General features: G+C 39.8%; 1 protein-coding gene across 1 annotated transcript; it reads right to left on the bottom strand.

The window, feature by feature from the left end:
* Window positions 1-79,779: 79,779 nt before the first annotated feature.
* LOC149826594 (ferredoxin C 2, chloroplastic-like) lies at window positions 79,780-119,274 on the bottom strand. The gene is made up of 6 exons (XM_090020071.1): window positions 118,958-119,274; window positions 118,738-118,801; window positions 117,878-117,966; window positions 80,522-80,590; window positions 80,379-80,423; window positions 79,780-80,112 (listed from the first exon to the last, which is right to left on the bottom strand). Exons 1-6 carry the CDS (start codon window positions 119,201-119,203, stop codon window positions 80,068-80,070), a joined length of 558 nt encoding a protein of 185 aa, XP_089876197.1. The 5' UTR covers window positions 119,204-119,274; the 3' UTR covers window positions 79,780-80,067.
* Window positions 119,275-144,179: the final 24,905 nt, after the last annotated feature.

Raw genomic sequence — 144,179 nt, 5'->3', positions numbered from 1 at the left:
TCAAAAGATTTCCACGAGCCAACTTTCTTAGTTAAATCAATACGAAGATAATGGCCTATTCAGAAATTTTCGGAAAAAAATGCCGAAAACTCAACTTTTTTGTGGGACCCACGAAAATATTGGTGGGACCCACAGAAGTATTCCTCAAAAAATATTCTAGAATATTCTAAAATATTCCAAGACCTTCCAAGGAATATTTCATGAAATATTCCATCTAGATAAGATCAAACAGTCAGATGGATAAGATCAAAAGTAATTTCTGAAAAAGCTATGGACTTATATGGAAATTCTGAAACTTGGGGCTCAAGTTTCAGAACCTATAAATAGGGGTGCCCTCTCTCTCTAAAAATCGCCACCCCTTCTTCTCTCTCTAGCTTCTCTCTCTATAAAAACCTCCCCTACCTAGCCTAGCCCACCTGAGCCTACTTGACCTGGTCTGAGCCTGCCTGACTTAGCCTGAGCCTGAATAACATGGTCCTAACCCACATGACCTAGGTCCGAACCTACCTGACCTAAGTCCAAACCCAGTTGACTTGACTTGAACCTGGTTTGTTTCAAAGTTAAAGTCCAAGTCATTTTTCGTCTGAAGTTCGAAGTTGATCCTTTTCGAAGTCGAGCCTCGTTCGAAGCATCAAAGCATTCCAGAGCCATTTCTTCCACGAATTGAAGTAAGTTCGCTTCATTAATCCATCTCTCTCAAGTATTTGATTGTTTGTATATAGCATATACTTTCTGAAGTAGTATCTTGCTTTAGTTCTTGGTTGAGCCCTCTAAGACGCTTCGGTGTTCACGCGCTCACCTCGTAACTATTGTCAAATATATATGTCCGAATGCGCAGTATATGTGTTCTTCAAAATAGTATTTCGCCCTAGTTCTTGGTTGAGCCCTCTATGACACTTTGGTGTTCACTCGCTCGCCTCGTAACTATCATTGGATACAGATCTAGGTGTATATCTGCTGATTCTGCCGATGCATCCTATATCGCACAGACTATATAATTTACCTTTGTCGTCGCGTCGTATGATGCCAAGGCTCCCTGCTTTCTGCAATTTCCAATTACTGCACTTCCGATTATGCATTTACTTACGCCGTTGTGTTGAATGACACCAAGGCTCCTGCTTTCTGTAAATATATATGTAGAATATTTCGTTCAGTTACACACCCTGAACAATAGTATATGCATTTCTTTACGCCACCGCTGTATAAAGCACAAGCTTCTGCTTATACTAAATATATGGCGCGTAAATGAGCATTCAAATGGAGATCCACTCCAAATCGTCAATGTGATCCCCTTACCGCTCCTCGTTTAAGATTCTGCTTGACGAATGAAGCCCCTATTGGAAAGGCTTGACTTTTTGGCAAAATGCTCTTTACGTAAAGACTAAGTCAATTACGTATGGCTTGGCTATGACCCAGGGTTCCTGCAACCTTGATGGATGCAAAGTACGCACAACAGTGCACATCCATTTCCCGAGTTAAGCGTAGCGATTTCCCACCAAAGAGGGAAGATGCCGCTGAAATTGATAAAAGAAACACACTTTTTCCGTTAAAGAGAGGAAGTGTTGTTGAAATTCCTGAAGAAGCTAAGAATAGCTCAAAAAGAACATAGCAGGAGTGCTACCCAGTTCATGAAACACCTTCTACAATGTAGAAAGGATAGTCACACCACTGCCGATAGAGCAGATGAGGTGCTGACAGAATGGTTGGCAAAAGAGCTGCCAGAACCAGTTAAGTGACACAACGGTGCCATTTGTTGGAACGATGTCAGAATGACTCGTCTCTCTGACACCTGCAAGGGTACCATACTTGTAAGAGCCGTTGCGCCAAAGTAGTGGTAGCGCCTTGACGAGGTCCTGAGCTCGTTGCATAAAAATACGCCGAGTAGCCGATCCGTAGAGATCGAGTCATGTGCATGCTCATTGAGAATTATCAGACAACCAGACTCGTAAGGGCCGCTGAGTAGGAGTGTGTTGTTTCCACCGAAAGAGGTGAAGTGCTCATCAAGGCCGGAGTGCCGAGAGCAGAGTTAAACATGCATATGAATAAAACCTTTGTTCTACGGTGAAAGCCGTGTGGTTGATTGGGGTTGGGTACATACTTCTCAAAGGCTGCCCTATAGGCATGCAATGTTCGTCAAGTAATTGTAAGACCGACAGGCCCCTTTTAGAATTTCTCACCGAGGAAGACGGTGATGGCGCAGCCTTGAGTGACATATATTTCACCCAAACCTGATAGAGTTCATTGATGGCCTCCGTCACTCAGAGGTATGAAGGTCGTAGTTATCCTTAAATATCTAAGAATTGAACCCAACTACTGCAGTGACAGAATGCATTCGAATACCTAGTAAGGATCTCTTATGGTATGTTGTACCGTCCTACTAGGGGGATGTGGTCAATAGGCCTCTGAGGTATCTAAAATACATAGAATAATCGACCCCCAGATCGTCGCGTTGTCGCCTAGATATGAGTCCCCTAACCCCAGGGGAGGTGCAATTATCGATACAAAGCATTAGCTTAGGTACAATGATACTTTGAATGTATGCGTGTATGGACGTTGTTGAGTCAGTCCAGCATAACCTTTGTGAATGTGTCATGGTCGGTATACTACTGGACCGATTGGAAAAAAACCCCATTGATATCCATATGACTAAGTGAAGCTCAGAGAGTTGTCCTTAGATTCGTAGGATACGGATGTGCCAAGCATAAAGGTTTGAGCTAGACATACATTCTTGACTCTGAAGAGGTCAAGGCTAAGTCGTAGAGACTTGAGCGGTTATTCCAACTCACAGCTCTAAAGAGGCTTATGCGAAGTCATGAAGACTTGAGTGGACGTTCAACTCATAGCCCTGAGGAGGCTCTTGCGATATATGCTAAGTCTTGGAGGCTTGAGCATCGTTATTACGCATTGCGACCCTGAGTAATCTTCACACTTACTTGAGTTGAATGGATACGTGATTGCTTGCTTACCAGACCATCAGTGGTTCTGACCCCGTTTAATGGGGATTTCAGGTGTTGGACCTGCGTGGCGATATGCGGAGCAAGGCGGCATCGAGTTCAAGGGTTTCTTTAGACATAGTTATACTGCTTCCTTTTATTGAACCTATACTGTTTTTTTCAGCAGTGATGTTGTAATAAACATGTGGTTTTCGATAAAATGGAACACTTCGGTGGTTAATGAGTTGCTTAGCCACATACTTGCAACGTGCTCAGAGTTTTCTAAAACTGACGACTCATTATTGTCTGATTCTACTGCAAAAAGCTTTTCTAAGTTCTGCTGCAAAGAAAAAAAAAGAAATTCATGAAAATTTTAACTTAGCTTTGTTTTGGAAATCCGGGGCGTTACAAAAAGACATATGTTTGTTCTAAGCAAGGTTGGAAGAAGTCAAGTGGAAATCCAACAAGGAACAAACTGGATTCATGATGCGGTTGTCCAGCAAGAATGGTGTTAAGAAGACTTCCGAATGAAAAATATGTAGTTCGTACTTGAATCAATGATTATAACCATGAATTAGCCGCTTCATTTATGACTCATATGTTAAGGTCACATCGTAAAGTAACTGAAGCGCATGCTGCAATTGCTGAAATACCTGGTACCGCTGACATTGCACCAAGGAAGACATAAAAATTTTGTGCGCACGTAGATAGTGGTCGCGAGAATGTACCATTCACACCTATGGATCTAAGAAACCACTTGAGAAGGAAGAGGTTTGAAAACATGAAGAATGAAGGAATATGTTCTTTGGTTGATTACCTAAAGAAAAAATCAAACATTAACCCTGGTTTCTTTAGTGCAATGCAACTGGATGAAGATGAGTATGCTGTGAATATGTTTTGGGTAGATTCAAAGTCAAGAGTGGATTATGAATGCTTCAATGATGTGCTTGTTTTTTATACGACGGTGAAGATTAATACGAAGTAGTGGCCATTTATGCAGTTTGTCAGAGTGAACCATCACTCACGGAGTTGCATATTAGGCAACACTTTTTTGTATGACCAGACCAAGGAAACCTTTGAGTGGTTGTTCAGAGTATTTACACAGGCAATGAATGGGAAGCACCCTGGAGCTGTACTTACAGATGGTGATCATGCAATTGCACTTGCAGTGTCTCATGTATGGCCATATGCACATCATTGCCTATGTTTGTGGCATATCTTTCAAAATGCAACAAAGAACATATGTCACATTTTTAATCAGAAGACAGAGTTTGATAAAAAGTTTAGACAGTGTGTACTTGAGAGCATAGTCGAGGTCACCTTTATGTATGATTGGAAGCAAATGATTCAGATGTACGACCTTGAAGATTGTGTGTATAACGCCCCAGATTTCCAAAACAAAGCTAAGTTAAAATTTTCATGATTTTTTTTCTTTGCAGCGGAACTTAGAAAAGCTCTTAGCAGCGAAAATAGACGATAATGAGTCATCAGTTTTAGAAAGCTCTGGGCACATTACAGGTATGTGGCCAAACATCCCTTGACCACCAAGGTATTTTATTTATCAAAACCACTTGTTTATTACAAACATCATTACTTGAAAAAGTAGTATTTGTTCAATAAAAAGAAGCAGTACAACACTGTCTAGAGAAACCCTGAAACTCGATGTTGCCTTCTTCCGCATATCGCAACGCAAGTCCAACACCTGAAATCTCCATTAAACGAGGTCATAACCATTGATGGTCTGGTAAGCAAGCAATCATACATTAATTTAACTTAAGTAAATGCGTCGACTACTCAGGGTCACAGTTCGCAATAACGACGTTTAAGTCTCTACGACTTGGCGTATATCGCAAGAGCCTCCTCAGGGCTATGAGTTGAACATTCGCTCAAGTCTTCATGACTTAGTGCAAGCCTCTTCAGGCTGTGATTGAATGACCGCTCAAGTCTCCACGACTTAACGTTGACTACTTCTGGGTCTCGAAGGGATGTCTAGCTCAAGTCTTTATACTTGGCACATTTGTATCCCACGAATCTAAGGACAACTCATCAAGCTTCGCTTAGTTGTGCAGATACAACATGGGTCTCTGCCCAGTCGGTCCACTGGTATACCGACTATGATACCTTCACAAAGGTTATGCAGGACTTGACACAACAACATTCATTCACTCATACATTCAGGCATCGCCAAACCTAATCTAATGCTTTGTTTCGATATTTAACCCCTCCCCCTGAGCTTAAGGAAGGTATATCTGAGCATCAATGCGATGATCTTGGGGGTGATTATTCTATGTATTTTAGATACCCTAGAGACCAGTTGACCCATCCCCCAAGTAGGATGGTACATTTCATACTAGAAGAAGTCCCTACTAGATATTCGGATGCATCCTGCTACTATAGTAGTTGAGTTCAATCCTTAGATACTTAAGGATAACCACGACCTCCATACCTCTGAGTGACGGAGGTCATCATGAACTCTATCAGGTTCAAAGACAATATATGTCACTCAAGGTTGCGCCATCACCGTCTTCCTCAGTGAATTTTTTTTGAAGGGGTCTGTCAGTCTTACAAACTATTTAATGCATGCTTATAGGGCAGCCGTTGAAGAGATGTACCCTACCCCATTCAGTATGCCCCTAATACGGTCATCAACCGCGGGGTCTGTTCGTTTTATTTATATGCATGCTGGAGTCTGCTCTTGGCACTATGTCCATCACGAGCATCTCACCTCTTTCGGGTGGACAGCGTACTCTGGCTCTGCGGCCCTTATGAGTCTAGTTGTATATCAGTCTCTCAATGAGCATGCATATGACACGATCTCAATGGATCAGTTGCTCGGCATATATCATCACAACGAGTACTTAGCTTTGTCAAGGCACAACCTCTACTCTGGCGCAATGGCCCTTACGAGTAAGGTGCCCTTACAGGCAAAACATAGAAACGGCCCATTCTGGCAGCGTTCCAACAACAGGGCATCTTCATGCCATTCAACTGGTTCCAACAGCTCTTCTGCCAACAATTTTGACAGCACTTCCTCCGCTTTGACAACAGGAGTGAGTCTAACCTTTCTACGTTGTAGAAAGTACGAGGGTATATGGGCAACACCTCCACTGTATGATGAAGTAACATGCTTTGCTCTTTCAGAGTTTGGTTGAGCTTCTTCAGAAATTTCTACAGCACTCCCTCTCTTTGAATGAGGAAGCATGCAATTCTTTTATGCTCGGAGAGCATCTTTTCAGAATTTCCAGCAACACTTCCCCTCTTTGACGGGGAAACTGCTACACTTTAACTCAAGAAATGGATGTGCATCGTTGTGCGTACTTTGCATTCATCAAGGTTGATTGGAACCTTGGGCCATAGCTAGGCCATACGCAAATGATTGTCTTTACAAAAAAGCGATTTTGGGCAAAAGCAAAGCCTTTCTAATAGAGGCTTCATTCGTCAAGCAAAATCTTGATCGAGGAGCAGCAAAGGAATCACATTGGTGATTTGGAGTTGATCTCCATTTGAACGCTCACTTAAGCGTTATATATTTAGTATAAGCAGAAGTCTGTGCTTTATATGACGAAAGCGTAAAGGAATGCATATACTTATTGTTCGGGGGGTGAAACCATACAAAATATTCTACATATATATTTGCAGAAAGTAGAAAAGCCTTATCATCGTTCGACGCGACAGTAAGACAAAATTTATAATTTAAAGGCATAATCAGAAATTGCAGAAAGCAGGGAGCTTTGGCATCATACGACGCGACAATGAATGATAAATTATATTTAAGTAGAAGCATTGGCGATATAAAACACGACAACAATCTCAAGACAATATATGCGAGAATCGGCATCCAACGATAGTTACAAGGTGAGCGCGTGAACACCGAAGTGTCCTAGAGGGATCAACCAAGAACTAGGGCGAGATACTATTTTTAAGAATGCATATACTGCGCATTCAAACATATATATCCGACGATAGTCACAAGGCAAGCGCATGAACACCAAAGTGTTCTAGAGGGCTCAACCAAGGACTAGGGTGAGATACTACTTTAGAAGGTATATGATATATACAAACAAGCAAATACTTAAGAGAGATGGATCAATGAAGCGAACTTACTTCAAATCGCGAAAGAAATAACTCTAAAACGCTCTGACTGCTTTAAATGGGGTTCGATCCTTCTTTCGAGAGGTCAGACTAGGTCAGATGAGGTCGACCTAGTTGAGAAAGAAGAAGAGTAGGTCAAGTTTCTCAATCCAAGTGGTTTGAACCAAACTGGGTTTAGCAGATTCAGACTTAGCCCAAGCTATTTGGATCTGAGTTCAGAAATCAAACAAAAGTCTGGGACCAAAAAGGACTTTGACTTTGACTTCAAACCCAACTAGGTTCAAATCAAGTCAATTGGGTTTGGACCATGTCAGGTGAGCTAGGACCAGGTCAGACAGGCTAGGACTAGATCAGGCAGACTCAGGCCAGGTCAAGCAGGCTCAGACCTATTGGGGGAGGTTCTAGAGAGAGAGAGAGAGCTAGAGAGGGGGGGGGGGGGGGGGTTGACAATTTTTTTCTAAAGGGGGGCAAGGCTATTTATGGCCAAGCTTGCTTAGCCTCTAAGCAAGCCTTTTTTCTAGAATTTTCTAGTTTTTTCTAAAAAAATCTAATGCTTTCTTTCCCCTTCTTGCCCTTTCTTTCTAAGAAATTCCAAGAGGTTTCTTTGGGTGTGGGGCCCACATGAAAATTTCATGGGATATTTCGTGGGTCCCACCAGATATTTTCTGAGAAATATTTATGTGAGTCCCACCAATATTTTTGTGGGTCCCGCAAAAATTTTGGGTTTTCGACAAATTTTTTTTGAAAAATTCTAAGTACGTCAATTTTTTCGTATTGACGTAACTAAGAAAGTTGGCTCGTACAAATCTCTTGATTTTATTCAGGGAGAAAGTTATGACACCCAGACGGTTTGAGCATATATTCGCAAAGATACGAATATCCTAAGTATATCTAGCTCACAGGAATCAATTCGATTCACATTCCGGGTTCAGATGCTATTTTTACTTGAAAATGCCATCATGAATTTATTCAGAAAGATACTGAAAAATTGTGGGTCTTACATCATTACCCTTTAAAAGAATTTCGTCCACAAAATTTTGTTAAGAGTACAAAGTGCGTAACTCAGGATATTTCTCCCACATGTTAGATTCATAATGTTATTCACTTAGTTCGACATCGTATTCATTCCAACCATAACCTCATATCATGATCCATGATCAATGATGTATGCTTCTCATATTTGAGTTTAATTTATGCTACAACAGCGGTAGCTTCGATAAATCCATATTCTTTCAACCGACTATCAATCATAGTCATTCTGTGTAACTATTTCATACACACAAATCATTCTTACTAGGATTTAACCATTTTGGAACAAGCCCCTTGTCAGACTACCTGGTATTGGAAACATACCTCCTCACAGGTTCGCCTTCGTCAGACTTACCTGATATTGGATCAGTACACCCTCACAGAATCATACTAGCCAAGCTACTGCTTTTGAAACATATACACTCGCACAGAGTTGTATACCCTCACAGGCTCGCCCTGGCTAAACTATCTGATCTTGAATATTTGAAACCTCACATGACTCTCTTCTTGAAAACCGTTCCTCCATGATTTATTTTATTAAGTGACTTTTAACGATCTATTTATGCAAACTCATTTACTGTAATATCCATGATTTTAATTTTTGATGTATATTGCGTAATTATATGGAAAATGATGAATTTTTATGTTTTGGCAATTTCTGAAGATTTGCTTATTTTGAGAATCGTGTAAAATCACATAATTTTACGTAAAAAGAGCGATTTCGAGAAATCTAGAGCGAATTAACTTTCGAAACTTTTAGGGTATGTTTGGAATAGGGTTGTGATGTTTCACCCTGAATTTGAGACCCGAACGACGAAAATACCTTGTCAGTGCATGTGAATTACGAGTCTTGATTTAATATTGAACCCGAAACTTAGAACGCTTAATTCTAGCAAACGAAAGGTGATTTCATCAAGAGGCAACGTCCATTTTATGTTAATTATGGTTATAAAGAGAACTAAATAATTTTTTGGAATTAAATTATTATTTTAATACATTAAATAAGCATTATTTTGAGATATATACAATATGCGATTTTGGATTTGGATCCGGAGCATCTAGTGGATCCAAAACCCATAGACGACCCCCATAGTGGACGTCCATGGCCATGGTTGACCAGCTGGATGGCATTTTTGAAATTATCATGCATGAGTTTTAAAGAAGGCCTTCATTGGCCATGTATCTTTTCCAACACCCTCATGATGAAGCCTAGGCTCCATCATGAGGGGCGTCAATTCAAAAAAAGAGCCATGGGACTGGTGCCCCATGGCAAATTTGAAAGGTTTTTTAAAAAAGTTTCAAACTCTCTAAACCTATTGGACACGTTGGGTGGCAGCCAAGGGTGCCCCCTTGTAATTGTTTAAAGTTTTAAAGGCTTTTAATAGTGGCATTTTAGAAAGTTTTCTAAAACCTTTTGAAAGCTCTGCATGCATTGGTTGTTGGGGGCGTGGAGCTCCCCAACCCTCCATCTTGGAGGGATTAAATCCCAGTCGTTCATCCCTAAAGCACCTTCTATAAAAACTTTAGAAAAAAATGGGCCCCCCTCTCTAGTGGGCGATTTTTCCAAACCTTCTCTCTCTCTTCTCTCTCCCAAACTCCCTCTCTCTTTCCCCTCTCACTTGCTTCCTCCCTCCAAACCATGGAAACCTCCTTGGCGTGGGTAGCTGCAGCACATCACCATCTCCTTCTTCAATACAAGCTAAGGTGAAGACTCACCTGGTCCATTTATGGTTTCAGTATGGAATGAAGCCGCCGGTGCTTTGCATCTATGCATGCAAGCCTAAGCGGTGGATTAGTTTAAAAGTTATTGTTCTAATCTTAAATCTGCATAGTTCTACATTAGCAATGTGCTGCGTGAGTTTTCCAGACCGTTTCTTTCGATTTCTACATTTGCCATTTCAGTTTTTGTTTCATTTCTTTTGATGCATGTAAGTTGTGTTTAGTCGTGGTAAGGAATGTCTGCATTTCTTCTTCTCTTCGGTTTTTTTAGCTATTCTTGGTCAGGGCAGTCGAAGCTGGGTGAGCTGGACCGAGCTGGGCTCGTCCAACACACACACAACTCTTTTAGAGTTGTTCGGTTTGCATGCAGGCCTAGTCCTGCGCTGCAACCGTCGCCTTACCTTGGACACTCGTGCTTAGGCGCATTGGGCTCAGCCCAGTCCCAAACCAATGGGACTGGCGCTTCAGCCATGGGGAATGGTTTGGGTCACAGCGTGACCCAACCCCATACGCTGTGGGGAGCCGTGGCTTCCAGAATATATATATATATATATATATATATATATATATATATATATATATATATATATATATATATATATATATATATATATATATATATATATATATATATATATATTTATTTATTTATAACAGGAATTTTATCTTTCATTGCCTTGTTGTTTCTTTTTTTTTTTCTGATTGGGTCATGTTTGCGAGTTGGGGCCGACCCATGGCAGGCGCTCAGCTCCTTCCTTCCGTCAGGGTGCGAGCCTTATGCACTTGCCCTAGGTGTTGGGGTTGGCACGGTCTGGTCCCACAGACCAGACCCTTCAGCCAATCATGCATGAACCTGGTTTGGGGGTGCGCACATCGGTTGGCTCGTGCGCGTGCCCAACCTAAGAACCTAAGGGTATGTCTGAGTGAAATTATTTTAATGCATCTCTCGGTTTTTATTCATTATTTATTTCGTAGTTTTCGACTTGGCTAGGTGCCGGTCTGAACCATGGGTTCAGACCAACACCACAGCCTTGTCTGGTCTGGTGGGGTGCGCATGAGCCCAGCCCAACCGTTCCTTGGCTGGAGTTGGGTGCGCACCGCATGGGTGTTGTGCACCCTTGGTACCCCGCGAGCACCTTGTGGGTGCTGGTCTGAACCGTGGTTCAGACCTGAACCCATTGGCAGCCCAACTAGCACCTAGTGCTAGCCGCGGCTCCACCATGTTGGAGCCGGGTGCCGGCCATGGGTTGCTGGACACTCGGGCCTTTTTCCTTTCGGTTGAGCCTTTTAGGGCCAGGTCTGAACCGAAAAGTTCAGACCTTGGCATGGTCTAGCTGCTGTCTGGTCCAAGGGACCAGACACTTTGACCTACAGTTTGGCATCCCTTTCTTTAGACCTACCGGTTTACCCTTGTTAGGGGCTGGAACCAGCCCAACCGAACCCTTGTGATGGTCTGGTCCGAACCATGTGTCGGACCAGATCCCTCTCATTAGTGGGCGTGACAGTCTGGTCCGTAGGACCAGACCATCATATTAGTTAGAGCCTGTTGGCAGCAAGTGTGTGGAACTTCGTATTGGCACACTTGCAGCCGTTATGCCATTAGTGTGGTTGTTAACACTCTATCCCATAGGAACCAGTCCGCACCTACTTAGAACTGAACCATAGTAGGTTCGGGTTAGCCTTTGACTTGCCCCACACCCTTTTCGTTAGTCGGTTAGGGTTTTGGCATAGGTGTACATGCCTCGGGTTCCAAAGAGTTCAATATATATATATATATATATATATATATATATATATATATATATATATATATATATATATATATATATATATATATATATGTATTTTGGTGCGAATGTATATATGTACGTGTGTGTATATATATATATATATATATATATATATATATATATAAGGTCATGCCTGATTGAGTGCAATTGAAATGGGAAACATATACGTATACATATACATATAGGTATAGATAAGTATACACACATAGGTTAAAACACAAAATGATCGATTTGGTATGACCAAATGGGCTTGCGACACTCCTGTGTCCAGTCCAAGTATTATTCTCCAGATGATGTTACTCCCTGAGTTAAATATAGAATTCCTAGAGTTGTTCCACTTTCGGTTTGGCAAACGGTTTGTTTCGGGTCCGCGGGCGCGGCACCCCGAACCGTGGTAATGCTAATGTAATCCCCATCAGATGGGTTACTTCAAAATCATGTTCGATACGTAAGTGTGTCGTGCTGCGTAAGGAAAACCCTTATACCTTAGACTACTTTCAGCAGATTAGAAAAAAAAAGTATATGCAGTTGAACATTAATGTAAAGTCACAAACTTAGAGACTTCATTGATTTAGGATCACATATGTTGTTCAAAAACTTAGGGTTTTGGGTCCGCAGGCGCGACACCCATACCGTGAAAATAGCTAATGTTATTCCGATAAGACGGATTATCCCAGACTTGCTATAAACACATAAGTGTGTTGAACCATGTGTAATGATCCTTTGGGTCGCAATTGCACCTACCCTGTAAGAGCGACGATCCACCTTGGGAAGACCAATGTTATTCCCATTAGATGAGAAGATTGGTTAAGTTCAATTTCAAACCCTCGAGAATGAAAATGTAATTCCCATACGTATGGAATATTGATAAATGCAATCTTAACACTGAAATATGCAATATAGTGCATTTTAATATCATGCAATGCCGCTGATAACTTTATTGTGCAAATGATAGAAAACTCATGTTACCTTTACACTTTGCACTTGGCACATCCTGACACTGTTACTGGGTAGTGCGTACCCTGAGGAGGTACATCACTTGAGGCATTGGTAAGCGCACCACGTGCACTTACTTCAATAAAATGAAAGGATAACTGTATTTGAATGGACTAAGATGGAGATTATACAGGTCATGAATTGCAACATAGAAGGACATATGCAATATGAGAATATGCACAAATACCATGTTGTATGGGATAACGAAGAGTATCTAAAAAGGCAAGAAGCACATGTTACGTACAATGTTGACAACAGAACAGTTGAATGTACATGCAAAATGTTTGAATTTAAAGGTATTTTATGTCGTCATGCTTTAAAGGCACTTAATTAAGAGAAGATACAAGAAATACCTGAGTCATATATAATGCGAAGATGAACGAGACAAGCAAAGATTGAATTGCTAGAGATAAATAAAGTCAGTCTATATAGTGTTGATGAGAAGTGCCAGATAGCCTCCCGTTATCAACAACTATATAGGTCACTTATACATGTTGCAGATTTGGCATCGAAAAGCGAAAAAGCTTATGTATATATGAGAAACGTGTCAAGGAAATTACTTGAAAAAATATAGTTAATTTACCATGAGTCGGTTTCAGCTCGTGAAGACCAATCTAAAAAAACGGGATCGAACAACGTAGGTGAAAATCACGCTTCTCCTGACCCTTATGAGAAGTTGCGCCAAAGCTTAAACATCATCTTTGACAAGTCAGGAGTAAACGTTGTAGATTATGATGGAAATATTCACCTAGCGAAGGGTATCAAAATGAAACCTGCCTCTAATCGCAGTCGTCGGAGGACAAAGGGTGCACTGAAATTGGTTGGCAAGAAAATGTCTAAGAAACATCCAACTCCTTCGCATGAACAAGTATGTAATACAGTATATTGCTTCTCATGTAAATTGTATTACGTGCAACCTATCAATATCTTGTGTAATTTCCAACATGCAGCAATATCATACATACGTGCACTACAATGTTGGAACTTGTAATCCACCTGACCTATTTGAGTGAAACGATGACATGAGTATGACAAGTCTTTTGGTATGTAACATTTTTGGGAGGATGTTAGCATTTCTTGTTGAACTTAATGTAGTGTCTGATATTGTTTTGTTTCATGACAAGCTCTGTTTAATTCAAAAGCGAGCAACCCAACACAGGAATCACGTGTGGATTCTTCAGCTTCAAAATAGTTGTAGCATTTAACTTTCATATCTTACAAATCGCTGTAATGTTTAGCATTCTATAATTCTTTGTTGTAGTTCTATAATTCTTTGTTGTAAATCAATAATTCTTTGTTATAATTCTTTGTTGTAAATAGATAATTTTGTGTTGTAATGTAATAATTCTTTGTTGTAATTCTACAATAGAAATCATACTACAAATATCATAAAAATTGACACTAGAAAACGCATAATATCTTACACATCGATATACAACAATTGAGCATAATATATTATAAATCGATATACAGAAATTCAACATAATAGCTTACAAATCGATATTAACAAACAAAACCATATCTCACAAATTGATACTCGAAAACACATAATATCTTACAAATCGCAAAAGGGATTAGCAATGTATAAAGGCTTGTAATGTTCACCCTTCGTCAATGAAAATCCAATAAGTGATTAGAGACGTGTATTGTTCATAAATCATTGTGATGCTCAGCCTACGTGAATGAAAATCGCAAAAGAGATTAACGATGTATGGTGTGAACAAAGGCTTCTAATGTTCGCCCTTCGTTGACATAGACATAGCTTGTAAAAGCGATTAGGAAATATCGTTGACATAGACATAGCCCATAAAAGCAAATCGTGATAACACGTAGCCTTCATACATCATTGTGTAAATCGCGATGGTACGTGTTATTCAATTATACAAAGCACATTGTCTAAAAGACAAACATCATTGTGTAAATCGCAATGGTATAACGATTTACATAATGACGTCTATGTCGGCCACATTTGAATAAAAATTGCACTGTGCATATGAGTACAAATCGCGGTAAAATTTCACGGTCAATGTTTGTGCAAATCGTTTTAGACTTTAATCAACCATTATGTAAATCACGATAGAAATATAGCTCGTAAAAGCAAATCAGTGGCATTTTTACGCTATAAAACGCTAAACGCTTGTTTGATTTTTATTTTCGAACGCCTATCATTACAATGATTTGTTTAGTGGCATTTGTGTGCTACACTTATACATAAATCGATGTTAACAAAAACATCATATCTCACAAATCGACACTAGAAAACACATATAATTTTACAAATCGATATATAATAATTTAGCATAATATATTACAAATCGGTATACGTTATTTCAACATAATGTCTTATAAATCGATATATGACAATTCAACATAATATATTACAAATTGATATTAGCAACCAAAATAATATCTCAGTAATCGACACTAGAAAACACATAATATCTTACAAATCTATATACGGCAATTCAACATAATATATTACAAATCGATATTAACAAAACAATATCTCACAAAAAATCGATATAATATCTTGAATTGTTGCAGAATTTACATTATTGTGATTTGGGTGCTTGAGGTGGCGATTTGCATATTCAACACACATTTGCCAGGTTCGTAATTTTGGTTTATGGATCAATGTGAATTTTGTACATAGTCTTACAAAATTTGTTACAAATGTCTACACAAAAAAATTGAAAATTGAAAGTTGAACAAAAAATTGGTATCTCTTTCAACAGTAGAACGTAACCCTCTTCACGTTATCCTTGAGAACAGGTAGATGTTTAAAATGACTTCCTCTTACTCCTGGGGGCCTCGCATCCTTCGTAGCTTTCTAGGTAATCTTGCAGTTTGGGTTTTTGTATCTTTCTAAACTAGAAAATCCTTCAATTCTTCGCATAGTTCTTTACGAAATCCAGGCATATCATCCTGAAAAAAAAATGAAAATGAGAACAATATAAAAATGTAGTCATCAATAATATAGGTTAATAAAATATGTTTAAGTGTACAACATACAGTGGTAAATTTTGGTGTTCGTCCATAGTATATTGCTTCAATATACTTCATTACAAAGATGTCACAATCGACGCCATTATTTTGTAACAGAGCATCCTCTGCGACGTGAAGCCTCCACGGGCCAATGGAGACACCTAACATGTCTTTGAAAAATCTAACCTATGGTTTATGCAAAAGCAAGTAAATTCTGGGCCACAGTACAAAATACAATGTTCTTAAAGATAAAAACTTACCAAATACACAATGTCACGGTCTATACCAATGTCATAGTCCAAGGAGTTATATAGCCATATTTTTTATTCTCGTACATCCAACACGTATAAGACCTAATGCTTTTTTGATTGCCACAATGTAGGAATCAATATCTGCAAATCGATTATAAAATATCTTAAAAAATGGATATGGAAATACGTACTGATACCATAAAAATTGATGTTAAGAATCAACATATAAATCGATACTAAGAATCAAACCAATATCTTAAATCGATATTAGGAATCAGCATAGAATCAAAACATCTTAAATCACTATGGAAATTCCTATTGATAGCTTAAAAATAGATATTAAGAATCAACATAGAAATCGATATTAAGAATCAAAACAATATTTTAAATCGATATTAAGAATCAACATAGAAATCGATATTAAGATTCAGAGCAATATCTTAAATCGATTTAAAAATTTGTATTGATATCTTAAAAATCGATATTGAGAATCAAAACAATATCCTAAATCGATATTAAGAATCAGCATAGAAATCGATATTAAGAATAAGAACAATATCTTAAATCGATATTTAGAATCAGCATAGAAATCAATATTAAGAATCAAAACAATATCTTAAATCGATATTAATAATCTAAACAATATCTTAAAAATCGATGAGGAATAATCAACATAGAAAACAATATTAAGAATCAAAACAATATCTTAAATCGATATGCAAATTCTTATTGATAGCTTAAAAATCGATATTAAGAATCAAAACAAAATCTTAAATAGATTTAACATCTTACAAATCGATATGGTTACAAACCTTTTCACTTGAAAAAAAGTCATCCATTTGGTCATCGTCACCCCAGTATTGTATTCCGTCTAGAAATCCAGTCGTGTATGGCATTCGGCAGACAATACTCCGTTGAATGGAACAGTAATAATAATAAGTTTAAAACACGAAGGTACATTAATAAATAAACATATAAGATAAGCGATATACCATAAAATAAGGGGTGACGATGCAGACCGACATGGTTCTACCCTTGCTTTGAATATACATGACAAAATCGTATATAGTCTGTTTAGAACAAATGTGCATTTGTTAATATACATACCCATGACATACGTTAATGTATAACTGATAGTGGTTTCATATATACAAAATTATTGATAGTGTGTCTTTCTACAAATTCATCTCGCAACCGGTTGATGTTCTCTTCGAGTACTTTGCTAAGTTTTCTGGCACCTTGTTTTGTAGATACTACACTGAAATTAACTAAATATTCAGTAAAATAACTGTAGCATTATATTCAGTAAACGAACTGTAAATGACGTAAAAAAGATGAAGTAGGTTATAGAAATCGAAGGTACCCTTTTTTGTAGACGTTCAATTGAATTGTAGCGTCCTTCTTCAACATAGATATAGCTTGCGCTTAGAAGAAGGTTAGAGAAAATGTTGGTTTTTCTGTTCGTTGCTCACGTAGCAGGTTATAGGAAAGGCTCATTTTCTTCTTTAAATGAAATGTCGTTTGTTTCATGCTATTAAAGGAAATGTCTTGTGTGCCTTGCAAAACACGATGATTCACTCATTTATTGTTCACGTTGTTTCACATCCTGCCAGTTTTCAAAAATCACACAAAAAGAATATTAGCAAATAAATAAATTATATTACGCATTAATTAAAAGATGTCGTTTCATTTACTAGTATCATCGACACAATGTTAGTACGTGTAAATGAATGACACGTAGTATAACATCAGTAGCGTGTCAGATCCTAAACCCTATACTAATGTTATGTGACTTTTCTTGTAACTAAAGGAATCATTATACATAATAAACTCAAAACTAGTAATCGCTATATGATTTAGCAAACGTAAGTACAAATCATGGTAATTGCATAATCGCTATATCTATTAATCGCTAAACTAAGTAATCGCTATCACAAAAAATGCTATAAATAATAAACCTTAAACCAGTAATCGCTATACGATTTAGCAAACGTAAATACAAATAATGGTATCTTCATAATCGCTATACTGAGTAATTGACATATTAAGTAATCGTTATCACAAGAAACGTTAAAAGTAATAAACCCTAAGCTAGTAATCGCTATACGATTTAGCAAACGTAAGTACAAATTGTGGTAACTTCCTAAACACTATACATATTAAGCGCTATATAGAGTAATCGTTATCACAGGAATCACGATACATAATAAACCTTAAGCCAGTAATTGTTATACGTAAGTATAAATCATGAAAGAGTTATATAATTACAAACCTAAGTTTATGTAGTCTTGTCGATTTTTCAGTGGCACTTTTGTGTTACACTTATTAAGGAAAGAATTATATAATTACAACAAAGAATGTCAGAATTACAACATAGAATTATCAGGATACACAAATTACATATGGTTATTCACTTGCGCTTGACGACTCAGATGGACATAGAACTCGTCTCTTTCTTAGACTTGGTGGAGTCTCTTTATTCAGTGGCCTCTTCATTCCCTTGATCTTATAAATCTCACTGGTAATCATCTCAACCAGCAACCCAATTTGTTTACTCAAATTCTGCATGTCCTTCCGTAACTCCTTATTCTCACTCTCCAGCATCGCTAACCTTTGGTCAGATGATACCTTCTCCTTTGGGAGTTGTGTTTGCTCCTTATCGTGTACTGCAACAAATGGAACCGTAGTATCCGCCAAATGGACATGATGGACGTTACGCCTATGCGGAAGGACGACACGCTTGGGGACAAGAGTGAACTCACTTTCAAGTTGTTTCTCCTCAATCTGTCTATTTTCACGCATGGGTTGCCAATATTGTTTGAAATAGTTAGGGTCATATTGTCGTTCTTTATAATCATATGGTATGGCACAAACACCTCCTTTGTTCTAGCTATCCAATTGTTTCCTGAAGTGTTCGTGCCAATTCACATTTGTGGCCCCATCGCTATTCATCTTCCTTTTCAATGCCACAGGCAATTTTGGTATCGACTGTCCCAAGTCAGCTTGTAGGAGTACTCGACTACCATGCTGCATCTCAGCTTCACATTTGCTAAATAGCCAAATATCGCATACAAACAGTCTCGCAGCCTCAACAACAACCTCGTCGTCCTCGTCCTCCTCAGTCCCATAAGGTCTCCACACAACCTGTACAATCGAGATTGTGGTTTAGATATAGACATAATTATTTATGCCAAATGCTGAATGTGATAACGATTTATACAAAAGAAGATAAAATGTTGAATGCGATGAATACTTAAGAATGTTAAATATTACAACGATTTATGGTAATGAAAGTTAGATGCAAATGCGATAACGATTTGTACTAAAGAAAATGAAATGTCGAATGCGATGATTACTTGAGAATGCTAAACATTACAACAATTTACGGTAATGAAAGTTAGATGCAAATGCGACAACGATTTGTACTATGGAAAATGAAATGCTGAATGCGATGATTACATGAGAATGCTAAGCATTACAATGATTTACGGTAATGAAAGTTAGATGCAAATGCGATAACGATTTGTACTAAAGAAAATGAAATGTCGAATGCGATGATTACTTGATAATGCTAAACATTACAATGATTTACGATAATGAAAGTTAGATGCAAATGAGATAATGATTTGTACTAAGGAAAATGAAATGTTGAATGTGATGATTACTTGAGAATGCTAAACATTACAATGATTTACGGTAATGAAAATTAGATGCAAAGGTGATGACGATTTGTACTAAGGAAGATAAAATCTTAAAGCGATGATTACTTAAGAATGTTAAACATTACAATGATTTACGTTAATGAAAGTTAGATGCAAATGTGATAACGATTTTTATTAAAGAAAACGAAATGTCGAATACGATGATTACTTAAGAATGCTAAACATTACAACAATTTATGGTAATGAAAGTTAGATGAAAATATGATAACGATTTGTACTAAAAAAAATGAAATACTGAATGCAATAATTACTTGAGAATGTTAAACATTACAACGATTTACGGTAATAAAAATTAGATGCAAAGGAGATGATGATTTGTACTAAGAAAGACAAAATTCTAAAGCAATGATTACTTAAGAATGCTAAACATTACAATGATTTACGCTAATGAAAGTTAGATGCAAATGCGATAATGATTTTTAATAAGGAAGACAAAATCCTAAAGTGGTGATTACTTAAGAATGCTAAACCATATAATGTTTTACGCTAATGAAAGTTAGATGCAAAGGAGATAACGATTTGTACTAAGGAAGACAAAATCATAAAGCGATGATTACTTAAGAATGCTAAACATTACAACGATTTTAAACCATTTACCTCATTTAATTGCACCCAATCTAAAATGAATTAAGCATTTTCGTTCTTGACATTTATTGAAACCCACTCGCCGATCATGGGAAAACCACAAACCGCAGTGCCACATTGAGGACGCAAGGCGACAATATGCTCCCAAGTCCAGGCCTACAAAAACAATATATTAGTAAGACTACAACCTTCAACGAGGTTAGTCCACAAGCACTAAATATGTAATAAACAAATACCTGAACAAATACATAATAATACCTACAACACTACACCGCGACATACAATAGCGATTAACGTACCTTGGTCACACTTTTCTCCTCTTTATCCCCTTCCTTTGCTTTTGTACTTCTTCCTTCCTTCTATCATATGTTTTTTCCTTTCTTTTTCCTTCTCTTCCTTGTCCTCTTTCTCATTCCTTTGTCTTTCCTTCTCTTCCTCGTCCTCCTCCTTCCTTTGTCTTTTCTTCTCTTCCTCATCCTCCTCTTTTCTTCTCTTCTTCATTCGCCTTCTCCTTCTCCTTCCTTTGCCTTTCCTTCTCTTCCTCATCCGGATGCTTCTTCATTTTCCTTTCCTCTTCCATCTTCATCATTTGGCTTTCATTCCCTTCCTCCTTCTTCTTCAATTGTCATTCCCTCTCCTCATTTTTTTTTTGCCTTTCTCTCTCCTCCTTATTCTTTTTTTGCCTTTCCCACTCCTCTGCCTCTTTCGTTTGCCTTATCCTCCTTTGCTTTTCAAAAAATTCTTGCTTCATTAGTTTCATTTCCTCCTCTTTTTTCAACTGTTTTTCCCTCTCCTCATCCTCCTCATTCTTTTGCCTTCGCTTCTCCTCCTTCTCCTTATTCTTTCTTTGTTTTTCCCTCTCCTCCTCCTCCTCCTTTTGCCTTCTCTTCTCCTCCTTCTCCTTATTCTTCCTTTGCTTTTCCCTCTCCTTCTCCTCCTCCTTTTGCCTTCACTTCTGTTCCTCCTTCTCCTTATTATTCCTTTGCTTTTCCCTATCCTCCACCTCCTCCTTCCTTTGCCTTGGTTTCCTTTGCTTTTTTTTCATTATCCCCCTCCTTCCTTTCAATTTGCTTGTCTTCGTCATCCTTCTTCTTCTTTTTCATCGTTGGATTATCATCTTTAATATCTGACGAATTAGGCTTTGATATATACTTTACCAGCAATTGCTCACTTTCTTTATCATTATCAATCTTCATTAGTACTCTTCTACTTGCTCATGAATTAGGCTTTGATCTATACTTTACCAGCAATTGCTCACTTTCTTTATCATTATCAATCTTCATTAGTACTCTTCTACTTGCTCATACAAAGCATACTCTTGGACGATTACGTCAAGAGTTTTCCCTGCTGAAGATGAAACATTTCTTCTTTTAGGAATGTAAGCCATTGGAAACCTGCACAACACAAAAACTTACCAAGACGGCAAAGGGTGCTCCGACGAAAGAGGATGAAGCATTAGAATTTTTTTGGAACATTAGAGGAAAATATTGTGAAGAACTCCTTTTATAGTCGAGGAGTTTAATGCTTACGGGACCCGCCAAAGATTTTTTGGCGGTTCACGTCTTATAATAAAAGATTTTATAATAATGTCGTTGTTGGCCACAAAGATCTGCCTTTGTTGCAAAAATATTGTCATAGTATAACGCAATCGGATATTCAAATATCATACAAATCGATATGAAAATTATTGTTGATAGCTTATAAATCGATATTAAGAATAAAACAATATCTTAAATCCATATTAAGAATCAACATAGAAATCAATATTAAGATTCAGAACAATATCTTAAATCGATTTGAAAATTTGTATTGATATCTTAAACATATTATGTTGAATTGTCGTATCGATGATTAATATATTATGCAATATGTATATCGATGTGTAAGATATTAGGTATTTTCTAGTATCGATTTTTAAGATGTTATACCATGTATTGTCATATCATGACCTACACAATAACGTCTATGTCTGCCACAACTGAATGGAAATCGCTATTGGCATGAGTACAAATCGCGATATAATTGCACTGACAAATCATTGTCTTATCTATCCTTTAAATTTACACCTCGTTTAGGGTTTAGGGTTTAGGTATAATGTTTAGGATTTAGGTTTAGGGTTTAGGGTTTAGGGTTTAGGGCTTAGTGTTAGGGTTTAGTAAGATATGATACAATTTGTAAATCCCTTTCTTTATCATTCTCAATCCTCATTATATAAATCATAAATCATTGTTGCTTTAAATGTATAAATAATAAATCATTAAATATATAAATCATTGTTGCTTTAAATATATAAATGATTTGTGCGTATAAAGACTATGAACTATCGTGATTTGCCTTTAAGAGCTTTGTCTAAGCGAACAATACGTTCCATCGCGATTTACAAAATGATTGATTCATAAATGGTGGAAAGAAAACTAAACAAATCACGATTTGCTTTTACGAGCAATGTCTATGTGAATGATATATCCTATCGTGATTTACATACTGACTGACTCATAAAAGAAGGAAAAACAATAATAAACAAATTGATACGATGTTTATACGTAGTAAACTACAAATCCTGACTTAGTAGCAAATCGATATCACTGTACGATAATTGATATATCGATTTGCTTGATATTGATTATCCTTTCGCAAATTAATTTTATGAGCTTTGTATATGTGAACAACATGTCCTACCACGATTTATATAATGACTAATTCATAAAAGGCGAAAAAATACAATAAACAAATCGACACGATGTTTAGGCATAGTAAACTATAAATCGAGTTAACTTCAATGATACATTACAACCATAATCATTAAAAAATATATGAGTGTTGCATATTCTTTGCTTCTCATGCAAATATCCTCAGCTGAACATTCTTTGTTTTCAGAGATCCTCCAATGTTATCACTTCTGGCACAGAGTTCATATTCCAGCTAGCAAGAGATCTAGAGAGAGATATATTCGATCGGCACATAGAATCGCTTTGCAGCAGGAAATGAGCGCACTCTTGAGAACATGCTTCACAAACTTCGGCTCAGGCACTCACCGCTAGAAGGAACCGATTCTATGTGCATATTTGTCATGAAGTATATCGAAGGTAGGCAGATATTTTTCCAACTACGAATCATGGTTTGCGAACAATGGAGGGTCCGGCAGTAGGAATAGATCAAATAGATGAACATTAACATAACCCTCTGTCTATCATGCAGAATATCTATGCTTGCTCCGGTATGGTGGCAATGATTGAAGATGATTATGGTTGTTATATTCTGCGTAAGCTTTGATATACTTCATGACAAATACACCATAGTCGTATGTGTCATGAATATATCGATGTATACACAGAAGATAACAACCATAATCATTATCGAAGATTATACAGATCTTTCCTCACAGCGTGAAATAACTATGTTATCAGTATCAAAACCCATCTATCAAACACAGGTAGAAGGAACACAGAAGAACAAAGAAGAAAGAAAAATACAAGGGAGAAGAAGAAGGAGAAGAAGAAGAAGAAGAAGAAGGCGGAGGAGAAAAAAGAAGAAGAAGAAGCTGCGTTGCCGCAGAAAAGAGGATAAATAGATTAGGGTTTTAGATATGGACAACAGGTGGGGTAGGGTTTTACATAGATTAGGGTTTTACACAGATCTGTATTAGTGTTTTACATAAAATAGGGTTTTACGCATGTGTACACAAATTGACACGATGTTTAGACTTAGTAAAGTACAAATCAATTTACAACTTGATAACTATTAAAAAGTTGCAAATCACTATCACTGTTATATAGTAGAAGTGTTCTATCACGATTTGTACAACAATAGACATTAAGTTAAAGTTGCAAATCATTATCATTGTTTTATAGAAGAAGCGTTCTATCAAGATTTGTACAACAACATACATTAAGTTAAAGCTGCAAATCGTTATCACTGTTTTATAGAAGTGTTCTATCAAGATCTGTACAGCAACGGACCTAAACCAGAAACGATTTGTCTTGTCGCGATTTACGTTTATGAGCTTTGTCTATGTGAACAATATCCTATAGCGATTTGATTTTACGAGCGTTTTCTATGTGAACGATATGTCGTATCACGATGTACCTAATGACTGATTCATAAAAGGTGAAAAGGAAACACCTGTTAACAAATCGACACAGTGTTTAGACTTACTAAAGAACAAATCGACACAATGTTTAGGGTTTAGGGTTTAGGGGTTCAGAGTTATGGTCTAGGGCTTAGGGTTTAGAGTTTAAGGTTAAGGGTTTAGTAATTTATTAAGTGTTTAGGGTTTAGCGTTAGGGTTTAGTAAGATATTAAGGGTTTAGGGTTTAGGTTTAGGGTTTAGGGTTTAGGTTAATGTATAATAACAAATCGATACGATGTTTAGACTTAGTAAAGTACAAATCGATTTACAACTTTATAACTATCACGATTTACTTTTACGAGCATTTTCTACGTGAATGATATGTCGTATAGCGATTTACTTGATACCGATTCATAAAAGGCAGAAAGAAAAAATAATAAACAAATCAACACGATGTTTAGACTTACTAAAGAACAAATCGACATGATGTTTAGGGTTTGGGGTTTAGGATCTAGGGTTTCGGGTTTCGAGTTTCGGGTTTCAGGTTTTGGGTTTCGGGTTTCGTGTTTATGTTGTAGGGATTGGGGTTTAGGGTTTATGATTTATGGTTTATGGTTTATGGTTTATGGTTTATGGTTTATGGTTTATGGTTTATGGTTTAGGGGTTATGGTTTAGGGTTAGTGTTTAGGGTTTAGGGTTTAAGTCTTAGGGTTTAGTAATATATTAAGGGTTTAGTGTTTGCCATTAGGGTTTAGTAAGATATTTAGGGTTTAGGGTTTATGGTTTATGGTTTATGGTTAGGGTTTAGGGTTTAGGCTTAGTGTTTAGGTTTAGGGTTTACGGTGAGGGTATAGGGTTTAGGTTTAGGGTTAGATATTTATAGTATGTAATTGAAACCTGTGCGTGAGGAATAACAATTGTAGCGCCATGAGGTGGCTATTTGCGTGTTCAAATCGTTGCTCATTTAGGGTTAGTATAAATCGCTATTACATCAAACGTATAAATCGTTCTTACTTTAAACGTACAAATCAGTGCTTTAAACTTACAAATCGATGTAGAAATCACACCCTTCATAAGTATATATTGTTGTAACATTTGGGCTTCAACAATAAACCTCGTTGTACGATTTAGCAAACTTACAAATCTTGATAACTTTATATATCATAAATCGTTACTGCGTCAAATGTATAAATCATTGTTGCTTTAAATATATAAATCATAAATCGTGTCGATTTGGCTTTGTTACCAAAATATTGATTTGTAAGCTATTATGCTTATGTTTATCGTATCGATTTGTAATATGAATAAGCGATTATGTTGAATTGTCGTATCGATTTGTAGTATATTATGTGATATGTACATCAATTTGTTTGTTCAAATTGTTGCTCATTTAGCGATTTCTATCAAAATCGCTGCACAATTTTTGAAGTATAAATCGTTGTAAATAGATATTATGTATTTGCTAGTGTCAAAACATGCTAATACTATAAATTGTTAGTTTTATTGGCATGGTAAATAATAACTCGAAGATCATTACAAATAACTGAATGACATTGAATGTTGAACAAAGTTTACAAAGTTTGTATACTAAGTTAATAAACTCCAATTTATTACACTCCTCACGAGTGATACCTTATCATGCTTCCAACCACCTTATCATGCTTTGTCATGCTTCCAACCACCTTTCCTTTGGTAGGGTCAACTCATTCTTTGTAAATATCTTCAATTATTTCTCTTCGATGAGTATGTACAACCATTACGAATGAGCTCGTTTGCTTGCAAAGGATATGTGGGATCTGACCCCTGATACAGAGCTGTCAGAACTTCTGCAGAAGAACATGGAGCTACCAGCTGCAGAGTATACTTTTGAATTTGCTCTTGTTGATTTAATATCTGATAAATCCTCAGCCGCATGACAAAGGGTGGTCCGACAATAGACGACGATAAAAGGTGGTCTGGCAGCAGACGACGGTAAAAGGTGCTCCAGTAATAGACGATGGCACAGGGTGCTCTCGCGGCAGCAGACGACGGCAAAGGGTGCTCCTCCGGAGGTGTAAGGGTGATCCGACACGGAGAGGGCGACATATTTCGAGGTTGAGATTCTTCAAGCAGAGGTGTTTACTGCTTAGGGCGAAAACAAAAGGTTATCCTCCATTTTCTGGCTGGAGGACATTTTGGTACATTACTCGAAACATTGTTTCATGGCGCTAATGGCGGGAAAGGATACTTAAGTCTTTGCAAATGCACCAGACTTCGATGCTAAGTGATGCAGACACACACAGAAAAACGAGCCCCACATGCTTACATATGTGGTGCTCATTCAGACCTGAGAACACGCACCTACGTGTTCTGGGGGGAACATAGAACTTGCTTCGGCAAAAATTTGTGGGGCAGTTTGAGATCTCATTCGTGTATTTTGCCTTGGTGATTGGAATGTGGCGCGCTCTCAGGTAGAGAGATTGGGTGACAGTATTCACCCACTCGCTAGTGATGAATTTAATACTATGATTTAGGATTGTGCCTTGTCTCAAGTGTCGATGCCCCAATCTAAATTTACTTGGCACAATAGACAAAGTGGCCTAAATTTCAAGTCGTCAAAGCTGGATCGTGTGCTGGCGAACACAGTCTGGATCAATCAATCTCCAGAGTTGTGTGTTGAACTCACCCCTTAGAGTTGTTCGGATCATAATGGGATCGTGATCTCTTGTGAAGCAAGGAAAGCTCGAAATAAATCTCCCTTCAGATTTTTTTAACATGTGGATAGAGGATAATGAATGCAAAAATATTATTGCGGAAGCTTGGCAACAACGTATTGCTGACTGCCGTATGTTTAGGGTCTCCTCGAAGTTAGATCGTGTTAAGGCCAGGCTTAAAGAATGGAACTAGATCAACTTTGGGAACGTTCAAGAAAGCATTTGAAAATGCATGGGTGAGTTAGAGCATGCTCAAAATTCTGTTGATCAGGGGAGTCTTTTCATGTTAGAGGAGGAAGCTAAAATTAGGGACAGATTGGTGGCTCTTTGCAAATGCTAAGAATCTATGTGGCATCAAAAATCTCATAGTAACTGGATCAAGGATGGTGATAGAAATACAACTTTCTTTGATGCTCATTTTCATAAGAATGTCATGAGGAACAACATTGAGTTCCCCATTAGAGATGATGGGAGTACGGTGATGGGTCTTGATCTAATTTTAGAAGAGGCGACTAGCTATTACAAACCTTTGTTCTCGTGTGAAGCGATAGAAGAGGCGGCTTTTGATGGGTGTCGGCTCCCTCAAGTGAGCCAAGATGACAACGCAATGCTGGATGCAAAGGTTTCAATGGGCCTGATGGTTTCTCAAGTATGTTTTTTCATCACTTCTGGGATGTGGTTGGGTATGATGCGTCCAAGGTAGTCATTAACTTTTTTTATTCCGGGAAGCTTCTTAGGAGGATCAACTCCACCAACATTATTTTGATCCCAAAAAAATTGAAAGCCTCTAAGCTGAGAGACCCATTAGTTTGTGCAACTTCATTTACAAGATTATTTCTAAGGTGGTTGTCAACAGGATGAGACTCATCCTGTAGAATATCATTCCCTGCAATCAGAGGGCCTTCCTAAAAGGCAGGAATATTCAACAGAGCATATTAATTGCCCATGAGATGGTTGAGACCATGCATTCATGTTCAAAACAGACATGGTTCAAACTTGGTTTTTTCTGGAGACGTCGATGCAATTTTTTGGCTTTAGTCAGATATGGACAGATATGTGTGTGAGCACGTAACACCTCAAAATTCAGGACTTGTAACTTTTAGAAGAATTTAGAAAGCTTTTGAAACCATTCGATTATCAGAGTTTAAATAGAATTCAGCAAAAAATGATATTTTTAAAACAACAAGTCAACGGACCTTGGGTGCATTTGTAGCGCCCCAAAATTTCCCGACTTGAAAATCCTTTGGATTTTTTAGTAAACTTTTTTTTTTTTTGAAAACCAAAACGCAAGCGCGGAAGAAACAGAAAGGGAAAGAAACAAGCAAAAAACCCTGAGCGGCCGCTACGGAAGTGAAGCAACAATAAGGTGAAGCAACTTTTATTAATCATTTTACAATTTTACAAATTATTCCCTTATACAAAACCAAACTGCCAGGATCCAACAGGCGAGGTTCTGAAGTGTGGGTTCAGAGTCCGCTGCAGCACACCGAGCTCCATCGCACGGCTAAGTAAAACCTGCATCCCCATAAAACGGGGTCAGAACTCTCTCGAGCTGGTGAGACAAACCAAACATGATATGCCAAAACTGTGAAAATCGAAAGCAAGCTATACAAGGTAAACATAGCATGCTAACTTACATTACTTGAGCAAATACAGCATGAACAAGTATAAGCTACACATGGATCTACGAAGGACTGCAACTAGCATGAATCAGTGCAAGTAGGCAAGCATGAATGATTAACTACGATTATTCATGTCACAACTCATATTGAATAGTAAGGTATGCATCACAGAACATAAAGTGCTAACAATAGGCTATGCTATGCAAGTGGATGTGTGATTGTGAACTGCACACAGATACAAGTGGACAAGTATGTGCATCGTGTCATAGGTGAAAGAGCTAGTTTATGATAATTCAAACATTGTACACTATGATGAGACAGTTAGAAGCATTTGCCACGGTAAGGCGTGACTTACAAGCAGTGCCAAGGTCCATAAACCACGTACCACAAACATGAGCGAGCTCATCTCGCTAAGTGGGACCATCGCCCATAACCAACTCGCTAAGGAGTTCCAAGGTCGCATAAGTCTTTTACGACTGCAATATCCATAGTGCACCCCAAGGCTTAACAAACACGATTATGCCCACATTCCTTAGGTGACAATCATTTAAGATTCACTAACATGAGTTAGCGATTGCATTCACTTCGTACAATTACAAGTACGTGTTTACACTCATTACGCTACATAATACCATCATGATATGTTAAAACAATTAAGTTTATGAAGTGCCAAAGTGTCAAATACTTATAACAAGACCCCTATTTGAAAACACTTGATAAAGCCTCAATCTCCATTACTTGTGTACTATGCTAAAGCGAACTTATGGACATACGCGTAGGGATATGCATTCGTAATGCCCATATTGGGGAATTGACAAAGCCAGACATTGTATTCTTTTACGAAGATGGAAGCGTGTACAAAAACGTTAAGTCCAATCCAGCATCTCATCGGCAAATTCCACCATTTCTTTGTGCATTCTTAACTGAATCTATATCAGTTTGCTTTGGTTGACATGCACTATTCGTGGTGACACAACGAGTGAAAACCATACGGTGATTGGGGTATTGGACCCCGTGCTACGTGTGCACTCGCAGCCGCATGGGTTGCAGCCCGAAGGCTCACTAAGGCTGCCTGAAGGTGCAACAAAGGGGAAGTACATGCATGTGTGTGTTCTTTGGAGCGATCGCAAGCCCATAGTCTTAATCACGGACAGCCACTAATAGGGACTGTCAGGGCATAGGAAAAACCTTGCCGATGGCACTCGTTGGGGTATTGGACCCTGCTATGCAGATGTGCGTGCAGCCTCAAGGGCTGAAGTCCGGAGACTAGCTAAGCAGCCCACACAATGTGGCAAAAAGGAGGGTAAACCAGTTGTTGAGCTGGTTCTGCCCAAAAATGGCCCACAGCAAAACAGCTACCGCGGTGCCAGGGGCACCATGAAATAATGCAGTCGACCCGGGCGCAGCCAAGAGAGGGAACCAGGTCTGGACCGACTGGTCCATACCTCACTCGGGGCCCGGCTACCACCAAAACGAGAAGGGTGCTGGCGTTGCAGCTAGTACCCGAAGGCGACCCACCTGCTGCAGTTTGGTTGTAGCAGGTGCGTCAACATGGACTAGGTTTGGACGGACTGGTCCAAACCCAAGTTGGCCTTAGCCAACAACCAAAGAGAGGGGTGCAGGCCATGCAGCCTGCACCCGGTTGCAAACTGCAATCGCCGCAGCAAGTCCAAAACCCAAGCTGGAAGGCGCGAAAAGGGCTTATGCCCCAAACCGAACAGAAATGAGTGGTGTGCTGGGCATGACGCCCAGTTGAACGAATCAAGAGCAGGCCTTTGATAGGTCTGGACCGTGTACGGTCCAGACCATGTCAGGCCATGGCTGGGAACCGAACTCACACCAACCCGAGTTGGTGGGTTCGGCTATGTCTCAAATGGAACCCCCCAAAAAAAAAAATAAATAAGGGGCGTCCACGCTAGGTTAGGTCTGAGTTAAACTCTGTTGGACACGTCCAGCATGTCTGGTCCGTTCCAGCCAAGAGAAAAAGTAAGAGCAGTGGCCCAGCGATTAACAAAACACAATAGCTGAAAAAGGAAATGGAAAGGCCTATTGTTCATTGAATCACGGCTCGACCTGTTTGGCCAAACCCATCAGCACCCAAAAGGGGCTAACCCGCATAAAGCCGAGTTGTTGGGTTTATGCCGAACCATGGTCTCCTAGCCAAAACAAAGAGAGAAGAAAAGGAAATAATAATATCTTGGCAATGCATTCTTATCATAGTTTACTCGAGGAAATGCATGATACGTACTACAACAAAAGTAAGAGTTTTCTCAATGCAATGTATGCCATGAAAAATCATAGAAACGAGTAAAACCCCAAATGAGTTCAATGGTGAAACCCAAAACATTTTTAATGAGAAGAACCCAACGACTTCATATAGCAACTCCCTACTATATTTCGCAATAAACAAAAGGGAAAGCATTGTAAGCATATTCAACAAAATCCAACTTCATGGAGTTTGTGTAGCATTGTCTCACCTACGAGGCTTTAGAAGATGGAGAAGATGAAGAAGATGGGGTTCACGGCTGGAGCTGCTCCACACCACACTCACCTCTCTTTCCCTCACACGGTTTTGGAGAAGAATAGGAAGAAGGAGAAGAGCAAGGGAGGAGAGAGAGGCTCCTCGAAGAAAATCGCCCAAGGGGTTTTTTCTCTCTCTTGCTTGAAACCTTAAATATGTAGGGTTTATACATTGGACGGTTATGATTGATTGAAGCAAGATGGAGGGTTGGAGTGCTCCACGCCCCTCCCTTAGAAACCCACGCCCAATGCATGTTGAGCATTCAAAATCATTTCAAAAGAGTTTCAATAATGTCATTGTAAAGGGTTTTAAAAAGACTTTAAAACTTGTAAGATTTACTTGGACTGCCACTCAACGCAACCAATCAGATTTTATTATTTGAAATAGTTTGAAACAATTACAAAAACACCATGGGGCGCCAGCCCCATGGTCCCCTTTATTGGAAAACGCCTTTCATGATGAGCTTGAAGGCTCATCATGAGTTTTGAAAAGAGGAAATGGTCAATTGTGGCCTATGTTTTAAACTCATGCAAATTCTTTTCAAAAGTGTCACCCAGCTGGTCAAACCTTGACCAGCTGGTCAACCATAGACAAAATCATCCCCCTAGAGGGGCACACCTAAGGTTTGGGTCCTCTAGTTGACCTGGATCCAAGATCCAAAATCGTTGATTCAATATGTTTCAAAACAACACTTAATTAATGCATTAAAACATTAAATAAATTCCAATGAATCATTTAGTGCTCTACTAAACCTCAGTTAATACGAAATGCACGAAGTCTCTCAAGAAAATTCTCATCTGATTGCGAGAATTAAGCGCATCACGATTCGGGTCCAAACTTGGGTCAAAACTCGTAATTCACATGCACTGACGAGGTTTTTACATCGTATAAGTCCCAAATTCAGGGACAAATCATAAAAACATATTATAAATTAACCCTTAAATTTTCATAAGCTAATTAGTCCAAAATTAGACACTTCTTACTTACATAATGTATTTACGCGATCTTCGGGTCGCGCGTACAAAGCCAAAATACAAAGCACAATCAATTCTCATCACATCACGTGCTATATCTCATAAATACACAAAAGCATACATAACAACATCAAATAAGCAGTAAATTTCTCATAAAAATTTGCGGGTCTTACATTCTACCTTCCTTAAAAAGGATTTCGTCCGCGAAATCACAAAACAACAAGCGTCAACAGAAGGGTCAGATCTTGTCTGACAGCGCCTATTCGGCAACAACTAAGTCTATCGAAGACTTCTCTAGACAGAACTTAGCGATATGCCCAGGTTGTCTACACCTGAAACACTTGCCATCAAAATGAGGACAAGCTCCAAAAGCGTGATCTACGCCGCATTGCCGACACTTCCGCTGAACTTTCGATCGCTGAGGTTGCTTTTGATGGTGATTCGATCGCTGAGGTCGTTTCTGCTGGATATTTTGCTGCACTTTCTGACGCTTTCGCCCTCTAGTAGGTGGCGAGGACTCCATCCCACTAGGTTTCTTCTCAGCTACAATCGCAAAAACTTGAGCCTGATGCTCGGGTTGATCTTCATCCAACAAAGTAGCTACCTCAATAGCTTCTTCGAGCGATTTCGGCCTGCTAGTGAACACTTTAGTTCTCAAAGTAGGCCTCAAAGCACGAGCAAACTTCATTGCTCGATCACTCTCCGCAACGTAAACGTTCGGACAATATCGTTCCAAACAACGAAATCTCGTGACATACTCGGACAAGGTCATCGTTCCTTGCTGCAAGTCCAGAAATTCTTGCATCTTCCTACTGCGCTCGTGCTTTGGAAAGTAAGCAGAGTTAAAAACTTCAACAAATTCGTCCCACGTAACAGTCGCGTCCTTGAATCTGACCGAAGAGACAGTGTCCCACCACTTCTTAGCATGGTCCTTCAAGCCATAAGTGACAAAATTCACTTTCTTCTCTTCTGGGACATCTAAAACACGGAAAATACATTCTATCTCGCGTAACCACGACTCAACGGCTTCAGGGTCTGTCTTACCCTCGAAAGCAGGAGGATCCAATTCCATGAATCGTTTATACGTAACTGCACTACTGTTATGCACACTCTGGGCTACATGCTAAAGATTCTCACCTATCTGATGCATTGCAGCCGCTTGCTGATGCACAACCTTTGCAAGGTTGTTCACAGTGCCCATAACAACATTGCATCTAGTCTTCCAAGTCATCTATCATTATCAGAAAGGCAAAGTAAGTCAAAAGGTAGGTCTAAAAACCTAGCTCGCGAAACAACAATCGCAGCAGTCAAACAACAATCATGAGCATAAAATACACAAAATTCAGACAAAATTTACATCATATTCAATCGTGCGACACAACACGACGAAAGCACGTTCTACGAACGATCTCAAGCGACACCAAACAAGGTTGCTATCACAGAAAAACCACTATTCTCGACAACGAACGTTAGAGAAACACCATTCTAACGAAACAAAGAAAGTCATCATCACATGACAAGACAAAATACGAGAGTCATCTATATTCATCTAGCATCGTCACAAGATATCATCTATCGTAACATCATTAATAGTAACTTTTTTAAGCACACCATCGTTAAGAAATCACCACCCTAGCGGCATCATTAGGAAACCACCATCCTAATGGCATCGTCAGCGAATCACCACGCTAACGGCATCGTCAGAGAATTGCCATGCTGACGGCCTTGCTAAGGAAATCACTATTCCCGCAACCTCATTAGGAAATCACCATTCTAATGGCATCGCTAGAGAATCACCACCCTAGCGGCATTACTGAAGAATCACTGTTTCAGTAGCGTCATTAGGAAATCACCATCCTAATGGCATCATCAGAGAATCACTACCCTGATGGCATCGTCAGCGAATCACCACGCTAACGGCATCGTTGAAGTGTCACCACTCCAACGGTATCACTAGAGAATCACCACTCCAAAGACCTTCATTAGAGAATCACCACTCTAACGACATCGTTAGCGAATCATCATGCTAACAACATCGCTGAAGTGTCACCACTCCAACGGTATGACTGGAGAATCACCACTCCAATGACCTTTATTAGAGAACCACCACTCTAATGGCATTGCTAGAGAATCACCACCCTAGCGGCATTACTGAAGAATCACCACTTCAGTAGCGTCATTAGAAAATCACCATCCTAATGACATCATCAGAGAATCACCACCCTGATGGCATCGTTAGCGAATCACCATGCTAACGACATCGTTGGAAAGCTACTCCATCCAGCGGCACAGTTGGTGCTACCAAGAATCACATCCTGAGCCAACACACCATAATTCTCCAGACTGTGGTGGGGGGAAACAAAGATTCCCGCAAAGCTCTCTCACGAGCAACAACACTCAAATGATCGGTGGTAACAATCCCCAGGAAACGACCCTCTCAGGAGTCAAATGCCATCACCGGCAACACGAGCACAACAGGTTGTGCGCGAAACAACAGATATGTTCTCATCACCAAGAACGACGGGGAAAAGCAACAGTATCTGCCAACGGAATACGCAGAGGATCATCGACACAGACAAGGCTTCCGCCTTCTGTCCAGAAAAGGATCGCATCAACGATATACCCTTCGTCAAAGACAGGGTCACGAACAATTCCAACGAGGTTGGAAAAGAGGGAAAACATCCACTACGAGCCTCACACAACGGTTCTCGTCGAAGCCATCTCGTCTACAACACGATAAGGCCAAAAGCTCGACAATCGCTATGATAAATCAATCGTCTCCACCACACAATGTGGAATAAGAAGGGCGAACTACGCAAGTAGTCCCCTAAGTCTCAGTCAGAGGATCACCAATCTTCACCGGAGTCGGCTCGAAACAGCTCGGGAACTAGATCCACAAGCGCGAACGAACCCTTAGGTTCTGACAATCGATGTCTTAAGCTCGATTATACGAAGCTTAGACATGAAATGGGGTCTCACCTCGGACGACACCCGGAAAGCACACAAGATCATCAAGTCAAGCAGAGCAAGTCATTAAACAACAGAAACTGAACTAGAAATACTTACAATGCGATGACTGATGCGTGCAGAGACTTGCACCACACTTCATAACTCTTTTAAAACCTCTGCTCTGATACCAAAACTGTAGCGCCCCAAAATTTCCCGACTTGAAAATCCTTTGGATTTTTTAGTAAACTTTTTTTTTTTTGAAAACCAAAATACAAGCACAGAAGAAACCGAAAGGAAAAGAAACAAGCGGAAAACCCTGGGCGGCCGCTACGGAAGTGAAGCAACAGTAAGGTGAAGCAACTTTTATTAATCATTTTATAATTTTACAAATCATTCCCTTGTACAAAACCAAACTGCCAGGATCCAACAGACGAGGTTCTGAAGTGTGGGTTCAGAGTCCGCTGCAGCACACCGAGCTCCATCGCACGCCTAAGTAAAACCTTCATCCCCATAAAATGGGGTCAGTACTCTCTCGAGTTGGTGAGACAAACCAAACACGATATGCCAAAAGTGTGGAAATCGAAAGCAAGCTATACAAGGTAAACATAGCATGCTAACTTACATTACTTGAGCAAATACAGCATGAACAAGTATAAGCTACACATGGATCTACGAAGGACTACAACTAGCATGAATCAGTTCGAGTAGGCAAGCATGAAAGATTAACTACGACTATTCATGTCACAACTCATATCGAATAGTGAGGTATGCATCACAGAACATAAAGTGCTAACAATAGGCTATGCTATGCAAGTGGATGTGTGATTATGAACTGCACACAGATACAAGTGGACAAGTATGTGCATCGTGTCATAGGTGAAAGAGCTAGTCTATGATAATTCAAACATTGCACACTATGATGAGACAGTTAGAAGCATTTGCCATGGTAAGGCGTGACTTACAAGCAGTGCCAAGGTCCATAAACCACGTACCACAAATATGAGCGAGCTCATCTCGCTAAGTGGGACCATCACCCATAACCAACTCGCTAAGGAGTTCCAAGGTCGCATAAGTCTCTTACGACTGCAATATCCATAGTGCACCCCAAGGCTTAACAAGCACGATTATGCCCACATTCCTTAGGTGACAATCATTCAAGATTCACTAACATGAGTTAGCAATTGCATTCACATCGTACAATTACAAGTACGTGTTTACACTCATTACGCTACATAATACCATCATGATATGTTAAAACAATTAAGTTTATGAAGTGCCAAAGTGTCAAATACTTATAACAAGACCCCTATTTGAAAACACTCGATAAAGCCTCAAACTCCATTACTTGTGTACTATGCTAAAGCGAACTTATGGACATACGCGTAGGGATATGCATTCATAATGCCCATATTGGGGAATTGAAAAAGCCAAGACATTGTGTTCTTTTACGAAAATGGAAGCGTGTACAAAAAGGTTAAGTCCAATCCAGTATCTCATCGGCAAATTCCACCATTTCTTTGTGCATTCTTAACTGAATCTATATCAGTTTGCTTTGGTTGACATGCACTATTCGTGGTGACACAACGAGTCAAAACCATACGGTGATTGGGGTATTGGACCCCGTGCTACGTGTGCACTCGCAGCCGCATGGGTTGCAGCCCGAAGGCTCACTAAGGCTGCCTGAAGGTGCAACAAAGGGGAAGTACATGCATGTGTGTGTTCTTTGGAGCGATCGCAAGCCTATAGTCTTAATCACGGCCAGCCACTAATAGGGACTGTCAGGGCATAGGAAAAACCTTGCCGATGGCACTCGTTGGGGTATTGGACCCTGCTATGCAGATGTGCGTGCAGCCTCAAGGGCTGAAGTCCGAAGACTAGCTAAGCAGCCCACACAATGTGGCAAAAAGGAGGGTAAACCAGTTGTTGAGCTGGTTCTGCCCAAAAATGGCCCACAACAAAACAGCTACCGCGGTGCCAGGGGCACCATGAAATAATGCAGTCGACCCGGGCGCAGCCAAGAGAGGGAACCAGGTCTGGACCGACTGGTCCATACCTCACTCGGGGCCCGGCTACCACCAAAACGAGAAGGGTGCTGGCGTTGCAGCTAGTACCCGAAGGCGACCCACCTGCTGCAGTTTGGTTGTAGCAGGTGCGTCAACATGGACTAGGTTTGGACGGACTGGTCCAAACCCAAGTTGGCCTTAGCCAACAACCAAAGAGAGGGGTGCAGGCCATGCAGCCTGCACCCGGTTGCAAACTGCAATCGCCGCAGCAAGTCCAAAACCCAAGCTGGAAGGCGCGAAAAGGGCTTATGCCCCAAACCGAACAGAAATGAGTGGTGTGCTGGGCATGACGCCCAGCTGAACGAATCAAGAGTAGGCCTTTGACAGGTCTGGACCGTGTACGGTCCAGACCATGTCAGGCCATGGCTGGGAACCGAACCCACACCAACCCGAGTTGGTGGGTTCGGCTATGTCTCAAATGGAACCCCAAAAAAATAGAGAAATAAGGGGCGTCCATGCTAGGTTAGGTCTGAGCTAAACTCTGTTGGACACGTCCAGCATGTCTGGTCCGTTCCAGCCAAGAGAAAAAGTAAGAACAGTGGCCCAACGATTAAAAAAACACAATAGCTGAAAAAGGAATTGGAAAGGGATGTTGTTCATTGAATCACGGCTCGACCTGTTTGGCCAAATCCATCAGCACCCAAAAGGGGCTAACCCGCATAAAGCCGAGTTGCTGGGTTTATGCCGAACCATGGTCTCCTAGCCAAAACAAAGAGAGAAGAAAAGGAAATAATAATATCTTGGCAATGCATTCTTATCATGGTTTACTTGAGGAAATGCATGATACGTACTACAACAAATGTAAGAGTTTTCTCAATGCAATGTATGCCATGAAAAATCATAGAAACGAGTAAAACCCAAAATGAGTTCAATGGCGAAACCCAAAACATTTTTAATGAGAAGAACCCAACGACTTCATATAGCAACTCCCTACTACATTTCGCAATAAACAAAAGGGAAAGCATTGTAAGCATATTCAACGAAATCCAGCTTCATGGAGTTTGTGTAGGATTGTCTCACCTACGAGGCTTTAGAAGATGAAGAAGATGAAGGCAATGGGGTTCACGGCTGGAGCTGCTCCACACCACACTCACCTCTCTTTCCCTCACACGGTTTTGGAGAAGAAGAAGAAGAAGGGGAAGAGCAAGGGAGGAGAGAGAGGCTCCTCCAAGAAAATCGCCCAAGGGGTTCTTTCTCTCTCTTGCTTGAAACCTTAAATATATAGGGTTTATACATTGGACGGTTAGGATTGATTGAAGCAAGATGGAGGGCTGGAGTGCTCCATGCCCCTCCCTTAGAAACCCGTGCCCAATGCATGTTGAGCATTCGAAATCATTTCAAAAGAGTTTCAAAAGAGTTTCAAAAGTGTTTCAAAAAGACTTTAAAACTTGTAAGATTTACTTGGACTGCCACTCAACCCAACCAATCAGATTTTATTATTTGAAATAGTTTGAAACAATTACAAAAACACCATGGGGCGCCAGCCCCATGGTCCCCTTTATTGGAAAACACCTTTCATGATGAGCTTGAAGGCTCATCATGAGTTTTGAAAAGAGGAAATGGTCAATCGTGGCCTATGTTTTAAACTCATGCAAATTCTTTTCAAAAGTGTCACCCAGCTGGTCAAACCTTGACCAGCTGGTCAACCATAGACAAAATCATCCCCCTAGAGGGGCACACCTAAGGTTTGGGTCCTCTAGTTGACCCTGATCCAAGATCCAAAATCGCTGATTCAATATGTTTCAAAACAACACTTAATTAATGCATTAAAACATTAAATAAATTTCAATAAATCGTTTAGTGTTCTACTAAACCTCAATTAATACGAAATGCACGAAGCCTCTCAAGAAAATTCTCATCTGATTGCGAGAATTAAGCGTATCACGATTCGGGTCCAAACTTGGGTCAAAACTCGTAATTCACATGCACTGACAAGGTTTTTACATCGTATAAGTCCCAAATTCGGGGAAAAAACATAAAAACATATTATAAATTAACCCTTAAATTTGCAAAAGCTAATTAGTCCAGAATTAGACACTTCTTACTTACACAATGTATTTACGCGATCTTCGGGTCGCGCGTACAAAGCCAAAATACAAAGCACAATCAATTCTCATCACATCACGTGCTATATCTCATAAATACACAAAAGCATACATAACAACATCAAATAAGCAGTAAATTTCTCATAAAAATTTGCGGGTCTTACAGCATTACAACGCAAACTTTCATTTTCAAACAGATTTGAAACTCTATATATTCAAAACCAAATAGATTAAAATGAATGCAATTTTAATAATTTGTACAAATGAGAGATTTTCAAGAAGATCTTTATGCAAATTTATCGAATTGTCCTCAGAAACAAAACGTCAGGAAAAGATTCTTATCTTGGCACCATCACGTCATCGTGCCATCGATTGTCTTATAAACCTAAACACCACCTGCACTCATAAAATAGGTCAGTTTCATAAAAAACTGGTAGGTACGCAAGTAAGACAATATAAAATTAAATTAAAACAAGACATATTATACTAGCAGGATAAGCAATATAAAGCAGTAATACAAGGCATTCATCAATCATAAGAAGCAAGCAATTGCACACCAAATAGTTCTATTGATCACAAGATGAAAGCTGCTTATAATACAAGCAATTGCATTAGTCCTAGTTGTAAACAGTTCGTAGAATACGAACTACAAACAGTCACATTAATCATAAGATGTAACTAGTTCGTAGATTACGAGTTGTAAGCAATTACACAACAAGTCAGAATAGTTCAACCAAGTAGTAAAGCAAGTCGCATATGTCATATTGCAACTAGCATTGTCAGACCCGCAAATTTTTCTGAGAAATTCACTGTTTACGTAGAGTAGAGGTGTATAGTTTCTCATGTTTACGAGGTTATAGCACATAATTAGATATAATTCGACTATGTTTTGTATTTCGGATCATAATGAGCGAAACCCGAAATCGCATAAGTATGATATATGAGTAAGAAGAGCCCAATTCTGGATGAATTAACTTCTGAAAATTTAAGGGTAAGTTTATAATGTATGTATTCAGTTTCTCCCCGAATTTGGGACCTATACGACGAAAAAACCCTGTCAGTGCATGTGAATTACTGAAATTGCATATCGATAGTACGCGAGTCATAACAAATGCATTTCTCGCAAATAAAGGAAAATTTCTCAAAGAAGCTTTGAACATTTCATGTCAATCAAGAATTGAAAATGAGTATATGATGTGTTGAAATCAAATTTTATTTTTAAATCATTAAACAAGCATTTTACGTAGCTGTAAATCAACATTTCGGATCTGGATCGACTAGAGGTGGCCCAAACCCATGTGGTGCCCCTCTAGTGGACTTTTTTGACCTTGAAGGACCAACTGGGTGGTGGCATCCTTGTAAAGGAATGCTTTGCTTGAAAAGGGAGGGCCATGATTGGCCACGCCCTTGGTTCAAGGCCTCATGATGAGGCTTAAAGCTTCATCATGAGGGGCGTCTTTCCGAGAGAGAAAGGCATAGGGCTGCGCCCCATGGCCTTTTGGTAATTCCTTTAAACCTTTTAAAATAATAGAAATCGATTGGCTGGAAAGGGTGGCAGCCTTGGGGCTCCCCTTGTAATTTCTCTCAAACTTTAATGGCAATTTTAAAGCCTTATGGATGGTGTTTTTTAAAAGACTTTAGAAAAGTTTGAAAAGAAGATTTTGATTGGCCTTGTGGGCGGCCATGGAGGGGTGTGTTTCACCCCATCCCTTCATCCTCTCTAAAATCCTAACCCTACATTCTAAAACCCTAGCTACTTAAGGTTTTGGGAGGGAAAGAGAGAAAAAATTGGGTGATTTTCCCTCTCTCTCTCTTCCCCTTCTTCCCTCTCATTCTTCTCTCTTTCTCCAAACCGTGAGAGGTGTGGGTGCTAAGCACCATTTTCGTGGAAGCTCCTAAGCTTCCTCTCCATTGTTTGAAAGCCATCGGAGGTGAGATTTTCTCCTTCTTCCATTAGCTCCATAGCACTTTATTTTAAAAATATATGGTCTTATTTTTAAGGCTTCACACTTGAGAGTAATGCATGGGTTTGCTTCATGTTTTGAACAAGAATGACACGATTTTCCCCTTTCGATAGTGTTTTCTTTTATGATGCATTTTCATTTTAAGGGATCTTGTTGTTCTCGCATGGATGGTGGGAGTTGATGGTCCTGAGCATGGTCTGCTCGGTTGGTAGCCACCACTCGTGGTGGAAGGGGCGGCAGCTAGGCTACCGCCTTCCTTTTTGTTGCTCGTGTACCGGTTCGGGCTTGCACCTAGCTGAACTCGTCACCTCTCTCTCTTTCGGCCTGTCGCAGTCTGAACCAAGTATGGTTCAGACTAGGCCTATGGCACCCTCGGTCTGAGCTAAGGGCTCAAACAAGATTGGAGGTGGCTTTCGTCGCACCATGGCCAGCACCGCGTGCTGGACATGCACTCGGTTGGCCATGGGCGCTGGCTCTCTTATGGCAGGCACTGGCTTAAGCGCCCTGCCCCTTGGTGCGACCAGCACCCTTGCTGGTCTGGACGCCTCTGTCCAGACCAATGCTCAGGATCCGAGTATGGACCCAAGCATGTACCAGTACTGAGTCAACAACTGCAGCACCCGAACCGAATCTGGTTCAGGTGGCGCGCCTAGGTGCTAGCGTGCGGGCAAGTCTAGCCCGAATGTCCAGACTTGTTGTCGGCTTTCTGGGGACCATCTGGTCCATTGGCGTGGGTATGGACCTTTGTCCAGACCAGTGGATTGCTTGACCCGCATGGCAGCAGTACCCTATGTGTGTTCGTGGATGGACTACGGTTGGAATGTTGCGAATGCCGGTTCGGGCAAGTCTGGACCGAATGTCCAGACTTGGCACCGAGTTTTCAGGGACCCCATGGTCCAGCTGCATGGGTCTGGACCTTTGTCCAGACCAGTGGACCGCTAAGATTTGCGTGGTTGCGGCACTTTTACGGAGTTTTTGGGAGGCCATGCTCCCGAGTTGCGCTTAGAGGTGTGGCTGCTGCGACTCTTGGTCTGCAAATTTGGGTTGGTGTGTGTTGCGGTTTTGGGGCCAAGGTGTGGCCTTAGTGCAACTGGTATATGGGGTTGCTGCAGCGAATAGGGGCAGCATGTTGTCGGACCCCATTCTCGCTAATTTACGTTTTTTCACGTATCATGGCCTTAATGGCCATTCTGTTTAGTAGCACATCTCAAATGCACGACAAATGATGTCATATCACCCCTTAGCAAAAGATTCTCCTTGATGGCATTGTGGTAGTAAAAATATATCGCTATAGGTGTGCTTTTTCATACGTATGATGACATTCCACTTATGTCATTTACGTGCATCATAGTTAGCACTTTACACAAATATGTGGTTCACGAAATATGTAAAGCAAATTAACATTTATGAAATGATATGATTTAGTGAGAAACAAGGGAACCCTGTGCTTAATTGCTCTTGCACCTTATCAGATTTATGTTGAATGCATTGGTTCGATAATTCGAACACTATGTCTCCCTTTAAGTGTTCATGACACTGGACACTTGCACATTTCCCGACGCACATGGCTCTTGTTGCATAGTCATGGTAATTCTTGATATACGAGATAACTTGGGGATAACAACATGTAAGGACACCTTAGTCTTTTCAGACTGATGTGATAGTTGAAACTCTTTGGCGAGTTTTGGTGTGGGTGATGGCCCCACCTCGTGAGACAAGCTCACTTATGTTAGAGATACCTAGTTCATATGTTTTTATACATCTCATGTTTCGTTTCTAGAGACGCCTTACCGTGGCTAAATGTTTCTAAATGTCTCATCATGATGCACCTTGCTTCGTAATGTTACGTTGCTTGTTCTAGTACTTGTCACCGAATGCACATGTATGCTCACACACACACACCTGTGCTTTACTTGCATAATTCGTTTAATTGCAATGAATTATAAAGCATACTATCACTCGATTGTTATCAAATATTATTTCATACACACTCTTTACTGCCTCTTACTTGCTTATAGTTATGCCTGTTCAATTATTGCAAATGAATGATAATGCTATGTTGGTAAATGGATTGTTGTGGTTGATTTCTCACCAGCTCACAAGAGTACTGACCCCATTTTATGGGGATACAGGTGTTTGCTTCTAGGCGTGCGATGGAGCTCGATGTGCGGCGGAGGACATGAACCCACACTTCTAGAACATTGAAGATCTTGGTAGTGTTTTTGTAAAAGGAAGGATTGTATCGTTTGTAAAATGTAGTAATAAAAGATGTTTGATGTCATTGTTGTTCTCCCTGTGATCCACCCACAGTTTTCCCACTCGTTCTCCCTTTCTGGTCTTTTTTTCGCTTTGCGTAATGTTTTCAAAAAAAAAAGAAAGTTCACCCTAAAATCTAAAGGATTTTTCCGAGTCAGAAATTCTGGGGCGTCACAATTTTGGTATCAAAGCGGTGTTATAGAAGTGTGGCTCAAGTCTCTGCACGCATCGACCATCGCACTGTAAGTATGCTTAGCTCAGTAGAATTATGTTTTTTTTGTTGCTTAGTTACTTCTTCTGCATGTTTAGATAAATGGTGTGCTTCTCGAGTGTAGTCTGATGCGGGACACAATTTTGTGTTTAGGCCTTGTACATCTAGCTTAAGGTATCGAATGTCGGAACCAAGGGGTTCGTTTACGCTTGTGGATATAGTTTCTCAAGTTAGTTCGAGTCGGCTCCTGCGAGAGTTGAAGTTCTTGACTGAGACCTAGGGAACTACTTGCGTAGTTCGCCCTTCTCGTTTCACATTGTGTTGATAGAGAGGATTGAAGAATCGTAGCGACGATCAAAAACTTTTATCCAAATCGTGTTGAAGACAATGTAGTTTGATAAGAATCGTCGTGTAAGGCTCTAAGTGAGTGTTTTCTCTTTTCCAACTACGTTGGAGAAGTTCGTAACCCTGTCTCTGACGAAGGGTATCTTTTCGGATATGACGTTTTTGGACAAAAGGCTGAAGCCTTGTCTGTGCCAGTTAAGCCTCTGTGTATCCCGTTGGAGGATGTTGTAGATCCTCGTTGTTCTAGGTGACGAGAACATATACGATGTTTTGCCCTTAGCATGTTGCTTTTGTGTTGACGGTGATGGCATTTGACTCATGAGAGGGTCGTATTTGGGGATAGCATAACATCGATCTTCAGGGTGTTGCTGCTCTTGAGAGAGCGTTGTGGGGATTTTTGTTTTCCCAACCACTGTCGGGAAGATTGTGGTGAGATGACTCAGGTGGTGATTCCTGGTAGTGCCAGTGACATCGTTGGAGTGGTGACGCTTCAGCGATGCCGTTAGAGTGGTGATTCTCTAACGATGCCGTCAGGGTAGTGATTCTCTGACAATGCCATTAGGGTGGTGATTCCCTAATGATGTTGAAGTGGTGATTCTTCAACAATGCCGTCAGGGTGGTGATTCTCTGACGATGCTATCAGGGTGGTGATTCTCTGATGATGCCGTTAGAGTGATGATTCTCTAACAATGCCGCTAGGGTGGTGATTCCCTAACGATGCCATTGGGGTGGTGATTCCCTAATGATGCTACTGGAGTGGTGATTCTCCAGTAATGCCGCTAGAGTGGTGATTCTCTAGCAATGTCATTAGAGTGGTGATTCTCTAATGAAGGTCATTGGAGTGGTGATTCTCCAGTGACATCGTTGGAGTGATGACGCTTCAGCGATGCCGTTAGAGTGGTGATTCTCTAACGATGCCGTCAGTTTAGTGATTCTCTGATGATGCCATTAGGGTGGTGATGCTCTAATGATGCTGCTGGGGTGGTGATTCTCCAGTAATGCCGTCAGGGTGGTGATTCTTTGACAATGTCGTTAGGGTGGTGATTCCCTAATGATGTTGTTGAAGTGGTGATTCTTTAATAATGTCGTTAGAGTGGTGATTCTTTAACGATGCCGTCAGGGTGGTGATTCTCTGACGATGTCATTAGGGTGGTAATTCTCTAATGATGCTACTGGAGTGGTGAATCTTCAGTAATGCCATCAGGGTGGTGATTATCTAATGATGCCGTTAGAGTGGTGATTCTCTAACGATGATGCTAGGGTGGTGATTCCCTAACGATGTTATGATTAACGATTCTCTTCGTTTTGATGTGTTAGAGTGGTGATTCTCTAAACGTTGGTCGTCTAGAATGGTGACTTTCTAGCAATAGCGGCCTTGTATGGTGTCACTTGAGGTTGTTCGTAGAACGTGTTTATATGTTGTGTTGCTGCATGATTTAGTTGTGGTGTATTTTGCTTGAATTATGCGTAGTGCGCCCGATGATTTTTGAATGATTGTTGCGATTATCATTTAGCAATCATGGTTGTCAGACCTATCGATTAATTATTATGTTTTTTGTCATAATAGATGACTTGGAAGACCAGATGCAATGATATTATGGGCACTGTGAGCAACCTTGTGGAGGTTGTGCAACAGCAAGTGGTTGTGATGCAACAGATGGGTGCAAACCTTCAACACGTAGCCCAAGGTGGGCAGAACATAAGTATGATTACCTATAAGCGTTTCATGGAATTGGATCCTCCTGCTTTTAAGAGTAAGACAGACCCTGAAGTTGCTGAGTCGTGGATACGTGAGATAGAACGTATTTTTCGCATTTTGGATATCCCAGAGGAACAGAAAGTGAACTTTGTTACCTATCGTTTGAAAGACCACGCTGAGAAGTGGTGGGACACGATCTCATAGGTTAAATTCAAAGACACGAATGTTAGGTGGGATGAATTTGTTGAAGTTTTTAACTTGGCGTATTTTCCTAAGCATGAACGAAGTAAGAAAATACAAGAATTCCTAGATCTGCAACAGGGGATAACGACCCTGTCTGACTATATTACTAAGTTTCGCTGTTTGGAGCGATATTGTCCAAATGTTTACGTTGCGGAGAAGAAATGAGCAATGAAGTGTGCTCGTGGTTTGAGGCCTACTCTGAGAACCAAAGTGTTCACTAGCGGGCCAAAGTCGCTCGAGGAGGCTATTGAGGTAGCTACTCTATTGGATGAAGACCAAGCCAAGCAGCAGACCAAGGTTTTTGCGATTGTGAGTGAAAAGAATCCTAGTAGGAAGGAATCCTCGAACCTACTAGAGAGCGAAAGTGTCAGAAAGTGCATCAGAACCGCCAGCAAAGGCAACCCTAGCGAGCGAATGCTCAACGAAAGTGTCGACGATGCAACGAAGATCATTCTTTCGAAACTTGTCCTCTCTATGATGGCAAGTGTTTCAAGTGTGGACAACCGGAGCATATTGCCAAGTTTTGTCTGAGGAAGTCTACTAGAGACTTAGTTGTTGTCGATTAGACACCGTCAGAGGAGATCTGACCATTTTTGTCGTTGTTTGATGTTTTGTGATTTCGCGGACGAAATCCTTTTTAAGGAGGGTAGGATGTAAGACCCATAAATTTTTCTGAGAAATTCATTGTTTGCGTAGAGTCGAGATGTATACTTTCCTATGTTTATGAGGTTGTAGCGCATAATTAGATATAATTTGACTATGCTTTGTATTTCATATCATAATGAGCGAAACCCGAAATCGCGTAAGTATGATATATGAGTAAGAAGAGCCAATTCTAGACGAATTAACTTCTGAAAATTTAAGGGTAAGTTTATAATGTATGTATTTAGTTTGTCCACGAATTTGGGACCTATACGACGAAAAAACCTTGTCAGTGCATGTGAATTACTGAAATTGCATATCGATAGTACGCGAGTCATAACAAGTGCATTTCTCGCAAATAAAGGGAAATTTCTCAAAGAAGCTTTGAACATTTCATGTCAATCAAGAATTGAAAATGAGTATATGATGTGTTGAAATCAAATTTTATTTTTAAATCATTAAACAAGCATTTTACGTAGTTGTAAATCAACGTTTCGGATCTGGATCAACTAGAGGTGGCCCAAACCCATGTGGCGCCCCTCTAGTGGACGTTTTTGACCTTAGAGGACCAACTGGGTGGTGGCATCCTTGTAAAGGAATGCTTTGCTTGAAAAGGGAGGGCCACGATTGGCCACATCCTTGGTTCAAGGCCTCATGATGACGCTTAAAGCTTCATCATAAGGGGTGTCTTTCCAAGAGAGGAAGGCATGGGGCTATGCCCCATGGCCTTTTGGTAATTCCTTTAAACCTTTTCAAATAACATAAATCAATTGGCTGGAAAGGGTGGCAGCCTTGGGGCTCCCCTTGTAATTTCTCCCAAACTTTAATGGCAATTTTAAAGCCTTTTGGATGGCGTTTTTTAAAAGACTTTAGAAAAGTTTGAAAAGAAGATTTTGATTGGCCTTGTGGGGAGCCATGGAGGGGCGTGTTTCACCTCAGCCCTCCATCCTCTCTAAACAAATCCTAGCCCTACATTCTAAAACCCTAGCTACTTAAGGTTTTGGGAGGGAAAGAGAGAAAAATTGGGCGATTTTTCCTCTCTCTCTCTCTCTTCCCCTTCTTCCCTCTCATTCTTCTCTCTTTCTCCAAACCGTGAGAAGTGTGGGTGTTAAGCACCATTTTCGTGGAAGCTCCTAAGCTTCCTCTCCATTGTTTGAAAGTCGTCGGAGGTGAGATTTTCTCCTTATTCCATTAGCTCTTTAGCACTTTATTTTAAAAATATATGGTCTCATTTTTAAGGCTTCACACTTGAGTGTAATGCATGAGTTTGCTTCATGTTTTGAACAAGAATGACACAATTTTCCCCTTTCGATAGTGTTTTCTTTTATGATGCATTTTCATTTTAAGGGATCTTGTTGTTCTCGCATGAATGGTGGGAGTTGATGGTCCTGAGCATGGTCTGCTCGGTTGGTAGCCACCACTCGTGGTGGAAGGGGCGGTAGCTAGGCTACGGCCTTCCTTTTTTTTGCTCGTGTGCCGGTTTGGGCTTGCACCTAGCCGAACCCGTCACCTCTCTCTCTTTCGGCCTGTCGCAGTCTGAACCAAGTATGGTTCAGACTAGGCCTATGAAACCCTCGATCTGAGCTAAGGGCTCAAACAAGATTGGAGGTGGCTTTCGTCGCACCATGGCCAGCACCGCGTGCTGGACATGCACTCGGTTGGCCATGGGCGCTGGCTCTCTTATGGCAGGTGCTGGCTGCAGCGCCCTACCCCTTTTCCTTTGGTGCAACCAGCACCCTTGCTGGTCTGGACGCCTCTGTCCAGACTAGTGCTCAGGACCCGAGTATGGACCCAGGCTTGTACCAAGCCTGAGTCAACCACTGCAGCACCCGAACCGAATCCAGTTCAGGTGGCGCACCTAGGTGCGGGCAAGTCTGGACCGAATGTCCAGACTTGCTGTCGGCTTTCTGGGGACCATCTGATCCATTGGCGTGGGTCTGGACCTCTGTCCAGACCAGTGGACTGCTTGACCCACATGGTAGCAGTACCCTATGTGTGTTCGTGGATGGACTACGGTTGGAATGTTGCGAATGCCGGTTCGGGCAAGTCTGGACTGAATGTCCAGACTTGCCACCGAGTTTTCAGGGACCCCATGGTCCAGCTGCATGGGTCTGGACCTTTGTCCAGACCAGTGGACCGCTAAGATTTGCGTGGTTGCGACACTTTTACAGAGTTTTTGGGAGGCCGCGCTCCTGAGTTGCGCTTAGAGGTGTGGCTGCGACTCTTGGTCTGTAAATTTGGGTTGGTGTGTGTTGTGGTTTTAGGGCCAAGGTGTGGCCTTAGTGCAACCGGTATATGGGGTTGCTGCAGCGAATAGGGGCAGCATGTTGTCGAACCCCATTCTCGCTAATTTACGGGCTTTTCACGTATCATGGCCTCAATGACCATTCTGTTTAGTATCACATCTCAAATGCATGACAAATGATGTCATATCACCCCTTAGCAAAAGATTCTCCTTGATGCCGCTATGGTAGTAAAAATATATCGTTATAGGTGTGCTTTTTCATACGTATGATGACATTCCACTTATGTCATTTACGTGCATCATAGTTAGCACTTTACGCAAATATGTGATTCACGAAATATGTAAAGCAAATTAACATTTATGAAATGATATGATTTAGTGAGAAACAAAGGAACCTCGCGCTTAATTGCTCTTGCACCTTATCGGATTTATGTTGAATGCATTGGTTTGATAATTCGAACACTATGTCTCCCTTTAAGTGTTCATGACACTGGACACTTGCATATTTCCCGACGCACATGGCTCTTGTTGCATAGTCATGGTAATTCTTGATATACAAGATAACTTGGGGATAACGACATGTAAAGACATCTTAGTCTTTTCAAACTGATGTGATAGTTGGAACTTTTTGGCGAGTTTTGGTGTGGGTGATGGCCCCACCTCGTGAGACAATCTCACTTATGTTAGAGATACCTAGTTTATATGTTTTTACACATCTCATGTTTCGTTTCTAGAGACGCCTTACCGTGGCTAAATGTTTCTAACTGTCTCATCATGATGTACCTTGTTTTGTAATGTTACGTTGCTTGTTCTCATACTTGTCACCGAATGCACATGTATGTTCACATACACACCTGTGCTTTACTTGCATAATTCGTTTAATTGCAATGAATTATAAAGCATGCTATCACTCGATTGTTATCAAATATTGTTTCGTACGCACTCTTTACTGCCTCTTAGTTGCTTATAGTTATGCTTGTTGAATTATTGCAAATGAATGATAATGCTATGTTGGTAAATGGATTGTTGTGTTTGATTTCTCACCAGCTCGCAAGAGTACTGACCCCATTTTATGGGGATACAGTTGTTTGCTTTTAGGCGTGTGATGGAGCTCAATATGCGGCGGAAGACATGAACCCACACTTCTAGAACATCGAAGATCTTGGCAGTGTTTTTTTAAAGGGAAGGACTGTATCGTTTGTAAAATATAGTAATAAAAGATGTTTCATATCATTGTTGTTTTCCCTGTGATCCACCCAAAGTTTTCCCACTCGTTCTCCCTTTCTGGTCTTTTTTTCGCTTTGCGTAATGTTTAAAAAAAAAAAAAGTTCACCCTAAAATCTAAAGGATTTTTCCGAGTCGAAAATTTTGAGGCGTCACAAGCATAATGTTATTATCATAAGCATTTAACCAGTACGAGTAGCTAGTTATTACTAGCAAAAAACTAGTATAATGCTATAACAGACGTGCATAATTCAATGAGTAGTATACTGAACTTTTAAGCAAACAAGCAAATCATGTCACAGCACGCACATCTCAAATAATGTGAATAGTTTAACTTATGTTTCGATATTAGCTGGCCAGGCGGGTATGCGCAAGGTATAAAACATAGAAACAACTGAGACCAGTCTGATGGTTTATTATGCTATGTGTTTTAGATAACCAGGATGACTGACTGAGTCCGCTGTTAAGAGAATGACCAGTGACCAAGAGATTAAATCCCTAAAGGCATAGGTGGCTCGTGGATGCATCCAACTTCTGCATAAGTGATCTGAAAGCTATCTTTGTAACCCATTTCCCTTAACTCTGATGATTGGGAAAACTGAATCATTTGCCCAAAATAGCCATTAATGGTATGTCCATCAAAGTTTTTGCATCATTCATCCTCTTTTTTGACAAACCATGTCGAACGAGCACGACATGGGTTTCTTAATCACCACCCCGTTCTACATGCTCTAGTCTTTCGACTCACTCGAGCATCTTGCCGGTGAAGGCAAAATCATCACCATTATGTGAGTTATATGTGTCATTGCACGTTCGAGGCAACTACACACCTCTCATCCTACTCACTGCAGTATGCAATGTACCTATTTAAAAGTACAACCACGATGAGAGGAGTCAACTTATCGTGAGGGTGAAAATGTCACCACTTTATGGTCTCAAACACGTGTCATTGCACATTCGAGGTAAACATAGATCTCTCATCTTACTCATCGTAGTACACAATATACATATTCAAAAGTACAACCACGATGAGAAGGGAATGAATTTCTACAAGAAAACCCCTAAAACATCAGCTTTGCAAAAGTACATAGTGTAATCATTCAGGTTCAATTTTAACATGCTCTGGTCTTTTAGACCGACACGAGCCTTTTGCCTGTGAAGGCAGAATCATTGACATTTTAGGTGATCTCGACATTGTGTCATTTGCAAGCATCGAGGTTGCCACAACCTCATTATCCAATCATCGTAACACATACGTGGCGTACCTGTCCAAAGGTACGATCGTACATGTCTACAAGTACGACTACTATGAAAAAGTAATAGTTTCTCAAAAGAAACCCCAACATTTATCTTTCATAAAAAAAAAATATACAATAATTACTCAGTTTAACAAAATAAAGTTTTTAAAATTATATTAATAACAATGGCATATTGCACGATACGAGATCGCCTCAGATCTCTCATCCAATCATCATAGTACTACCATGTCGCGCATGTTTACAAGTAATTTATGACAAAAGGGGTATAGGTTTTCCAACAGAAACCCAACAAAAATTATACTAAGATTCAATGCAAATCAGAAAACCTACTAACTGTCCTTTTTGCGCAACTTTCCCCTGCCTAGGGGGGTTGCGGGTCCTCGTATGCCTGCGACGTAGGTAAGTATGGGCTCGACCATGGGGCACGAGCGGCTCTGTCATACATCCTGCTATGCTTAAAAATGTTAGAATGCCATAATCAAAATAAGCGGTGGGTCCGGTAAGACCCACAGACTCCGGTACAAGGTTAGGCAGGGAGCTCAGCTCCCTGCAGAGGAAGGGAGCACTGGTTCCCTGCCCGTTGGAACAGCAAAGCCGCCCCCCTCCTACCTGCAAAAAGGCGGCAGCGACAGGGGGTCTTGTTGGTTGCAGGCAGTGGCAGAGGCAGGGAGCCCTGCATGCACGAACAGCGGAGACAGGGGTCGATCCCCTGTCTTCCCTGCAACAACAGAGAGAAAAGGAAAGGGGTCTGACCCCTCCCCTGCAGCGGTGGAACACAGGGAGGGGTTGTGCCCCTCCCCTGCCGAAAAGAAAGGGCCTCCCCTGCCGCAACAAGGGGACAGGGAGGGGGTCAGTTGTGCCCCTCCCCTGTTGAAAAGAAAGGGTAGCCTCCCCTGCTGCAACAGGGAGACAGGGAGGGGGGCGAGCCTCTCCCTCACACCCCTAGCAAAGAGGTAGACCTCGGCGGGGAGGGGCCGAGCCCCTCCCTCGTAACCTGAGCCCCTCCCTCGTAACCTGAGTAAAAAGGGAGATAGGGAGGGGCTCAGCCCCTCCCTTGCTAAAAAGGGAAACAAGGAGGGGGCCGAGCCCCTCCCATGTAACCTGAGAACGCAGGGAGAGGGCTCGACCCCTCCACTGTGAAAGAGGAAAGAGAGGGGAGGTGGGGGCAGGGGCTTTGTCCTAAATACCAGGCGGCGAGGGCTTTGCCCCTGCCGGCCGGAAGAAACCAGGCGACATGGGGTCCCTATCGGCCTGTCGAAAAGAAGAGGAGTCAAAGATGACGAAGAAGAAGAAGACAAGAGTGAGAGAGAGAGAGAGAAAGAGAGTGGTTACCTGCAAAGGGAGTCGGGTGCCCGGCGAGCTCGAGGAAGACGAGAGAGACGTCGGGGGTGGGGTTTCCTGGTGGTAGGTGGTCAGACACAGGAAACGAGAGAGAGGGAGACGATCGGCCGACGTTGGGTACCCGATCGGCGTCGCCTGCGGTCGAGAACCGAATGGGAGACGAGAGGGGGTTGCCGGATGCCGAAGAGCGAGGGCGGTCGATAGGTCGCTGGCGAATGTCGCCGAAAGATAAAGGAGAGGGGGAGTGGTCGTCGCCGGGTGGGGAAGGAGATAGGCAACGCGTGGGGGAGGTGGGTCGACAGATGGGGGTGGGAGGCCGATGCCTGCACCTCCCCCAATATCTTTTTTAAGGGTTCAAGTGGTGGGGTGGTGGCCCGACCCTTGATGCCTTCTGGATCCGGGTCGGGTCCAGGTTCGGATCCGACCCGGGTCTAAAAAAATTAATGGATTTTACAGAGCACCCAAAGTTTATTGATGCTCATCAATGGCACTCCGGGGCCAGTGTTTGGGAGTTCCAGGGGAATAAGACAGGGAGACCCTATGTCGCCTTATTTATTTTTCATTGTTATGGAACGTTTATCTAGAAGGATTTTTCTGGAAGAGGTGAGAGGATCAATTATTTCTTGTGGTGTTCGCTCTTTCAATTGGAGCTATTTCTTTTATGCAGACGACGCATTGTTTGGTTTTAGAGATAAAAGTCGGTCTGTGGAGAATTTTGTGAAAGTCATTAAGGACTTTGAAGCCAAATCTGGTCTTCTAGTGAGGGATGAAAAGTCTATCATGATTCCTTTTCAACTGAGATCAGACAGAGTCGCTCAAATTTCCCAAGTCTGTCATTGGAAAGTAGAGAAGCTCCCTATTAAATATTTAGTGTTTCCAATTTTCGTGGGGCGTCTCAAGAAGGAGATGTGACTAAATTTCAGAAGCAGGTGGAAGGGTGGAGTGGTCATTTGTTATCAATGGCAGGAAGAGTGGTTTTGATCAATGCGGTTCTAACATCCTTTCCTACGAATTGGATGATGTGCTTCAAACTTTCAAAGTCCATTATTTTGCAAATGAAAAAATTATGCAAAACTTTTTATGGAGTGAGTGTAACGGCTCTATTAATCGTGCACTTCCTCAACTGGAAATCAGTTTGTCTCCCTCGTGAAAAGGGGGATCGGGGCATCGCAAAATTGAAGAGGTGAATATGGCCCTTTTAGGGAAGATGGGTTTTTATGTGGCAGCTAAGATGGCTAATCCATGGGCTGATCTTGTGAGCCATAAATACCTTGCTCGCAACTCTATTTTGTATGAATGGAGAAAGCAACTTGGGTCTTGGGGGTGGAAGTCGTTTAAAGCAAGTTCTTTTATCATTAAAGAGGGTGCTAGGTATAAGGTGGGGGATGTCAGTCTAGTGGAGTTATGGTTTGACCCATGGACAGGTTATTCTCCTCTTATCAGTCTTCTTGGAGGTCAGGTGGATAAGGATATGTATTTGGCTCTTAGAGGAATTTCATTGAAAGTTGTTATTGGGGACCATGATAATGCTCTGCAATATCTCTCTTGTTTCATTGGCCAAGTTCCTGAGTCTCTTATAGATGTTTGCGGGTGGAATGGAGGGGCTGGAAAGGACCAGCTATTGTGGTTCCAAGCAGAAAGGGTTGTCACCACAAGGTAGCAAAGCAGATTATATGTTCCCCCCCTGAACAGGGCCGGTACTGAGATCTCATGTTCGGGGGTTCCAAATAGCTCCACGTATAAGATGCAGACCGGCATGTATCCCCATGTGTGTCTGCATCATATTGCATCGTAATGTGGTGCCGTCGCAAAGACTTAAGTACCCTTTACCGCCATTGTCTTCCTCTTCCTTGAACGGACATAAATGCCCTCTATCTAGAAAACTGAATCGGCGGTTCGCGAAAAGGACAAAAATGCCCTTCATCGTTATCGCGCCAAAACATTCCGCAAAATTTGCGTATGCAGCAAGTTGTATGTTGTAGGATTTAAATAGTTCAAAACAATCCATTCTCACCCAAAGCAGAAAACTCTACCGGGGCATTCTTTGCTTTCATCTGTGTACAACGGAGCATCATTTTCTTTGTTTCAGAGCATCCATTTCCGTCTTACGCGCAGTCGCAGCATCGTTGCCACCTTGTGTTGCGTATTAGTTGTTACTGTTGCTTACTCTACAGTTGGAATATCCAAAATCCTATCGTTTCGGTGAGTTTCGTGTAAGGTTTCGTTATTCAATCTGTAGGTTTCTTCTTATACAACGACTTGTAAGTTTGAGAAATCTTACAAAGATGTGTACTTATGAACCCAAATGTTGCGATGATTTGTAATCATGATAATCGTTTAATTTGTTGTGCAGGTTAGCAATGTCTGCGCCTCATCAGAGAAGAGATGCCCCGTCGTTCTATGGTTTGTGTATTAGAGAAGTGATCCACCAGTCTCATCTATCCAAGGTTCTTGAGAGGTACCAAAATATACTTAAGATTGAGAACAACGAAGACAGGGAGAAAGCCTTGGAATTGTATTATGCGGAGGATTATCCCTCAGATATCGAGGCTGCGGACCAAAGGAAGAATGCTGAAGAACGAAAGATGCAGAAGAAAGATGACGAAGAGAAGGCAAAGCAAAGAAATACGAAGGAGAATGAAAAGAGAAGGCGGAGGAAGATGGCAGAGCAGAGGGAAAGGAAAAAAAAGAATGAGGAGGATTGACAAAGGTATTTTAACAAGGTAATGATGGAGTCAAGGGCGGAATTGGATAAGGGAATCTTGGAGAATAAAGCAAGGCGAAACAAGGCAAAGCTACTGAAGGAGGCGGAAGAGAGGCAAAGGCAAATGAATAAGGAGGAATTGCAACAAGAGGAGAAGGAGGATGAGGAGAAGAAGGAAACGCAACGGAAGGAGAAGGAGGAGGAAGAACAAAAGGAAAGAGAAAGGAAGAAGCAAGAGGAAGTGCTGGAAAGAAGGAAACACTATTTGGAAGAGGAAGAAAGGCGGCGAAAGGAGAAGGAGAGGGAGGAACAGAAGGAAAGGGAAAGGAAGAAGCAGGCGGAAGACGAAAGAAAGGCGGCAGTCGGAAGAAAGACGGCGGAAGGAGAAGGAGGAGGAGAAAAAAAGGCGGCGGAAGGAGAAGGAGGAGGAGGAAGAAAAGGAAAGTGAAAGGAAGAAGCAGGTGGAAGAAAGGCGGCAGGAGGAAGAAAGGCGCCGGAAGGAGGAGGAGGAAGAAGAAAGGCGGCGGAAGGAGAAGGAGGAGGAGGAAGAAAAGGAAAGAGAAAGGAAAAAGCAGGAGGAGGAAGTGAGACGGAAGGAGGAGGACGAGAAAAAGGAGAGAGAAAGGAAGGAGGAGACGAAAAAGGAGAGAGAAATGAAGGAGAAGGCGCAGAAGTGTGAACACCCCAAATTTTCCAAAAAATCCAAAAATGACCTTTTTGCCCCTAACCTCCGTCCTCTGAATAATCGGGTAAAATTTTTTAACCAAAAATTTCATTCATCCCTTGGATTCGTTAGAATTCGGACCCAAAGTCTTAGCTCTAACCCAATTTTGATCCAAATTGGATCCGATCCCCTCTTTGAGAAAAGAGATTTCAAAAAAATAAAAACCCGAATTCTCATAAAACTCTCTTTTGTAAATATTTTTGCAAAAATCAGTTTCAAATCTTATTTCCTATCTTAGGATTTTATTCTAAAAATACCAAAAAAAATCAGAAAAAAAATGGAGCTCAAAACCTTTTAAAAACTTTTCTTTTCTAAAAGACCTCATTTTAAAACCATTTTTTATGAAAAAATCTTGTTTAGGGAGCCTTTTTTTGGAAAAACCAAGAATTTTGCAAACAAACTCTTCACGAACCTTCCAAACCCTCCTTCTTTCCCTCACTCTCTCCACCTCTCTTTCGTTCACCCTCAACCGAAACTCTCTTCGCTCTCACCTCTTTCACCCCTTTCCAGCTTCCATTCACCCCCCATCTGTGAAACCCTTCCACCGAACCCTCCAAAGGCTTCACCCAAGCCATCCATCGCCTGGATTCTCCCTAAGCCCTCCATCGCCAACCGAATCACCTTCTCGGTTCTTCCCTCTTCCCCTATTTAACAAACCCCATTGTTCCTCCAAAGGGACTGCTTCTTCACCTCCCCATTTGTTCTTCTCGGATCGCCCTTCACCTCCGCACCTTCCTTCACCTTCGGCATCCCTTCTCCTTCTCCTGGAACGATTTCCTCTCCTTTGCATTTTTCTATTGGCATTTCCCTTTTTTTCAAGCGAAAATCGAAGGTTATTCCAGGTAAGTAATCGTTGCCCTCTTCTTCGATTCTTCATATTTTCTTACCTTTTCCTTTACTCTTTTTTTTTTGTAAAGCCTTTCTTTCCGTTGGGTTTTAGCATTCCTCTGTTCTAATTTTATTCCTCTTCATATCCTTTCTGTTATTACAAAGCAAAATGATGAAATCAACCGGCAATATATACCGAATCGATCCATCCATTGCAACACTAACGGAATCCATCGATTCCAACACCTAATTTCTTCTTTCTTTCTTTTTTTTTTTTTGTTTTTCTTCTTCTTTCCTTTTTCTTTTAATCCGTCTATAGTATTTGATCTCTTGTTTTAATGGCATCGGATTACTGGAAGTTTCGTTCCATTTTATCATTTGTTTGTTTCTTTTTTTCTTTTCTTTTTTGTTTTATTGAGATTTCTGGCTATTTCGTTCCTATGTTTGTAGCATTCTGTATCGTTGATCTGATTGGGGATTACATCCCCCTCATCTTCATCATGTCATCATTTGTGACCCATCTGCATCAGATTCACAGAGTTTTCATCGTTTGCGGTTATGTTCATTTGATTTCATAGGTAGCATAGCACCCGATGCATTTTTACCAAATTAACTTTTCCTTGTTTCTGTTGCTTTCTGTGATATTCTTTTTCTTTCACTGGTTTTGAGGGATGATCACGCAGGAGCTATCTGGATCTATTCTGATTAAGGCCCTCTATGCTTAATCTACTGTTGTTTCATGTCGGCCATAATATAGTATCACCCATTTTGCAAAAAAAAAAAATTATGTTTATCGTAATATGATTAATGTGTTAAAAAGGGGATTCATACTTAGCATTAAGGTGAGCAAAATCTTGATTTGTTCCTTTGAGGCCAAATGTTAGTCTGGATCACAGCTCCTATATATCCCGCACAAGCGCCTTGTGCCTTACCATGGTCAGTTCTGTGCTGAAATCAACCATGATGGTGCATCCGGGAGGTATGATCTAACCTCTTCATTCTCATTCATTAGGATATTGTTAATTGCTTTGATTCTTAATATAAAATTAAAATGTTGTAGCAGTAGTTGGTTTCTTCCTTAAAAAAAAAAAGAAAAAAAAGAAAACATATAGTGGCACAGGTCTGTCAATATAGCATCTCAATTTATGTTATGTTCATTATTGGCGTAAATGTTTCCCTTGTCAATGTTTAAGCCCACCGTGAATTTCAAGCTAGCAATCCTCTGAGTTTTACTAATTATTGTCTAACTCTATGGCATTGTTGAAGAAACGTGAAGTATTGGAAACAAGAGACGGTGGTGGTGTCTCTACAATGGTGACTCCTGTGAGTGATGGCTATGTTCTTCAAGAGGCAGTGGCTTCTTCTCCAGTTGGAGGGGAACCCTTAACTGATTATATGATGAAAAGTCTGGAAAGCAAGGGACTCACTGAAAACAGGAATCACTTTTTCATGATTTTGATCTGCTATATACTGGTGACTTTGCTTATGTTGTCAGATAAGGCCTAAGCATTCTTTCAAGAGAAAGGAAGTATGACCAAGAGAATTTCAGGTTGCCCCTGTGCTTGTTCTTCTTTACTATTCATCTTCAAGAGATCCTTATTTAGGTGATGGATATTGCAAAATGCGATTGTCAATAATTGGTACATCCTTTTAATTAATGTTGGAAAAGTACATAAATTTAGTATTAACTTGCAGTATTACACGAATTTTTCAATGCTGTGCAAATTGCGATGGCTCGTGGCAGGTATTTTCATGAGTTAACACCACGGAGTTCTGACATTTGTAGAACAAATACTACTGAAATTTGATGGCTCTCATCATATTGTGGTTGTGATTCAAACCCTGTAATCATATCTTATGGAAACCAGGAAATCTAAGCCAGGAAATCTAATGTCTCTTTTGGATTTCCTTATCCATCTACCTTTTCAACCTTTATCTTACTGGTATTCGCTGTAAATTTTCTCTTCAAAGATCTGATATTGTTTCTTGTATACTAATTTCTCTTCCTCGTATTCCACTATTTGGATTGTGAATGCTGACAGAATTTCGAGCTTAAACTGTAGGAGTTATATTTAGCAGGCTCAAGGCAGCATCTGCGAGTTACCAAATGGCTTTTACAATATGTATGCCTAACAGCTGCAGTTCGTATGAATGGCTCTTGTTGCCATTAGTCATGGATGTCCTTTGTTTGGGGAACCAAGATGGCCTTCCACCTGTTTGAGAGGTAATGTGTTGTGGCATGCACAACATCCACGGCCAACCATTCCCACCTGTTGCAGCAGCATATCCCAGTGCCACTACTTGCGCCCCTGTACACAACATCCTGCTGATAAGCATTCAAGGCGTACAGAATAAAGGGGAAATTCAACTGAAATTTGTTAGGCCAATTCAATTGCAGAATAAATTTTGCAGTATTAGACCAGCTCTTCTTACCTGTTTTAAAATCCAGCTTGCCGTGAAAGAAGACATCAAAAAAAAATTTGTTATATTCTGTTATCTAATCGAAATTCTGTTATTTTTTAATCAAAATGTTATAGTTCTTTTGCAATGTTGATCCTCAGTTCTCCTTTTTATTTTTCTCCTTACCTGCTTGCAGAGATCTTCCAGGGACTCAGAATGAGCCTTAGCATATTCCCACTGCTAGCACTCCCCTTTCCAGCTTGCGTATGTTCTTGTGAAGTAATTAAGATGTTACTGTAAGATGTTCCCCAATGGCGATCATGTTTCCCCTGCGAGAATTACAAGGAGATATTAGATCTGCTGCGATATGTGAGATGCCTCATAATCAGATTCCTGATTTATCGTAAAATTTGGGATCTGCTGGATCCAAAATCAGGTACTTTACCAATTCAAAATTGATCTACTGTCTTATTGCTGGATATACACTACTTCATCTCAGCACCATTGCCTTTACATTTGTGTTCAGCACATTCACATAAATTACTTCACTTCTGCCCTCTTTGTCCGATGTTTTGCTCTCCAAGGAAGAAGAATCTGTATTAGTTAAAGCTCTCGCTGAGTTTCTCGATAAGGCATTTGATGGTAAATAAATTTCTAAAATTGCCATGATGGAGGTAGGATCCAATGTCATTACTTTTAAATCCAGATCAAAGTTGGAATAGCACCCAACGTATGACCAGGACCCTCTACAGAGGTGAGCTCTGTGCTGATTTACATTCCCCTTGAAAATCATGGCTCAGCGGTTTGAAATCGGCATGTACCAAACAAGAAATTGACTCATTGTACATCCAGGTAACAGAGATGAATTTATTGCCCTGAATCTTGAATCTCATACCTAAAATTGAAATGATAATCAGTGTATCGTATTAAGCTTGAAGGATCTGTATTGGCATCGGTTCTAATATAAGCTCTCTCATTTGCTATGAATGTCCATCAGCATTTATTATGAACTGCTGTGAAAATCTCATTCCATTTATTGTAAAGGCTTGCCAAACGATTATCATGAACACTAATCTTGTTGTAGGGTTAGGTTTAAATATTTTATGAGATCAGTAGATATCATCATAATTTCATCCATGATATCTTATATGCCAGTTCCTGGGTTGTTTAAAATCCAAGAAACAGATGGGATGGAGTCAACTGACAATAGTGATGAAAGTCATGATGTTTTGGTCTGGGTGATAGGGTTGCCCAGATTTGCCTTCTAACATTACTTGGCAATCCTACATGCACATATTCATCTATCCCCAATATATACACCACCAACTATCCTGCCTTCACTATTGTAACTACATCAGCAGTTACATCCATTTTCTGCGTTACCTATAACCTATTTCATAATAGGTGCATAGCAACCTCCATATGTTCAACATGCACTTCCCTTCACATAGCTGAAATTCCCCTGCTATGCCCACCTGTGAATGGTTTTAGCACAGCACCCATTTATCATCATCATATATACTCATTTCATAAGATATTGTATAGGTCATACATGTATGTATATATATATATATATATATATATATATATATATATATATATATACATACACACACATCTATATATATGTATGTATACGTGCCTATAAATATAAATGTGTCATTTCCTATCTTTCCCTCATGCCATCTTAAGCTTTCATTGTAATATCTTTTGTGATATGTTTGTCTCTAGCTTAAGCTAACTCTTGTTTTGCAGGATTTCTCCTTTAGATTAGAAAGCCTTGACATTTTTTTTTTCAATTCAAATAATGTAATAGTTAGATCTTGAATGAAAATTTACATTTCCTGCTCTTAGATAGAATGAATGAGCATTGTAAATATCATGAATTACTTGTTCTTCATGCATTTTTCCTTCATTTCTCAAAATCTCACATGGGTAAAACACGAATGGCACGTGCACCATTTCGTAAGAGGTAAATTAATCCTAAGTTAATGATCCATATCAATGGCCATAGTCAGGGTGTGGACAAAACTTAGGATTTTTATCTTTTACGAAATAACATTGGATCCACACTGGATCCATTTCAAAATTCATCATATTTCCTTAAATATTTTCTCCTTTTATTAGAATTTAACTTAAAATTGACTCAAAATATATACCAATGGCCATAGTCAGGGTATATTGAGAGTTAATTTCATTTTAAATTCTATAAAAGCACCAAATGTATTTTATTCTTCTCTTGAATTTAAATATAGATTATTATATAATACATTCAATGACCATAGTCAAGGATGTATTATATCTTCAATCTTGTTTTAATTCATTTAAAGAATGGAATAGCTTTTCAAAATCCAATTTAAAAAATTTAAATTCATTCATCATTTAGATAGAATTGCATCATATTTTTAAATTCTTTTTCATAAATCCAAGTAATTCTTTCCTTCATTTCTCAGGTCAAACCCTATTCATAAATTCAAATTCAACTCTATTTCTCAAAAGGATTCAAGAATTCAATTTCAAGGTCTCATTTGACTTTGAAACTTCAGAATCATCTTGTATTTCAAAATTCCAAATTCTATCTTAAATTCAAAATCCAATTTAACTTTGAAATTCATTTGTATGTTCAAGATTCAATTTCTAAAAATTTGTTTTCCAAGTTCAATTTAAACTTGGAAGTTCTTGATTTATCTCTTGAATTTAACTCCAAATCCATTTTAGGATCCAGGATTCAACACTCATATTGGATCTCTGACTTCACATCCAATTCCTCTTTAGGATCCAGAGTCCAATTCCACTTTTTGGATCTCAGACTTCAGATCCAATTCCCCTTTAGGATCCAAATTTCAATTTCACTTTGGATCTTAGACTTCAGATCCAATTCCATGTTAGGATCCAGAATCCAACTTCACCTTAGATCTTAGACTTCAAATCCAATTCCATGTTAGGATCCAGAATCCAACTTCACCTTGGATCTCAGACTTCAGATCCAAATCCATCTTAGGGTCCAGAGTCCAACTCTACATTGGATCTCAGACTTCAGATCCAAATCCATCTTAGGATCCAGAGACTAACTCTACATTGGATCTCAGACTTCAGATCCAAATCCATCTTAGGGTCCAGAACCCAATTTTACATCGGATCTCAAATCCCAGATCTTAAATCCATTTTAAGATCCAATTCTATTCCCAATTCTAGATTTCAAATCCAAGTCTATTTCCAGATCTCATTTGAACTCCCTAAACCCATTTCTATTTTAAATACCATTTGATTTTCTCAGATCCATTCTAAAATTCAAATTCAATATCACTTCCAAATTTCATCTTCTTCTTCTAAATCCATGAGTAATATCAAAGTCCATTTCTGACTTTGAAACTTCATTTCCTTTCATTTCGAAGCTTTAAATCATTCTTTCTCCAAAATCGAGATTTATTCTTCCAACTCTGATTTACTTCAAAAACTTAGAACTTCTCCGATCTATCTCAAGTTCTAAAGTTACGATTCAAACATTTCTTTATTCCATTATCAAATTCATCTCAGAACACTTGGGATTTTTCAAAACATCTTTTCAAAAAGAAGCATATATCCTTGCATTACACAAGCATGATTCTTTGTGCATTTAGAGTTAGAATAAATTCTTAGATTATATTTAGGCAAAGCAAAAGGCATAGATTCGATCCTTGGTTTGATTATCCCTGGTAAAGGCGCCGGGAACGGTCGAACCTCGTACCGACGAGCGAATCCCGTCTCTCCATTTTTCCCGCAAATATTTTCAAAATGGAGGCGAGTAAGATTTCTAAATATTTTCAAATTAAGGTCAAGTGAGACTGCGCAAAAGAGTTCATCTTCTCTTTCTTTCTCTTCTTTTCTCTTCTCTCTCTCTTTTCTTTCTTTTATTTCTTCTCCCTTCAAAAAGGAGGAGAATAGAGGTTGGAAAAAGAAAAGAGAAGGAAGAGAGAGAAACCACAAGAGAGGAAAAATTTTGCGATGATCACAAGAATGCGAGAGAAAGGAAGGAGAAGGAGGAGGCGAGAAAGGCGAGAGAAAGGAAGGAGAAGGAGGTGGAGAGAAAGCAGAGAGAAAAGAAGGTGAGGGAGGAGAAGCGAAAGCAGAGAGAAAGGAAGGAGATGGAGGACGAGGAAAGGAAGGAGAGAGAAAGGAAGGAGAGGGAGCACTAGAAAAGGAAGGAGAGAATAAGAAAGGAGAAGGAGGACGATGAAATAAAGGAGAGAGAAAGGAAGGAGAAGGAGAGAATAATGAAGGAGAAGAAGGACGAGGAAAGGAAGGAGAGAGAAAGGAAGGCGATGGTGGAGCCGGTAGTGAAGGAAAGGGAAAGGCAGTTGGAGGCAGTGGACCCACCAGAAAGGCCTAGGTTGGAGGGAGAACAGGAGAACAGAGTGACCAAGGTAAATAAATTTGGCCTGTCTTTGAAGATTTAATAATATGTTTAGCGATTTTGGTACAGCTGATTACTGTGTTAGGTATTAATATCTATAGCGATTACTGCGATAGTCTGTGTGTAACCAATATTATTTATAGCGATTAGTAGAATAGTGTTTATAAGTACAAATAGAACTAATTGACAATTGGTATGAATAATATGTTATTTTTTGTTACAGGGAGGTCACAGGAGAAGGAGAGCACCAGGTGAAAAGCTCAGAGGCCGGTGTTAATGGCCTGTAGTTCTGTCATGGTATAGTCAGCTAAGTGCATATCAGAAGGACCGATTACGAAATATGCACTTCGGTGCCCTTTTGGACCAGCAATATTTTGAAACTTGCTGGAATACCATGACCCACCTGGTAAATAAGTGGAATGATAAGACTAACACATTCCAGTTTGATTCTTTTGAGATGACCATGACTCTAGAAGATGTGGCGAGGATCACTAACCTTAAGTGTGATGGCAGTGTTGTCCTATTACGGCATTCAAACTATAACGCAAGGGAAGAATGCACGACCCTTTTGGGAATGTCGATGGATGAATGGAGTCAATGTATTTCTGGTGGAATGAAGTCCACATCAATAAAAGTGTCATTTATCCGTAATAAATGGGAAGGTCGCTCCGCTACTTGTGCATCTGAAACAGCTGACCAAGAGTTGCGCGGCTTCCTTCTTTATTTTTTTGCTTTTACATTATTTTCCGATTGTTCTGGTTCGAGAATAAGTTTCATGTGGTTGCAGTACCTGGCAGACTTAGACGAAGTCGACAACTATGCCTGGGGTGCCGCTATGCTCGCACACTTGTACAGTCAACTCTACCGTGCGAGTAATGGTACGAAAACAGTTGGGGGATTTTGGCCATTTGTTCAGGTATTTGTTGATTGCATAGTTAGTAATTGTAGACTAATTTCATTGAAGGTTGTAGTGTTACTAATAATATTGTTTTTGTTAGGCTTGGGCGTGGGAACATATTATCCCATTGCGTCCACGTGCTGCCCCTGCGAGTTGTGGTTTTCCAAAGATCAGTCGGTGGGCTAGAATAAACGTCACAGTGCATGATGCTAAGTCCATTTTAGATGGGCTGCAACTGAATGAGGTAAACGTTTTAAAATTGTTTACTTATCATTGAGTATTATAAATCGTTGTAATGTTTAGCATTCTTAAGTAATCATCGTTGCAGGAATGTTTTTCATAGTACATATTGTTGTCGCCATATCATGCTTAAGTAAATTGTAATATATTTTCACTCGTTATTAAAAAGAATTAGCAATGTACAGGTTTTGTGGAGACCTTATGGAGATGGGGAAGCCGATGACCAAGACGTTGTTGCAGAGGCTGCTAGATTGTCTGACCGCGATTTGTGGTTGTTTTGCAATTATGAAGCCGAGTTGCAGCATGGTAGCCGAGTTCTCCTACAATCTGGCTTAGGGCAGTCCATCCCAAATATCCTTTGGAAGTGAGAAGGAAGTTGAATAGTGGTAGGTGCAGGAACATGGATTGGCGCGAACTCTACAGGGATGAATTATTCATTTGGAACTCGGGTGGTTTCCCTGTCGTATCGTATGATTCTAACGGACGACAATTTGATCCCTTCTATTTCGAACGCTATTGGAAACCAATGCGTCGAAATCTGTCGATTGATAAAATTGGGAACCCATGCATCCCAACTGCCCCCTCTCATGTTGCAGCCCAGCCTCTACAACCAAAACGTCGTCTCTCTTCTGTTACAACAACGATTCCCTCACCAACAAAGCGCGATGAGGAGCGAACAATTGCTACAAAAGAGCACATCTGCCTCAAGGTTCGATCTTATGGAGAGGGAGAATAAGAAATTAAGGACAAAAGTTAGCAATATGGGGATACAATTGAACTCAGTTGTGGAGATGATGACTAGCTTTTTTAGTATGATGCATGCAACCCAGAGGCCACCCAGGATAGAGGGTCCACCAATAAAAACAGAGAGACAAGTGTATGATATTTCATCTGATTCGTCAAGTGCTTAGTAATAAACCTTGGGCATTCTTTTTTATCAAGATAGCTATTTGTTGTAATTGTATAATTAATTGTCGTAACTTGACATTCTTTTATTGTTTAATTCTTTATTATTACATGTAACAGACACGTTTCGTCTGTGGATCTCGTAAATAAATAAATTTTAATCGAAAATAGATGTTTGTTCTTCAGAATGTGTGGCATTGAATTGAATAAGGTCGCCATCGTTATGATAGAGCATTTCTGCCCAGCAATCGTTGTATTTGTCTGAACAATAATTTAACGAGTTCTGACATCGTAATTGACATCAGTGATTAGCGATCAGAGAAGATTGATGCGAAGAAATCGCTACTGATGATTATAAGTAAACTGTAAGTAGATTGCAATCACGCAATAAGATGCCGGCCAGCCAAAATCGGTACGATATTGTTCTCTGTCAGAAGTCGCTCATTTGCGAGGATTTCAATTCATAAGGTCAACAACGCAAACAACAATGGCTTGTCCCTTTGTAAACGTTGTAAGTCAACCAGGATTTGCGGTGTTAAATGATACTAGTATAAAGCGACAATGAACGTTGTTTAAAAACCGACAACGGCTATGATATTTGGCATGAATATATCGTTGTATCCATGTTTGATAATCAATTGAGTAATTGTTAAAGATTATTCATACCTGGAAAACAGGTTTGTTCGGGTCGGGTCAATCTCCCATTCAACCATTGTTATAATATGAAGTCGAAACGACGGTTTTTTAATTATTTAAAACCCAATCATTTAAGTTGCGGGTTGTCTTCGACAAAGGGCGGTATTCGAAACGACGGTTTTGAATTATTTAAAACGAAATCATTTAATTAGCAGGTTTTTTTCGAAAAAGGGCGGCATGGGAAAAGACGTAAGCTATCATCACACGAGATTCCTATCCAGCTGACAGCACAATCGCTTTCCCGCGATAACCACAACTGGCTATGCAGCGATTACGAAGTCTATTTACGCAGCTCCAAGCGATTGCGAGAAATTGAACCTTACATTTCAACGGCGCCATTCCTGGACGAAGAAAGATCAACCATGGAACAAAGAAGGAATTCCGGTCAATTTACCAACGTTAGTTGGTAAAGCTATGATTGTAAATAAAAGGCGTCGATTCAACTTCTTCTACAGCAATTATTTTGTGTTCCCAACACCTCCAATTGTTATCTTGTGAAAACTTTTAGCCATATGTTGTAAATAAAAGGCTCTTCAATGTGTCGTTTCTCTTCCTCACTTCATTTCTTAATTGGTAAGTAAACTTCTTCGTCTGTTACAGGGTGAGCTTTGTTCGCTTTAACAGTGGAAGTGCAAGTGTGAGTGATACTCCTTAAATTTTCACAATCGCTTTTGAGTTCTTAACGTGGGATCGTTCAGATCCCTCTGGTTTTTATCAACAAACGTTGATTATCGCTTTATACTAGGATCGTTTAACACCGCAACTCGGTGTTGACTAACACCGTTTACAAAGGCCGAGTATTACAGCACAAATCGCTTTACGCGATAACCATAACTCGCTATGCAACGAATATGTAGTCGAATTACGCAATTCCAACCGATGGCCATAAATTTTGGATTTGTCGTACATTATTCATTGATCATGTTGGTTGAGCAGTAGATCTTTTGGGTCATAAATAGTCGCACAAGTACTCGACGGTGTGATTATCTTCAACTTCGTGAATCAGCAACAATCAAACCGACGGTTCCTTCATAAACCTGGACTCCCCCCCCCCCCCCCCCCCCCGAACATAGAAAATTGTGGTTGGTGAGGCAGACAAAGACAACTACACGACCAACAATGGCGAATCATGCGTATATTGTCTTCACATCGTCTCCATTTTCAACAAAATCTGTCTCTTTGAAGCCGTTATTTGTGATTTGTGTTGTGTACTATATAATGTAATTTCCATATCGTGCATTGCAATGTCCTTATTCATTTCAGTAGAACATCCACCGACGAAGTTGGGCGAAAACTTAGTCAATCACTCGTGGAGGATATCAAACGAATGCGCAAAGAATTCTCAGAATGCAACATGATCAGTAATTTTGTTCGTATGAAACTAGTAGGAGTTGTCTATATATGTAAGCCATGTGTATGTGCGTTAACAACACCATACTTGCTTCAAACAGATTATATCTGATTTCGTCAGTTATATGAAAAGCAACGCACCAAGCCAGACTATAAGCATCGTCAGCCCGTATTTCATGGTATATCGGTTGTATTTTACGTTGCTTTTAGTTATTGATTAAGTCTGATTGATTCGTATGTTAACCTTGCTGTTAGCAATGTTTCGGTATGCAGACGATCTTACGTCGTTTGCCATACTCCAGTGGATTTAAAGACGGCCTACCTTATTGGGTTAACGGTAATCATTGCAGAGACCTTTTGTCAAGTGAAAAGGTAAGCAAACAAACCTAGAATGCAAGGTTACAGCATGACAGTGCTAACAGCATTTTTTCGATCCATTTGCAGATATTGATTTCTACACTCTGGCAATCAGAAAAGCATTGGGTCTTATACGTGATGGATTTACACGAAAAACAACTTTGATGTTACAATTCTTTGGAAGTTGACAGTGGTTTACGGCTAGACATTTCCCATCTCGTAAGATTCCATCTTTATGAGTATTGTGTCCTGTACTGGGGTCATGAATTTACTTTGGGTTGCATTATTCTTAGATTGGTTTCGTCAAAGCCATTTTGGGAGTCGATGTTAGCGAGTGGATCTATCGCACGGCATACCATGCTCCATTACAAGATAATGATGTTGATTGCGGCGTATTTGTAATGAAGTACATTGAAGCGATATACAATGGTGCAGAACCCTGTTTTGACGTTGTATGTCATTTCTTGTCCTATGTTATTAGTCATTAAATGCATGTCTATTGGTTCCACATTACAATTTGTTTTTGCAAGTTGATATATCTGGATTCCGTGAAGAACTCTGCCAAATATTGACGTCCTTCCTAATTGCGGAGGCGAAACTAGCAGAGCCGCCGCGAGGATGTAAAAGGCAGCGACCAGCGGTGCCCAACACGCATGATTGACAGTCGCAGAATTAGATAGCGATGTATGCAATGAACGAAGCCTTGTAATGTTCGAAATGATAATAGTAAACATCGTTATGAAATGTTTGATGTGTAAACATTGCCTTATTGCTAACACGCACAGAATGAAAATCGCAGAAGAGACTCGAGATGAATGCGGTGAACAAGAGCCAAAATGTTGATTTGTTGTTCACAAATGGTGGTCTAACATCAGCTACACTACTACGACCATGAAATGTTGTGTAAGAATTTATAATTTTTTTTAGTTTAAACGACTATTTACTTTAATTATGATATTGCATACATATGAAAAAAGTCTACATCGATACAACAACCGCGTCTAAGCGCCTATACACTCGATTCAAGAACAAGTCGCTTTTGCAGGAATTGTCGGTTTGTCGGTTCCTTATTCGCGAAGCAAAATGGAACACATCCTTAACCTGTGCGATGTGTCATTCAAATATTAATGAAATGTCCTATCACCCTCCGTCAGTTTTCAAATTAATACGACAGTTTTAATAAACAAAGAGCAAATCTCACATAAAATACCCTCCGCATTAATGAATTTGAACAATGGCATGTCAGAGAGCTATTCTCAAAACTAATCAATGCGATGGGACCTGGTAGTTCAAATCACGGTAGCACGTAGCGGGTGGGTTTTATTGTAGAAATATTTTTTGGTCTTATATAAAACCACAACTTTGTTCAGAGCGAACATTACGTGCCTTTGTTACTAGGAATCGCGGTAATCCATTTCCACACATTTCGTTCACGGATTGCAAGTTATACAACGATTTCAGAACAACAACAAAATATCTTTCGCTGTACATTATTTTAAATTACCAAAGAAAAGCATTACCAGGATTGGTTAAGCGCATACAACACAAAACTATGTCTTTATACGATTTAGTTTTCGTAGATGTAGTAGTACAACGATTTACAAGAGTATGTTGTAATGTTCAAATTATATTTCAACGGAGACAGATTTACAATATTTGTAGTCCTACAAAATTTGCCTACCGGAAGATGAACCCCCATCAACGGAACCGGGTTAGATAAACCCCCTTCACCGGAACAACCGCTACTCTGAAACCTCCTCCTCGCGAGAGGAAAAGGATGCGGTGGAGCTTCTGATGGTCACCCTCGGCGCGACGAACGCGTCCCTCGCCACCGCTGACGACCGCAAATTAAGTGCACGCGACTGCACCGCCAGCAGCTCCACGTCAGCCAACTCCACCTCCGTCGACCGCTCCTCACCATGTTGCGACTGCACAGCCGTAGTTGGGCGAGAACGGTGATGGCGGAACTCGTTAGGTTGTACAGAGAGAGCAATCGATAGGTTTCACATTACATATTTTATCTCCTGTCCTTTTTGAACTCAATCAAATTTCTACATATTTCCTCGCGTAAATCCGGTATATCTTCCTGCAACAAAAATATGTAATGTGAAACCAATATATAACAGGAATCCCCAATATCAGCGGATGCAAAGTTCATACAGCGATGAAAACAACTTCTTCTCCTTTGTATATTGCTTCAATGTGCTTCATTACGAATATGCCACAATCGATCCCATTAGTTTGTACAGGAGCATCGTCAGCACAGAGCAACATCCACTCGAAAATGTCGACACCCAAATAGTCTTTCAGGAATCCCGCCTGTGATAAAGGAAAAATATAGTACAGTCTGGTCCACCACAAATAGCTACGCTTCATCTATGGGCAGAAGCTTACCAAATGCATAGTGTCACGTTCTACACCACTGTGGCAGTCCAATGAGTTGTAGCACCATAGTTGTTTTTTCACAAAATTCATCTCGTATAAGACCCAATGTTCTGGAGTTTGCCACAGCGTAGGAAGTAAAATCTGTGAATCGATACAATAATTTATAATTTCATAGACAGATCCTGATGGGGATGTAACGACTAAACCTTGGAGAAGAGGTTTGTTAACTTACCTTATCAAAAATCGCAAAGTCTATGAACTCTTCACCGATGTTCCAACAAGGTAGTGCATCTGCGAATCCACTGGTGTATGGCTTTCGCTGGACATACATCTGTTGCACTAAATAGTAAGGTTTAACCACCAAGAAATCTGAGTAAGTCATAAAAGCAAATAAAACAATGGCAGACCAGACATACCATGAAATAAGGGGTGATGATGCGTACTGTATTGCTTGTTGCGTTGCTTTGAATATAATTGACAAAATCACACATTGTCTGGTTGCACAAATTTACAAACTTCAAAACATACAAACCGAAGACCTAGTAAATGATAGTGGTTGCGTACGTACAAAATTACTGATAGTGTTTCCGTCTGCAAATTCATCTTGCATCTGCTCGATGTCATCTAGGACCTCGTTAGGGAGTTGCCGCCCACCTTTATCTGTGGATGTTGCACTGAGTGTACCATGAGCATAGTATTCAGAATTCGTCGTTCAAATTATTTTCTACAGTAAACAACAAAAGACGAAATACGACATGAAAAGGCAAAATTATACGTCTTAAGCGGTAAAGCTGGTACTGTGGGAGTGGTTGTCTTCTTCGTTGGCGTCGTGGCTGGTCGTATTGCTCCCATCGTGCTCTTCTTTGGTGCCATGACTGGTTGTATTGCTCCAATCGTCCTCTCTTTTGGCGCCATGACTGGTCGTACTGCTCCCATCGTCCTCTTCTTCGGCGCCATGCCTGGTCGTATTGCTGCCATAGTCCTCTTCTTCGGCGCCATGCCTAGACGACGATATTGATGTCACCTTTGCAACGCAGATACAGAATCGACGTCGTTAGTCAAATATAAAGGAAATGTCCTTTAACATGCCGCCCTTTTTCAAAAACTGCCCGCAAACTTGATGATTGCGTTTTAAATAATTAATAATACGTCATTTCACATGTTGTCATTGCTCGATAAACGTTTGCAAATTAAATGATTGTGTTTTAAATAATACAAAATACGTCTTTCCCCATGCCGCCCTTTTTCGAAAAAAATCCGCTAACTAAATGATTTCGTTTTAAATAATTAAAAACCGTCGTTTCGAATACCGCCCTTTATCAAAGACAACCCGCAACTTAAATGATTGGGTTTTAAATAATTAAAAAATCATCGTTTCGACTTCATATTATAACAATGGTTGAATGGGAGATTGACCCGACCCGAACAAACCCGTTTTCCAGGTATGAATAATCTTTGACGATTACTTAATTGATTATCAAACATGGATACAACGATATATTCATGCCAAATATCATAGCCGTTGTCGGTTTTTTAACAACGTTCATTGTCGCTTTATACTAGTATCATTTAAGACCGCAAATCCTTGTTGACTTACAACGTTTACAAAGGGACAAGCCATTGTCGTTTGCGTTGTTGACCTCATGAATTGAAATCCTCGCAAATGAGCGACTTCTGACAGAGAACAATATTGTACCGATTTAGGCTGGCCGGCATCCTATTGCACGATTGCAATCTACTTACAGTTTACTTATGATCATCGGTAGCGATTTTGTCACATCAATCTTCTCTGATCGCTATTCACTGATGTCAATTACGATGTCAGAACTCGTTAAATTATTGTTCACGGCCTACATCGCGGTAGCACGTAGTGGTGTTAGTCAACACCGAGTTGCGGTGTTAAACGATACTAGTATAAAGTGATAATCAACGTTTGTTGATAAAAACCAGAGGGATCTGAACGATCCCACGTTAAGAACTCCAAAGCGATTGTGAAAAATTGTGGAGTACCACTCACACTTGCAGTTCCACTGTTAAAGCGAACAAAGCTCACCCTGTAACAGACGAAGAGGTTTACTTACCAATTAAGAAATGAAGTGAGGAAGAGAAACGATACATTGAAGAGCCTTTTATTTACAACATATGGCTAAAAGTTTTCGCAAGATAACAATTGGAGGTGTTGGGAACACGAAAGAACTGTTGCAGAAGAAGTTGAATCGACGCCTTTTATTTACAATCATAGCTTTACCAACTAACGTTGGTAAATTGACCCGATTTCAACATTGTCGGATTTGTTACGAGTTTATAGTGATTTGTCATCGACGACTTGCGGTCCGTGCTTGTATTTTTGCTTTAATCGATAAATAGCGATTTGTGGCTTCTGCTGGTTCATGACATAACTTAATGGCGATTTTTATGTTATCGTCGAATAGCGATATTTGGCACCGCAGCATAATGATTTGGGGGTATTGTTCGACTGTCAATCTAAGCGGGATGCGAAGGGTTGTTCAAGTAAGTTTTGTTGGGGCATTGATCAAGGTTGCGTTTCATTTTATGATCTAAGTAAGATTTCATTTGCGTGGTGATAGCTTACTCAGATCATAAAATGAATCGCAACCTTGATCAATGCCCCATAAAAACTTACTTGAACAATCTTTCTCAGCCCGCTTAGATTGACATTCGAACAATACCCACACATCACTATGCTGCGATGACACAGATCGCTATTCAACAATAACCACAAATCGACTTCCAGCAGAAGCCACAAATCGCTATTTATCGATTTAAGCAAAAATATAAGCATGGACCGCAAGTCGTCGATGACAAATCACTATAAACTCGTAACAAATCCGACAATGTTGAAATCGGGTCATGCAAAGAGGCATGACAACTAAACTAATAGCCCACACGAGATTCCTGCATCCCATACCCATCTGTCGAATGCATCAGAGTCTGTCATGATAGAGAAAATATAAGACACTACATTAAGTTTCACAAGAAATGCATACCTCCTCACCACATTGATTACATACCAATAGACTTGTAAAACTGAAGCGATCCTTGCCGGAAATCTGGTCGGGAGGAATGGAGGTTTCAACGTTTGCTGGTACTTCTGTAGGGTATTGTTGCATGTTGGACATTACACGAGTTAGATATTGACAAGCTTCACGTAATGGGAAGCAATATAATGTCTAAAATACCTGTTCATTCGAAGGGCTTTGTTGTTTTTTATTATAGGTTGGTTGTTTCTTAGTCCTTTTCTTGCCAACCAATTGTAGTACACCCTTTGACCTCCAATAACTGCGATCAGAGGCAGGTTTTCTTTTGATACCCTTCGCTTCATGAATATGTCCATCATAATCAACAACGTTCACTACTGACTTGTTGAAGATAATGTTTACGCTTCGATGCAACTTCTCGGGAGTGTCAAGTGAAACATGATTTTCACCTACGTTGTTCGATCCCATTATCTTCGGCTGGTATTCATTCGCTGCAACGGACTTAAGGTGAATTGACTCCATGTTTTCAAGTAACTCCATTGCAGCTTTTCTCACAGATACATAGCATTCTTCACTTCTCGATGCCAAATCAGCAACATGCATGAATGACCTACACAGTTGTTGGTAACGAGAGGCTATGTGGCACTTCTGGTCAACACCAAATTTACTCGCATTGTCCATAACGAGCATTTCAATCTTTGTGCGTCTCTTCTATCTTTGCATTAGGTAAGACTTAGGTATTTCTTGTATCTTCTCTTGATTGAGTGCCTTTAATGCATGACAGCATAGAATACCTTTGAATTCATACATTTTGCACGAACATTCAACTCTTCCGTTGTCAACATTGTACGTGACATGAGCTTCTTGTCTTTCGTGATGGTTTTCGCTCTGCCATAAAATATGGTATTTGTGCATATTCTCGGTTTGCACGAGTCCTTTTATTTTGCAATTCATGACATATAACACCTCTTTCTTGATCCATTCAAATAGAGTCAGTGTATACAGAGCTGCAAGTCGCATCAATATTTTCATGCCAAGAGTTAGAGGTCGTGTATTGAAGCATTTCACGTCTTGTTCAAGCTCACTCTGTCTTAGACCGTCTACAAATAAATCATATTGTTCCATGAAACGAAACATTGTTAAACATGAATACAGGGTCTTCTTCAGCGTGGCATGCATAGATTCAGCTCTTTGTGTGCTTATCATACCTGCACAAAAGTATTGTCTTCCATATGCCAATGCCCACTTTTCTTTTTCTGCATATAAATTTTGTAACCACAGACAGTCAATAAGGTCGTATGTCTTAATCATTTGCTCTCAATCTGACTTAAAGGTGACCTCGTCTATGCTATGAAGTACACACCTTATAAACTTTTTGTCAAACCCTGTATTCTGATTAAATATGTGTCCTATGTTCCTTGCTGCATTTTGAAAAATATGCCACAAACATAGGCGATGATGTGCATCTAGCCACACATGAAGCACTGCAGCCGCAATTGTGTGATCATCATCTGTAAGTACAGTTTCAGGATGCTTCCCGTTCATTGTCTGTGTGAATACTCTGAACAACCACTCAAAGCTTTCCTTGGTCTGGTCATACAAAAACGCCCCGCCTAATATACAACTCTGTGCGTGATGGTTCACTCCGACAAACTGCGCAAATGGCCACTGTTCAATATTAATCTTTACTGTAGTATCAAACACAAGCACATCATTGAAACATTCATAATCCACTCTTGACTTTGAATCTGCCCAAAACATATTCACAGCATATCCATCTTTGTCCACTTGCATTGCACTAAAGAAACCATGTTCATTGCTTGATTTATTCTGTAAGTAATGAACCAAAGAACATATTTCTCCGTTCTTCATGTTTTCTGTCTTCTTCCTTCTCAAGTGGTTTCTTAGATCCAAAGGTGTGAATGGCACATTTTCGCGACCACCATCCATGCGGGTAAACAAATTGTATGTCTTCCTTTGTGCAATGCCGGCGCTATCGGCTATTTCAGCCATTGCAGCATGCGCTACAGTTACTTTACGATGTGACCTTAGCATAGGAGTTATACATGATGCAGATAACTCATGATTATGATCACTGATTAAAGTACGCACGACAATTTTCTCATTCGGATGTCTTCTCAAAACCATTCTCGCTTGACATCCACATCTTGATTCTGGCATGCTCCTTGTTGGATTTCTCATTGATTTCTTCCAATCTTGCTTGGAACAAACATATGTCTTTCTAACCACGACACCCTGTGCATTTTTTGACCAGGAAAACCTTCTCACACTGAAGTCAACTTTTAAGGCATAATCATTGTAAAATTTATATGCAGCTTCCTCATTATTAAACTGCATTCCTTCTACAGGAACAGAGTCAAGTGTAATTCTATGTACATTCCCAGTTCTGACGCTTTTATTGTGTGTACTGACATCAAAATCTGCCTCATTATTGACTTGCATTTCTTCTACTGTAACATTCAAGTCAAGTGTACTTCCATGTATATTCCCGGTGCCTACACTTTTATTATGTGTACTGCCGTGGTAGTCTACCTCATTATTGAATTGCTTTTCTTCTACTGGAACATTCAAGTCAAGAGTGGGTCTAATGACTGCACCCTTCTTTTCATGTGCATCATTAGTGCATATGTTCAATTCTTCGGTTGCGTCAATAGTATAGATATTCAATTCTCCAGATCTTTCGATTGATTGAGCTACATTGTCTTTATTACAACCTGATGATAATCTCAACAATGTTTTAAGCAATATATCAATCTGTGTTTGCATCAAAATAGCAAACAAATCGATATTAACTAACAAAAATGTATCTCACAAAAATGGAAGTATGTTACTAAAACAGGAGTTTTTCGATACAATGCATATAATGAGTTAATGTAGGATACCTGATGGGGTAGAGGCCCTTCCTAGCATTTGTAAACAAGCATTCTTGTCAACAGGTCCCAGCGTCTTACAAATATCGATAAGTTTCCAACCATCGTAAGAACATGATCTACCTGCAATAACCAAACAATGCCTTAATGGCACACCAGACGACATGCCTTCTTCATCGATAGCATGATGAGATGAAAAACTACTCACGCTGCCTTAATGGCACTGGTTGGAATGTTTGTGAATCATTGCTTTCTTCCATAATGCCTACAAGCAACAAAAAAGAAGAGAAGATAGTGGAATGTTTTGTAAGCAATATATCAATTTGCGTTAGCAAGCGTATACGTTTACTACGATTTAATCAGGATGCATATAACAACAGATACCGATAAGGTTAAGCAAGTCAAAACAACGATTTAATGAATGACAGTATCAAAGCAAGTGCGGTTTGATGTTTGCTTATACTGAGCATCGAGTTGTCACTTACCATGCCAATTGTAATACACATGTTGTACATGTGTGTTGATGATAACGCTCTCATTACATCAACTAGGCTCAAAAGCGAGTCCAATCGAAGTCGCTGAGAGAGCAGCGACATGCCTGCAAAAATCGCCCCCCCCCCCCTCCCCCCCATATGCAAGTAACGATGTGTTTCTGCAAGCACACGTTTTCAAAGTTTGTGTACAAATATCTTAGAAATACATATTACATAACATATAATATCTTACAAATCGATATACATATCGATTTGTAAGATATTGAAAATCGATACGGCAGTTCAGCATAATAACTTACAACTTGACAATCAAAACCATACTATCTAAAAGGTCGATAAATATATCGCACAATAAATTACAAATCGATAAGAAAGAAATTAAGCATAATAGCAAACAAATCGATACAATGCATATAATGCGTTAATGTAGGATATCTGATGGGGTAGAGGCCCTTCCTAGCATTTGTAAACAAGCATTCTTGTCAACAGGTCTCAGCGTCTTACAAATATCGATAAGTTTCCAACCATCGTAAGAACATGATCTACCTGCAATAACCAAACAATGCCTTAATGGCACACCAGACGACATGCCTTCTTCATCGATAGCATGATGAGATGAAAAGATACTCACGCTGCCTTAATGGCACTTGTTGGAATGTTTGTGCATCATTGCTTTCTTCCATGATGCCTAACGACAGCAAAAATGAAGAGAAGACACAGGAATGTTTTGTAACACAAGGCAGGCACGAGAAGGCAACAATGTGTTGTAAAACAAGATAAAAAACAAGGCGGAAACTCGACTGGAGACGAAGGCAAAGTTTGGGTTGATAATGGGAGCTACTGTTACAGCAGATGGCGCATGAGTTTAATGAATAGGGAACGTCTCCACTTTAAATTGTTAACATCAAACTTTCTAGATGGAGGACTTTTTTGTCCTTTTCTGTCTTTTTCTCGAACGATCGTTTCACAGCTTTTGAATGCAGGATATTTTTGTCATTTCATCGAACCGTCATTTCAGGGCAAGAAAAGCAAGTAAGGGTGATTAAGTCTTTGCAACAGCACCAGAGTCTGATGCAAAGGTATGTCAACATACACGGGCATGCGAGCTCCATGTGCATGAATATGTGGCGCTCATTCGACCACCCGAACACAGACGTGGGATTCAGTGAATCATCGGGGGCGAACATACACCACCCTGGGAGAAATCGAGAAAGAAAGGAACTGCAAGTCCCACTTACAATGCAATTTGGACTAAAAGTCACATCCCAAGAAAGATTTGGGATGTTGGGAATCACATCATATTTGACCAAGAAAGTAAGTCTGTTAAAAGAATTATAGCGGACATTTTGAATGGCACACAGAGCACTTACTACCCATTTTAAGCAAGACTGACCATCCCATTAAATCTATTTGGATTTTTGCCAATCGATGGAGGCCGCCTCCGGAATGATAGATTACACTGTCCGTTTACAGTGTGATCAACGTCAAGCGGTGTATCTGTTTTTTTGTTCGGGATAACATGGACATGTTTCATCGGATGGGCTGGTTTGTGAGACACCATTCAGCAGGAGAAAGAGAATGGATGTGGTAGAAAATTTTGCTTGGCGAGGTGGAAGCACAACAGCTGATCATTGAGTCCTCACGGCGGGATGTAGTGACTGTTTTCAATCAGGCTATTGAAGGGAGATCAGCAAATGCTAGAATTGACATGTCGGTCGTTCAATTTTTTGCTGAAAGACAAAGACGTCCATGCATTTGGATTCCAAAGGAGTATAATACGGTCAATAGGCACCTCACCATATACGGAGTCCTTGGTTATGATTGAATTTGGAAGGACAAACAACCAGACTGGTTTCCTTTCGGTAATGATGTTTCAACGGTTTTGATCAAATGTGACTGGTAGGGGTCTGCCTAACCCCTTGACAATCCAAAAAAAAGAGAAACAATGATGTGCTCTGTTAGATTGGAGAGGCAGCCCTACGAGCTCCCTCTTTTGTTACTCTTGCCCGGCGAACTGAAACATCAATTATTGATGTTGTTGCAAGGAAATCGAAAACAAGTGGTTAAGACGATCCCCGTAGCCAACTTTTGGCTCCCAACATTTTCATTTAGAGGCCAACCTTTTACCCCTAATTCTGAAAATGAGGCCTTATATTTCTGAATTTCTTGATATGGATCTCTGTTTTCCTGAAAACTGCCAAACAAATGCTTACCTTTATTATCATCTAGTAACTAGGATTAAATCGTAAACCCAGATTACTGTCCTCCATAATCAAATGTTCAAAATATTTACCCTTCTCTTTTTTACTTGGACCAATGAGTACTGTGTAACGGGAAAGAATCACATTTTTCAAGACAGTTTCTGTGGAAAATTATGCCCCATATCAGGAATTAAAAAAAAAAAAAGAGGCTCAATTTGGGAAACCAGGGGCACAAATTTGTCCTCTAAACAGTTTTTCCCTTTTTATTATCGATTGGAATTGCCTCAGTTCTATCTTGATTCGAGGAATTTGTTTTCAAATACGAGGATTTCATGCCTAGCTGCAAGACCCTAATCTCAAATTAATGTGCGTGAATATCAAATAGACTTTATCCTCCAAGGCTGTCAGAAATCTGGGACAGAAGAATCGATTGTAAGAGTCCACCAGATCATTGACAGTGTATATGAACTTTGAAAAAAGTTAAAACAAAAAAAGACAGTATTTTGTAAAATAAAAAATGGTATTTTAGCAATTCATAAGCCAAGGGTACTTAATGCAAGTGGAGGTCGTAATGTGCATGGTCAAATGTAATTTTATATAAGTTGGGTATGTTTCTCTAAATACGCAATATGTTGGGCAGTGTTTTGCAATTCACAGCTCTACTTCCATTAACATTTGCTTAGATCAAAGATTGACTGCCTTAGTCGGATATCTTACAGAGCCATTTGCATGCAACTCTAGCATCAGACATCGTAAAAAGTGGGTCTGATCTGCCTCATTGATGGTGCTTCATTTCTGCATGACATGCCCCTGAAAATTGTATCAATTTAACTTTTGGCGTGCTGTTTAGAAACTGGAAAATGCCTCGATTTCTCTATTCCATTACATATGCCTCACGAGTGCAAACTCTTTCCTGCTTTGTTCATGTACATCAACATTGTGCAAACGATTCTGTTCAACACAGACAAGATAATCCCTACTAGCAATGATCCAAACACGCAAACATGCACACACACAGAGAAGCACAAAAAAACAGCTTATTACTTTTACAGGATGGGACCAACGCAAGTTTCATTTCTGGTAGCGTTCAAACAACTGCTGCAGATGCTAAAGCTTGAGAAATCAAGGGAATGTTACTCGTCACCCATTGCCAACTCCAATGCGTAATCATCCCTTTCCTGTCAAATGGATTTAAAAAGCAATATAAGAAAGCTCTTTGCAAGTCCTATCAAAATCCAGCTCGAAGCATGAATTGTAAATTTTAATAGTTATTACTTCACAAACTCATTATGATAAACACTCTGAATAACAGTAATTTTACCAAGATAGTTGCTAAAATATTAGTGAATAGGTTGGCTCACAGAGCAAAGGTTGTATGCGTATGTGTGCATGTGTGAGTGTGCTCATGTCTGTTAGTGGTTTCTGTGCAAAGAGCGAGACTTACAATAGGACCTCTAGCGAAGTATCTTCCAAATTGTAACCAGTAAACCTGCACAATCAATGATAGGCTAAGAGAGAAGTTCAAGAGGAAAAGCAGTATAATAGACATTTTTATGGAAAAAAGAGCTAGAAAGTTTCATGGTTTACCTCATCTTCATCTTGAGTTTCGACTTCAACATCAGAAGATGGAAATCCCACACAAAGCAATGCATAACCCTAGAAATTAATAAAGTAAATATGAAACATATTAGCTTTCTCTATGAAAAGTCTATTCATAAGAAAAAGCTGGTAATGAAGGTGCAAAATACGCAAATAGACGAGAAAGGATGACAGTTGGGATAATCAGAAAAGGCAAACATATGAAACAAGAGCATGGAAATGAAGATGATGACAGACTACATGAAAGATCATACTAACATACAGGACGAAAACTAAGACACGGGAGGGAATAACAAAAATAGAAAAAAATCCAGAAACTTTGACAAAGGTACCTAAGACCGTAATAATATTTTATAAGCAAAATGATCACAGAACCGAGCAGTCAAGTTGAACAAACGGTCCCACAATTTTCTGCCACCATGCATAAAAGGTCTGACAGGTTTTTCTTCGAAAACGTCCATCATTGAAAACTCCTTGAATCCCTGACAGTCATGCACGGTAGCATCACAACAATGCTTCACAAACAGATCCTTAATGCACTCATCATATCACTGCTTATAACCATCATTTACGAATTACAAAGAACTAGGGCTGTCTTACTCAAGCAAAGAGAAGACAGGTTAGAGAGAATCTAAGAGAATGTGGCACTAAATTCCCATGAGACATGAGGTTGGTGCAAAAAGGTAAGTTTGCCATCCCTTATCACCCAGTGCAATCAGAAATGAAAATTCCAGATTAAAATGGAAAATCCAGTCAGCAATGATGAAACTGAAAGAGTTGCAAGAAGTTGTAAAGCTCAATTTTCTCTCACTGTACACCGAGAGATTGAGCACTTGCATTTGTAGATCAAAACAATAATACAAAAAAACAATAAACCAAGAAAACGATAATGCATACAGAACACAATATGTGGGTTACCGTTTTATGATAATCATTATCATAAAACGGTTGCACTAAGAGGAATCTAGATTATCGTTTTCGATAATCCGAGAACTCTAGAGAAGTCCAGATTATCGTTTTCGATAACCAGAGAACTCTGGACAGTTTAAGACTCTTGAGTTGAAACCGGACTCTCTGAGTTTACTCTTCCGAATTATCGTGTCGGCACTCTTTAGGTCTACCGTGTTTGAGTGATCTTTATCATGCCCCTGCAAGCTCAACGTGGGGTCAACAAAGTTGAGCTTGTCTCGAAGAAAAGCAAACCGCGAGAATGAAAGAGGTTTAGTCAAGCCGTCGGCCAGCTGGTCAAAAGAGTGGATGAACTGAACTTGAAGATGTCCTTTTTGCACATGATCTCGAACAAAGTGAAAATCAATTTCAACATGTTTTGTGCGGGCATGAAAAACTGGATTTGTGGCGAGATATAAGTCTCCAAGGTTGTCACACCACAGAATGGGTGGAGAAGTGGGCCCATAACCTAGCTCGTAGAGGAGAGACTTGAGCCAAAGAAGATCCAATGCAACATAGGTGAGAGACTTGTATTTAGCTTCAGTGCTGGATCGAGCGACAGTTTGCTGCTTGCGAGAAGACCAAGAGACTAAGTTTGACCCCAAAAACACGACAAAACCACTCGTAGACTTGCAATCATCAAGACTAACAACCCAATCAGCATCGGAGAAGGCATTAAGCTGACGAGAAGAGGACTGTGAGAGGAACAGGCCATGATGAAGTCGCTTTGATATAGCATAGAATACGTTTGACAGCAGACCAGTGGGCAACCATGGGCTAGTGCATGAACTGACAAACTTTATTGACCGCAAAAGCAATATCAGGTCGCGTAATGGTGAGGTACTGAAGACCACCCACAGTGCTCTGATATAAGGTAAAATAGTGGAACAGTGGTACATCATCTTTGGATAGTCGAGCAATGGTACTCAGAGGAGTAGAGATTGGCTTTGCATCAACCATAGCGGCGCGACAAAGTAAATTAAGTGCATAAGCACGCTGGGAGAGAAGAAACCCCAACGAACCATAAAGAACTTTAATGCCGAGAAAATAATTGAGATGGCCTAGATCTTTGATGGAAAATGCAAGACTAAGCTGTCAAATGAGTTGATGGATAGCAATAGTAGAGCTGTCAGTGATTATAATATCATCAACATAAACCAATATATACAGAACCAATCCACTATCTCGAAGGATAAACAACGAGGCATCAGTGAGAGAGATGTGAAACCCGCAAGACTGAAGATAAGAGCCGAGTTGTTGGTACCAGGCACGAGGAGCTTGCTTGAGACCATACAGGGCTCGATCTAGCTTGCATACATAATGGGGAAAACAGGGTCTTCAAAACCAGGAGGTTATGCCCTATAGACCTCTTCAGAAAGAAGACCGTTCAAAAAGGCATTATTAAAGTCAAACCGATGTATAGGCCAACTTGACAAAACTACAAGAGCAAGAGCAACACGAATGGTGGTGGGCTTTACAACGGGACTAAATGTCTCAAAAAAGTCAACACCTTCCTCTTGATGAAAGCCCTTAGCAACGAGACGTGCCTTGTAACGAGCCACAGAACCATCAGCATGTCGTTTAATGCAAAAAACCCATTTGGAGCCAACAATATTATAATGACGACGGGGAGGAACAAGGTGCCAAGTGTGGTTAAGGCGAAGGGCGTGAAGCTCCTCCTCCATAGTCGTGCGCCACTTGGGGTCAAGGTTAGCCTTTTTTAATGTAGTAGGTTCGGGGGTAAGAAGAACATAGTTAAAACATATAAGGGATGAAGGATAGCGAGTAGTGATTAAGGCACGGGGTTTAAGAGAGTTGGTCATAGAACGGATGATCATGGGGTGAATGTGATCAGGTGGGCGAATGACAACGGATTCAAAAAAAGGAGAGGAAGATGGTAGAGGGGAAGAGGAGTCAGGTGGGTCGAGAATAGGACTCACAAGGGAAGAAGGGGCAGATGAAGAAAGAGGAAGGGAAGAGTCAAGGGGAACGACCGATGGTGAGGGGGCCGGGGAAAGAGGGTTGGGAGGTGGTAGAACAACAGGAGGAGGAAAAACCCACGCGGAAAGGGTGGAGGAAGAAGAACATGAAGAAGAAGAGGGGAGTCCAAAGATGGACTCATCAAAGTAAACATGACGAGAAGCTGGGAAGGGTCAAAACAAAGATAGCCTTTATGATGAGAGGCATAGCCAAGAAAAATACAGGGGATAGTCTTAGGCTGGAATTTGGTGGTACGGTAGGGTGTTAACAGGGGATAACAACGAGCTCCAAAGACATGAAGATGACTATAGTCGAGCGGTTGACGAAACAGAAGCTCATACGGGCTCTTGCGATTAAGGACAAGAGTTGGGAGGCAGTTAATAATATAGACTGCAGCGCGAAAAACATCGACCCAAAAGGACTCAGACAGGGAGGAAGTGTGTAACAGGCTAAGGCTAGTTTCAACGACATGCCGATGTTTGCGCTCAACAAGACCATTTTGTTCCGGGGTGTGAGGGCATGAAAAACGATGAAGAATACCATTGTCCCGCAAAAAGTTTTCAAAATCACAGCTGGTAAACTCTCCTCCATTATCAGTTTGAAAAGTACGAATGGAGAGTTAAAGTTGCTTTTCAGTAATACGCTTAAAAGTCTTAAAGCACTAAAAAACTTGAGACTTGGTTTGTAACAGAAAAAGCCATGTAAATCGAGAAAAATCTACTATAAGAAGATAAAAACGAAATCCTTCTCGTGAAGATACTGGAGTTGATCCCAGACATCAGCGTGTAGAAGTTCCAGAGGGGACGTTGTAGAAGAGCAAGATTTACCAAAAGGAAGCTTTTGAGCTTTACCAATAAGACAACTCTCACACTCTTTTATTTTGTTGTGCTTATTAACATAAATAGAGTGTTTAGAATTTAAGTAAGAAACGATCCTTTTATTTGCATGACCGAGATGTTGGTGCCATGTATCAAAGGATGACGCTTTACCCGCATATGCCGCCACCTGCAACTGACCATCAACCTTGTTTGGATAAAGTCACGGGCTAGATTTCGGTCCCCTGAGGCGAATCTTGCTTGTCTGTCGGTCCTTAACACGAAATTCAAAAATACAATTATTATCTTCAATAAATTGGCCCATAGATAACAGGTTCTTCGTGATATCAGGAACATGAAGAACATTCTTTAAATCAAATGAAGAGCCATGGACTTTTAGAATAAGATTATCGGTATGTGAGATAGGAAGCATCTTACCATTACCAATCATGATTTGCTCATCCCTTTGATATTGTGATTTTTGGGAGAATTGGTGATCATCCATGGTTAGATGATTTGTAGCGCCAGTGACAGGATACCAAAAATCATCAATATTTTACTAGAAATATAGCCGAAAAAGCTTGAGGGATATCCCAACACGTTTTGGCCATATGTCCACGTTTTCCACAATATTGACAAGTAACCACTCCATAGCCACCCTGCGTTTGGGGCACAGGATTGTTGTTGGACATGTTTAGAGATGAGTTTCTCCCTTGTCCTCTGCCACGGCCTCGATAGAAACCGCGGTCTCGTCCTCTGCCCCTAAATGTAGTTTGTTGTTGTTTGAGTTTCAGGAGGTTTAGCATGAGCGAGAAGCACACAACGTTCTTGATTGAGGAGCAAATCATACAGATCTGTGAATGTGTACATGACCGAATTGGTGGTAATGGAAGTTACAAAACTTTCATATTCAAGAGTAAGGCCGTTTAAGGTTATTTGTACTAGTTCTTCGTTCTCTACAAGATGACAGGCAGCGGCAAGAGAGTTGGCAAAAAACTTGATACGGTCCAAATAGGACAGCATGTTCATACTTTCCTTTTTGATAAAAGTGAGGTCTTTCTTCATAAGCATGAGTCTCAAAGGGGATTGAGACCCATATGCCTTTTCTAGAAGAAACCAAGCTTCACGGGCCGTTTTTATTCTTATGATTTTCCCGAGAACAACTTCAGAAACAGTTGCTTTAATCCAACTGAGAGCCAGCTGGTCAAAATGAATCCAAATAGGATAATTCGGATTTTCTATCTCACCTCCATCTTCGGCAGTGAAGGGATCTGGTTGGGGATAAGATCTGTCAACAAACTTGAGGAGATCCTGGTTGATCATAAAGGATTCAAGTTGTGATCTCCACAGCAGGTAATTGTCTCGATTTAATTTTATCGAGATTAGGCTGACGATGGCATTCCATTGGGTCATGGAGGATGAGAAGGACGATAAAGCGACCATTGATAACTCGTTGGAGATGGATGGCTCTGATACCATGAAAGAGTTGCAAGAAGTTGTAAATCTCAATTTTCTCTCACTGTACACCGAGAGATTGAGCACTTGTATTTATAGATCAAAACAATAATACAGAAAAACAATAAACCAAGAAAACGATAATGCATACAGTACACAATATGTGGGTTACTGTTTTATGATAATCATTATCATAAAACGGTTGCACTAGAGGAATCCAGATTATCGTTTTCGATAATCAGAGAACTCTAGAGAAGTCCCGATTATCGTTTTTGATAACCAGAGAACTCTGGACAGTTCGAGACTCTTGAGTTGGAACCGAACTCTCTGAGTCTAGACTCTTCCAAATTATCGTGTCGGCACTCTTTAGGTCTACCGTGTTTGCGTGATCTTTATCAGAAACACCTAGTGAACCCAACATTTGTTTCTGTTTGACCGTTTCCTCACCAAAATGGTTGAAAATTCCACCACCTTTTCTTACGGTAGGTTATTGTTAACAAATCCAGAAGGCTATTTTTTGCATGTGGTATCCACTAACTTTTTGTCGTTCTCATTCAACATTAAGCAATCATTTCACGCTGTAGGCTCTAATAAATGTAAAAAAATACTTTTTTCATATGGGGCCCACTAACTTTTTGACTTTTTCACTCAACATGAAACATGCATAAAACAAAATTGCTCTCGGTTGAAACTATTTCACATGATTCTACTATCATGTGAGATTTGTGCTTCTCATTTCATGTTTGTAATAAGCACTCTCTTAGTGAAGAAATAGGAAAAAGATACAAAATTAATATCCTTTGAATGCCAGAAGATCACATGAGACCATGACCACATAGCCCAAATACCATCAGGATATTTTGCAAATCATAAACATGAGGCTCATAAAAGAACCTGCTCATTAATTCTTTTCCAGATGGTGCTTAATTCTCAAACAAAGACGTGGTTTGCCTTCCAAGCCATATTTTCCACTATAGAAGAAATAGGAACCATCAGCATACTTTACAAGTACTCCTTTTTTCCAATGAAACTATGTTTCTAGAGAATGAGAAAATGGGTGAAAAAAAGACAGGTTTGAATAAAAAAAGAGAGCTTTGCCATTCTTGCTATTATGGGCCATAGGAATGTTAAGGAACTAATGGGTACAAATCCTCCCTCAAGGCGTGTTTAATGATGCCAAAAGTTTATCCCTTTCAGTTTTAGCATGGGTCCCACATATCAAATGCCCGATATTTTCTTCCTTATTTTGGGCAGGTGAGGGAGATGTATATCCATAAAAACAAGAGGAAAAAAAATCACATGCCCACCCATGTGACTTTTTCTCCCCCCAAAAATAATCTCTCGGAGATCATTTTTTAGCGCCAGTGTTGTTGCAAGTGAGCCTCGCCTCAAGGCGAGGGGCTTTTTGCATTGAGGCACACACCTTATTTTTAATTAAAAAAAAACTTGAAACAAAAGGGGGGAGGGAGGCCCGATGTTAGGGCACCTCACTGTTCCCTGTTAATGTATATATATAGAGAGAGATATATATGCATTTCTGTACATTTTCATACATTTGTATTTTAGGAACATTTCTGTCTTTTCACATGTATATTAGTGTTAAAATGTAACATGTAATACATACATAATATATATATTAATAAAATAATATATAAATATATATTTTTTATTTTCTTTTAATTTTCTTTCTTTTCATTTATTCTTCCTTTTATATTTTCTATTTCACTTTGAACTAATTGGTCAAGATCATATTTATAGTCGTTGGACCTAGTCCAACGGCTACAAATAAAGTTGATGGACTAGGTGCAACGACTCTTAGGAAGAGCTCTTCCCATCTCACTCTCCTCTTGTATAAATAGGGGTGATCCCCTCTCGTGTAATGTAATGCTTCTTAAGCATCTCTTGTGAAGAAATAAATATTTATTATTTGTGTGTTTTTTCATTTTTACCCTTTCATGGGTTGTGCTTGGGGTGTCTCCAATAAACACTCTTTTGAAGGTTTTTCGTGCTTTTGTGGAAAACCACCATTTTATTATATGGTATCAGATCCTTGAGGATTTTAGATCTTGGAGAATTTTCACCTCATTTTTTGTGCCTCCTTTGCAAAGACTCGTTCTCTTGTTCGTGGTTCAAGTGATACTCTTTAAAGAAATAAAGCGCTTGGAGGAAGATTGACTACGGAAATTTGTGTTTTTGCTTATTCTACTCCTCTCTTATCTCTCTTTTCCTTTTCTTTTTCTTCTCCCACCTATTTTTTTTCTTCTCACCCTTGTAAAAGATGTATGACAATGATAAGATCACCATCATGCCCATGGGCTTCGTTCATGAAGCACTACATTTGGGAAAAATGGTTATGGGGGCATAGTGGATGGTTCTGATTTGAAACCTAAACTAGTTCTCACAAAAATTGAGGATGGCAAAGAAGTTCCTCTCACGGAAGGAGAGAAGAATAAGGCCTTAGCCACTTATGAGAAAAAATGGAAAGAGTAGAAGATAGGGTACGCAAAAATTATGTCATGGCTAATTAATAGCATGGACATTAAGAAATGCTCTAGCCTTGCCAAATTTGAGCATGCCGATAAAGCTTGGGAATACCATAGAAATATGTATTCCCTTAAAGATATTGCACGTGTGCAATTTGCAATACAAAGTTCGGACGATGATTCAAAAAGACAAAACTTTTAGAGAATACTATAATGAGTTATCCGAACTTTGAGAAGAATTGGCTCTTCTTGAGACAAAATGGCATTGTGCCGAAGATATCGAGCTTCGCCAAAAGCAACTCGATATGAAACATTTTTATCAGTTTGTAAATGGTTTAAGGCCGAAATTTGAGTAAACCAAATCGGCTCTCTTATATCGTGGAAAGGTTTCTTCTATCGTTGATACTATAGAGGAAAATAGACTTAGAAAAAATATTCCAAAATCTGAAGATGATTCCATTCTAGTTGTGTCTAGACCGAGAAATTATGTGCATACTTATAGGCCGCCCACTTTGGTAGACAAAATGGAGACTTCAACAAAAGAAAAGTCATTTGCCACCATTGTCATGAGCCGAGGCACTATAGGCCTCAATGTCCAAAGTTAAAAAGAAGAGAAGAAAAGAGAGTTGCATCTGTTAAATCAGAATTAAAAGATCAAGATGCACCTGTATCTATAGCTCAATTAATAGAGATTCTTCAACCTATTCTCAAAGGGGCACCCTCCTCAACTGACGCTTCAACTAGAGCAACTGCAACATCCTTTTCCGATCCAGGTAACTTTCCTTGGTTCCTTGACTCTGGTGCTTCCTTTCATATGACCCCGAATATCAATAGCTTATCTGAATGTCTTAAAAATAACTCAAGTGTACCAAAAGTTTTCATAGCTGATGGTACATCTCTTGAAATAAAAGGAGTAGGAAATTTTGAAAATTTTCTTAAGTCCAAAAAATTCTTTATCCCAGAAGTTAGATATATTCTTAAACTAAATCTAAATCTAAATCTTTTATATGTTTCTCAAATATCTGATTATGGGTGTAATATCTTTTTCTCTTCTCATGATTGTTGAGTACAAGATCGCCAGTCAGGGAAGCTGATTGGGGAAGGTTATAGAGAAGAGGACTCTATTATATAGATTTTTTGGAATTGCCCAAGAATGATTTTTGTTATAATGTTCAGAAAATCGAATTGAATTTATGGCACATAAGACTTGGCCATCCTCATATGTCTAAAACCCAAACTACATCCTTGGCAAAATGAAAAGATTATCGTTTCATGATAGAACTTTTGTTTCTTCTAGAACACTTGAGTTAATACATTCAGATGTTTGAGGTTCTGCACCGATCATTTCAAAAGGTGGATATGCATATTATGTAATTTTTGTTGATGACTTTTCTAGGCATACTTGGATTTACTTCCTTAAGCATAAAATTGAGGTCTTTATACACTTTCAAACATTTCATAAAATGACTAAAAATAAATTTTAAAATGATATCTCTATTTTTCGCACTTATTTAGGGAGAGAATTTATGTCCAAAGAAGTCAAAGATTATCTCAATTTACATGGCATCACACATCAAAGATTGTGTCCACATACACCACAACAAAATGACCTGGCCGAACGTAAACATCAACATATTATGGAAACCACTAAGACTTTACTAATTGCAAATCAAGTTCTAAAAGGTTTTTGGGCAAAAGCTGCCCTAACTGCTACCTATCTCGTTAATCAAATGCCATCTTCCTCTTTAAAAAATATAACTCCAATTGAAAAACTTGTCAACCTATTTCCTGATTATTCTAAATTAAGAGTCTTTGGATGTAAGTGTTTTGTTTCAACAACAAGAATGACAAACTCTCTCCTCGTGCAATTCCTTGTACCTTCTTAGGATATGCCAATAATAAAAAAGGCTATAGGTGTTTTGATTTCCAAAATGAAAAATTATATGTATCAAGAAATGTATCTTTCTTAGAGAAAGAAAGTTTTTTTGAATTTGAAAAACCCAAGGAAGTCACTAAATATTGTTTTTTAATAGATTTGACTTCAAAATCCAATGAATGAGATATTGAATGTGACTTTAACAATGATAAAAGTCCTATTGATGTTGAACATACCCATAGGGACGTTAGTCTATAATATTCAAGACATAGAGAGATCAATCTTCCATGTGCATTAAAAAAATATTCCAAAGTACCAACCAGAAGGTCATCTAGAATTTGTAGACCTGAAAAATGTGTCATACGAATCCTTTTCACCCACATACAGGGCAACTATTGCATTAATACAATCATATGTAGAACCGTAATCTTATTTTCAAGCCAAAAACTATATAGAATGGGTAGAAGCTACGAAAACAGAATCAATGTATTAGAAAAGGCTAACACTTGGATTATTCAAGATGTTCCTCCAGGTAAGAAACCTATAGATTGTCGATGGGTTTACAAAGTCAAAACTAAGAGTGATGAAACTCTTGAAAGGTATAAAGCACATTTAGTAGCTAAAGGGTATGCCCAAGAGTACGACATCGATTATGAAGAAACTTTTGCCCATGTTGCTCGTATGACCACTGTCAAAACTTTAATAGCTTTGGCCTCCATTAGAAAATCGTTCATATTTCAGATGGATGTCAAAAATGTTTTTCTCAATAAAAATCTAATTGAGGAAGTATATATGAAAGCTCCACCTGATATTAGTATCCCTAAGGGTAAAACTCTTCGTTTACAAAAATTTCATTATGGTCTTAAATCGAAACCAAAAGAGTGGTATGATAGCTTTAGTCATGTTATGCTTGATATTGGTTTTCATTCTTGTTTGACTGACACTCTTTGTTTATTAAAAATTATGATGCAGGCATTATTATCCTTCTTCTCTATGTGGATGATATGATCATCACCGGAAGCAACAAACAAGGAGTTGCAAACATCAAAACTCTTCTTAAAACTCATTTTGAAATGACTGACTTAGGTTTATTAAGATATTTTTTAGGAATTGAAGTTGCTTATTCCCCTCGTGGGTATTTGATATCTCAATCTAAATTTGTTTTTTATATTGTTTTCAGGTCTAGAATTACAGATGATAAGAAGGTGGGCACTCCAGAAGTTGTAAACATTAAAATGAGAATTGATGATGGAGAACCTCTTGATGATCCCACTCCTTACATACAACTTATCGAAGCACTTTCCTATCTTTCCATTACTAGACCAGACATAGCACACACTGTACATACACCTAGCCAGTTTCAGCATGTTCCCACCTCTGTTCACATGGGAGCAGTTTTGTGTATTATTAGATACATCAAGTCCTCTCTTTCACAAGGCCTTTTCTTGTCTGCTTTATCTTCATTAGATTTAATTGATACTGATGTTGACTGGGGAGGTGATCCCAATAATAGGCACTCAACCACTGGTTTTTGTGTTTTCTTAGGTGAATCCTTAATTTTGTGGAGGTGCAAAAAGCAACATAAGGTCTCTCTCTCGTCCACCGAAGCTGAATACCGAGCCATGGCAACCATGACCATGGAAGTAGTTTGGCTCAGACGTCTGCTTGCTGACATGGGAGTTGAAGCAACACAAGTTTCACGTATATGCTGTGACAACAAGAGTGTGATCTATATTGCAAGCAACCGAACATTTCATGAACGCACCAAACATATTGAGATGGACTATCACTATGTCAGAAAGGAATATCTACATGGAACCATTGATCGGCCATATCTTATATCAGAATATCAACTAGCGGACTTCTTCACCAAACCTCTCGTTGCTCCCCGATTTTGCTTCCTCTTCAACAAAATTTTGTTCATTATACCGTAAGTTTGAGGGGGAGTGCTAAAATGTAACATGTAATACATACATAATATATATATATATATATATATTAATAAAATAATAATATAATATATAAATATATATTTTTTATTTTATTTTATTTTTATTTTTTTCATTTATTCTTCCTTTTTTATTTTCTAGTTCACTTTAAACTAGTTGGTCAAGATCTAGTTAGATCTTGACCATATTTATAGTCGTTGGACCTAGTCCAACGGCTACTGATAGAGTCGTTGGACTAGGTCCAATAGGAACACACTCCTCTTGTATAAATAGGGGTGATCCCCTCTCGTGTAATGTAATGCTTCTTAAGCATCTCTTATAAAGAAATAAATATTTATTATTTTAGTGTGTTCTTCCATTTTTACCGTTTTATGGGTTGTGCTTGAGGTGTCTCCAATAGACACTCTTTTGAAGGTTTTTTGTGCTTTTATGGAAGACCACCATTTCATTACAATTAGAAATAAGTGTATTTTTATTTTTTTATATTATTTTTTTATTTATTCCCCGCCACAAAGAGCATTATGGGAATGATCTAGCAGCCGTTCGACCCTACACAATGACTAGATTTCTAGTCGGTGGGTAGGCCCCAACGGCTATCTATGAGCCCTCTCTTGTCTCCTTGTATCCTATTTTCTTGAGGGTTGTTCCCTAATAAAGTGTATTCTTTTAAGTGTGTTCTCAGCCCTTAAGTGGCTTCTTTTTATATTTTCTTTATGTTGGACCCATAAGTGGTCATTTCTCAAGTTGTGCTTTAGCCCATAACTGGCTCACTAAAGAATCACATTGGTCTGTGACATGGTATCAAAGCAAGTTCGATACCTTGGTGATATTCAACTTATCAAGCATATTTTAAGTGTTGCAATGATCGGACTTTGCCTTGGGAAGCATGCTGACCAATCCTCTTGAGGATTGATCATCTCTTGAATGCATAGAAGTGTTGGTTCTTTAAAGGGGGCTGAAAATTGTTCCAAGTACATATTCCTTCTCTCTATTATATTCTCGTCTTATATATTTTGGTTCCATGACCGACAAAGAAGTTGTGACGGTAATTCCAATTAAATTTGATGAAAAGAATTATAATATATGGTCTACCACCATTAAAAGGATTTTTGTTGGAAAAAGTTTGTGGGAGTTTGTTGATGATTCCACAATTGAACCTCACCTGACTCTTACAAAATCCATAAAAGAGAAAGATAAAACCATTAAAGAAGAAGTGCTTAAAGTAGATGAAAAACGCTCTTGTGAGTTATAAGAAAGCCTTGAAAGAATGGGAAATAGCCCATGCCAAGGTTCTTTCCCTATTTATGGAAAGTATGAACTAAGACAATGTTCTTGTTAATATTAGGAGCAAGGAGGACATTGGACAAGTGAAGTAAGGACTTTGACATAGGGATATGTGCACTGCCAGTGGAGTGATGAGTTTCATCTCCCGTAACTATACTACATTTTTCAAAATAAGGCAATAAGTGAGATAACTTACCCGCATTACCCGTAACATGTGTGGCGGCACCTGAATCAACATACCATTCGCCTTGTTCATTTTGCTTGATCGTCATCTGTGACAATGCTGATAACAAAAGTTGTTGCACATCTGTGGATGGCACTTTTGTGTCCACAGTAGTAGCTGATTTATTCTCAATTTTGTTTATTTTTCCTCTATTCTATAGATTAAACCAACAATCAGCTTTCATATGTCTTCTTTTGTTACATAAGAAACAAGTGGGCACTCTCCTCTGATTCCCTGTATTAAAAGCCCCTGAAATATTAGGTGTAGGCAAGATACCACGTCCTCCCTGCCCAAAACGTCCGCGGCCTCTGCCTCCTTGATGCCCTTCATTCCCTCGTCCAAAACCTACAGAAGTGTCCATGGCCAAAACTGAATGGGGACGAGCTGATTCATTTCCTTCTGCCCTTTGTTTCATAATCATCTCATGCTGGAGAAGTTTCGCTTGAAGGTCGTCAAAAGTGGGCAACTGAGGAAAGCATGATAAAGTTGTGGTGAACATGTCAAAATCAGGACCCAATCCATTGAGAAGTTGTTGAACTTTATCTTTATCTGCAATAGCACTTCCAATAACCGCCAATTGATCAGTAATACTCTTCAAGCGGCCTATGTATTCCATGACTGTCATGGAGCCTTTCTTCAAACTTTGAAATTCATTTTTTAAGTACATAACTCGGGCTTCTGATATCTGAGAATATGTCTGAGACAGCTTACTCCACAGATCCGCCGCAGTGCAATCATCTGAAAGAGTAACCAACACTTCTTGAGAGAGTGTTGACATAATATAAGCAACCAAAGATTGATCCCGCTTCCTCCAAGCTGTATACTCTGGATTCTTAATAGAAATGGTAATTGTGTCACCCTTCTCATCCTTGGTTTCCTGCAAAATAAGTCGTGATGGTATAGGAACTAAAACATCCAGATGTTCATCGAGATCCTGACTCCGTATAAAAGGAAGGATTTGTCTCTTCCAAGTCAAAAAATTAGAATAAGTTTTTCTGTAACGAGCTGACTCAAGAAATTTGCAAGGGAACCGGATGACGATGAGTAATCCATATCAATGGGACAATGAATAAGCAAACAAAACGAATGGAAAGAAACAAACAGGTTTGAGATCACTTAATCAATCAAGAGAACTTCAGTAAGTTTTTTTTTTTTGCAGGATTCAGAATCGAGATTGCAAACTGTTACAATCTGCCTATAGGTGTTGCACAGGGAACACTAAAATAGCAATAAAGGAAAGGAGAAAAAAAATTCTGGAATCAAAGAGATTGCAAACTGTTTGCAATTAAAGAATGAATAAAAATGGTGACTACAATCAAAAAATGAATCAAACAGGCTGCAATCAGAGAGGAGAACAGTTTGCAATGTTGACTACAATGTGGCTGCAGTCGTTGATAAACGAGAATAAAAAAAAAATTGCATAGCAGACGATGGGATGGATATGACGTTAAGAATCAAACAGGTTTTTTATGAGTAGCAGACTAGCAGAATAAAAAGGGGAACGAGAACTAGCAGATGGTCAAGAATCAATCAGGGGATTAGACGAATTGCATAGAAAGATTGGGGAGGAGAATAAAAGGTGGATGACGAGCCAAAACCTGTTTCCTCAGATCTCGCTGAACACGCGGATGACGAGCCAAAACCTGTTTCTTCAGTTGGCTCAGATCTCGCTGAACACGCCTCTAATAGGATTTCGCAACCCTGAGCTCTGATACCATATCAAATTTCGTATGTGTGGTTCAGCTTCACAGGAAAGTAGAGAGAGAGAGGAGATGCACAATCGGCTGGGGCGGCACACTTAGGGCTCGACCTACAAGCCCTAACCTTTATAAAACAAAAGGATATACAATGAGCCTTGTAATATCAGAGATATTACAAGGAAGTCATTAATGAAGCAATATTTAGCATGTGTTTCATTTAACATGCCATGCGTATGGATCTGGATCCAGATCCATATGCAAAACTATATTTTAACACTTTCTCCTGTCCACGGTTTTAGAGAGTTTCCGCCACTTTACCTGGAGATGGTGTGTAGACACAGTTGTTGTTTTGGTATACCAAGAAAAGTGGCACTTATGGATGGGTGATCCCTGGTGTCCCGACATTAGATGAGTGGTCTAATGTTCCGAAGGCTGTTTCGGTCGAGGGCTAAGTTTGAAACCCAGTAATAAAATAATACTTGTATGCTAAGTTACCCTAGAAACCCTACTTGCCCTCGAAAAATATTATCTGTCTTGAGTATCCGCGTGCAATGGTAATAATAAAAAGTGAAACTTAAATGTGTGTGCATCCTAATAGTGACATGCATATGAAAGAGGACTTTATTAAAGATAATAAATTATTCATATGCATTGAATTCATGCATTTTTCTGTTATACATTAGATTATGCATATTTAATTGCTTCTTTAGTTATCCTGTATGATTAATTTCATGATTTTGCATCATGTTGCATGCTGAATATCTTTAATGCTTATCTGAATTATGTTTTTATTGCAGTAACGTCCTTTTAAATTATTGCATGAATCTTATCGGTATTCTTTATTCTTATTTGTTTCTGTTGAAGGTAAGGTGAGAAGCACAGAAATTGAGGTAGAGAGAGAGAGAAAGAGAGAGAGAAAGAGACGGCTGGAGAATAATAGAACTTCATACTTTCAATTAGGGCTAATCTCTATATTAAATAGAGATAGTCCAAAGAACAAAATTACACCCAGGTCCCTCATTAAAGAATAAGATTCAAATAACCTCTAGTTTAGAAAAACATATTTACTAAAAACATCTTAGTCTCAACACTCCCCCTCAAACTGGAGCATAGATATCAATCATGCTCAGCTTGTCACAACACTTTGAGAAATTTGGTCTCGCCAGGGCTTTGGTAAAAACATCAGCTACTTGATCTTCGGAAGATACATGATCGGCGCAGATATACCCAGCCTGAACCAAGTCGCGAACATAGTGACAGTCAACTTCAATATGTAGGGATACTTTCTCCTAAAGCTCGGTCAATACTGATTTTACCCACATAATCTCAGCTGCAGTCTGGGTAGGCCTAGGAAGACTTGGATGGAGATGATAGGAAAGGATATGAATGCTTTGAACCTCACCGAGGACATGGCGTTGGATAGAAATGATTGGAGGAAAAGGATTCATGTGGAAGACCCAAAATGAATTTCTTTTTTGGTTCATATCGCTGACCCCAATTGTTTTGGGATGAAGGCGTAGTTGTTGTTGTTTGTTGTTGTTGTTGTAATCTCAGCTGCAGTCTGGGCCATTGCTCGGTATTCAGATTCAGCACTCGACCTGGCTACAACGGTTTGTTTCTTACTCCTCCAGGTAACAAGATTTCCTCCCACAAACACACAAAATCCAGATGTTGACTTCCTATCTTCAACAGATCCTGCATAATCCGCGTCAGTGTAAGCAACAACGTCCAAAGATTGATTTCGCTTAAACAACAGACCTTTACCAGTAGATGCCTTTAAGTACCGAATAACCATCATAGCTGCATCCCAGTGAACTTTTGTAGGTTTGTCCATGAACTGACTGATTTTACTCACAGCTAATGAAATGTCAGGTCTAGTAACAGTCATATATAGTAACTTACCCACCAAGGATCTAAAGCTGGCACTGTCCACATACTCAGACTTCTCATTGAACATGTGAGTTTTGGGATCCATTAGAATATTAGCTGGCTTGGCTCCTAGCATTCCAGTCTCTTTTAATAAGTCCAACACATACTTTCTTTGAGACAACACTAAGCCCTCTTTGTTTCTTGCAACTTCGATACCAAGAAAATATCGAAGGTGGCCAAGATCTTTAGTAACAAAGTGTTTCTGAAGATGATCTTTTATGGCAGAAATATTTTGGGCACTGCTCCCTGTTAAGATGATGTCATCGACATATACCACCATAACAACAATTCCAGCACTGGTTTTCTTGATGAACAAGGAGTGATCTGAAGATGACCTGACAAAGCCAAAACTAGACATTACCTCAAATAATTTATGAAACCATGCCCTTGGACTCTGCTTCAGGCCATAAATAGCCTTCTTCAACTTGCACACCTTCTTACACTCCCCCTGAACCTCGAAGCCTGGGGGTTGTTGCATGTAGACCGTTTCATGCAAATCCCCATACAAAAAGGCATTCTTGACATCCAACTGAAACAAGGGTCATCCATGGTGCACAACAACAGAAAGAACAAAACGAATAGTGCCAAGACGAGCAACTGGGGAGAAAGTTTCAAAAAAGTCAACACCATAAGTCTGAGTATAACCTTTTGCAACCAACCGGGCTTTGTACCGTTCAATTGACCCATCCGAGTTATATTTAATGGTATATACCCATTTGCAGCCAACAATATCTGCATCAGTCGGAGGATCCACCAAATCCCAAGTGCCCCTAGAACATAGGGTATCTATCTCATCCTTCATAACCTGCATCCATTTGGGGTCGAATAAAGCCTGACTGTGATGAAGCGGAACAGAGGAGGCAAACAAAGCCGAGATAAACTTCTTCGTAGAAGCCCCAAGATTAACTTCAGAAACAAACTGAGAAATGGGATGAAGGGTGCACTGTCTTTTCCCTTTTCGCAGAGCAATAGGGAGATCCTCATCAATAGCAGAAACTTCAGTATGCTCAGTGATACTTGCCTCAGGAGAAGAAGAAAATGGGGGCATGGAGGTAGGTGGTAACCTGTGAGTATACACTATAGGAGGGTTTCTGTATCGAGACTCCCCAGAGGATGGAGCCACAAGCTTTGGAGTGAACGACTCTAAAGGAAAAGGGGGAATTGGCAGAGGAAAAACATCACCCTGACTCTCTTGTAACCTTGGAGTAGTACTCGAAAAATAAGGAATAGACTCAAAGAAGGTAACGTCCGCACTGACATACTCTTTATGAGATATAGGGTCATAGCAACGATATCCTTTTTGGTTCTTAGGATACCCAATGAAAACACATTTAATAGACTGCGCAGCAAGTTTATCTCGATCAGGACCCAGCTTATGCACAAAACACACGCATCCAAAAACTTTTGGGGGGATAGGAAAGAGAGGAGCTTCTGGATGGAAAATTTGAATTGGGATCTGGTCTTCTACAGAACTGGACGGCATGCGATTTATAAGAAACCCGGCTGTCAAAACCGCATCGCCCCAATATGTAGGAGGCATGTTGGATTAAATCATAAGGCACCGAGCAACATTAAGGATTTGTCTATGTTTCCTCTCAGCCACCCCATTTTGCTGGGAGGTATGGGGACATGTAAATTGAGGTTGAATCCCATTACCAGAGTAGAATTGAAGTAAGTCTTTGGATTTGAACTCAAGAGCATTATCAGTGCGAACAATTTTAACACATATGTCAAATTGAGTTTTTATCTCTGCAATTAAAGATTTAAGAATGACAGGACCTTGAGACCGATCTTTTAACAGAAACACCCACGATAGTCTCGAGAAGTCATCAACAATAACTAGATAATAACGACATTGAGACCTATTCGGAATCCTACTCGGACCCCACACATCTACATGAAGAAGATTAAACAATCCTTGACTTGATGGACTCTGACTGGAGGGAAAAGAGCTTCGACAATGTTTTCCCAATTGACATGTTTCACACTGAAAAGAAACTGAGGGAGGTATATGAGGAATGACACGACGAAGTTTTGTCACTGGAAGGTGACCCAAACGATGATGCCACAATAGAAGACTTGAGGATGATGTAACAGCAGAGTGGGCCGAAACCTCTGGTTGGTGAAGGTAATACAGACCACCTTCCTCATAGCCACCACCAATCCTTCTCCCCGTCAGCAAGTCCTGAAAGGTGCATCCCATAGGATCAAAAATCACTCTACAATTCAACTCTTTTGTCATTCGACTGACTGATAATAAATTCTGTGGAAACGAAGGAGCATGAAGAACATGTGACAATTGAAGAGTAGGGGTAATAGACATGTTTCTCTGCCCTACAATTGGGGAAGAGCTACCATCCGCAAGAAGTACCCCTTTCTGACCTGTCACAGGTTTTAAACTCAAAAAATTGCTCGAGTTTCCGCACAAGTGACCAGAGGCTCCAGAATCAATAACCCACCTACCACCTTGAGCAGATAGGCCATAACCTGCCGAGCACACAACTTCCGCAACAGAAGCCTTTGAATTGGATGATCGTAAAGCAAGGAGCTCGTCATATTCAGCCCTGCTAAGAGTTACACAATCCTTGGAGGAATCTGCATCTGATTTAACCACTTGAGCCATAATATAAACTAATGGGCTTGATTCACAAAATGCAGGAGCAACCACACGCGCATACCCACAATCAACACAAGCCTGACTATATCAAGTTTTGACTTCACCAATGAAATCTGAGAAACACGACCTTCGACTGTTTAGATCCAAACTTTAAATATAATTTTAAAGAACCTTGACCAAAACCTTTCACCTCAACCAAGGATGACTATAGGCTGTAAATCAAGATCACACCTCCAACACGACATAGAGTGTGTTATCATCACACATTCGCCACTACGACAACCAGTAGCAGCACCCAACACACAACTTAGAGTGTGATACCGCAGTGCCCAACACAGAATCCCACTACAAAAGACACTGTTCCCACAAACAGAATATTTTTCAGCACAGCAGGGAATCACGCCTGCTGATTCCAAAAAAAACTGATTAACATGCAGTTTTCAACAGTCAGCTGAGTCAAAAGGATCACGACCCAGCACCCAGCTTCTTGCTAAGTCAAAAGGATCACGACACAGCAACTAGATGCACAACCAACAATACTATGAGCAGAAACAAAATTTTAACTCACGACACCTGCTCCCAGCCATATACATAATGCCTCATGACAGCCAAAAAAAATATCAATTTCACGACTTCTGCACAGCACTTGTACTTATCAACATAAATAAAGGAATTCACGACAGCAACTCCCAGCAATATAAATCACGACAGCCAAAATAAAATCAGTTTCACGTCTCCCAGCAATATAAATCATGACAGCCAAGAGAAAAATCAGTTTTGATACCATGTTAGAGCTTTAATGGAGTAAAACTATTGAAACGCTTACACTCCAGCAAATCAATATTTGATAGGCGCAAGCACATCAAGTTGGGAACCAAGGTGCAGATCTGCAGAAGACAACTTCAACTACACCAAAAACAAATATCAGATCTGACTATGATCTGATTTAACATTACCATGTCAACCCACATGAACAGCAACCCAACGTCGACACAGAGACCGCTGATCACCAGCACCCCAACGATATTAACAGCAGCAACTCACGGCCCAGATATCCACCTGCTGTTCCAGCTTGCCAAATCACAACGATCCATCTTCAATAGATTTCCAAACTGCTCCCAGATTTGGCTTCAGATCTGAGTCACGACCTCTAGTCAATAGTCGTGACTAGGTCTGACTGCAGATCTGTCGCCAGGTCTGATCTTCACACAGAAGGACCGAACTCTGATCAGCAGCGAAGGATGTCGATCTCCTCCGACTATCCGATGAGATGTTGCTCGAAGGAAGATGATGCTGGAACTTAGGCACCCAAGGTCGCACGCTGCTCTGATACCATGTTGAAGGTAAGGTGAGAAGCACAGAAATCGAGGTAGAGAGAGAGAGAAAGAGAGAGAGAGAGAGAGAGAGAGAAAGAGACGGCTGGAGAATAATAGAACTTCATACTTTCAATTAGGGCTAATCTCTATATTAAATAGAGATAGTCCAAAGAACAAAATTACACCCAGGTCCCTCATTAAAGAATAAGATTCAAATAACCTCTAGTTTAGAAAAACTTATTTACTAAAAACATCTTAGTCTCAACAGTTTCATTAGAGGGATTCATAAACAGAATTCTTTGGAATCTGACACCCTACTTTTGGTGTTTTTCGCAGCCTCAGATACCCAGTGAGGCAACTTAATCATGAGAGGAGTTATGAGGAAACGACATGGCTGCTTAACAGATTCTATGGCCAGCGTGACTCTTTTCTTTTCATTTAATCATCATGCACTCTAATAACTCTACATTTGTCTTATTGACTCTACTATCTCTGAATTAATAAATGTTGGTTTGCTATAGTTTGGATGATGGGTGTAAGATCTCTTTTGGTTTGTCGAGTTTCCTAATTGTGTTGGAACTGTAAAGGCCTCGGGTCTCTGGAAAGATTTCCGCATATATGTGCCTTTCAATCTTCATAGAAAACAAAATGGAGAAATTAGAGGAGAAATAGGTAATGGAGATCCAATTACAACACAAAAGTGGAGAAGCAAGAGTAAACAGATTAGTTGTGTGGTTGTCATCCACGGATATGAAGGACACCCAACACTCCAACAAACAAGCAAAGATTAGAATAGAACCTCCACTCTGGTTGATTTGCTAACTCAGTCACTACTAAAAGAGGCTAAACGCTTGGGAAACCACTGAAAGACAGTTTTAGCAGCAAGAGATCAGACACCTACATATGTAGTGGAAATTGGAGTGTAAGAATGTACAGGCTTCAGAGATATCTCTTCATGGGACAAAGTTGATCTAATTAAAAAAGCAAATATTATTATTAGAGGACACAATTGTTAGACATAAACTATGAAAGGGCATTTTCATTATTTACTATGTAGAGGCATCTTTTATCATTTGCTAAGTCATTGATCATTAGTATGTTCTAATCAGTAGTATGCTCTAATAGGTTCTAATATGCTTGACAAGTTTTTTCAAACAAGGTTGAAAAGAGTTTAAGTTAAGGTGAAGGATGTTCAAATGTGCCTTGAATGGTTTCCATGTGTGATAAATTGACACATAGGAGTCCTTTTTTGAAACTCATTGCTCTTGGAAACTCGTTATAATGAGCTAGCAAGAGGAAACCGTGTGGTGAATTTTCTTAGGTATTAAGAAAAGAAAAAAGAGAGGGACTTTCACTTTTGAGAGTATGTAGGACTTTTGTCTGGAAAGTATTAAATAAAGAGAAAAAAATAAACATTCTCTTTTAGAGGGCATGTGAAGATCTTTTTAAGTCTTCACTTAAGCATTGAGAATAGAGAGTGTAGCTCTTTGTGGTATGATTTAAGGGTACTTCTTAGTTATTGTAAGAAGAGAGAGAGAGAGAGAGAGACGTGTGGTTTCTTTTGGATTACAAAGAAGATTGATTTTACATGGTAAACGAGTATGACAAAGTGTGGTTTTGATTACATGCATCAATGACTTTTCAGTGATGGAAGATGACCAAAAATTGAGTAAAGTAGATACTTTCTTGTTTTGCATTTTAGTTATATATTGCATTTACACATTGTCTGATTCCAAATAATAAAGATGCTTGGTACTCTATCTATAGATATAAGCATATTGCCAAACTACGTAAATCTTTGTGTTTCTTGTGCATGGTTTGTTCTTTCCTAACTCAAGAGAAGTCATACACCCTTCTCTTTGTACGGTTTCTTCTTGTTAGTCTATTAAAATGAGTTTTCAAAAGAGATGAGTCTCAAAAAATGACTTTTATGTGGGGTCCAACATGAAACCTATTCAAGCCACATCTTAACATTCTTCACCTTGTCTTGAATGCTCTCCATCATGCTCTCTTTTATGCTAAGTAGTATACCTCATATCATGAACGGTAAGCCATGAAATTCACGTCTTTCATTGACTTGTGCTTTCTACCCATAGAAGCCACTTTCTTCAATGATGGTGTGGTTGAAGAATTTATGAAGGATATTGGAAAGGAACAGGACAAAAGTGTTCTCTTCAGTGACAGTCAGAGTGTTTTGTGCCTTGCAAAGAATCCAGTATTTCATTAAAGAACAAAGCACATTCAATTAAAGTATCATTACATTTGAGAGAAGATAAATGATGGGACATTGTCATTAGAGAAGATCCTTGGTGCCGAGAATCCAGCAGATATGTTGACAAAGGGTGTGACCACTGAGAAACTGAGGCTGTGCATTGCCTCAGTTGGACTCATTCATTGAGCATGAGGGAGGGATGTCGTTCCAGAGATTCAGAGAAGAGTTTGGGAAGAAAGACAGTTGGAGAATTTTTTCTTTGCATCAGTCTCCAAGTGGGAGATTGATGAGTTATGGAGCATGTTTCATTGTTTTTGCCCTTGCAGGAAGGGGGATCAGGGAGGGGGGCCTGGCAGGGGGTTATAGGGGGGCAGTGCCCTGCCCCCCCCAGAAGAATTTTTTTTTGGACTTATATTTGGGACCCGGTTTCCAGTGGATCAGACCCGATTTGGTTAGGGTTAGGGTTGTCACCCTTGCCTTGTTTATATTCTCGCTTTTCTTTCCCCATCTTGTAACTGTTGGATAAGAATAATAAGATTTCTCTCTGGGCGGCCGTAGTTTTTTTACTCTCTCTCGGATTTGAGAGGTTTTTCCACGTAAATCTGTGTTCTTCTTGTGTTTTGTTTGATCGTTCTTGTTCTTTGTTTCTTTTTGGTTGTTTCTTGCTCGTGGTTTTCCTAACAGTTTCTATATAAATAGGGACCTCTTGTCCCATTAGATGTAATGCTTTTCCTAAGCATTCTACTCAATAAAACTTATATTTTTTATGCTTTTGTGTCATTGTTTTAACTCTTTGAAGACTTGTATATGTACTTAGTGCTTGTGTAGTGCCTTAGTGTTTTTGTATTGTTCTTTATTGGACTTGTAATAGTGCTTGAGCACTTTGTATTAGCTTTTCCGCATATTTCATTACACAAAGTTTTATTCACTATTGAATTTCTCCATATCAAACTTAACACTTGCCATCTTTGAGGTCACCTTGGATCTTCTATCTTTAAAACCAACAACTCCTTCATTAAGATCATTTGAGCTTCACGCCTTTCATTGACTTTGCACTTTGAAACCAACAACTCTTATAACAGTTTGTTATGGTTTTAAGGCCCCTTCATAGGATTACACTAGGTCGGATATGATGTGGGTGAAATTAGAGAACTCACCCAAGCATAATAAACCAATAAAGAAACAAACCTTGAACAAGAAACAAAAGGATTTACATGATTTGACAATAGGCTTACATCTACGAAGAGAGTATCGAGAGCCTTTATTATTCAAAACCAAACAATATGCAAATACAAAGAGAACCGAGAAGCAAAACAAAAGAGTACCAACTATACCCGATTTTGAGTTGTCCAATGTATGTAGTCAAAACTACAATTTGTCATACCCATTCACCACGCCAGATCTATTATTTTTCTAACCCAAGAGAAGCCTCCCTCTCTCTCTCTCTCTCTCTCTCTCTCTCTCTCTCTCTCTAATAAAAGGAGAGACATCAATGATATCATAGACACACTGGCTCTCTATTCTGAATACCTAATTCAAGACTCAAAAAGACCTTTACGTCCCCTCCAAGAGAGAGTACCTCCCTCTCTCTCTCTCTCTTCATTCAATACCTCCAAGACTCCAAGAGTCTCAAATGCTCTCTGTTGAGACTAAGATGTTTTTATGAAGCTTTTAGTAAATAAGTTTTTCTAAAGTAGAGGTTATTTGAGTCTTATTCTTTAATGAGGGACCTGGGTGTAATTGTGTTCTTTGGACTATCTCTATTTAATATAGAGAGTAGCCCTAATTGAAATGAGTAAGTTAGATTATTCTCCAGCCGTCTCTCTCTCTCTCTCTCTCTCTCTCTCTCTCTCTCTCTCTCTCTCTCTCTCTACCTTGGTTGTTGTGCATCTCACCTTACTTTCAACATGGTATCAGAGCAGCGTCCCCTCCTGGGATACAGTTGCTGATCGTGGGTCGTGTAATGCTGCTGTGGCTGATCGTGGAAAACTGCAGCAAGCTGCATCATTTGTCTTGAAACGTGGAAAGTGGCTGATCGTGGAAGCACTCAGATCGTGGCTGATCGTGGAAGCACTCAGATCGTGGGTCGTGTGATGCCGCTGGTCTGATTTGATTCTCTGTGTTGTCGACACAGATTTTTTACATAAAAAAAAAAATCTGATCGTTGCAAATTGATTGGATGCTGCGGGCTTCAAAACAAATGATCTTTGACGTGTGGATGGTGGAGAAGTTCAGATCGAGTGAAGATCTGATGCAGAGAAGTCTCGAAATCAAATCAAGTGGGGGTCGGTTCTGTTAAAGGTTGTGAAGAATCAGATACAGCAGAGATCTGATCCATTGTCCTTGGGAGCGTGATCTCGTGCCCTGCTCCAAGTTCGAGTGACTCCAGTTTCTAGCATGAATCAGAGGCATATTCGTGGTGGATGTGTAGTCGAGGTATGCATCTCTATCTTAGTTATGATATGCATCTCTATAGTGGTGGATGTATAGTCGTAGTAGACAGCCTATTGTAGTCGTGGTATTCAGCCTGTCGAGGTCGTGGATGACGTAGTCGTGAAGGGTAAAGCAGGAGGGAACCTTCTGCACAGGTCGTGTGTGCTGGTGCTGTGACTGTATTGCGTTGAGGCTGCTGCTGATCAGAAAAAGCAGTCGTGAAATTGCACAGGGAAAATTATTTTGTTTCTGCTCATGTTATCGCTGGTTGTGCTCTGATTTTATTTAGCAAGCAGTTGGGTGTTGTGTCGTGATCCTTTTGACTCAGTTGATGTTTGAAAACAGCATGTGGAAAAATATTCTGTTCGTGGGAACCTTGTCTTTTGAAGTGAGATTCTGTGTTGGGTGCTGCTACTGTTTGTCGTAGTGGCGGATGTGTGATGGTAACACATTCTAAGTCGTGTTGGATGTGTGATCTTGATTTACAACCTATAGTCATCTTTGGTTGAGGTGGAAAGTTTTGGTCGAGTTTCTTTAAAATTATATTTAAAGTTTGGATCTGAACAGTCGAAGGTCGTGTTTCTCAGATTTCATTGGTGAAGTCAAAACTTGATATAGTCGGGCTTGTTGTTGATTGTGGGTATGCGTGTGTGGTTGCTCCTGCATTTTGTGAATCAAGCCCATTAGTTTATATTATGGCTCAAGTGGTTAAATCAGATGCAGATTCCTCCAATGATTGTGTAACTCTTAGCAGGGCTGAATATGACGAGCTCCTTGCTTTACGATCATCCAATTCGAAGCCTTCTGTTGCGGAGGTTGTGTGCTCGGCAGGTGATGGCCTATCTGCTCAAGGTGGTAGGTGGGTCATTGATTCTGGAGCCTCTGGTCACTTGTGCGGAAACTCGAGCAACTTTGTGAGTTTAAAACCTGTGACAGGTCAAAAAGGGGTACGTCTTGCTGATGGTAGCTCTTCCCCAATTGTTGGGTAAGGAAATATGTCTATTACCCCTACTCTTCAATTGTCGCATGTTCTTCATGCTCCTTCGTTTCCACAGAATTTATTATCCGTCAGTCGATTGACAAAAGAGTTGAATTGTAGAGTGATTTTTTATCCTATGGGATGCAACTTTCAGGACTTGCTGACGGGGAGAAGGATTGGTGGTGGCTATGAGGAAGGTGGTTTGTATTACCTACACCAACCAGAGGTTTCGGCCAATTCTGTTGTTACATCATCCTCAAGTCCTCTTTTGTGGCATCATCGTTTGGGTCACCTTCCAGTGACAAAACTTCGTCGTGTCATTCCTCATATACCTCCCTCAGTTTCTCTTCAGTGTGAAACATGTCAATTGGGAAAACATTGTCGAAGTTCTTTTCCCTCCAGTCAGAGTCCATCAAGTCAAGGATTATTTGATCTTCTTCATGTAGATGTGTGGGGTCCGAGTAGGATTCCGAATAGGTCTCAATGTCGTTATTATCTAGTTATTGTTGATGACTTCTCGAGACTATCGTGGGTGTTCCTGTTAAAAGATCGGTCTCAAGGTCCTGTCATTCTTAAATCTTTAATTGCAGAGATAAAAACTCAATTTGACATGTGTTAAAATTGTTCGCACTGATAACGCTCTTGAGTTCAAATTCAAAGACTTACTTCAATTCTACTCTGTTAATGGGATTCAACCTCAATTTACATGTCCCCATACCTCCCAGCAAAATGGGGTGGCTGAGAGGAAACATAGACAAATCCTTAATGTTGCTCGGTGCCTTATGATTCAATCCAATATGTCTGCTACATACTGGGGAGATGCGGTTTTGACAGCCGGGTTTCTTATAAATCGCATGCCGTCAAGTTCTGTAGAAGACCAGATCTCAATTCAAATTCTTCATCCAGAGGCTCCTCTCTTTCCTATCCCCCCTAAAGTCTTTGGATGTGTGTGTTTTGTGCATAAGCTGGGTCTTGATCGAGATAAACTTGCTGCTCAGTCTATTAAATGTGTTTTCCTTGGGTATCCTAAGAACCAAAAAGGATATCGTTGTTATGACCCTATATCTCATAAAGAGTATGTCAGTGCGGATGTTACCTTCTTTGAGTCTATTCCTTATTTTTCGAGTACTACTCCAAGGTTACAAGATAGTCAGGGTGATGTTTTTCCTCTGCCAATTCCCCATTTTCCTTTAGAGTCGTTCACTCCAAAGCCTGTGGCTCCATCCTCTGGGGAGTCTCGATACAGAAACCCTCCTATAGTGTATACTCACAGGTTACCACCTACCTCCATGCCCCCATTATCTCCTTCTCCTGAAATTAGTATCTCTGAGCATACTGAAGTTTCTGCTGTTGATGAGGATCTTCCTATTGCTCTGCGAAAAGGGAAAAAACAGTGCACCCTTCATCCCAATTCTCAGTTTGTTTCTGAAGTTAATCTTGGGGCTTCTATGAAGAATTTTATCTCGGCTTTGTCTGCCTCCTCTGTTCCGCTTCATCACAGTCAGGCTCTATTCGACCCCAAATGGATGCAGGCTATGAAAGATGAGATGGATGCCCCATGTTCTAGGGGCACTTGGGATTTGGTGGATCCCCCAACTGATGCAGATATTGTTGGCTGCAAGTGGGTATATACCATTAAATATAACTCGGATGGGTCAATTGAACGGTACAAAGCCCGGTTGGTTGCAAAAGGGTATACTCAGACTTATAGTGTTGACTTTTTTGAAACTTTCTCCCCAGTTGCTCGTCTTGGCACTATTCGTCTTGTTCTTTCTGTTGTTGTGCACCATGGATGGCCCTTGTTTCAGTTGGATGTCAAGAATGCCTTTTTGTATAGGGATTTGCATGAAACTGTCTACATGCAACAACCCCCAGGCTTCGAGGTTCAGGGGGAGTGTAAGAAGGTGTGCAAGTTGAAGAAGGTTATTTATGGCCTGAAGCAGAGTCCAAGGGCATGGTTTCACAAATTATTTGAGGTAATGTCGAGTTTTGGCTTTGTCAGGTCCGCTTCAGATCACTCCTTGTTCATCAAGAAAACCAGTGCTGGAATTGTTGTTATGGTGGTATATGTCGATGACATCATATTAACAGGGAGCAGTGCCCAAGATATTTCTGCCACAAAAGATCATCTTCAGAAACACTTTGTTACCAAAGATCTTGGTCACCTACGATATTTTCTGGGTATCGAAGTTGCAAGAAACAAAGAGGGCTTAGTGTTGTCTCAAAGAAAGTATGTGTTGGACTTATTAAAAGAGACTGGAATGCTAGGAGTCAAGCCAGCTAATATTCCAATGGATCCCAAAACTCACATGTTCGATGAGAAGTCTGAGTATGTGGACAGTGCCAGCTTTAGATCCTTGGTGGGTAAGTTACTATATATGACTGTTACTAGACCTGACATTTCATTAGCTGTGAGTAAAATCAGTCAGTTCATGGACAAACCTACAAAAGTTCACTGGGATGCAGCTATGATGGTTATTCGGTACTTAAAGGCATCTCCTGGTAAATGTCTGTTGTTTAAACGAAATCCATCTTTGGACGTTGTTGCTTACACTGACGCGGATTATGCAGGATCTGTTGAAGATAGGAAGTCAACATCTGGATTTTGTGTGTTTGTGGGAGGAAATCTTGTTACCTGGAGGAGTAAGAAACAAACCGTTGTAGCCAGGTCGAGTGCTGAATCTGAATACCGAGCAATGGCCCAGACTGCAGCTGAGATTATGTGGGTAAAATCAGTCTTGACCGAGCTTCAGGAGAAAGTATCCCTACCTATGTTGATGATGTGTGACAATAGAGCTGCTACATATATTGCCAACAATCCAGTATTTCATGAAAGGACTAAACATATTGAAGTTGATTGTCACTATATCCGCGACTTGGTTCAGGCTGAGTATATCTGCACCGATCATGTATCTTCCGAAGATCAAATAGCTGATGTTTTTACCAAAGCCCTGGCGAGACCAAATTTCTCAAAGTGTTGTGACAAGCTGAGCATGATTGATATCTATGCTCCAGCTTGAGGGGGAGTGTTGAGACTAAGATGTTTTTATGATGCTTTTAGTAAATAAGTTTTTCTAAAGTAGAGGTTATTTGAGTCTTATTCTTTAATGAGCTAGGTGTAATTGTGTTCTTTGGACTATCTCTATTTAATATAGAGAGTAGCCCTAATTGAAATGAGTAAGTTAGATTATTCTCCAGCCGTCTCTCTCTCTCTCTCTCTCTCTCTCTCTCTCTCTCTACCTTGGTTGCTGTGCATCTCACCTTACTTTCAACACTCTCAAAAGAGAGAATCCCTCGATTTTTTCCTTTATTAATGTCTAAGGAAATCCACTACGTGGTTTTCTCTTGCTAGCCCATTACAATGGGTTTTCAAAAGAGATGAATCTTAAAAAAGGACTCCTATATATATGACAATGAGGTCTGCATGAGACCCATTCAAGCCACATCTTAACAGTTTTGAGCACTGTAATATCTCATATATCTTGTGCAGCAACTTGTATTAGCTTATCAAGGCTATAACCATCATTGAATTTAAAATACATTTTGTAAAAAGGAATTTAATAGATGGGACAGCCTAACTCTCCAAGGATCGTTTTCTTTGACTGCAACTTTCTCTGTCTTTTTTCTTAAGCTTCCTTCTTGTGAAATACTTGATGTTGTATTAGAACAAGCCTATGTATCATGGTAATTCTTTTCCATTCCTTCAATCATCTATGTTTCTGCCTCATCTGATTTAGTGCTCCTTTTTAGTCTTTTATTTTCTCTAACCTCAAGATCAAATGTAGCATCATGCCTTCACTAAAAAAACACCACTTGAAGTCAGATCTAAGTGTAAATCAATCTGATCCTTAAGTTCTATTAGTTGTTTGAACTTTAAAAAATAAAAATCCATAAAAACTTAAAGTACTTGACCTTGATGATCTCAACATAGCATCGGCCTAGTGCAAGCCAGATTTTTCAGTTATAGCAAATTACTACTTAATCAAAGGGAGGTAGCATGTTTTGCTGTTGTTGTCTATGCTAAGCGACTCCATTTTGGGTTGGAGTGCAACAGCAAGATACATGATACTGCAGCAGGTAGGTACTTCTTGAAACTTAATAAGTATACTGACAACCACCATCACTACATGAGGTTACAATTTTCGTTTTCAAATTGGTTTTCACCAAAGGCATCTAAATAGATAAATGTGAAAAATACTTGAACTTTAGTTTTGAGAAAGAATATCTAAGTGCATTTATTGAAGTCATCAATAAAAGCAATAATTTTGAGATTTAAAAAGGAAGAGAATTTGTGTTTTTATCAGTATGAACTGGTTCAAATGGAAATAAAGTTCTTTTATTGCAATACTAAAGGAAAGCTCATGGCTATTAAAGACTTGACAACTCAAATACAATAAAGGTTGATTAAGACTAGGAACAAAAGTTAGAAGCCTTTCAGACTATGACTGAACAGAAAAGAAACAGCTTGCTTCTTCACATGGTGTAATTGGAAGAATCGAATGTTTTGGAGATAAGCTGATTAAAAGAGGAAGATTGAGTAGAGGCCATTCTTGTGTAGCTAGCGGATCAAATGAATAGATCCTACGAACACTAACCAAGCAACAAATAAATGACAAGAAAGAATGGACAAAATAAAATGAGATTAGATTAGAGGGATGCACGAAGAATATATATATATATATAATGAGAGAGAGAGAGATGCAAAAGAACAACAATAGCATGAATAAATAAATCAGGGTTGAAAAAATAGTCAATAAGCTAAGAAGTTAAGTTGGAGCCGGTGAGTTGGTTGTTGCGTTGGATGAGCATGTCTCAGCTGGCGAGGAAAAAGAAGTGTAAAGAGGTTGAGCATCGAAGTAGAATACATAGCTCTCATAAGGACTATGGCACATAGGTATGAGCACCTGTGCTTGGTATGATACAGGTACGAAGGGTACGATCTGAGAACTTTTAGAAGGATGGCTATGGGGTATGACCATGTAATGAAAAGAGGTGGAAGCACCAATAGAGCAAAAAGTCACTCTTTAAGAGTGACTACTAGAGCCAAGAACACAAACACCAAATGTGCACACAAAACTCACAAATATAGAAAATGACTTAAAGTCATAAGTTGGATATTATTGAAGAAAGGAAGAGGAGGGTGTAAAAACCCATACATTTACAAGGGGGAACCTCCTCTTTATATAGAGGAGGGAAGCACTAAAGGGGAATCATAAAGGGGGCTCCCTTCTAGTCGTTGGGAGCCCCAACGGTCATAAATATGACTATTGGGGCCCCAACGACTAGATGGGTTGGGCCCCTTTATGATTCCAAAAAGTAAAAAACAAAAATAAAAAAGGAAAAAGAAAAAGGGGAAAAAGGTAAAAAGAAAAAAGGTACATGTGGAATTACCAAAACGCCCCTAGCGGGTTTTTGGTTTATATAAAACAGAGAAAAAAGGCTATATTATTATGTATATATACATATATACGTATATATACTTATATATATACGAATGTATATATATATAAGTATATGTATATATATATTTATATATACATAATTTAACATGCCCCCTCAAACTTTACGGGGAGAAGACCGAAAGTTTGCCAAGAAGAAACATGAATCGTGGAGTTGGGAGCGCCTTGGTGAAGAAGTCAGCCAGTTGATACTCTGAAGTGACATATGGCAATGTGATGGTCTCTTTGAGATATTCGTCTCGAACATAATGGCAATCCATTTCGATATGCTTGGTCCGCTCATGAAAGGTGTGATTGCTGGCAATGTATATCGCACTCTTGTTATCACAACAGAGCTTGGTGGGAGTGGAAATGGGGATGCCCATGTCACCAAGGAGACTTCTGAGCCAAACAATTTCCATAGCTGTCATCGTCATAGCCTGATATTCAGCTTTAGTAGATGATAAAGACACCTGCTGCTTCTTGCATCTCCACGAGATGAGAGATTCACCTAAAAAAATACAAAGACCTGTAATTGAGATACGATCATTGGAATTTCCTTCCCAGTCAGCATCAGTAAAAGCAGTCAATTCAAGAGATGAGGAAGAGGATAAGAAGAGTCCCTTGGAGATGATATTTTTGATATATCGCACAATTCTCATTACGGCCGCCATATGAACCGTAGTAGGTGCGTGCTGAAACTGGCTCGATGCATGAACCGCATGAGCTATGTCTGGACGGGTGATGGATAGATAGGTGAGGGATCCAATTAATTGACGGTAGGGAGTTGGATCTTCAAGGAGAACACCATCTTCAAGTCTTAGTTTCGCATTGATAACTTCGGGAGTCTCAACTTTCTTTTTATCAGATATTCCTGATTTGGTACAGATTTCTGCAGCTAACTTCATTTGAGATAAGATGTATCCTCGTGCGGAATAAGCCACTTCAATTCCTAAAAAATATCTCAAATAACCAAGGTCAGACATATCAAAAGTATCTTTTAGCATAGTCTTAACATCATTTACTCCCTTTTTGTCATTCCCAGTGATGATCATATCATCAACATATAGCAGAAGCATAATAATGGAGTCACCTGTCCTTTTAACAAAAAGAGCAGTGTCAGTATAGCAAGAAGAAAAACCTAAATTGATTAATACATTACTAAACCTGTCATACCAAGCTTTAGGAGCTTGCTTAAGTCCATATAAAGCCTTTTTTAATTTTAAAACTTTTTCATTTAAATTTATATCTGGAGGCGGTTCCATATAAACTTTTTCATTTAAATTACCATTCAAGAAGGTATTTTTAACATCAAGTTGAAAGATTGGCCATTTTTTAACAGAAGCTATAGCAATAAGGGCTCGAACACTAGTCATTCGAGCAACTGGGGCAAAAGTTTCATCATAGTCTACCCCATACTCTTGGGCATATCCTTTGGCTACCAACCTAGCCTTATACCTTTCTAATGAGTCATCACTCTTAGTTTTAACTTTAAACACCCATCTACATCCAATGGGTTTCTTGCCATTGGGAGGATCAATGATTTCTCAAGTTTGCGCCCTTTTAAGGGCATTGAGTTCAAGTTTCATAGCTTCATTCCAATGAGCATATTGTTTAGCATCATTGTAATGAGATGGTTCATGAAAGGAGTGAAGAGCAAGTAGGCATGCTCGATAGTTAGGAGAAAAAGAGTCATAAGAAACAAATCTATTTGGTATCTTGGGAATGCGATTTGATCTTCTTTGAGAGGTCTCTTCTATCGACTCACTTTGAGAAAATCTTTCAAGGGCACAAGGAGGATTTCTTTCATGCCTTCTAGAGTAGACTTGTATTTGTCTTGAAGCATTTTCTTCTAAGTTTTGATCATTATTTGGATGTTCAACAAGATCTTCATTGAGAGGTTCACTAGGATCAACATGATCATCTATGATGTTTTCTTGAGGTAACAAGTCAAATAAGAAGGAATAGTCAATATTTTCATTTGGTTGATGCGAAAAACCATTTTCTTCTTCATGGAATGTGACATCTTTTGAGATATAAAGTTTATTCTTAAGTATGTCAAAACATCGATATCCTTTTTGTTTTTCGCCATATCCCAAGAAAATACATTCAATAGCCCTAGGAGAAAGTTTATCATTTTTGCGAGTTAAAACAAAGCATTTACATCCAAAAATTCTTAATCTTTTATAATCGGGAGACATATTGTAAAGTTTTTCAAATGGAGAAAGATTTTTCAAAGAGGATGAAGGGATTCTATTGATGAGATATGTTGAAGTTAGAACCGCTTCGGCCCAAAAGGATTTTGGGATATTTTTTGAAATCAATAATGTTCTTGTAGTTTCTATTATGTGCCTATGCTTTCTTTCCGCAAGACCATTTTGTTGCGGAGTGTTGGGACAAGAACGTTGATGACAAATTCCATTTTCTTTTAAGTAGCTTTGAAAATCATTAGACATATATTCACCTCCCGAATCGGACCTAAGGATAGATAGATTTCCCAAAAATTGATTTTTAACCATTGCATGAAATTCTTTAAAGAAGGAGAAGACTTCGGATTTGCGATTTAGGAAGTATATCCACGTAAATCGAGTGAAGTCATCAATAAAGACCACATAATACGAAAAACCTCCTTTAGACAAAATAGGGGAGGGTTCCCACACATCGAAATGAACAAGTTCAAATGGCCGAGTGGTAAAGTAACTTCTTTGAGGAAATGGAGTAGCTTTAGAATTTCCAAAAATGCAATCTTTACAAGTCATGTGATTGTCTTTACAAGTATTGTTCAAAAAAGGGAAAAGAGACATTTTTACAAAATTTGGATGACCAAGTCTCTCATGCCAAATTCCAATACTTTTGTCTTTAACAAGATTGCAAGATGACTTAGATGGAAGCGTCAAAAAGTCCATAAAATAGAGATCACCCCTTCTATGGCCTTGCCCAATCAGCTTCCCTGACTGGAGATCCTGCACGGTGCAATCTTTAGGTGAGAAAGAGACTTGGCATCCATGATCGGTGATTTGGGAAACGGAAAAGAGATTTAAATTAATTTTCGGAACGATTCTTACTTTAGGAACGAAAAAGTTTTTAGAATTTTTGAAGTCAAGTGTTCCAATACTTTCAATTTTCAATGACGTTCCATCGGCCGTTGAAACATAGGAGGATATGGGTTCGAAAGAAACATTTGAAAGAGAGTTTTTATGAGATGTCATATAAAAAGAAGCACCAGAGTCTAGAATCCACATACCTGGAGGTGATGAAGAGTAGGCGATGGCGGCTCCGGATGTTGAAGGAGAAGACTTGAGAAGGTGTTGGAGAACTTCGGAGATATGATTAAGAGTTTCTTTGATATCTCCTTCTTTGGTACTTTCTTCCTTCTTTGGAGAACTTTCTTCAACCGCGGCAACCTTTCCTTTAAGCTTTGGACAAACCGGTCTAATGTGCCCCGGTTTATTACAATAGTGGCATATAATTCTCTTTCTAGGCCCATTGTTATTTTTGTTAAAGTGGGGAGGTCTATATGCTTTAACATTCGATCCGGGCCTAATAACGGCCAAAACTTCATCACTCTTAATGCTCAAGCCAAGTTGAATTTCTTCTTGACATATCTCGGCAAGGGCATCTTCAATAGGTAGGGCTTTGCTTCTATGGAGAAGAGATGCCCTCACTTGTTCAAATTCCGGGCGAAGACCATGAAGGAATTGAAAAAAGTGCTCCTTTTCGATTTGTTCCCTTCTTAGCTCAATATCTTGTGGAGCAACCCATTTAGGCTCAAGAAGGGCAAGCTCATCCCAAAGAGGGGTTAGAGAGCTAAAATAGTCTCGGACACTCATATCCATTTGTTTGGTGAAACGGATTTTTTCTTGACAAAAAAATTGCCGAGCAAGATCTTTTTGGGTATACATACCCTTAAGGAAAAACCAAGCTTCATTGGCCCTTCTAAATTTGGCAATATTAACACAATTTTTAAGGTCTACATTGTTCATAAACCATGCCAAAATTTTGGCATGGTTACTTTCCCAATCCTCAATTTTGGATTGATGTTCATTAATGACTTTAATGCGCTCATCGCCATCTAAAGCTTTTTCAACTTCATTTTCAATTTTTGTAAGAACAAGAGAGGGTTCGGGAGTAGTTCTCATAACAAAGCCCCAAAGTTTCTTACCTCTTAGATGATTTTCCATAGCGGAGGCCCACATGAGATAGTTGGACCCATTTAGCTTAAAAGAAAGCTCCACTTTAGAGTCATGTTCCATCGGCACCAAATATACTTCATTTCTTCAAAACTTTGAGAGGCACGTGTTCCAAGGTGACAAAAGAAAAGCCCAATCACCAACCGAGCTTTGATACCATGTAATGAAAAGAGGCGGAAGCACCAATAGAGCAAAAAGTCACTCTTTAAGAGTGACTACTAGAGCCAAGAACACAAACACCAAATGTGCACACAAAACTCACAAATATAGAAAATGACTTAAAGTCATAAGTTGGATATTATTGAAGTGAAGAGGAGGGTGTAAAAACCCATACATTTACAAGGGGGAACCTCCTCTTTATATAGAGGAGGGAAGCACTTAAGGGGAATCATAAAGGGGGCTCCCTTCTAGTCGTTGGGAGCCCCAACGGTCATAAATATGACTGTTGGGGCCCCAACGACTAGATGGGTGGGGCCCCTTTATGATTCCAAAAAGTAAAAAACAAAAATAAAAAAGGAAAAAGAAAAAGGGGAAAAAGGTAAAAAGAAAAAAGGTACATGTGGAATTACCAAAACACCCCTAGCGGGTTTTTGGTTTATATAAAACAGAGAAAAAAGGCTATATTATTATGTATATATACATATATACGTATATATACTTATATATATATACGAATGTATATATATATAAGTATATGTATATATATATATATATATATTTATATATACATAATTTAACAGACCACACACACACACACATAATGGTCAAATACCATTTTATGTTCTTTATAACAAAAATGGATGAAATAGGGAACTGAATGAGACGCTGGATGGTTAGGCTGCACTATCCTAACTGAGGGGTCTTGGGTTCCAGCCTCATGGGGGTTGTCCCCCAACTCATGTATCAAAAGAAAAAGAACATGAAGTAAAAATTCTGTTTGATAATAATTAATCTAGAATTATTTTTCAATTCTCCATGACAAGAATCGGAATGACATGTAGAGAGGTTCCATTAGGAAATTGGCTAAGACCAAGAGGTAAAGGATGGGTATCTACTCAGCAATTCATAATGAGAAGGGAAAAAATTCTAGGACTTCCAAAGGAATTCTATGCTGCTATTGATACTAGGTGGCTCCATGAAGTCAAAACTTGAGCCAATATATCTTGAACCAAATTGTACATGTCGTTGAGTAGCATCTGTTGAATGGGACAGATATCACACCCTGCGGATGAATTCCCTATGACAGTCATTCCCCTCAATGCATGCACAGTTGTCATCAGCTTCTCATTCATTTCTTGACAAAAATTCCATAATAAAAGAAAAGAAGAGTTCCTCTATAAGTTTCATATTCTCTGAAACAGAAACTAATGAATAAAAATCAAATTACAGGAGGTAAACAACAACATTTTTTGACATCATTTTGCTTCTAAAGGTAGGAACTGGATAATATGCTTGCTAACAATTTTTGCTGTTGGAGCCTGAGCTTGACAAGGAATAGGTAATCTAATTCTGAGTACCTTGGCTTTCAGTTCAGCAGATATACCAAGGGCTTCAGGTTGTAGTATTTCTCCAGACTTAATCCGAACAGCACAGCTTGTACAACAGCCTGCTCCATAAGAAACATTCGGGTAAAGTACCACGTCTTCTTAGCAAATGAGAATTTTGCATGAAATGAAGAAAAGGCTTTTACACAAAACCCACAAGCACATAATGCATACTATAGAAATTATGGTAAGAAACAGTGGCAAAGAATCCTCGGATGTTGTATCCACGGTGCAGAACAGCTAAGAGGTGTCGATCATGGTCACACTGTTACCACTAATTGCAATTCAATGATTCCTTGATTTCACGCAATAAAAACACGATTTGAGCTCAAAGGTACTGAATCATAATGAACACATGAACATTTAAAAGCGGCTTAATATCAAGCAACTAGAAATGATATTTACAACCAAGATTATTGCGACACTTGGGTCTGTGATTGGCCCATGCTGTTGTGTGCATCTCCCCATGTGGTCGAGTCAGTTCAGTCTGTTAATGCTTGTGGAGAAATCGCGCTTGTTGCAAGCATGTAAAACTGTGGTTTCGGGCAAAAGACGGGGGCTAAGCAATTTCACATGATTGCTTCTCTTCTTAGAATCGTTCTGTGGTGTGTCAAACAAACACAATGCTTTCGATACCAAGAGAAGTAGGATTCGAAAGAGACATCCGAGTCCCGCAAAAATGAGACTCGGCAAATTACGCGTGCATCCCCTAAGTTATTTTTTCCCCGGATTACCCCATTAAAATTAAAAAGACTACACTGATGATGCAGAATTCGACAACAAGACTACTTCTTTTAATAGGGGGCGACGGCAAGAGAAATGGTTGACAATACCATGCCTGCAAGCGAAGGGCAAATAGATGTCTTGAGACTCTGCAGTGTGTAATATGTATTGGTCCTGCAGACACGACAAGGAAACAGAGCCTTGTTACTTGATATAATATAAGCAGAAATAGACTAGGCTGGAGTTTAGGAATTCAGTCCAAGAGATAAGGAAAAAGAGAAAGATCTCTCAAAAAATAAAAAAGGAAAAAGAGAAAGAAGAAGTTGGAACCTCGGGGACTCGGAAGTGGTGAACGACGCCCCTCTGCATGTCGTGAACCGTCACGTTGTGCGTCGGAACCTGCGAAGCAGCAGCTGCGGGCGCCGTGGGATTACTCGTCTGCCGATCGACTCCGCTTCGGCAGATCACCCGGGTGGTGTTCTGCTTCTTCTTATGACAACCACCACCACTAATGCTACTACTCCCACCAGGAAGGGAAGCAGAGAGACTCCACAAAGCAGCTACTGCTGCTGTCATTGCTGCTGGTGATATCTTGCAGGCGAAGAAGAGAAGTGTGTGTCTGTGTGAAAGCAAAAACGAAAACGGGTTGAGATAGGGTTGGGAAGTGGCGGGTCCTGGATAAGGTGCCACACGTGTCTGAGTTGGAAAGGCGGAATAGTTGACGCCCCGCTGGAGGTCTGACCGTTCCAAACAGTGGATCGGCTCATCGTTTGGCAGGAAAACCTTGGGGGCAGGGGTGTCAACGGGTCGGGTCTGGTTCGGACCTAGGTTCAATCAGACCTGGCCCCGATTTTCGAGTATTGTATCGGGTCTGGACCTGAGTCTAATTGGACCTGCCATAAGAAAAACCATACCTGGACCCGATAAAAACTACATGAACCAGACCCGGGTCATACATGGTAAAACAATATTTTTTTCATCATTTTTACATTGAAATTTGTGGGTCTTAATTGGAACTCAGTCTGGTATAAAAGTTCATAAACTATACACAGGTTCTTATTTTCACCGTACCTGAACCCTATAGGGTTTGGTTTGGGTCATGTCTAGGTTTACCCCTTGACACCCTACTTGGGGGTACCAGTGAGCATGGTTGCATCGGTACTACTTGATACACCTAGTGTATCACCTATAGGGATGGCAATGGACGGGGGAAAGCGGGGCCCCACCATGCCTCATGTAACACCCGCAAAATTTTCTGAGAAATTTACTGCTTACTTAGTGTTGATATGTATGCTTTCGTATATTTACGAGGTTATATCGCATAATTAAGTATAATTTGACTATGCCTTGTGTTTGAGCTTTGCACACGCGACCCGAAAATCGCGTAAATACACTGTGTAAGTAAGAAGTGCCTAATTCTGGAAGAATTGACCTTTGAAATTTTAAGGGTTAGTTTATAATATATTTTTATAGTTTGTCCCCGAATTTGGGACCTATACGACGTAAAAATCTCGTCAGTGCATGTGAACTACGAGTTTTGCTCTAGGATTGGACATGAATCGTAATACGCTTAATTCTTGTAAACGAAAGACAATTTTCTTGAGAGGCATCGAGCATTCCCTATTAATTAAGGCTTTGAAGAGAACTAAATGATTTATTGAAATTAAATTAATATTTTAATGCATTAAATAAGCATTATTTTATAAGTAATACAATAGGCGATTTTGGATTTGGATCTGGATTGACTAGAGGACCCAAACCCATTGGGCGACCCCTCTAGTGGACATTTTTGAGCTTGGTTGACCAGCTGGTCAAGGTTTGACCAGCTGGGTGGCATATTTGAAAATATTTGCATGGCTTTTGAAAAAGAGGTCACTATTGGCCATAGTTCTTTTCAAAAAACCCATAATGGAGCCTAGAGCCCATCATGAGGGGCACACTTTCCAAAGAAGGAGCATGGGGTTGGTGCCACATGGCATTTTTGAAACATTTTTGAATGAATTCAAAAAGCAAAAGTCGGTTGGGCATAAGGGGCGACAGCCAAGGGCAGCCCATGTAATTTCTACAAGTTTTAAAGGCTTTTCTAAAACCCTTTCAATGGCATTTTTTAAACCTTTTTAAAATATTTTAAAAGCTCAACATGCATTGGCTATAGGGGGGCGTGGAGCACCCCAGCCATCCATCTAACCCCATTTAATCCCAACCACACGTTTGTTCTTGACCTAACTATTTAAGTCTTGAAGAGAGAGAAAGAGGTCTTCATTTGGGCGATTTTTGTGGAGCCTCTCTCTCTTCCCCCTTTCCTTCTCCAAAACGTGAGTGAGTGTGAGAGAGTTAGAGACTTGGTGTGGGTGAGCACCTAGCTGGAGCTTCTCAACCGTAGCTACCATCTCCATTTTCCCCTAAAGCCTCGAAGGTGAGATTTCTAACCCTCTTTCCTATTGCACGGTTTCTCGTTTTGGAAATGTAGCATATGTTCCTTCGTTCCAGCTCAAGACATGAAACTGAACTCCATGGATGCATTTTTCGACATGCAAGGAGATGTCGGTGGATTAGATTTAATACTTATGCGTTTTTAAGAATTTGGCAATGCCTTTCCAAGTTAAAATTGTGTTTGATTGGGTTTTAGTAACATGCATGTGTTCTTCTACCCTTTTTTAGTAGATTGTGGGGCATTCGACCCCCGCATGAAGCCGAACCACCTTGCATGGCATGGCCCACTAGTGGTTCTCGGTGGATTAGACTTTTTCAGCTTAGTAGAAATTCCTTTTCTTTAAGATTTTTATTTAGATGTACTTTCGTTCGATGTTGCAAGCGGGGTTTTCTTGTTTTGTCCCTCTCATTTGCGTTTTGAGGGCTGCATGTGTTTTTCTTTTCCCCCTTTTTGAGAGGAAGTTGGATGTGGGCTGCTGTGCTGCAGCCACCCCACTTGGCAACGAGGTCCTTTTTGTTTGTGTGTGCGAGCTAGGGTTGGCTCGCCCATAGCCTAGGCCTTCCGATCCTCCTCCTCTCCTTCTCGGGTCTCAGCCTGAACCAAGATGGGTTCAGGCTGGGCTTCGGCTTCCCCAGGCCTGAGCAAATGCTCAGACCAATGGGGAAGGCCCCATTGAGCCCATGGCATGCCGAGTGCCAGCGCTGGCACCATTTGGCGCTGGCCCCTCAGATCTTTGAGGCTGGTGCGGGCTGTAGCGCCTTGCACCACTCCGTTTTGCGTGGCCTGCACCCTTTTGCTGGTTTGGACACACTTGTCCAGACCATGCTCTAGCTCCCAGCATTGGACCCGGGCCTGCAGCAGGCCTGAGTCATGCCTGTTGCACCTGAACCGAATTCAGTTCAGGTGTTGCGCATGAACTGCGTGGTGCAAGTCTGGACCAGACTTGTCGTGGGCTTCCTTGCCCTTTGGTGCAGGCACAAGTCTGTTCCAGACTTGTGTTTGGCCCCGTTATACCTGAACCAAACCCGGTTCAGGTGGTGTTTTCGTGGACTTGAACTGAGGCAAGTCTGAACCAATTTCCAAACTTGCTGCCAAATGTTTTTGGACCCCATGGTCTAGCTGACCGGGGTCTGGACACTTGCCTAGACAGGTGGTTGCGTGCCTGCAGAACAGCAGCACCCACTGAGGATGCTTTTGCGGTGACAATGACTCAGTTGTTGAGATTGTCGGTTCGGGCAAGTCTCGACTGAATGACCAGACTTGCCACAGAGCCCTTTTCAGACCCCATGGTCTAGCTGCCTAGGTCTGGACCGTTGTTCAGACCAGTGGGCCATTTGGACACCGCAGGGCAGCAACACCCTATTTGTGTATGCTCGGGGTTTGGCAGCACTTTGGCTGCATTATCGGGTTGAGTAGGTGTTGCGGTTTTTGGGCCAAGGCGTGGCCTTGGTTGTAGCCAGTTGTGGGGTTGTCGCAGCTGTTTGGGGACAACAAATAGTCGGGTCCTCCCTTGTCATTACTTGGGTTCTTCGCGTACTTTAGCCGCCTTAATTTCGCAGTACACTACATTATGCTCGACTAAGTTGCCGAATCTTCCTTTTCGCAAACAACTGTCTTTGTCGTCGCCATGATAGTGAAAGTGTATAATTAAATATGTTGGAGATATATGTTTTGATCGTACGTGCAATAACATATTAAATTCATTGAAGTTTAGCACTCTATGAGCTTTGTGGTTCGTAAATATGTAAGGCAAAATAGCGCTTGAAATGATACGATTCAATGTAACCGTGTGCTTATTGGCACTTACACTTTTTCCGATGTACATGTCCCTCGATGTATAGTTATGGGATTCACGAAATTTAAGTGTTCGCATGGCTATACCTTATGTATCCATGTCATAGAACTCCTTGGCGAGTTTCGAGTTGTAGACCCACTTTGCGAGACGAGCTCGCTTATGTTAAAGATACATGTTTTGTATGCTTGTGCACGCCTGTGATCATCGCAAAAATTTTCCTCTCTTGTGGTTTTCTCTCTCTTCCTTCTCTTTTTCCTTTCTGACCTCTATTTCTCCTTTTTGCGGGGAGAAATGAAAATACATAAAAGAAGAGAGAAGAGATGAGAAAAGAAAGAGAAGACAGAGAGGAACTCTTTTGCGGGGTCTCACTTGACCTTGATTTGAAAATATTTAGAAAATTACCCGCCTCCATTTTGAAAATATTTGCGGGAAAATTAGGAGACGGGATTTGCTCGTCGGTACGAGGTTCGACCGTTCCTGGCGCCTTTACCAGGGGTAATCAAACCAAGGATCGAATTTATGCCTTTTTGCTTTGCCTAAATATTATCTAAGAATTTATTCTAAGTCTAAATGCACAAAGAATCATGCTTGTGCAATACAAAGATGTATGCTCTTTTGAGAAAATGTTTTAAAAATTTTCAAGTTTTCTGAGATGAACTTGGTTATGGAGTGAAGAAATGATTTCTGAATGAGTGAATCAAACTTATAACTCGAGATAGATTGAAGTTCCACGTCTTTGGAATAATCAGAGTTGGGGAAATAAGTTTTGAACTTGAAAAGAATGATTTGAAGCTGAGATAAAAAGAAATGAAGCTTCAAAGTTAGAAAGGGACTTTGAATTTGTATTTTAAACTTGGATTTAGGAGAGAAGATGAATATTTGAAGTGAAATTGAATTCTAGATTTAAGGTTTGAAATCAGGATGGAATTTGGACTTGAGCAATCCAAATGGAATTTCAAAAAAATAGGAATGGGATTAAGAAGTCCAGATGGGATTTGAAAGTGGAATCAGATTTAAGATCCGAAAATCAGGATAGAATTTGAATCCACAGTCTAAATCCTAAGTTGGAATTTGAATATAAAATCTGAGATCCAAGATAGAATTTGATCCGAAATCTGGAATGGAATTTGGATCTGAAATCTGAGATCCAAGATGAATTCTGGATCCTAAATGGAATTTGGATCTGAAGTCTGAGATCCAAAGTGAAATTGAGTTCTGGATCCTAAAATGGAAATGGATCTGAAGTCTGAGATTCAAAGTGGAATTGGGTTCTGGATCCTAAAATGGATTTGGATTTGAAGTCTGAGATCCAAGATGAAGTGGGGTTCTGGATTTAGGGTCCTAAATGGGGATTGGATCTGAAGTCTGAGATCCAAGGTGAAAGTGGATTTATCTTTGGATTGGGATTTTGAAAGTCCAAGTGAGGATTTTGAAGATGGATCTGGGTTTTGGAAACCCAGATTTGAATTTAAAATTTAGGAAGGGTCAAGCTTTGAGATTCAGAATCAATCTCAAACTTTGAATTTGAATTTTAAAGATGAGAAAAATAAACTTGATTTTGAAAATAGAAGATGACTTCAAAGTTAAATTGAACTTTGAAGTTCGGATTTTGATTTGAAAATTTAAAATTTGAATACAAAATGAATTTTGAAATTTCAAAGTCAAATTGGACTTTGAAATTGAATTTTTGAATCTTGAAATGAGATAGAATTGAATTTGAATCTATAAATAAGATTTGATCTGAGAAATGAAGAAAAAGAATCACTTGGAATTTTGAAAAGGAAATTTTGAAAATATGATGTAATTCTATCCTAAATGATGAATGAATTTAAAGAAATTTGAACTTGAATTTTGAAAAGCATATCTCATTCTTTAAATGAATTAGAAAGGAGATTACAGATATAATACATTCTTGACTATGGTCATTGAATGTATTATATAATAATCACCTCTAAATTCAAGTGAAGAATAAAATATATTTTGGTGCTTTTATAGAGTTTAAAATGAAATTAACTCTCAATATATCCTGACTATGGCCATTGATATATGTATTGAATTAATTCTAAACTAAACTCTGATAAAAGGAAAAAATATTTAAAGAAAACCTGATGAATTTTGAAAAGGATCCAGTGTGGATCCAGTGTTATTTTATAAAAGATAAAAATACTAAGTTTTGTTTATATCCTGACTATGGCCATTGATGTAAATCATCAACTTAGGATTAATTATCTCTTACGAAATGGTGCACGTGCCATTCGTGTTTCACCATTGTGAGATTTTAAAAAATGAAGGCAAAAAGCATGAAAACAAGCAATTTATGGCATTTACAATGCTCATTCATTCTATCTAAAACAGGAAATGTAGATTCTTATTGAGATCTAACTATTACAACACAATTGAATTTACAACTCCAAGTAATGATATTTTCCACATATTCCCTGCAAAGACAACTTGATTAGTACGAAAACAGAAGAGAATCGCACATATCATATTGATTTTAAAGATGCAAATGATGAGACATTCATATACCTACCTTGTGCTTAATACCCCATGCAACTGCATTGATGATCCAAAGAAGGGTAACCATTAATGTGTTCATATATGTATGTATATATATATGTATGTATATGTATGTATATGCATATATATCTATATATATATGTATACATATATATATATGTATATATATATATATAACATGGATATAGAGTGAATATGTGATGACTATGTGGGGGTTGTGCAACAGAGTGTGATATTGGGCATTTGTGATGGTGAATGATGCTATGTGATATCTGATAGAAAGGGGGATGGGATGTATAGTGAAGATACTGGAAGATGTTTGTGTGATAAGTGGTGAAGGCTGTTGGTGTGAATGGAGGTGTTGCAAGGGTATGGCATGCTGATGATGCAGGGAATGCTGTGGCTGTAGCCAAAGAGAAGGATGCAAGAATGTGGTGTAACAAGGCTGTACATATACTAATGTGAGGTGATGATGGTGAGTACTGTGAGGAATGGAATATGTTAGGTGCTGGCAGTGTAGAGGCTGTGGAGCTGGAATGATAATACAGGTATAAAGTGTGTATGGCAACAAGGAAGTGCAAGAAGTAGTAGGTGTTGTATAAATGGTAATGGTGGGAAGGCATGCTAGGTGATGGATATTGTGGATAAACATGTTATGCTCAGACTGCTGCAAAACAACACTGTAGCCGTGAGAGGTGTGCTGTTGTAAAAGGTAAGTGGGTGTTGCTAAGTGTGAAAATGCTTCAGGGAGTGACTAAATGATATGAACCTGTTGTAAGTTCAATAACATATAGAGTGAAGATACAATAACCATGAATTTTAACTGGTGAAGGGCTGCCGAAATGGGTATATGCAAATGAGGTAAGAAGTTTGGTAAGGTACTAGTAGTGGCTATGGCAGGTAAAAAAAAAAACAAATGGAGAGGTGCAGGGTGAGTGCTGGTGGAGGCTGTCGAGACACCTACAACAAGTGATATTGAGGGAAAGGTGAAGTGTAAAGAGGCAGCATAGTGCCATGTGGTGGAAGTTTGTTGTTGAGTAGCAACTAGGGGATGCTAGATGAGGGAAAACAGTGGTTGTGCTGGACAAATACTGTTGCCAGCATAGTCAATGTGTGTGCGTGTTGGAGGCTGCAGAAGATGGGAATGAATGATTAATGATGGCTTCTTGTGAATTGTTGTAAACAAAATGATAGTCACGATAGTTCTAGGTGAACTAATCATAACCAAGAAAGAAAAGGGTTACCCTTGTGAACCACTGTAACAGAATAATAATTATGATAGTTCTAGCTGAATTCTTGTGAAACTTCTACCATCACTAGCCAAATCAATGACCGACGAATCATATTCAACTCTTCTCGCTTCATTCACTTGATCACCATTCTTGGAGAAAAGGTATTTAGTAGATGGTAGGTGCTTATTAGAGTTATTCTCCAAAGAATCCCTCTACCCTAGAGACATGATATTGGGTTCAGCTTCACAATTGGATGGGCTACCTGTTTCAAATCACAAGCAATGCAATATCTATGGTTTGACGCAACCCATGACAAGAACGAGAAAATGAATAACTCATTTTATGACATGAATGTTGAAACATAAATTAAAGAAAGGTTCAAATGTCATAAAGTTAAAGAATTTTGCATGCTTTGTCCATGCAACCAGATTGAAAGGAGATACCATTTGCAATTTTCTCAGCTGGGCAGGTTGAGACAGGATCATTTCTCTCTACGTATGAAACAGATTTTTCATGACCATCTAAGTAAGATATTGAATTGACCTACGTTAAATTACATGAATAAATGAAAATAAAAATCAGACCAGATGAACTTTACCTTCCAATTTTCAGTGAATGCTCTCTTAGGGTGCAAAGCGATCAGTACACACAGGACCATGACATACTCAAGTCTGAATTCATTATACAAATAGTAAAACTGAATTGCCGACACATTTGAGCTAGTGCAGTCTTTCACCCCTACAATCCCAATAACATCCACCACAAGACCCCAAGATTGCTGACAGCAGACAACCTGTACATGTGCTCCCTCCAATGCTTGATATTCAACTCATCATATATATATATATATTTATGGCTGAGTCATCTTTTCCTTCATTTTCTTTTGACATACCACTTAAATCACCTGTATTACTTTCCAGTGCACACCAAATACATCCACAACTGATCCAAAAGGAAAGAAAATAACAGTGAAAGAATCAAACCCAGCAACACAAACCTCTATTCATGAGTTGAACCTCACACAGGTCTGCCACCAGACCTATATCACTTGAAAACTCACAGTGAAAGGGTCAAGTCAGCAACACAAGCCTCTACTCATGAGTTGATCCTCACACGGGTCTGCCACCGGACCTAAATCATTTGAAAACTCTTATTTCCCCACCTTAACACCCTCTGAATAGCCATACCAATCTCAGATTTCCAGAAAATGCACCAAAATAAAATGAAGTTAAACAATGATGCCCCAAAACCCTAGGTAGAGCATCTGATCACCAATGTCCAAAATTTTGCAGAAAATGAAACTGATAAGCTTTTCGTTTTAAGAAACATCAAGGTTACGATTACAAGGCAAGGGTAAGCTATAAGCAACTCAATAAATCATGACAAACATATATAGAATAAATTGTTTCCAATAGCATGCACATGAATAAGCAATTCTGGAGAACCCAGAAAATTCTGATTCAAGAAGGAAAGTAACTTGAGTTTTACAGGCATACCTACTAGTGCCAGTTCCGCCCTATGAATACCATATCACAGTGTTATTCCAAGTTCAAAACAAACTCATCATGGTCAGCATGCAATATCATGGCCACCCTCCATCCCTCCGGTGCAGAATGCTTAAATGTGTTTGTTATACATCATCATTATATAGATTATGTGTGATTTAACAATAAAATCAACAAAATTAAAAAAAAACAAAATAAATAAGTGAAAAGGAGGGGATAAAAGCAACCAAAGCAGCAACAAATAGACAAAAAGTATACAAGATACATAGGAAATCCCAAATTCAAAAAGACACAAAGGACAACACGTTCAAATCTTGCAAATTGCCTATCTACTGACAAAGGCAAGGTTCAATAAACAAACAAGCAATCAAGTCCCCTTGCTTATTGGGAACAGGTAGTTGTAGCCAACTCTGTTACTTTATTAATTTCAAGATTTCATGTCAACCGCACCCTTTGACACTTGTAAATCGGCAAAGCGGGCAAAAGATACGAGTGGCCATAGAAGGAAAGCAATACACTTCATTGCATGCAACTAAATGAAGAAATGATAAAAAATATAAACATATAATACACTCGTGACAAAACGCTTAAATACCCTTCAACACAAAATAATTGCAAGCATGCATGTCAAGCAAAAGAAGAAACATGAGACCTATCAACACTCCCCTCCCCTGTATAATTAGAGGATATTTGTCAAGGAGGATCAAAATAGTAACATGCAACCTAGTGATGGACCTGGTGAACTAAATTCAGATAAAGAGTAGTATAAGCAGATGATGCCATCTCAAAATGCCCAATGCTCTCATGACAGATATCATTACTTGACAAAGAAAAATGAGTCACACTATTGCAGCAAAGAAACAGAAAAAGGTTTTACAGTCTATATCAGTAGAATTGACGGTCATAAAAGTGAACTCCAGTACTGTCAAGGAAATGTGCAGGGGATGAATGTTGTGTTTTAAAGTCTATTCTTCTAAACGAATTTCTGAAACAATCGCTGTGTGATATCCTCCTTTGTTGTGTATATTACCACTTCTCATGAAAATTTCTGCTTGAACTGAGCCTCTTATGAAATCACCATTTAGTTTTGAAGGTAATCTCGAGCAGGGTATGCCCAAACCCATTTACACAAATGGGAAAAGAAAAAGAAAACAAAAGCAAAAGAATTCCAGTAGTAAAGAAATAACAACTCAAGGGAAATCTGGGAATGCTGGAATTCTCGTCAGCATCACCAATTAAGTAAGGGTAGAATCTCCAACCTTTAAAAGCATGATAAATTCTCCTCTGTGCCCATCGCTAATGAGATGATAAGGATGCAAAAAATAAAGCTAACAGTCATATCTGGGAAGGTAAAGTTACATGAAATTTACCTTGCTAAGTAGTGAATTAGATGCTAACAAAAAGGAGAATATCTTGAATTATGTAGACTACAAAAAGGGAATTCTGGACTTGAAAGCATAGCCCTGGTTAAATGGGTTGATGCTACACGTCTTCCTTTGCAACACAGTTTTCACAATTACAAAGGGATGATGCATCCGATATTTTAGGAATAAAACATTAATGGACGGAGAGTAAATCCACACCCAACCAAAGCACTTCTTGCAATCTAAGAGGGAATTTCGTGAATTATCAAATACACAGAGATAAAACGCAACCAATACGAAAGATAATCTGAACGAAGTGAGCCACAAATATCATCTACACTAAAGATCAACTGCAGACAAGTAATCGGATAAGCATCTGGGGTTAAAACCAGAATAAGAGAGAAAAATGGGGATTAGAAATTAGAAAATATCGATCAATTATTGAAATTAAAATCTGAGGTGAACACAAAAAGAAAAAAAAATGGCAATGGAATCAACTATATGTCAGAGAAATAAAATATAAATGGGGAAAAAAATATGTTGGAATGGATGTCATCCCGATTAATGTTGCACAAGGTGGATCGAGGTTGCACAAGCAACTCGACCTCGCCCATGATGCGTAAAAAAAAACCCAAAAGAAGATGCGCACATATATATAAAAAAAATGGGAGATTAGAAAGGAAAAAGAAAACCAAGAGATAAAATTTGAAAAGTAAAGAAAATGTAACGAAGGAAAAAGAATTTTGCAGAAAGAAAAAGGAAGAAACCCTTACTCACCTGTGACTGCAGAAGTTCTGAAAGAGGGGAGCTCGGCTGTGGAATTCCCTTCAAGGAAAATGAAGAAGAAGGCCCAATGGGAATCTTGTAGCCGACTTCCTTGCTTTTGGCAAGGTATTAAAAGAGGGAGCTGGGGCTCCTTCGGTAGAACCAGAAAGGAAGACTATTGGCTTCTTTTGTTTGTAGGATTCTCAGAGCTTGAAGAAGGAGATCGAGGAAGAAGAAGGGAGGAAGGGAAAATCAAGAAGAAGAAGCCGTGGTAGGGTGAAGACGGGTGCCAGAGGGTTTCCCTTGCGTGATTCCTTTATAGGGGAGAAGGAGGTTCACAGAATCGGTTGGAGTTTGTTAGGGATGAGTGGAGGAGGAAGAAGGCAAAGGCAGATGGAGGGAGATCGGGAGATGGAGGAGCTCGGTGGTGATCGGGTGGCTGGGCGATGAGAATGGAGAGGAAAAAGTTTCTCGAGAGGGTTTTTTGCGAAAAAGAGAGAGAGAAAAGGTCGTAACCCCCTTTCTTATGAAGGGTTTTCAAAGAAACCCCAAAAAAGATTTTATAGAGGGGCCCTTTTTCATTTTCAGGTTTTTACAAAGAGGGGGCTCCCTAAAAATTTTTGCAAAAAGGGTGTTTAAAAAAAAAACTTGTTTTCAAAAAGGAGTTTTTTAAAAAAAGGACACTTTAAAAAAGGAGTTTTTTTCTAAACTATTTTTTTCTTTTCTATATTATATTTATTATTTTTTTTGTTCTTTTCTTCATTTTCTATGTATTTTTGATATTTTTAGAATAAAACCCTAAAATCAAAGATTTAAAACTATTTTTTTTGTATTTTTGAGAAATATTTACAAAAGAAGGTTTTTTTGAGAATTCAGGGCTATTTTGGGGAAATTTCTTCAGAAAATGATTTTGGACCCAAGTTTTGAGAAATTATTCGAGTTTTAAACCTCGAATCGAGAAATATAATGCGATGGATCCGAACAGATACCGGATGAACTGTTCGAGCTATTTAAAAAGTTATTTTGGTAATTTTGAGAATTTGATTTAAAAGTTGGACAACGAAGCTCAGATTTGGATCTTTTATCTGGATCCGGATCCGGATCCGAAATTGAGTCAGATATATAAAATGGATTTTAATTTCAATAAAACCTGAGAAATAAAATGGAATTTAGATTTAAAAGTGACTCAATTACTCAGAAAATGGGATCAGGGGCAAAAAGAGGATATTTATAAGATTTTGAAAAATTTGGGGTGTTCACAGATGCCCCTCTTTGCTACTAAGCCGGTTGAAATCCGAGCTTAGTGGCAAAGAAACACTCCAAATTTTGAAAAATGCCCCAGTTAGTAGATCTAAGTTGGGTGTAGAAGAATTTATTTTGAAAGCATGGCTTTTCAGGCTTAAGACCTTATCCTGAATGGTGCCGGGGGGGGGGGGGGGGGGACAAAATCCTCGACAATGATATGACTGAATAATAGAAATGAGGAAATCGTGATGGGACTTTGGGTGAAGATCCCGAAATGATGAAAGATAAGAATTTTGATCAAGTCGTATGGGTGAGACAAGATCAACTTTTGGAATGACTCAGGTTTAGCCCTTAACCTGGATGGGACGAAGATATCTCAAGATAACCTGAATGGGGAGAGGAATATGAGTAGACCTCGATGGGACATTTTTGAAAAATGCCTTGCGAGATGAAGCTAAAGCATGATCCTTTCCTGGATGAATATACAAAACATGGATTCTTACGTGGGGAGAAACCATGATGGGACTCGAAGAAAACACACCTCATTAAAACGAGGAACCTTGTTGGAACGAGATTCAGGTTTAACCAAAACCTGAAAAGGAAGATACCTTGTGACACGAGGTTCAGGCTTAACCCTTAATCTGAAGGGGACGACCAAATGGAATCCTCGAACGAAGAAACCATGATGGGACCTTCGGAATTTGGACGAACAAATCCGAAAGGGGTTTACGAAAGGAGAAAAATGGGGTTCCCTAAAGCTTGAAAAAGGGATGATTTTGGGCATCTCATTGTTGAGACTGGAATAACTTTTGAAATCAATGACCTCTCGCAGAAAGTTCAGATTTTGACCCTTAACTTGAGTGAGAACGACCATACAGAATTCTCAAATGGAGAAACCATGATGGGACAAGAGAGATACTTCAGCTGAATGAGGCAACTCTTCTGGGAATGTGAGAGATGAAAAATAAGGAGATGTGAGGTAATTCTTTTAACAAGATGAACAATGAATAAGGTAACAGGAGGCAAACCTTTCGATGGTATGAAAGATGAATAAGGCGATCCTTTTAACAAAAGCAAGGTGATTTTTTTTTTGACAAAGCGAAATATGAGGATGGCAATCCTTTTAGCAAGGAGAAGGTGAAAGCGAAATATGAAGATGGCAATCCTTTTAGCAAGGAGAAGGCAAATCTCTTGACAAGGCGAAAGATGGAATAAGGCAATCCTTTTAGTAAGAAGAAGGCAAGTCTTTCGATCAAAGCGAAAGATGAGGAGGGCAATCCTTCTGGAAAGGAAAAGGTGAAAATGAAGATGGTAATCCTTTTAGCAAGGAGAAGGCAAAAGTGAAATATGAAGATGGCAATCCTTTTAGCAAGGAGAAGGCAAATCTTTCGATCAAAGCGAAAGATGAATAAGGCAATCCTTTTTAGAAAGGAGAAGGCGAATCTCTCGACAAAAAGAAAGACGAATAAAGCGATCCTTTTAGAAAGGAGAAGGCGAATCTTTCGATCAAAGCGAAAGACGGAGAAGGCAATCCTTTTAGCAAAAAGAAGGCGAATCTTTCGATTAAAGCGAAAGATGAATAAGGCAATCCTTTTAGAAAGGAGAAGGCGAATCTTTCGATCAAAGCGAAAGACGAATAAGGCAATCCTTTTAGCAAGGATAAGGCGAATCTTTCGATCAAAGCGAAAGATGAATAAGGCGATCCTTTTAGAAAGAAGAAGGCGAATCTTTCGATCAAAGCAAAAGATGAATAAGGTGATCCTTTTGGCAAGGAGAAGGGCAAGTCTCTCGACAAAGCGAAAGACAAATAAGGCGATCCTTTTAGAAAGGAAAATGGCAAATCTCTCGACAAAGCGAAAGACGAATAAGGCGATCCTTTTAGAAAGGAGAAGGGCAAGTCTCTCGACAAAGCGAAAGACAAATAAGGCGATCCTTTTAGAAAAGAGAATGCGAGTGTTTCGATCAAAGCGAAAGATGAGGAGGGCAATCTTTTTTAGAAAGGAGAAGGCGAATCTTTTGATCAAAGCGAAAGATGAATAAGGCGATCCTTTTGGCAAGGAAAAGGCAAATCTTTCGATCAAAGCGAAAGACGAATAAGGCGATCTTTTTAGAAAGGAGAAGGCAAATCTTTCGATCAAAGCGAAAGACGAATAAGGCGATCCTTTTAGAAAGGAGAAGGCAAATCTTTCGACAAAGCGAAAGACGAATAAGGCGATCCTTTTAGAAAGGAGAAGGCAAATCTTTCGATCAAAGCGAAAGACGAATAAGGCGATCTTTTTAGAAAGGAGAAGGCAAATCTTTCGACAAAGTGAAAGACGAATAAGGCGATCCTTTTAGAAAGGAGAAGGCAAATCTTTCGATCAAAGCAAAAGACGAATAAGGTGATCCTTTTAGAAAGGAGAAGGCAAATCTTTCAATCAAAGTGAAAGACGGAGAAGGCAATCCTTTTGCAAGGAGAAGGCAAATCTTTCAATCAAAGCGAAAGATGAATAAGGTGATTTTTTTTAGAAAGGAGAAGGCGAGTCTCTCGACGAAGCGAAAGACGAATAAGACAACACCAAGACGTATCAAAACGGATGTCAAGTTCTTATTTCTTATCAAGAAAGCTGGAAAATATTGCCAAAGTGATAAAAATTATAGTTGTTCCAAGGTAATTGAAGGTAAGCACTTTTGAAAGATGTTCTCTCTTCCACCTAGAGTATTACTCCCAACTGGGTTAACTCTATAGAATCCAGAATCAAAGTCAAATTATTGTTGTTGGTTTTCTTCAAGGAAGCTATCAATTTCCTTGATATGAAAGGAGAGGAAATATTCTTAGCTTCATAAAAGCGTTTGAATGAAAAGATATTAATAGAAGAACTTCACATAGATAAAGAAGATTCTTAACAGTTCGGGCAGTTTGATATCCTGGGCATTTTCCCATGATGATCTTTTCGCACTTTTTTGAGTCATGGAGCTTTCTTGGGATTTTTACAACATCCTTCATTAGGAGATGTCTTGACTTTTCTCTCTTTTTTGGGGAAGGGTACGTCACAAACTTCTTCATCTTGGAGATGCTCTGATCCTTCTTTTTCTTTCTCAGGAATTAGGTTTGATGACATTGGTTCTTGGGTTGAAATCTCTAGGTGATAGCAGAAATCAAATATCTTTTAGGGTTTTGTCGGAAGGCTCATTGCAGTCGCCTTCATCTTGACGGTGCTCAGAACGTTCCCTGGAAGGATCCGTCACAAACTCTGTCATCTTGGGGATGATCCAAATCTTCTTTGGCCTCGGAGATCTAACTCGCATATTCGCTTTCATCTTGACGACAATTGAGAGATCCCTTTTGCGGATATTTGATTGCAGCTCAAATGACAGAGGAGATATGGATTGGGTAGGTTCTTTTTTTACTGCCCAGGATATTTTCACTGTCTTACTGCCAAAGAATAATCTTTAAGAATGTGCCATAGCTATGATCAATATCAGCTCACTTATGGCTTTTCAACATCATTGAATTTTCCTTTGCCAGTCATATCAAAGATTTTTTCTTCATCCTCTTGATTGACCAACAGAAAATTTGAAGTTTGAGTCTTTCTTCACAAAAGCTTCACCCTTTTGGAAGAAACACTAAGGATATTTTGAGGAAATTCTTTATGTAATAAAAGCTTGAGATCAACAACTATCTTATGGCAATTTGGCAAGATATTCCTGAAAGCCTTGATGACGAAAACCTTGCTTAACATCGAGTTTTGCCACATCAGTGAGATTCTGGAGAAAAATCCAACACGAGAAAAATCCAAAGGATTTTCAAGGATTTTACAAGTTGGGAATTTTGGGGGCATCGTAGATCTGGTATCAAAGCTGTGTTTTAAAAGTAATACAGAAGTGTGGTTCAAGTCTCTGCAAGCATCGACCATCGCACTGTAAGTATTCTTAATTCAGTAGAATTGTATTTTTGTCGTTTAATTGCTTGTTCTGTTTAATTAGATGACTTTGTGGGTGTTTTCGGGTGTCGTCCGATGCGAGACACAGTTTCATGTTTAAGCCTCATATATCGAGCTTAAGCCATCGATTGTCTGAACCTAGAGGGTTCATTCGCGCTTGTGGATCTAGTTTCTCAAGTAGATTCGAGTAGACACCTGCAAGAATTGGAGTTTAGTTGATTCATATATGTTATTTGCATGCTCGATATACAGAATTCATGCTTTGATTTTTGCATGCTTTGAGGTCCCTTTTGAGGATGTAATAGTGGCAATGATACATTGTGTGGTGTAAAATCTTCTATGTGATGCGATTGTTTTACCACCTGAATAGAATTATCGAGAGCATGCGATGGATGTTTAGATTTGACATATGATCATGGTTTGTGGAACCTTGTTGGGAGAATGTGTGATTCTGTGTTGTGTTTTGTGAAGTGATACGATGTATATTGCTGATATACATGCTTGTACCCATATGGTGGCTTCTGACCCTGAGTGCGGTCAATTGTTTTGAGCAAACAATTGTATTGATGCATGTATCATTGTGTATGGTGCCTGTTGAGGATTTGATCTCCAATGAAGTATCTGCGAGGGAAGTATGACCAAGATCAGGTAATCCGACTAGCGTGGTGAATCTCTGTGAGGATATACACTGTCCAAGACCGGGTAGCTGCGGAGCCGGTGAACTGTGAGAAAGTGTACTGTCCAAGACCAGGTAAACCATCTAGGGCGATAAATCCTTGTGAGGTTGTACGTTTCCCAGACCAGGTGATCCGGCGTGGATCTTGTTGATCATATTTGTAAGATCCATGAAAATTTCTGAGGAATTTACTGTTTGATTAGTGTTGATATGTATGCTTTCGTATAATTACGAGGTTATATTGCATAATTAAGTATATTTTGAATGTGCCTTGTTTTGGCTTTGCACGCGCGACCCAAAAATCACGTAAATATACTGTGTAAGTAAGAAGTGCCTAATTCTGGATGAATTAATCTTTAAAATTTTAAGGGTCAATTTATAATATATTTATATAGTTTGTCCCCAAATTTGGGACCCATACGACATAAAAACCTCATCAGTGCATGTGAATTACGAGTTTTGGACCCGAAATTATAACAGGCTTAATTCTTGCAAACGGAGGGCAATTTTATTGAAAGGCATCAATCATTTCATATTAGTTGAGGTTATATAGAGCACTAAATGATTTATTGGGATTAATTTAATGTTTTAATGTATTAATTAAGCATGGTTTTGAAATACTACAAATGGCAATTTTTGGATTTGGATCGGATCAATTAGGAGAGGACCAAAATCCATTGGGTGTCCTCCCTAGAGGACGTTTTTAGTCATGGTTGACCATCTGGTCAAGGTTTGACCAGCTGGGTGGCACTTTTGAAATATTTTGCATGGCATTTGAAAAGGAGGCCACTATTGGCCATAGATCTTTTCAAAACCTCATAATGAAGCATTATGAGGGACACACTTCTCAAAGAGAGGCATGGGGCTGGCACCCCATGGCATTTTTGCAATACTTTTAAAGGATTTCAAATAAAAAAAACTGATTGGTTAAGCCTTAGGGGCAGCCCTTGTAATTTCTTCAAGTTTTAAAGGTTTTTCTAAAACCCTTTCAATAGCATTTTTGAAAAGACTTTTTAAAAGTTCAAAAGACCAACATGCATTGGGTGTGGGCTGGCTATGGGGGGGCGTGGAGCACCCCAGCCATCCATCACCTCTCTTTTAATCTTAACCATTCAATCTAAAAGACCTAACCTATTTAAAGATTGAAGAGAGAAAAAGAGGAGACCCCTTGGGCGATTTTTGGGGAGCTTCTCTCTCCTCCTTCCTTCCCTCTCTCCCCTATCTTCAAACCATAGCCTTCAATCTTCATCTCCTCCATTGTTGATTCAAAGCCTCAAAGGTGAGACGCCTTACCTCTTCACCTACCGAGGATTTCGATTGAGCATTGGTTTCTTTTCACATTGTCGATTTCTTGAGCTAAGTTGTATGCATTTTTGAATAAGTAGATTTCATTTTAGCATGCTTACCATGCATTTGTTTTGTTGTTGAGAGATGTGGTAGTGAGTTGTTATTTAAAATCATTTTGGGTTCTCCCATTTGAGGTTGTTTTAGGTTTTACTTATTGCCATCTTATTTCGATTACATGCATTGCATTGAGCAAAATTAGGATAAGACGCCATGAGTTCAGATTCTTTTTGTGTTATTCGTGTTCTTGCATTTATCGTGGTATCGTTACATACTATGTTTTAGACCATGGATTTTATGTGTTCACTTTCATGCATTTCGGAAGTGTTTTCCATTTACATAGTGGCTGGAAGCCATTTCACATTTAAGTATTTCTGTTTTAGCATGTTCACATATATATAGCATTAAGCAAATCATGGTAGAACGCCTCTCCATGGCTCGTGTTTTCCCCTTTCGTGTATTTGCTCCTTTTTTAGTTTTGTAGTTAGTTGGAAACGGTTTCACGGTTGCATGTGTTTCCCTTTGAATCAACGCATCTTGGTTATCGTTTTGCAAAAGATTTTTGGTTGGCAAGGAGGCGCCGCATCGGCCTAAGCCCAGCAAATGCCCTATTCGGGTTCACCCTTATTGGGTGATGCTGGTTTAGGTCAAGCAGGTCGAGCCATGCTTGAGAGGCCCCTTCAGTTCTGGCCTTGTGTTTATGAGTTGGCCGGCCATGAAGGCCATGGCCATTTATTTTTCCTTTTTCTGTTCGGTCCATATGCTTTATTTTTCTGAACGTGGGAACTTGTCCAGGCTGCTGGACGTGTCCAGCAGCCAGTTACCAGACTGCTTCCAGCCTGGGCCGTCTTCCTCTTCCTTTTCCTTGTGGCGCGGCGTGAGCGTGGCCAAACCCACCGAACCGGGTGGGTGCGGGTCGGTTTGCCCTGACCTGACATGGTCTGGACCGCATGTGGTCCAGACCTGTCAAGGGTCTGTTCCTAGTTTGTCTGATGGGACGACTCTTTCTCTTTCTCCTTTTTCAGTTTTGGCGCCCATGCGCCAGCACCGAATTCAGGTGGCTGGTGTGTTAGCTCTGGCCTAACATGGTCTGGACTGGGTTTAGTCCAGACCTGTTAGAGGCCCCTAATCGAACCCAGCTTCGGTCAAGGGCCCTTTGTTTGTGCCCAGCTAAGAGCTGGTGTTGTTTGGGTGTGCTGCAGCCTGGCTGCAGTGAGTAGACACAGCTGGGTGCAGGCCGAGGGCCTGCGCCCCTTTGTTTTGGTGGCAGCAGTGCCACGGTTTGGGTTTGGACATTGGTCCAAACCCTGCCACAATTAGTATAGCCCGTATGTGGGTCTGGACCAGTCGGTCCAGACTTGAGCCTTTACCCCTTTTTGCAATTGTAGCTGGTAAGTGTACGTGTGCGGACTCTTTTCCCGAGCCTGGCACATTTAGTCCCCTTGTTTCGGCCTTGCAACAGGTCATTTTGACGCCTTGTGACAGCATGGTATGCTGTCCTCCTCCCGGTTCTGCAGCACTGCCAACCGGGCCTGCTGTATATGCGAGGTGTGCCCATGGCACCGATGCAACTGTTGGGTGGGTAAGTCCGCTTCGGTTAGCTCCAACCACTACTAGTTTTCCCTTCATTGTGCCGCACATTGTAGGAGGGTTAGCAAGTTCGGACCGCAGCCTTATGAGCTGCAAAAGTGCCTATGACATGATTTTCAAATGACCCGGCCATCTCTCGATTGTGGACTTACCATGGCATGAAAAAAACCATGATATTGATCAAAGCAATTTATGCATATTCGGTTATGAATGCATAAAGTAATGATGAATTCATCGTCGTGGTGCGATGGACTGCCCCTTGTGTCTGTATGTTCGTTTTGCAATAGAACGCAATTTTCGTGCTAATGACGCCCTATCGTAGGCTTCTAAATAAAATAAGGGTTTTTGCATAGTTGAGGAGCCATTGACTCAGGTCTAATGAAATAAAAATAGCGATGACAATCCCTCTGTCGTACGTAATTGACAATATGACACTTTGTTTAATGCCTTTCGTAAGTTAAGGTTTTTACGATAGTGAGAAACTGATAGCTCTTCTCTTGCCATACATGGCACAACCCAAACTACGTGTTTATATACGTAATCATCACAAGTTAATGATTGCAAGTTATCGTAACAAATTACGTAATACATTGATAAACTAATCAATATGGGTAATGTGAATGCATGTCCCTGCACATGTGCTTGTTTTGTCTAGAATGCGAGATGTTGCAATTAAGGCCTTGTTAGTGCTTCTTATAAAATGAGGTTTTTACATAACTACGAAACCTAAGGTGCATGTCATCAAACGAACGTAGTCATGGTAGTGCTTGTTATATTCTGATTGCACGAATCACTTCAGTAATTCCTATGTTTTCCCTAAGTATGTAGGGATTCTTGAGGCACACTTATGGATATCGCAGTCTTGTGAGACTTAGGCGACATTGGAACTCCTTGGCGAGTCCTGTTGCGGGCAATGACCCCACTTAGCGAGATGAGCTCGCTTATGGTTGCAATACATGGGTTATGAACCTTGACACAACTTCTGAGTCACGCTTTACCGTGGCAACAAGTTTCTAACTGTTCCATCATAGCGTGCAATGGTTGTATTGTCACTTGACTAGTTCTCGCACTTATGACATGATACACATACGTGTCCATTTGTATCTGTACACAATTCATGATGTTACATCAATAATTTTATGTTCTGTGATGCATACCTCTTCTTGTTGTCGTGATCATCATTGGTGGCTCTTTTTGGGCCAAACCTATTTGGTCCAGGGGATTCAGTCCCAGTAGTGTGCGGGTTGCGGAACAGTACAACTTGCTGTCCATCTCCGTCTCTTCTTCAGTTAGATCCTTGTAGCAAATGGTTTGCTGTCACCTTGTCGTGGATGCTGCCGCAGTTCGGCAGCACAGCCCAAACCGGGCATGCCTGTGTGCGCTTAGTGTCTTTTACATCAGTGTAGTTGGTAAGGTTGCCGACCCTTTTTGGGAACTGTTTCCCACACAGTTGTGGGATTTTTCCTCCCTTTCGCCTCGTTTTCCCACTTCGATAGAGAGCTCCGGACTGCAGCTTATGGGGCTGCATTAGTACCTATGACACCGGACCCAATGGTCCAGCTGCCTAGGTCTGTACCGTTGTCCAGACCAGTGGGCCACGTGGACTCGCATGGCAGCAATAGCTTTATGGTGTTTTGGAGGCTTCGTTCCCGAGTTGTGCGGCTGCAGCACTATGGCTGCATTCTAGTTGGGAGGTGCTGCGAGTTTTTGGCAAAGCTTGGTCTCGGTTACAACCAGATTGGGTTGTTGTTGCTACAGTTTTGGGGCAGCAAGTGTTCGGGCCCCCGCCCTTATGGTTTCACAGTCTTTTGCATGAGTTAGCTAGTTGTCTAGCCGTACTTCCCAATTGCATGACATAGTTGCCACTTTACCTTTTTACAAACAATTATCTTTGTCGCCGACATGATAGCGAAAACAAATAGTTAAACATGTGTTTGTCACGCATGCAATGATATGCTAAATGCATCGGAGTTAGCACTCTCCGCTATGCGTGGTTCACCAATTGTAAAGTTTGTTAACACTTGTGTATAATGTGATTCATTGTAAACCAGGAGAAACCGTGTGCTTATTGGCTTGCATGAGATTAGATTATCCGAATGCTTTGGTTCCATGATTCGAACGCTTTGTCTTCACCTAAGTGATCATGACACTTGACACTTGGCACATTTTCTGATGTACATGTCCCTCATTGTATAGTTATGGGATTCACGAAATTTAAGTGTATGTACGACGATACCTCGTGTATCCATGTCGTAGAACTCTTTGGTGAGTTTCTTGGGCTATAGTCCCACTTTGTGAGACGAGCTCGCTTATGTTAAAGATACATGTTTTGTATGCTTGTGCACACCACTTGATTTGTTCGAGAGCCGCCTTACCATGGCCAAATGTTTCTAACTGTCTCATCGCGAGGCACGTTGCTCTGAAATGTTTAATTAGCTTGTTCGTGTACTTGTCGTATTCTGCTCATGCATGACTACTCACACTTGTGATGTTCTCGCTTAGTTCATGCTATCACATTGAATTATGATGCATGCTCACACTTGATTATTTAGTACGCACTCGTCACTGTTTCACCTCGCTGGTGAATGTGCGTAGTGTCATTGTTAATGTTATGGAGACAATGCTTTGTATAATGGAATTTTGATGAAATATCATATACATGTGAATGTGTATTTGCTTGTACACTTAATTGTCTCTTAGAAGTAATATATGCCTCTGTACTTATATCTATGCAAATGTTAGTAATCATGTGATACTTCTACACTTTGCACTTGGCACATCCTGACACAATTACTGAGTAGTGCGTACCCTGAGGAGGTAGATTGCATGAGGCATTGGTAAGTGCACTAGGTGCACTTACTTCAAGAATAAAAAGATTGAAAATATAACACCATAGGGTATAAATGTAAATGACTTGTTGTGGGCTCAGTTGGAGTCCTCGGGCGATGGCCCCTTGTGTTGTGTATGGACTCTTGTGTGATATACCCTAAACATAAATAAATAATATGGTGTTGTGACTGCTTTTACGAGCAGTGTGCTCTGTTAGCCGCGTGAGGCTGAGCACGTGAATCGGCAGGCCAAGTCCTCGTTTTGCGTACCCTGCGGGGACCACGAGGCGAATTCCTCGTTGAGAGGTGTGACTGAACATGAGTCTAAGAAAGATAAACCTGCTTCGCCCCATTCACAAAATGGTTCACCTTGGGAGAGGGTGAATGATACAACCCTGAGTGACTAGTCGTTACTACGACACATGTTTTGACAGGAGCTGTAGCGTCCTTTGGCCTCCAGTTACTCAGAGTCAGGGAGGTTGAGGTTACCTTTTTAGGACCTCACTACTGCAGTAGTATGAATTGCAATCCTTTCCTATGCGAGTATTTTCTCATAGTTGTGTGCTGCTCACATCAGGTTGACTCGGTCTATAGCATCATCGGTTACCACACTATAATTTGAATAACAGACGCTGGGTGCATGTCTCACAGAATGCGAGGTTCCTTCGCATACCCGAAGGAGTAATCAGAAGAACTTAAAGACTAACCAATCAGCTGACTTACCGTAGTTGCTACTTTATTTGTTTTGTAGTTTGTGCTTCAGTTACTGTTCTTGTTCAGTTGTTACTTTGGTTACAGCGTTGTTCAGTACTTGACGCAATCTGTTACAGCTTTGAGTGTCTGCTTTATAGTTACTTTAGTTGTTACTATAGTGCTTGCTGCTTAGTACTCATTACAGTTCAGTTTGCTATTTTAGTTACTTGTTGTACGGTTACCTTAGTTACTAGCTCGTTTCTAGCACTTGTTACAGTTACTACAGCTTGTTACCTTTCAGTTGACTTGTACTTGTCCCTTTTGCACTTACCTGACACAGTTCACAACACTTTGTTTATTTATGTTCCTTGATGCATTCCTTACTAATTGATATGGATGGTGAAATGAATTAGCATAGTTATTGCTCATGAATTCATGCTAGTTATTTCCACTTATTGTTCCATGCGCAGTCTGTACTCTTGCTTATGATGTAACTGTTTAATTATTGTAAATGTGTATGCTATGTATGTCATGTATAGCTCTGCTTCGTTTTCCACACTTTGGTATATTGTGTTTGGTTTGTCTCACCAGCTCGAAAGAGTACTGACCCCATTTTATGGGGATACAGGTGTTTGATTAGGCCTGCGATGGTGCTCGATGTGCTACAGCAGACTCTGAACCCACATTTCTGGCACTTGCTGGATCTTGGAAGTTGTTGGTTTTTGTATAAGGGATTGATTATACACTTTGTAAATATATTTAATAAAAAGTTGTTTCCTTACTGTTGTTTCACTCCTGTGGTGGCCTCCCAGACTCGCGGCTTTGTTGTTTTACGTACACTGTGTTTTTCGTTGTTCTCTGGTTAAACCTTTTCAAAAAAAAAAAATTCACAGAAAATCCTAAGATTTTCCAAAGTCAGGGTTTGGGGCGCCACAATATTGTGGCTATCGACCCTGTGAGCGGTCATTTGTGACGATGTGTGTATCACAGTGATTTTCATTGATTATGGCCTTTGTTGAGGATTAGGTTCCCAAAGGACACTCTGTGAGGGTAGGTATGATCAAGACCAGGTAATCCGGCTAGAGTGGTAGAATCTCTGTAAGGGTATGCAGTGTCCAAGACCGAGTAGCCGCAGAGACGGTGAACTGTGAGGAAGTGTACTATGCAAGATCAGGTATACCATCTAGGGCGATAAATCCATGTGAGGTCGTACGTTACTTAGATCAGGCGATCCGACGGAGAACTTGTGTGATTTTGATTTCCATGAAAAGTTATGGCGAACAACATTGATCTTCTGATATTGATGGATATGGCCAGTTATAAATCGATAGGTGTGATTCTCTAGCGATAGCGGCCTGGTATGGTGTCGCTTGAGATCGTTCGTAGAACGTGCTTATATGTCGTGTTGTCGCACGATTGAGTTGCAATGTGACCTTTGCGTGAATTGTGATGAATGTTGCCTGAATTATGTGTGTTGTGTGCTTGCGATCTTTGTACGATTGCGGTGGTTATCGTTTCACGAGCATGGTTGTCAGATCTAGTGATTGATTATCGTGTCTTTTTGGCATGATAGATGACTTGAAAGACTAGATGCAACGATATTATTGGTGTTGTGAACAGTCTTACAGAGGTTGTGCA

The sequence above is a fragment of the Nuphar pumila genome, chromosome 10 (assembly GCF_984573655.1).
Source record: "Nuphar pumila chromosome 10, dmNupPumi1.hap1.1, whole genome shotgun sequence".
NCBI lineage: Eukaryota > Viridiplantae > Streptophyta > Magnoliopsida > Nymphaeales > Nymphaeaceae > Nuphar > Nuphar pumila.
The sequence above is the reverse complement of the archived record's forward strand: the minus strand, read 5'-3'. Positions and strand labels throughout refer to the sequence as shown.

Bases quoted from the DNA above. Each gene is read 5' to 3' on its own strand.
- LOC149826594 (XM_090020071.1), bottom strand. From the start codon at position 119,203: ATGACAGCAGCAGTAGCTGCTTTGTGGAGTCTCTCTGCTTCCCTTCCT. The intron at 80,591-117,877 runs GTACTCAGAATT...ATTAATTTCTAG, and splicing joins CTGCTGAACTGAAAGCCAAG to GGTTATGCATTGCTTTGTGT. The intron at 80,113-80,378 runs GTAAGTCTCGCT...TCCATTTGACAG, and splicing joins ACTTCGCTAGAGGTCCTATT to GAAAGGGATGATTACGCATT.